Source organism: Protomyctophum bolini (assembly GCF_963924005.1).
Source record: "Protomyctophum bolini genome assembly, chromosome: 11".
NCBI lineage: Eukaryota > Metazoa > Chordata > Actinopteri > Myctophiformes > Myctophidae > Protomyctophum > Protomyctophum bolini.
In genome coordinates this window covers 251,234-377,903 of record NC_137872.1, presented here as the reverse complement: position 1 = coordinate 377,903, position 126,670 = coordinate 251,234, and the positions used below count along the sequence as shown (strand labels likewise).

General features: G+C 41.9%; 3 protein-coding genes across 5 annotated transcripts; all 3 read left to right on the top strand.

Annotated features, from left to right (window-relative positions):
- Positions 1-39,091: 39,091 nt before the first annotated feature.
- On the top strand, positions 39,092-44,595 carry LOC308324673 (uncharacterized protein). 3 transcript variants are annotated; one of them, XR_013964949.1, is made up of 3 exons: positions 39,092-43,367; positions 43,624-43,714; positions 43,864-44,595. XR_013964949.1 is itself a non-coding variant. In XM_080776880.1 (2 exons), the coding sequence occupies exons 1-2, from the start codon at positions 39,192-39,194 to the stop codon at positions 43,633-43,635; spliced, it is 4,188 nt and encodes a 1,395-aa protein (XP_080633006.1). In that variant the 5' UTR covers positions 39,092-39,191; the 3' UTR covers positions 43,636-44,595. The 3 variants fall into 3 exon arrangements, 1 of the variants encoding a protein (XP_080633006.1); XR_013964950.1 differs by having other exon boundaries at positions 43,624-43,979; positions 44,171-44,595; XM_080776880.1 differs by having other exon boundaries at positions 43,624-44,595.
- Positions 44,596-47,209: 2,614 nt separating this feature from the next.
- On the top strand, positions 47,210-79,858 carry LOC308324390 (NACHT, LRR and PYD domains-containing protein 1b allele 3-like; the record flags this gene model as incomplete). Its single annotated transcript, XM_080776434.1, has 12 exons — positions 47,210-48,312; positions 60,705-61,048; positions 61,257-63,159; positions 64,174-64,342; positions 65,844-65,897; positions 66,140-66,162; positions 66,390-66,518; positions 68,365-68,414; positions 70,382-70,508; positions 70,704-70,940; positions 73,131-73,948; positions 79,614-79,858. The coding sequence occupies 12 exons, from the start codon at positions 47,210-47,212 to the stop codon at positions 79,856-79,858; spliced, it is 5,202 nt and encodes a 1,733-aa protein (XP_080632560.1).
- A 4,474-nt stretch (positions 79,859-84,332) lies between these two features.
- LOC308324389 (endoplasmic reticulum transmembrane helix translocase-like) lies at positions 84,333-96,814 on the top strand (the record flags this gene model as incomplete). The annotated part of the gene is made up of 7 exons (XM_080776433.1): positions 84,333-84,389; positions 84,476-84,547; positions 84,653-84,844; positions 85,027-85,101; positions 90,215-90,757; positions 90,986-91,204; positions 93,440-96,814. 7 exons carry the CDS (start codon positions 84,333-84,335, stop codon positions 96,812-96,814), a joined length of 4,533 nt encoding a protein of 1,510 aa, XP_080632559.1.
- Positions 96,815-126,670: the final 29,856 nt, after the last annotated feature.

Here is a 126,670-nt window from a genome sequence, read left to right as displayed (position 1 = left end):
CCCAACATCCCCGTCCGTTTGGGAAAACGGCAACAGCAACCAGACGAGCAACAACGGCACCACCGACAGCAATGGCAGTGACAAGAAAAATAATGCAGCGCTGAATGATGCAGTACCAGATCCTGCAAGTCGTGGACCGGGCCCTTTCCAGCCTATTGTCAGCTCATCGTCGTCGGGCTACATCGGGCTACATTCACACCAGAACTGGTACCTGCTGGTACCAATTCCAGTACGAGTTCTGTTGCAGGGGGAAACTTTAGGCGTACAGCAGCCAGGTCCAGCTGACCAGACATACGCAAAGGATGGGAGCTAATGTGATAGAATCTATCTAAAGGATGGGAGCTGTGTTCTGATGCTGTGATAGAATCTATCTAAAGGATGGGAGCTGTGTTCTGATGCTGTGATAGAATCTATCTAAAGGATGGAGCTGTGTTCTGATGCTGTGATAGAATCTATCTAAAGGATGGGAGCTGTGTTCTGATGCTGTGATAGAATCTATCTAAAGGATGGAGCTGTGTTCTGATGCTGTGATAGAATCTATCTAAAGGATGGGAGCTGTGTTCTGATGCTGTGATAGAATCTATCTAAAGGATGGGAGCTGTGTTCTGATGCTGTGATAGAATCTATCTAAAGGATGGAGCTGTGTTCTGATGCTGTGATAGAATCTATCTAAAGGATGGGAGCTGTGTTCTGATGCTGTGATAGAATCTATCTAAAGGATGGAGCTGTGTACTGATGCTGTGATAGAATCTATCTAAAGGATGGAGCTGTGTTCTGATGCTGTGATAGAATCTATCTAAAGGATGGAGCTGTGTTCTGATGCTGTGATAGAATCTATCTAAAGGATGGAGCTGTGTACTGATGCTGTGATAGAATCTATCTAAAGGATGGGAGCTGTGTACTGATGCTGTGATAGAATCTATCTAAAGGATGGGAGCTGTGTTCTGATGCTGTGATAGAATCTATCTAAAGGATGGGAGCTGTGTTCTGATGCTGTGATAGAATCTTAAAGAGACTTCTCTTGTCCAGTTCACACTGTGTAAAAGAGACTTCTCTTGTCCAGTTCACACTGTGTAAAAGAGACTTCTCTTGTCCAGTTCACACTGTGTAAAAGAGACTTCTCTTGTCCAGTTCACACTGTGTAAAAGTGACTTCAGTCTCAATGTGGTTTTTACTGGTTAAATATAGGTTAAAAAAAACAAACAAACAGGTATTAATTAATGCAACCATGGTAATGATGAATTCCTGTTCTGTTCTTTGGCTATAATATAGCCAAAGAACAGAACAGGAATTCATCATTACCATGGTTGCATTAATATAGAAGTGTCTATTTGTACGTCTCTAAATGTTTTGATGAATTGAACATGGTGGATCCCTCTTGTAAACAAGTGTAATGCTATGCCACAAAGATTCTGCATCCTCACCTGCAGTAACTCCGAGGAGCCACTAGGGGTCCTCAGAGCTCTGTTTTTGCAGAACCTTCCATGACATGAAATGCAACTCAAACTGCTTTACAGAGAAATGGAGAATAACAGAAAAGACATGAAACATTAAAATAAAAGCAACACACACACACACACACACACACACACACACACACACACACACACACACACACACACACACACACACACACACACACACACACACACACACACACACACATTTATTTAATTATGTTTTTCTTTCTTTCTTCCTATCCTACTCCAGGAGAGGCGTGGTAGAATCAAATTGATCACACTGATGGCGGAGGAAACCATGCGAGGCACCAACCTGCACATCAGGAGCTATCAGGGGTTCAGAGTCTTGCTCAAGGACTCTTCCACACTAACTCTGGGGGAGCCCACACCACGGGCGAACTACAAAGAAAGGTAAGAAAGCATTCTGGCATGGAATTCTCCATTAATGTCTTTAATGTTGTGATGTGATGTCTTGTGAGCTAGAGTCTCTTGTCCAGTTCACACTGTGTAAAGAGACTTCTCTTGTCCAGTTCACACTGTGTAAAAGAGACTTCTCTTGTCCAGTTCTCACTGTGTAAAGAGACTTCTCTTGTCCAGTTCACACTGTGTTAAAGAGACTTCTCTTGTCCAGTTCACACTGTGTAAAAGAGACTTCTCTTGTCCAGTTCACACTGTGTAAAAGAGACTTCTCTTGTCCAGTTCACACTGTGTAAAAGAGACTTCTCTTGTCCAGTTCACACTGTGTAAAGAGACTTCTCTTGTCCAGTTCACACTGTGTAAAAGAGACTTCTCTTGTCCAGTTCACACTGTGTAAAAGAGACTTCTCTTGTCCAGTTCACACTGTGTAAAAGAGACTTCTCTTGTCCAGTTCACACTGTGTAAAAGAGACTTCTCTTGTCCAGTTCTCACTGTGTAAAAGAGACTTCTCTTGTCCAGTTCTCACTGTGTAAAAGAGACTTCTCTTGTCCAGTTCACACTGTGTAAAGAGACTTCTCTTGTCCAGTTCACACTGTGTAAAAGAGACAGAAAAGATTATGTTTGTAGCATGTTGCATTCTGTAGATACAGGCAGTTTTATACCTGCTCAGTTTCACCCTAAACAGGCGTCTGTAAAAATGCTTTTGGAGTTATTTTCTTTTTTTTGAAGAACACTTATATTATGACCATAACATATTCTCTGTTATAGTGACAGAGACATACCATATCTCAAATGAAAGCTATAATCCTCTACTTTCACCAGGAAGAGAGAGTAAATCTCTGTCATCTTTAGTTTTCAAAATGTAGCCATTAGAATGAGTCTAGCACTTTTCAGTCTAGCACTTCAGTCTCTCGTTTTTGACCAGTCACATTTATATACCCATAGCATATTTCTGTAATAATGTGAACATGTCACGGAATATACCAATTGAAAGAGGAGCATTTCCTCTTTAACCAGAAAAAAAATTTATGTTTGTAGCATGTTGCATTCTGTAGATACAGGCAGTTTTATACCTGCTCAGTTTCACACTTAACAGGAATCTGTAAAAATGCGTTTGGAGTTATTTTCTTTTTTTTGAAGAACACTTATATTATGACCATAGCATATTCTCTTTTATAGTGACAGAGGCATACCATATAGCAAATGAAAGCTATAATCCTCTACTTTCACCAGGAAGAGAGAGTAAATCTCTATCATCTTTAGTTTTCAAAATGTAGCCATTAGAATGAGTCTATCACTTTTCAGTCTAGCACTTCAGTCTCTCGTTTTTGACCAGTCACATTTATATACCCATAGCATATTTCTGTAATAATGTGAACATGTCACGGAATATACCAATTGAAAGAGAAACATTTCCTCTTTAACCAGAAAAAAAATTTATGTTTGTAGCATGTTGCATTCTGTAGATACAGGCAGTTTTATACCTGCTCAGTTTCACACTTAACAGGAAACTGTGAAAATGCGTTTGGAGTCATTTCTTTTTTTTGAAGCACACTTCTGTTATGCCCATAGCATATTCTCTTTTATAGTGACAGAGGCATACCATATAGCAAATGAAAGCTATAATCCTCTACTTTCACCAGGAAGAGAGAGTAAATCTCTATCATCTTTAGTTTTCAAAATGTAGCCATTAGAATGAGTCTATCACTTTTCAGTCTAGCACTTCAGTCTCTCGTTTTTGACCAGTCACATTTATATACCCATAGCATATTTCTGTAATAATGTGAACATGTCACGGAATATACCAATTGAAAGAGGAGCATTTCCTCTTTAACCAGAAAAAAAAATTATGTTTGTAGCATGTTGCATTCTGTAGATACAGGCAGTTTTATACCTGCTCAGTTTCACACTTAACAGGAATCTGTAAAAATGCGTTTGGAGTTATTTTCTTTTTTTTGAAGAACACTTATATTATGACCATAGCATATTCTCTTTTATAGTGACAGAGGCATACCATATAGCAAATGAAAGCTATAATCCTCTACTTTCACCAGGAAGAGAGAGTAAATCTCTATCATCTTTAGTTTTCAAAATGTAGCCATTAGAATGAGTCTATCACTTTTCAGTCTAGCACTTCAGTCTCTCGTTTTTGACCAGTCACATTTATATACCCATAGCATATTTCTGTAATAATGTGAACATGTCACGGAATATACCAATTGAAAGAGAAACATTTCCTCTTTAACCAGAAAAAAAAATTATGTTTGTAGCATGTTGCATTCTGTAGATACAGGCAGTTTTATACCTGCTCAGTTTCACACTTAACAGGAAACTGTGAAAATGCGTTTGGAGTCATTTCTTTTTTTTGAAGCACACTTCTGTTATGCCCATAGCATATTCTCTTTTATAGTGACAGAGGCATACCATATAGCAAATGAAAGCTATAATCCTCTACTTTCACCAGGAAGAGAGAGTAAATCTCTATCATCTTTAATTTTCAAAATGTAGCCATTAGAATGAGTCTAGCACTTTTCAGTCTAGCACTTCAGTCTCAGTCTTCAGTAAAAGAGACTTCTCTTGTCCAGTTCACACTGTGTAAAAGAGACTTCTCTTGTCCAGTTCACACTGTGTAAAAGAGACTTCTCTTGTCCAGTTCACACTGTGTAAAAGAGACTTCTCTTGTCCAGTTCTCACTGTGTAAAAGAGACTTCTCTTGTCCAGTTCTCACTGTGTAAAAGAGACTTCTCTTGTCCAGTTCACACTGTGTAAAGAGACTTCTCTTGTCCAGTTCACACTGTGTAAAAGACACAGAAAAGATTATGTTTGTAGCATGTTGCATTCTGTAGATACAGGCAGTTTTATACCTGCTCAGTTTCACACTTAACAGGAATCTGTAAAAATGCGTTTGGAGTTATTTTCTTTTTTTTGAAGAACACTTATATTATGACCATAACATATTCTCTGTTATAGTGACAGAGACATACCATATCTCAAATGAAAGCTATAATCCTCTACTTTCACCAGGAAGAGAGAGTAAATCTCTGTCATCTTTAGTTTTCAAAATGTAGCCATTAGAATGAGTCTAGCACTTTTCAGTCTAGCACTTCAGTCTCTCGTTTTTGACCAGTCACATTTATATACCCATAGCATATTTCTGTAATAATGTGAACATGTCACGGAATATACCAATTGAAAGAGGAGCATTTCCTCTTTAACCAGAAAAAAAAAATATGTTTGTAGCATGTTGCATTCTGTAGATACAGGCAGTTTTATACCTGCTCAGTTTCACCCTAAACAGGCGTCTGTAAAAATGCTTTTGGAGTTATTTTCTTTTTTTTGAAGAACACTTATATTATGACCATAACATATTCTCTGTTATAGTGACAGAGACATACCATATCTCAAATGAAAGCTATAATCCTCTACTTTCACCAGGAAGAGAGAGTAAATCTCTGTCATCTTTAGTTTTCAAAATGTAGCCATTAGAATGAGTCTAGCACTTTTCAGTCTAGCACTTCAGTCTCTCGTTTTTGACCAGTCACATTTATATACCCATAGCATATTTCTGTAATAATGTGAACATGTCACGGAATATACCAATTGAAAGAGGAGCATTTCCTCTTTAACCAGATTTTTTTTTTATGTTTGTAGCATGTTGCATTCTGTAGATACAGGCAGTTTTATACCTGCTCAGTTTCACACTTAACAGGAATCTGTAAAAATGCGTTTGGAGTTATTTTCTTTTTTTTGAAGAACACTTATATTATGCCCATAGCATATTCTCTTTTATAGTGACAGAGGCATACCATATAGCAAATGAAAGCTATAATCCTCTACTTTCACCCGGAAGAGAGAGTAAATCTCTATCATCTTTAGTTTTCAAAATGTAGCCATTAGAATGAGTCTAGCACTTTTCAGTCTAGCACTTCAGTCTCTCGTTTTTGACCAGTCACATTTATATACCCATAGCATATTTCTGTAATAATGTGAACATGTCACGGAATATACCAATTGAAAGAGGAGCATTTCCTCTTTAACCAGAATTTTTTTTAATGTTTGTAGCATGTTGCATTCTGTAGATACAGGCAGTTTTATACCTGCTCAGTTTCACCCTAAACAGGCGTCTGTAAAAATGCTTTTGGAGTTATTTTCTTTTTTTTGAAGAACACTTATATTATGACCATAACATATTCTCTGTTATAGTGACAGAGGCATACCATATAGCAAATGAAAGCTATAATCCTCTACTTTCACCAGGAAGAGAGAGTAAATCTCTATCATCTTTAATTTTCAAAATGTAGCCATTAGAATGAGTCTAGCACTTTTCAGTCTAGCACTTCAGTCTCAGTCTTCAGTAAAAGAGACTTCTCTTGTCCAGTTCACACTGTGTAAAAGAGACTTCTCTTGTCCAGTTCACACTGTGTAAAAGAGACTTCTCTTGTCCAGTTCACACTGTGTAAAAGTGACTTCAGTCTCAATGTGGTTTTTACTGGTTAAATATAGGTTAAAAAAACAAACAAACAGGTATTAATTAATGAAACCATGGTAATGATGAATTCCTGTTCTGTTCTTTGGCTATATATATAGAAGTGTCTGTTTGTACGTCTCTAAATGTTTTGATGAATTGAACATGGTGGATCCCTCTTGTAAACAAGTGTAATGCTATGCCACAAAGATTCTGCATCCTCACCTGCAGTAACTCCGAGGAGCCACTAGGGGTCCTCAGAGCTCTGTTTTTGCAGAACCTTCCATGACATGAAATGCAACTCAAACTGCTTTACAGAGAAATGGAGAATAACAGAAAAGACATGAAACATTCAAATAAAAGCAACACACACACACACACACACACACACACACACACACACACACACACACACACACACACACACACACACACACACACACACACACACACACACACACACACACACACACACATTTATTTAATTATGTTTTTCTTTCTTTCTTCCTATCCTACTCCAGGAGAGGCGTGGTAGAATCAAATTGATCACACTGATGGCGGAGGAAACCATGCGAGGCACCAACCTGCACATCAGGAGCTATCAGGGGTTCAGAGTCTTGCTCAAGGACTCTTCCACACTAACTCTGGGGGAGCCCACACCACGGGCGAACTACAAAGAAAGGTAAGAAAGCATTCTGGCATGGAATTCTCCATTAATGTCTTTAATGTTGTGATGTGATGTCTTGTGAGCTAGAGTCTCTTGTCCAGTTCACACTGTGTAAAGAGACTTCTCTTGTCCAGTTCACACTGTGTAAAAGAGACTTCTCTTGTCCAGTTCTCACTGTGTAAAGAGACTTCTCTTGTCCAGTTCACACTGTGTTAAAGAGACTTCTCTTGTCCAGTTCACACTGTGTAAAAGAGACTTCTCTTGTCCAGTTCACACTGTGTAAAAGAGACTTCTCTTGTCCAGTTCACACTGTGTAAAAGAGACTTCTCTTGTCCAGTTCTCACTGTGTAAAAGAGACTTCTCTTGTCCAGTTCTCACTGTGTAAAAGAGACTTCTCTTGTTAGTTCTCACTGTGTAAAAGAGACTTCTCTTGTCCAGTTCACACTGTGTAAAGAGACTTCTCTTGTCCAGTTCACACTGTGTAAAAGAGACAGAAAAGATTATGTTTGTAGCATGTTGCATTCTGTAGATACAGGCAGTTTTATACCTGCTCAGTTTCACCCTAAACAGGCGTCTGTAAAAATGCTTTTGGAGTTATTTTCTTTTTTTTGAAGAACACTTATATTATGACCATAACATATTCTCTGTTATAGTGACAGAGACATACCATATCTCAAATGAAAGCTATAATCCTCTACTTTCACCAGGAAGAGAGAGTAAATCTCTGTCATCTTTAGTTTTCAAAATGTAGCCATTAGAATGAGTCTAGCACTTTTCAGTCTAGCACTTCAGTCTCTCGTTTTTGACCAGTCACATTTATATACCCATAGCATATTTCTGTAATAATGTGAACATGTCACGGAATATACCAATTGAAAGAGGAGCATTTCCTCTTTAACCAGAATTTTTTTTTATGTTTGTAGCATGTTGCATTCTGTAGATACAGGCAGTTTTATACCTGCTCAGTTTCACCCTAAACAGGCGTCTGTAAAAATGCTTTTGGAGTTATTTTCTTTTTTTTGAAGAACACTTATATTATGACCATAACATATTCTCTGTTATAGTGACAGAGGCATACCATATAGCAAATGAAAGCTATAATCCTCTACTTTCACCAGGAAGAGAGAGTAAATCTCTATCATCTTTAATTTTCAAAATGTAGCCATTAGAATGAGTCTAGCACTTTTCAGTCTAGCACTTCAGTCTCAGTCTTCAGTAAAAGAGACTTCTCTTGTCCAGTTCACACTGTGTAAAAGAGACTTCTCTTGTCCAGTTCACACTGTGTAAAAGAGACTTCTCTTGTCCAGTTCACACTGTGTAAAAGTGACTTCAGTCTCAATGTGGTTTTTACTGGTTAAATATAGGTTAAAAAAACAAACAAACGGGTATTAATTAATGAAACCATGGTAATGATGAATTCCTGTTCTGTTCTTTGGCTATATATATATAGAAGTGTCTGTTTGTACGTCTCTAAATGTTTTGATGAATTGAACATGGTGGATCCCTCTTGTAAACAAGTGTAATGCTATGCCACAAAGATTCTGCATCCTCACCTGCAGTAACTCCGAGGAGCCACTAGGGGTCCTCAGAGCTCTGTTTTTGCAGAACCTTCCATGACATGAAATGCAACTCAAACTGCTTTACAGAGAAATGGAGAATAACAGAAAAGACATGAAACATTCAAATAAAAGCAACACACACACACACACACACACACACACACACACACACACACACACACATTTATTTAATTATGTTTTTCTTTCTTTCTTCCTATCCTACTCCAGGAGAGGCGTGGTAGAATCAAATTGATCACACTGATGGCGGAGGAAACCATGCGAGGCACCAACCTGCACATCAGGAGCTATCAGGGGTTCAGAGTCTTGCTCAAGGACTCTTCCACACTAACTCTGGGGGAGCCCACACCACGGGCGAACTACAAAGAAAGGTAAGAAAGCATTCTGGCATGGAATTCTCCATTAATGTCTTTAATGTTGTGATGTGATGTCTTGTGAGGTAGAGTCTCTTGTCCAGTTCACACTGTGTAAAGAGACTTCTCTTGTCCAGTTCACACTGTGTAAAAGAGACTTCTCTTGTCCAGTTCACACTGTGTAAAAGAGACTTCTCTTGTCCAGTTCTCACTGTGTAAAGAGACTTCTCTTGTCCAGTTCACACTGTGTTAAAGAGACTTCTCTTGTCCAGTTCACACTGTGTAAAAGAGACTTCTCTTGTCCAGTTCACACTGTGTAAAAGAGACTTCTCTTGTCCAGTTCACACTGTGTAAAAGAGACTTCTCTTGTCCAGTTCTCACTGTGTAAAAGAGACTTCTCTTGTCCAGTTCTCACTGTGTAAAAGAGACTTCTCTTGTTAGTTCTCACTGTGTAAAAGAGACTTCTCTTGTCCAGTTCACACTGTGTAAAAGAGACTTCTCTTGTCCAGTTCACACTGTGTAAAGAGACTTCTCTTGTCCAGTTCACACTGTGTAAAGAGACTTCTCTTGTCCAGTTCACACTGTGTAAAAGAGACAGAAAAGATTATGTTTGTAGCATGTTGCATTCTGTAGATACAGGCAGTTTTATACCTGCTCAGTTTCACCCTAAACAGGCGTCTGTAAAAATGCTTTTGGAGTTATTTTCTTTTTTTTGAAGAACACTTATATTATGACCATAACATATTCTCTGTTATAGTGACAGAGACATACCATATCTCAAATGAAAGCTATAATCCTCTACTTTCACCAGGAAGAGAGAGTAAATCTCTGTCATCTTTAGTTTTCAAAATGTAGCCATTAGAATGAGTCTAGCACTTTTCAGTCTAGCGCTTCAGTCTCTCGTTTTTGACCAGTCACATTTATATACCCATAGCATATTTCTGTAATAATGTGAACATGTCACGGAATATACCAATTGAAAGAGGAGCATTTCCTCTTTAACCAGAAAAAAAATTATGTTTGTAGCATGTTGCATTCTGTAGATACAGGCAGTTTTATACCTGCTCAGTTTCACCCTAAACAGGCGTCTGTAAAAATGCTTTTGGAGTTATTTTCTTTTTTTTGAAGAACACTTATATTATGACCATAACATATTCTCTGTTATAGTGACAGAGACATACCATATCTCAAATGAAAGCTATAATCCTCTACTTTCACCAGGAAGAGAGAGTAAATCTCTGTCATCTTTAGTTTTCAAAATGTAGCCATTAGAATGAGTCTAGCACTTTTCAGTCTAGCACTTCAGTCTCTCGTTTTTGACCAGTCACATTTATATACCCATAGCATATTTCTGTAATAATGTGAACATGTCACGGAATATACCAATTGAAAGAGGAGCATTTCCTCTTTAACCAGAAAAAAAAATTATGTTTGTAGCATGTTGCATTCTGTAGATACAGGCAGTTTTATACCTGCTCAGTTTCACCCTAAACAGGCGTCTGTAAAAATGCTTTTGGAGTTATTTTCTTTTTTTTGAAGAACACTTATATTATGACCATAACATATTCTCTGTTATAGTGACAGAGACATACCATATCTCAAATGAAAGCTATAATCCTCTACTTTCACCAGGAAGAGAGAGTAAATCTCTGTCATCTTTAGTTTTCAAAATGTAGCCATTAGAATGAGTCTAGCACTTTTCAGTCTAGCACTTCAGTCTCTCGTTTTTGACCAGTCACATTTATATACCCATAGCATATTTCTGTAATAATGTGAACATGTCACGGAATATACCAATTGAAAGAGGAGCATTTCCTCTTTAACCAGAAAAAAAATTTATGTTTGTAGCATGTTGCATTCTGTAGATACAGGCAGTTTTATACCTGCTCAGTTTCACCCTAAACAGGCGTCTGTAAAAATGCGTTTGGAGTTATTTTCTTTTTTTTGAAGAACACTTATATTATGACCATAACATATTCTCTGTTATAGTGACAGAGACATACCATATCTCAAATGAAAGCTATAATCCTCTACTTTCACCAGGAAGAGAGAGTAAATCTCTGTCATGTTTAGTTTTCAAAATGTAGCCATTAGAATGAGTCTATCACTTTTCAGTCTAGCACTTCAGTCTCTCGTTTTTGACCAGTCACATTTATATACCCATAGCATATTTCTGTAATAATGTGAACATGTCACGGAATATACCAATTGAAAGAGGAGCATTTCCTCTTTAACCAGAAAAATTTTTTATGTTTGTAGCATGTTGCATTCTGTAGATACAGGCAGTTTTATACCTGCTCAGTTTCACCCTAAACAGGCGTCTGTAAAAATGCTTTTGGAGTTATTTTCTTTTTTTTGAAGAACACTTATATTATGACCATAACATATTCTCTGTTATAGTGACAGAGACATACCATATCTCAAATGAAAGCTATAATCCTCTACTTTCACCAGGAAGAGAGAGTAAATCTCTGTCATCTTTAGTTTTCAAAATGTAGCCATTAGAATGAGTCTATCACTTTTCAGTCTAGCACTTCAGTCTCTCGTTTTTGACCAGTCACATTTATATACCCATAGCATATTTCTGTAATAATGTGAACATGTCACGGAATATACCAATTGAAAGAGGAGCATTTCCTCTTTAACCAGAAAAAAAATATATGTTTGTAGCATGTTGCATTCTGTAGATACAGGCAGTTTTATACCTGCTCAGTTTCACCCTAAACAGGCGTCTGTAAAAATGCTTTTGGAGTTATTTTCTTTTTTTTGAAGAACACTTATATTATGACCATAACATATTCTCTGTTATAGTGACAGAGACATACCATATCTCAAATGAAAGCTATAATCCTCTACTTTCACCAGGAAGAGAGAGTAAATCTCTGTCATCTTTAGTTTTCAAAATGTAGCCATTAGAATGAGTCTAGCACTTTTCAGTCTAGCACTTCAGTCTCTCGTTTTTGACCAGTCACATTTATATACCCATAGCATATTTCTGTAATAATGTGAACATGTCACGGAATATACCAATTGAAAGAGGAGCATTTCCTCTTTAACCAGAAAAAAAAATTATGTTTGTAGCATGTTGCATTCTGTAGATACAGGCAGTTTTATACCTGCTCAGTTTCACCCTAAACAGGCGTCTGTAAAAATGCGTTTGGAGTTATTTTCTTTTTTTTGAAGAACACTTATATTATGACCATAACATATTCTCTGTTATAGTGACAGAGACATACCATATCTCAAATGAAAGCTATAATCCTCTACTTTCACCAGGAAGAGAGAGTAAATCTCTGTCATGTTTAGTTTTCAAAATGTAGCCATTAGAATGAGTCTATCACTTTTCAGTCTAGCACTTCAGTCTCTCGTTTTTGACCAGTCACATTTATATACCCATAGCATATTTCTGTAATAATGTGAACATGTCACGGAATATACCAATTGAAAGAGGAGCATTTCCTCTTTAACCAGAAAAAAAAATTATGTTTGTAGCATGTTGCATTCTGTAGATACAGGCAGTTTTATACCTGCTCAGTTTCACCCTAAACAGGCGTCTGTAAAAATGCTTTTGGAGTTATTTTCTTTTTTTTGAAGAACACTTATATTATGACCATAACATATTCTCTGTTATAGTGACAGAGACATACCATATCTCAAATGAAAGCTATAATCCTCTACTTTCACCAGGAAGAGAGAGTAAATCTCTGTCATCTTTAGTTTTCAAAATGTAGCCATTAGAATGAGTATCACTTTTCAGTCTAGCACTTCAGTCTCTCGTTTTTGACCAGTCACATTTATATACCCATAGCATATTTCTGTAATAATGTGAACATGTCACGGAATATACCAATTGAAAGAGGAGCATTTCCTCTTTAACCAGAAAAAAAATTTATGTTTGTAGCATGTTGCATTCTGTAGATACAGGCAGTTTTATACCTGCTCAGTTTCACCCTAAACAGGCGTCTGTAAAAATGCTTTTGGAGTTATTTTCTTTTTTTTGAAGAACACTTATATTATGACCATAACATATTCTCTGTTATAGTGACAGAGACATACCATATCTCAAATGAAAGCTATAATCCTCTACTTTCACCAGGAAGAGAGAGTAAATCTCTGTCATCTTTAGTTTTCAAAATGTAGCCATTAGAATGAGTCTAGCACTTTTCAGTCTAGCACTTCAGTCTCTCGTTTTTGACCAGTCACATTTATATACCCATAGCATATTTCTGTAATAATGTGAACATGTCACGGAATATACCAATTGAAAGAGGAGCATTTCCTCTTTAACCAGAAAAAGAAATTATGTTTGTAGCATGTTGCATTCTGTAGATACAGGCAGTTTTATACCTGCTCAGTTTCACCCTAAACAGGCGTCTGTAAAAATGCTTTTGGAGTTATTTTCTTTTTTTTGAAGAACACTTATATTATGACCATAACATATTCTCTGTTATAGTGACAGAGACATACCATATCTCAAATGAAAGCTATAATCCTCTACTTTCACCAGGAAGAGAGAGTAAATCTCTGTCATCTTTAGTTTTCAAAATGTAGCCATTAGAATGAGTATCACTTTTCAGTCTAGCACTTCAGTCTCTCGTTTTTGACCAGTCACATTTATATACCCATAGCATATTTCTGTAATAATGTGAACATGTCACGGAATATACCAATTGAAAGAGGAGCATTTCCTCTTTAACCAGAAAAAAAATTTATGTTTGTAGCATGTTGCATTCTGTAGATACAGGCAGTTTTATACCTGCTCAGTTTCACCCTAAACAGGCGTCTGTAAAAATGCTTTTGGAGTTATTTTCTTTTTTTTGAAGAACACTTATATTATGACCATAACATATTCTCTGTTATAGTGACAGAGACATACCATATCTCAAATGAAAGCTATAATCCTCTACTTTCACCAGGAAGAGAGAGTAAATCTCTGTCATCTTTAGTTTTCAAAATGTAGCCATTAGAATGAGTCTAGCACTTTTCAGTCTAGCACTTCAGTCTCTCGTTTTTGACCAGTCACATTTATATACCCATAGCATATTTCTGTAATAATGTGAACATGTCACGGAATATACCAATTGAAAGAGGAGCATTTCCTCTTTAACCAGAAAAAGAAATTATGTTTGTAGCATGTTGCATTCTGTAGATACAGGCAGTTTTATACCTGCTCAGTTTCACACTTAACAGGAATCTGTAAAAATGAGTTTGGAGTTATTTTCTTTTTTTTGAAGAACACTTATATTATGCCCATAGCATATTCTCTTTTATAGTGACAGAGGCATACCATATAGCAAATGAAAGCTATAATCCTCTACTTTCACCAGGAAGAGAGAGTAAATCTCTGTCATCTTTAGTTTTCAAAATGTAGCCATTAGAATGAGTCTAGCACTTTTCAGTCTAGCACTTCAGTCTCTCGTTTTTGACCAGTCACATTTATATACCCATAGCATATTTCTGTAATAATGTGAACATGTCACGGAATATACCAATTGAAAGAGGAGCATTTCCTCTTTAACCAGAAAAAAAATTTATGTTTGTAGCATGTTGCATTCTGTAGATACAGGCAGTTTTATACCTGCTCAGTTTCACACTTAACAGGAATCTGTAAAAATGCGTTTGGAGTTATTTTCTTTTTTTTGAAGAACACTTATATTATGCCCATAGCATATTCTCTTTTATAGTGACAGAGGCATACCATATAGCAAATGAAAGCTATAATCCTCTACTTTCACCAGGAAGAGAGAGTAAATCTCTGTCATCTTTAGTTTTCAAAATGTAGCCATTAGAATGAGTCTAGCACTTTTCAGTCTAGCACTTCAGTCTCTCGTTTTTGACCAGTCACATTTATATACCCATAGCATATTTCTGTAATAATGTGAACATGTCACGGAATATACCAATTGAAAGAGGAGCATTTCCTCTTTAACCAGAAAAATAAATTATGTTTGTAGCATGTTGCATTCTGTAGATACAGGCAGTTTTATACCTGCTCAGTTTCACACTTAACAGGAATCTGTAAAAATGCGTTTGGAGTTATTTTCTTTTTTTTGAAGAACACTTATATTATGCCCATAGCATATTCTCTTTTATAGTGACAGAGGCATACCATATAGCAAATGAAAGCTATAATCCTCTACTTTCACCAGGAAGAGAGAGTAAATCTCTGTCATCTTTAGTTTTCAAAATGTAGCCATTAGAATGAGTCTAGCACTTTTCAGTCTAGCACTTCAGTCTCTCGTTTTTGACCAGTCACATTTATATACCCATAGCATATTTCTGTAATAATGTGAACATGTCACGGAATATACCAATTGAAAGAGGAGCATTTCCTCTTTAACCAGAAAAAAAAAATATGTTTGTAGCATGTTGCATTCTGTAGATACAGGCAGTTTTATACCTGCTCAGTTTCACACTTAACAGGAATCTGTAAAAATGCGTTTGGAGTTATTTTCTTTTTTTTGAAGAACACTTATATTATGCCCATAGCATATTCTCTTTTATAGTGACAGAGGCATACCATATAGCAAATGAAAGCTATAATCCTCTACTTTCACCAGGAAGAGAGAGTAAATCTCTGTCATCTTTAGTTTTCAAAATGTAGCCATTAGAATGGGTCTAGCACTTTTCAGTCTAGCACTTCAGTCTCTCGTTTTTGACCAGTCACATTTATATACCCATAGCATATTTCTGTAATAATGTGAACATGTCACGGAATATACCAATTGAAAGAGGAGCATTTCCTCTTTAACCAGAAAAAGAAATTATGTTTGTAGCATGTTGCATTCTGTAGATACAGGCAGTTTTATACCTGCTCAGTTTCACACTTAACAGGAATCTGTAAAAATGCGTTTGGAGTTATTTTCTTTTTTTTGAAGAACACTTATATTATGCCCATAGCATATTCTCTTTTATAGTGACAGAGGCATACCATATAGCAAATGAAAGCTATAATCCTCTACTTTCACCAGGAAGAGAGAGTAAATCTCTGTCATCTTTAGTTTTCAAAATGTAGCCATTAGAATGAGTCTAGCACTTTTCAGTCTAGCACTTCAGTCTCTCGTTTTTGACCAGTCACATTTATATACCCATAGCATATTTCTGTAATAATGTGAACATGTCACGGAATATACCAATTGAAAGAGGAGCATTTCCTCTTTAACCAGAAAAAGAAATTATGTTTGTAGCATGTTGCATTCTGTAGATACAGGCAGTTTTATACCTGCTCAGTTTCACACTTAACAGGAATCTGTAAAAATGCGTTTGGAGTTATTTTCTTTTTTTTGAAGAACACTTATATTATGCCCATAGCATATTCTCTTTTATAGTGACAGAGGCATACCATATAGCAAATGAAAGCTATAATCCTCTACTTTCACCAGGAAGAGAGAGTAAATCTCTGTCATCTTTAGTTTTCAAAATGTAGCCATTAGAATGAGTCTAGCACTTTTCAGTCTAGCACTTCAGTCTCTCGTTTTTGACCAGTCACATTTATATACCCATAGCATATTTCTGTAATAATGTGAACATGTCACGGAATATACCAATTGAAAGAGGAGCATTTCCTCTTTAACCAGAAAAAAAAATTATGTTTGTAGCATGTTGCATTCTGTAGATACAGGCAGTTTTATACCTGCTCAGTTTCACACTTAACAGGAATCTGTAAAAATGCGTTTGGAGTTATTTTCTTTTTTTTGAAGAACACTTATATTATGCCCATAGCATATTCTCTTTTATAGTGACAGAGGCATACCATATAGCAAATGAAAGCTATAATCCTCTACTTTCACCAGGAAGAGAGAGTAAATCTCTGTCATCTTTAGTTTTCAAAATGTAGCCATTAGAATGAGTCTAGCACTTTTCAGTCTAGCACTTCAGTCTCTCGTTTTTGACCAGTCACATTTATATACCCATAGCATATTTCTGTAATAATGTGAACATGTCACGGAATATACCAATTGAAAGAGGAGCATTTCCTCTTTAACCAGAAAAAAAAATTATGTTTGTAGCATGTTGCATTCTGTAGATACAGGCAGTTTTATACCTGCTCAGTTTCACACTTAACAGGAATCTGTAAAAATGCGTTTGGAGTTATTTTCTTTTTTTTGAAGAACACTTATATTATGCCCATAGCATATTCTCTTTTATAGTGACAGAGGCATACCATATAGCAAATGAAAGCTATAATCCTCTACTTTCACCAGGAAGAGAGAGTAAATCTCTGTCATCTTTAGTTTTCAAAATGTAGCCATTAGATTGAGTCTAGCACTTTTCAGTCTAGCACTTCAGTCTCTCGTTTTTGACCAGTCACATTTATATACCCATAGCATATTTCTGTAATAATGTGAACATGTCACGGAATATACCAATTGAAAGAGGAGCATTTCCTCTTTAACCAGAAAAAGAAATTATGTTTGTAGCATGTTGCATTCTGTAGATACAGGCAGTTTTATACCTGCTCAGTTTCACACTTAACAGGAATCTGTAAAAATGCGTTTGGAGTTATTTTCTTTTTTTTGAAGAACACTTATATTATGCCCATAGCATATTCTCTTTTATAGTGACAGAGGCATACCATATAGCAAATGAAAGCTATAATCCTCTACTTTCACCAGGAAGAGAGAGTAAATCTCTGTCATCTTTAGTTTTCAAAATGTAGCCATTAGAATGAGTCTAGCACTTTTCAGTCTAGCACTTCAGTCTCTCGTTTTTGACCAGTCACATTTATATACCCATAGCATATTTCTGTAATAATGTGAACATGTCACGGAATATACCAATTGAAAGAGGAGCATTTCCTCTTTAACCAGAAAAAAAAATTATGTTTGTAGCATGTTGCATTCTGTAGATACAGGCAGTTTTATACCTGCTCAGTTTCACACTTAACAGGAATCTGTAAAAATGCGTTTGGAGTTATTTTCTTTTTTTTGAAGAACACTTATATTATGCCCATAGCATATTCTCTTTTATAGTGACAGAGGCATACCATATAGCAAATGAAAGCTATAATCCTCTACTTTCACCAGGAAGAGAGAGTAAATCTCTGTCATCTTTAGTTTTCAAAATGTAGCCATTAGATTGAGTCTAGCACTTTTCAGTCTAGCACTTCAGTCTCTCGTTTTTGACCAGTCACATTTATATACCCATAGCATATTTCTGTAATAATGTGAACATGTCACGGAATATACCAATTGAAAGAGGAGCATTTCCTCTTTAACCAGAAAAAGAAATTATGTTTGTAGCATGTTGCATTCTGTAGATACAGGCAGTTTTATACCTGCTCAGTTTCACACTTAACAGGAATCTGTAAAAATGCGTTTGGAGTTATTTTCTTTTTTTTGAAGAACACTTATATTATGCCCATAGCATATTCTCTTTTATAGTGACAGAGGCATACCATATAGCAAATGAAAGCTATAATCCTCTACTTTCACCAGGAAGAGAGAGTAAATCTCTGTCATCTTTAGTTTTCAAAATGTAGCCATTAGAATGAGTCTAGCACTTTTCAGTCTAGCACTTCAGTCTCTCGTTTTTGACCAGTCACATTTATATACCCATAGCATATTTCTGTAATAATGTGAACATGTCACGGAATATACCAATTGAAAGAGGAGCATTTCCTCTTTAACCAGAAAAAAAAATTATGTTTGTAGCATGTTGCATTCTGTAGATACAGGCAGTTTTATACCTGCTCAGTTTCACACTTAACAGGAATCTGTAAAAATGCGTTTGGAGTTATTTTCTTTTTTTTGAAGAACACTTATATTATGCCCATAGCATATTCTCTTTTATAGTGACAGAGGCATACCATATAGCAAATGAAAGCTATAATCCTCTACTTTCACCAGGAAGAGAGAGTAAATCTCTGTCATCTTTAGTTTTCAAAATGTAGCCATTAGATTGAGTCTAGCACTTTTCAGTCTAGCACTTCAGTCTCTCGTTTTTGACCAGTCACATTTATATACCCATAGCATATTTCTGTAATAATGTGAACATGTCACGGAATATACCAATTGAAAGAGGAGCATTTCCTCTTTAACCAGAAAAAAAAATTATGTTTGTAGCATGTTGCATTCTGTAGATACAGGCAGTTTTATACCTGCTCAGTTTCACACTTAACAGGAATCTGTAAAAATGCGTTTGGAGTTATTTTCTTTTTTTTGAAGAACACTTATATTATGCCCATAGCATATTCTCTTTTATAGTGACAGAGGCATACCATATAGCAAATGAAAGCTATAATCCTCTACTTTCACCAGGAAGAGAGAGTAAATCTCTGTCATCTTTAGTTTTCAAAATGTAGCCATTAGAATGAGTCTAGCACTTTTCAGTCTAGCACTTCAGTCTCTCGTTTTTGACCAGTCACATTTATATACCCATAGCATATTTCTGTAATAATGTGAACATGTCACGGAATATACCAATTGAAAGAGGAGCATTTCCTCTTTAACCAGAAAAAAAAATTATGTTTGTAGCATGTTGCATTCTGTAGATACAGGCAGTTTTATACCTGCTCAGTTTCACACTTAACAGGAATCTGTAAAAATGCGTTTGGAGTTATTTTCTTTTTTTTGAAGAACACTTATATTATGCCCATAGCATATTCTCTTTTATAGTGACAGAGGCATACCATATAGCAAATGAAAGCTATAATCCTCTACTTTCACCAGGAAGAGAGAGTAAATCTCTGTCATCTTTAGTTTTCAAAATGTAGCCATTAGATTGAGTCTAGCACTTTTCAGTCTAGCACTTCAGTCTCTCGTTTTTGACCAGTCACATTTATATACCCATAGCATATTTCTGTAATAATGTGAACATGTCACGGAATATACCAATTGAAAGAGGAGCATTTCCTCTTTAACCAGAAAAAAAAATTATGTTTGTAGCATGTTGCATTCTGTAGATACAGGCAGTTTTATACCTGCTCAGTTTCACACTTAACAGGAATCTGTAAAAATGCGTTTGGAGTTATTTTCTTTTTTTTGAAGAACACTTATATTATGCCCATAGCATATTCTCTTTTATAGTGACAGAGGCATACCATATAGCAAATGAAAGCTATAATCCTCTACTTTCACCAGGAAGAGAGAGTAAATCTCTGTCATCTTTAGTTTTCAAAATGTAGCCATTAGAATGAGTCTAGCACTTTTCAGTCTAGCACTTCAGTCTCTCGTTTTTGACCAGTCACATTTATATACCCATAGCATATTTCTGTAATAATGTGAACATGTCACGGAATATACCAATTGAAAGAGGAGCATTTCCTCTTTAACCAGAAAAAAAAATTATGTTTGTAGCATGTTGCATTCTGTAGATACAGGCAGTTTTATACCTGCTCAGTTTCACACTTAACAGGAATCTGTAAAAATGCGTTTGGAGTTATTTTCTTTTTTTTGAAGAACACTTATATTATGCCCATAGCATATTCTCTTTTATAGTGACAGAGGCATACCATATAGCAAATGAAAGCTATAATCCTCTACTTTCACCAGGAAGAGAGAGTAAATCTCTGTCATCTTTAGTTTTCAAAATGTAGCCATTAGATTGAGTCTAGCACTTTTCAGTCTAGCACTTCAGTCTCTCGTTTTTGACCAGTCACATTTATATACCCATAGCATATTTCTGTAATAATGTGAACATGTCACGGAATATACCAATTGAAAGAGGAGCATTTCCTCTTTAACCAGAAAAAGAAATTATGTTTGTAGCATGTTGCATTCTGTAGATACAGGCAGTTTTATACCTGCTCAGTTTCACACTTAACAGGAATCTGTAAAAATGCGTTTGGAGTTATTTTCTTTTTTTTGAAGAACACTTATATTATGCCCATAGCATATTCTCTTTTATAGTGACAGAGGCATACCATATAGCAAATGAAAGCTATAATCCTCTACTTTCACCAGGAAGAGAGAGTAAATCTCTGTCATCTTTAGTTTTCAAAATGTAGCCATTAGAATGAGTCTAGCACTTTTCAGTCTAGCACTTCAGTCTCTCGTTTTTGACCAGTCACATTTATATACCCATAGCATATTTCTGTAATAATGTGAACATGTCACGGAATATACCAATTGAAAGAGGAGCATTTCCTCTTTAACCAGAAAAAAAAATTATGTTTGTAGCATGTTGCATTCTGTAGATACAGGCAGTTTTATACCTGCTCAGTTTCACACTTAACAGGAATCTGTAAAAATGCGTTTGGAGTTATTTTCTTTTTTTTGAAGAACACTTATATTATGCCCATAGCATATTCTCTTTTATAGTGACAGAGGCATACCATATAGCAAATGAAAGCTATAATCCTCTACTTTCACCAGGAAGAGAGAGTAAATCTCTGTCATCTTTAGTTTTCAAAATGTAGCCATTAGAATGAGTCTAGCACTTTTCAGTCTAGCACTTCAGTCTCTCGTTTTTGACCAGTCACATTTATATACCCATAGCATATTTCTGTAATAATGTGAACATGTCACGGAATATACCAATTGAAAGAGGAGCATTTCCTCTTTAACCAGAAAAAAAAATTATGTTTGTAGCATGTTGCATTCTGTAGATACAGGCAGTTTTATACCTGCTCAGTTTCACACTTAACAGGAATCTGTAAAAATGCGTTTGGAGTTATTTTCTTTTTTTTGAAGAACACTTATATTATGCCCATAGCATATTCTCTTTTATAGTGACAGAGGCATACCATATAGCAAATGAAAGCTATAATCCTCTACTTTCACCAGGAAGAGAGAGTAAATCTCTGTCATCTTTAGTTTTCAAAATGTAGCCATTAGATTGAGTCTAGCACTTTTCAGTCTAGCACTTCAGTCTCTCGTTTTTGACCAGTCACATTTATATACCCATAGCATATTTCTGTAATAATGTGAACATGTCACGGAATATACCAATTGAAAGAGGAGCATTTCCTCTTTAACCAGAAAAAAAAATTATGTTTGTAGCATGTTGCATTCTGTAGATACAGGCAGTTTTATACCTGCTCAGTTTCACACTTAACAGGAATCTGTAAAAATGCGTTTGGAGTTATTTTCTTTTTTTTGAAGAACACTTATATTATGCCCATAGCATATTCTCTTTTATAGTGACAGAGGCATACCATATAGCAAATGAAAGCTATAATCCTCTACTTTCACCAGGAAGAGAGAGTAAATCTCTGTCATCTTTAGTTTTCAAAATGTAGCCATTAGAATGAGTCTAGCACTTTTCAGTCTAGCACTTCAGTCTCTCGTTTTTGACCAGTCACATTTATATACCCATAGCATATTTCTGTAATAATGTGAACATGTCACGGAATATACCAATTGAAAGAGGAGCATTTCCTCTTTAACCAGAAAAAAAAATTATGTTTGTAGCATGTTGCATTCTGTAGATACAGGCAGTTTTATACCTGCTCAGTTTCACACTTAACAGGAATCTGTAAAAATGCGTTTGGAGTTATTTTCTTTTTTTTGAAGAACACTTATATTATGCCCATAGCATATTCTCTTTTATAGTGACAGAGGCATACCATATAGCAAATGAAAGCTATAATCCTCTACTTTCACCAGGAAGAGAGAGTAAATCTCTGTCATCTTTAGTTTTCAAAATGTAGCCATTAGATTGAGTCTAGCACTTTTCAGTCTAGCACTTCAGTCTCTCGTTTTTGACCAGTCACATTTATATACCCATAGCATATTTCTGTAATAATGTGAACATGTCACGGAATATACCAATTGAAAGAGGAGCATTTCCTCTTTAACCAGAAAAAAAAATTATGTTTGTAGCATGTTGCATTCTGTAGATACAGGCAGTTTTATACCTGCTCAGTTTCACACTTAACAGGAATCTGTAAAAATGCGTTTGGAGTTATTTTCTTTTTTTTGAAGAACACTTATATTATGCCCATAGCATATTCTCTTTTATAGTGACAGAGGCATACCATATAGCAAATGAAAGCTATAATCCTCTACTTTCACCAGGAAGAGAGAGTAAATCTCTGTCATCTTTAGTTTTCAAAATGTAGCCATTAGATTGAGTCTAGCACTTTTCAGTCTAGCACTTCAGTCTCTCGTTTTTGACCAGTCACATTTATATACCCATAGCATATTTCTGTAATAATGTGAACATGTCACGGAATATACCAATTGAAAGAGGAGCATTTCCTCTTTAACCAGAAAAAAAAATTATGTTTGTAGCATGTTGCATTCTGTAGATACAGGCAGTTTTATACCTGCTCAGTTTCACCCTAAACAGGCGTCTGTAAAAATGCTTTTGGAGTTATTTTCTTTTTTTTGAAGAACACTTATATTATGACCATAACATATTCTCTGTTATAGTGACAGAGGCATACCATATAGCAAATGAAAGCTATAATCCTCTACTTTCACCAGGAAGAGAGAGTAAATCTCTATCATCTTTCATTTTCAAAATGTAGCCATTAGAATGAGTCTAGCACTTTTCAGTCTAGCACTTCAGTCTCAGTCTTCAGTAAAAGAGACTTCTCTTGTCCAGTTCACACTGTGTAAAAGAGACTTCTCTTGTCCAGTTCACACTGTGTAAAAGAGACTTCTCTTGTCCAGTTCACACTGTGTAAAAGTGACTTCAGTCTCAATGTGGTTTTTACTGGTTAAATATAGGTTAAAAAAACAAACAAACAGGTATTAATTAATGCAACCATGGTAATGATGAATTCCTGTTCTGTTCTTTGGCTATATATATAGAAGTGTCTGTTTGTACGTCTCTAAATGTTTTGATGAATTGAACATGGTGGATCCCTCTTGTAAACAAGTGTAATGCTATGCCACAAAGATTCTGCATCCTCACCTGCAGTAACTCCGAGGAGCCACTAGGGGTCCTCAGAGCTCTGTTTTTGCAGAACCTTCCATGACATGAAATGCAACTCAAACTGCTTTACAGAGAAATGGAGAATAACAGAAAAGACATGAAACATTCAAATAAAAGCAACACACACACACACACACACACACACACACACACACACACACACACACACACACACACACACACACACATTTATTTAATTATGTTTTTCTTTCTTTCTTCCTATCCTACTCCAGGAGAGGCGTGGTAGAATCAAATTGATCACACTGATGGCGGAGGAAACCATGCGAGGCACCAACCTGCACATCAGGAGCTATCAGGGGTTCAGAGTCTTGCTCAAGGACTCTTCCACACTAACTCTGGGGGAGCCCACACCACGGGCGAACTACAAAGAAAGGTAAGAAAGCATTCTGGCATGGAATTCTCCATTAATGTCTTTAATGTTGTGATGTGATGTCTTGTGAGCTAGAGTCTCTTGTCCAGTTCACACTGTGTAAAGAGACTTCTCTTGTCCAGTTCACACTGTGTAAAAGACACTTCTCTTGTCCAGTTCACACTGTGTAAAAGAGACTTCTCTTGTCCAGTTCTCACTGTGTAAAAGAGACTTCTCTTGTCCAGTTCACACTGTGTAAAAGAGACTTCTCTTGTCCAGTTCACACTGTGTAAAGAGACTTCTCTTGTCCAGTTCACACTGTGTAAAAGAGACTTCTCTTGTCCAGTTCACACTGTGTAAAAGAGACAGAAAAGATTATGTTTGTAGCATGTTGCATTCTGTAGATACAGGCAGTTTTATACCTGCTCAGTTTCACCCTAAACAGGCGTCTGTAAAAATGCTTTTGGAGTTATTTTCTTTTTTTTGAAGAACACTTATATTATGACCATAACATATTCTCTGTTATAGTGACAGAGACATACCATATCTCAAATGAAAGCTATAATCCTCTACTTTCACCAGGAAGAGAGAGTAAATCTCTGTCATCTTTAGTTTTCAAAATGTAGCCATTAGAATGAGTCTAGCACTTTTCAGTCTAGCACTTCAGTCTCAGTCTTCAGTAAAAGAGACTTCTCTTGTCCAGTTCACACTGTGTAAAAGAGACTTCTCTTGTCCAGTTCACACTGTGTAAAAGAGACTTCTCTTGTCCAGTTCACACTGTGTAAAAGAGACTTCTCTTGTCCAGTTCTCACTGTGTAAAAGAGACTTCTCTTGTCCTGTTCACACTGTGTAAAAGAGACTTCTCTTGTCCAGTTCACACTGTGTTAAAGAGACTTCTCTTGTCCAGTTCACACTGTGTAAAAGTGACTTCAGTCTCAATGTGGTTTTAACTGGTTAAATATAGGTTAAAAAAACAAACAAACAGGTATTAATTAATGCAACCATGGTAATGATGAATTCCTGTTCTGTTCTTTGGCTATATATATATAGAAGTGTCTATTTGTACGTCTCTAAATGTTTTGATGAATTGAACATGGTGGATCCCTCTTGTAAACAAGTGTAATGCTATGCCACAAAGATTCTGCATCCTCACCTGCAGTAACTCTGAGGAGCCACTAGGCGTCCTCAGAGCTCTGTTTTTGCAGAACCTTCCATGACATGAAATGCAACTGAAACTGCTTTACAGAGAAATGGAGAATAACAGAAAAGACATGAAACATTAAAATAAAAGCAACACACACACACACACACACACACACACACACACACACACACACACACACACACACACACACACACACACACACACACACACACACATTTATTTAATTATGTTTTTCTTTCTTTCTTCCTATCCTACTCCAGGAGAGGCGTGGTAGAATCAAATTGATCACACTGATGGCGGAGGAAACCATGCGAGGCACCAACCTGCACATCAGGAGCTATCAGGGGTTCAGAGTCTTGCTCAAGGACTCTTCCACACTAACTCTGGGGGAGCCCACACCACGGGCGAACTACAAAGAAAGGTAAGAAAGCATTCTGGCATGGAATTCTCCATTAATGTCTTTAATGTTGTGATGTGATGTCTTGTGAGCTAGAGTCTCTTGTCCAGTTCACACTGTGTAAAGAGACTTCTCTTGTCCAGTTCACACTGTGTAAAAGAGACTTCTCTTGTCCAGTTCTCACTGTGTAAAGAGACTTCTCTTGTCCAGTTCTCACTGTGTAAAGAGACTTCTCTTGTCTTCTCTGGTACTTGTGATGTTACACTGGTATGAAGGGTTGAATAATGTGTGTTGCTGGTTTGAGTTGAAGATGGTGAATGACTCACAGATGTAGTTGACACCAGTGGGATTTCAGTTGGGTTTGAAGATGTTTTGGTAGTACTGACTGAAGTTGCAGAAGTTGTATTTGTTGCAAAGTGTGTGAGAGTTACAGTGTTGGTTTGAGATTCAGTAGGTCTATTTGTAGTTGCTGTAGGTTCAACTGGTACTTGTGATGTTACACTAGTATGAATGGTTGAAGAATGTGTGTTGCTGGTTTGCGTTGAAGATGGTGAATGACTCACAGATGTAGCTGACACCAGTGGCATTTCAGTTGGGTTTGAAGATGTTTTGGTAGTACTGACTGAAGTTGCAGAAGTTGGATTTGTTGCAAAGCCTGCGAGAGTTACAGTGTTGGTTTGAGAGTCCGTAGGTCTATTTGTAGTTGCTGTAGTTTCAACTGGTACTCGTGATGTTACACTAGTATGAAGGGTTGAAGAATGTGTGTTGCTGGTTTGCGTTGAAGATGGTGAATGACTCACAGATGTAGTTGCGACCACTGGGATTACAATTGGGTTTGAAGATGTTTTGGTAGTACTGACTGGAGTTGCAGAAGTTGGATTTGTTGCAAAGTGTGTGACACTTGCAGTGTTGGTTTGAGATTCAGTAGGTCTATTTGTAGTTGCTGTAGGTTCAACTGGTACTTGTGATGTTACACTAGTATGAATGGTTGAAGAATGTGTGTTGCTGGTTTGCGTTGAAGATGGTGAATGACTCACAGATGTAGCTGACACCAGTGGCATTTCAGTTGGGTTTGAAGATGTTTTGGTAGTACTGACTGAAGTTGCAGAAGTTGGATTTGTTGCAAAGCCTGTGAGAGTTACAGTGTTGGTTTGAGAGTCCGTAGGTCTATTTGTAGTTGCTGTAGTTTCAACTGGTACTCGTGATGTTACACTAGTATGAAGGGTTGAAGAATGTGTGTTGCTGGTTTGCGTTGAAGATGGTGAATGACTCACAGATGCAGTTGCGACCACTGGGATTACAATTGGGTTTGAAGATGTTTTGGTAGTACTGACTGGAGTTGCAGAAGTTGGATTTGTTGCAAAGTGTGTGACACTTACAGTGTTGGTTTGAGAGTCCGTAGGTATATTTGTAGTTGCTGTAGTTTCAACTGGTACTCGTGATGTTACACTAGTATGAAGGGTTGAAGAATGTGTGTTGCTGGTTTGCGTTGAAGATGGTGAATGACTCACAGATGTAGTTGACACCACTGGTATTTCGGTTGGGTTTGAAGATGTTTTGGTAGTACTGACTGGAGTTGCAGAAGTTGTATTTGTTGCAAAGTGTGTGAGAGTTACAGTGTTGGTTTGAGATTCAGTAGGTCTATTTGTAGTTGCTGTAGGTTCAACTGGTACTTGTGATGTTACACTAGTATGAATGGTTGAAGAATGTGTGTTGCTGGTTTGCGTTGAAGATGGTGAATGACTCACAGATGTAGCTGACACCAGTGGGATTTCAGTTGGGTTTGAAGATGTTTTGGTAGTACTGACTGAAGTTGCAGAAGTTGGATTTGTTGCAAAGCCTGTGAGAGTTACAGTGTTGGTTTGAGAGTCCGTAGGTCTATTTGTAGTTGCTGTAGTTTCAACTGGTACTCGTGATGTTACACTAGTATGAAGGGTTGAAGAATGTGTGTTGCTGGTTTGTGTTGAAGATGGTGAATGACTCACAGATGTAGTTGACACCACTGGGATTACAATTGGGTTTGAAGATGTTTTGGTAGTACTGACTGGAGTTGCAGAAGGATTTGTTGCAAAGTGTGTGACACTTACAGTGTTGGTTTGAGATTCAGTAGGTCTATTTGTAGTTGCTGTAGGTTCAACTGGTACTTGTGATGTTACACTAGTATGAAGGGTTGAAGAATGTGTGTTGCTGGTTTGCGTTGAAGATGGTGAATGACTCACAGATGTAGTTGCGACCACTGGGATTACAATTGGGTTTGAAGATGTTTTGGTAGTACTGACTGGAGTTGTAGAAGTTGGATTTGTTGCAAAGTGTGTGACAATTACAGTGTTGGTTTGAGATCCAGTAGGTCTATTTGTAGTTGCTGTAGCTTCAACTGGTACTTGTGATGTAACACTGGTATGATGGGTTGAAGAATGTGTGTTGCTGGTTTGCGTTGAAGATGGTGAATGACTCACAGATGTAGTTGACACCACTGGTATTTCAGTTGGGTTTGAAGATGTTTTGGTAGTACTGACTGAAGTTGCAGAAGTTGTATTTGTTGCAAAGTGTGTGAGAGTTACAGTGTTGGTTTGAGATTCAGTAGGTCTATTTGTAGTTGCTGTAGGTTCAACTGGTACTTGTGATGTTACACTAGTATGAATGGTTGAAGAATGTGTGTTGCTGGTTTGCGTTGAAGATGGTGAATGACTCACATATATAGCTGACGCCAGTGGGATTTCAGTTGGGTTTGAAGATGTTTTGGTAGTACTGACTGAAGTCGCAGAAGTTGGATTTGTTGCAAAGCCTGTGAGAGTTACAGTGTTGGTTTGAGAGTCCGTAGGTCTATTTGTAGTTGCTGTAGTTTCAACTGGTACTCGTGATGTTACACTAGTATGAAGGGTTGAAGAATGTGTGTTGCTGGTTTGCGTTGAAGATGGTGAATGACTCACAGATGTAGTTGACACCACTGGGATTACAATTGGGTTTGAAGATGTTTTGGTAGTACTGACTGGAGTTGCAGAAGTTGGATTTGTTGCAAAGTGTGTGACACTTACAGTGTTGGTTTGAGATTCAGTAGGTCTATTTGTAGTTGCTGTAGGTTCAACTGGTACTTGTGATGTTACACTAGTATGAAGGGTTGAAGAATGTGTGTTGCTGGTTTGCGTTGAAGATGGTGAATGACTCACAGATGTAGTTGCGACCACTGGGATTAGAATTGGGTTTGAAGATGTTTTGGTAGTACTGACTGGAGTTGCAGAAGTTGGATTTGTTGCAAAGTGTGTGACAGTTACAGTGTTGGTTTGAGATCCAGTAGGTCTATTTGTAGTTGCTGTAGCTTCAACTGGTACTTGTGATGTTACACTGGTATGAAGGGTTGAAGAATGTGTGTTGCTGGTTTGCGTTGAAGATGGTGAATGACTCACAGATGTAGTTGACACCAGTGGGATTTCAGTTGGGTTTGAAGATGTTTTGGTAGTACTGACTGAAGTTGCAGAAGTTGGATTTGTTGCAAAGCCTGTGAAAGTTACAGTGTTGGTTTGAGAGTCCGTAGGTCTATTTGTAGTTGCTGTAGTTTCAACTGGTACTCGTGATGTTACACTAGTATGAAGGGTTGAAGAATGTGTGTTGCTGGTTTGCGTTGAAGATGGTGAATGACTCACAGATGTAGTTGACACCACTGGGATTACAATTGGGTTTGAAGATGTTTTGGTAGTACTGACTGGAGTTGCAGAAGTTGGATTTGTTGCAAAGTGTGTGACACTTACAGTGTTGGTTTGAGATTCAGTAGGTCTATTTGTAGTTGCTGTAGGTTCAACTGGTACTTGTGATGTTACACTAGTATGAAGGGTTGAAGAATGCGTGTTGCTGGTTTGCGTTGAAGATGGTGAATGACTCACAGATGTAGTTGCGACCACTGGGATTACAATTGGGTTTGAAGATGTTTTGGTAGTACTGACTGGAGTTGCAGAGGTTGGATTTGATGCAAAGTGTGTGACAGTTACAGTTTTGGTTTGAGATCCAGTAGGTCTATTTGTAGTTGCTGTAGCTTCAACTGGTACTTGTGATGTTACACTGGTATGAAGGGTTGAAGAATGTGTGTTGCTGGTTTGCGTTGAAGATGGTGAATGACTCAGAGATGTAGTTGACACCAGTGGGATTTCAGTTGGGTTTGAAGATGTTTTGGTAGTACTGACTGAAGTTGCAGAAGGTGGATTTGTTGCAAAGCCTGTGAGAGTTACAGTGTTGGTTTGAGAGTCCGTAGGTCTATTTGTATTTGCTGTAGCTTCAACTGGTACTCGTGATGTTACACTAGTATGAAGGGTTGAAGAATGTGCGTTGCTAGCTTGCGTTGAAGATGCTGAATGACTCAGAGATGTAGTTGACACCAGTGGGATCTCAGTTGGGTTTGAAGATGTTTTGGTAGTACTGACTGAAGTTGCAGAAGTTGTATTTGTTGCAAAGTGTGTGAGAGTTACAGTGTTGGTTTGAGATTCAGTAGGTCTATTTGTAGTTGCTGTAGGTTCAACTGGTACTTGTGATGTTACACTAGTATGAATGGTTGAAGAATGTGTGTTGCTGGTTTGCGTTGAAGATGGTGAATGACTCACAGATGTAGTTGACACCAGTGGGATTTCAGTTGGGTTTGAAGATGTTTTGGTAGTACTGACTGAAGTTGCAGAAGTTGGATTTGTTGCAAAGTGTGTGACAGTTACAGTGTTGGTTTGAGATCCAGTAGGTCTATTTGTATTTGCTGTAGCTTCAACTGGTACTCGTGATGTTACACTAGTATGAAGGGTTGAAGAATGTGCGTTGCTAGCTTGCGTTGAAGATGCTGAATGACTCAGAGATGTAGTTGACACCAGTGGGATCTCAGTTGGGTTTGAAGATGTTTTGGTAGTACTGACTGAAGTTGCAGAAGTTGTATTTGTTGCAAAGTGTGTGAGAGTTACAGTGTTGGTTTGAGATTCAGTAGGTCTATTTGTAGTTGCTGTAGGTTCAACTGGTACTTGTGATGTTACACTAGTATGAAGGGTCGAAGAATGTGCGTTGCTAGCTTGCGTTGAAGATGGCGAATGACTCACAGATGTAGTTGCGACAACTGGGATTTCAGTTGGGTTTGAAGATGTTTTGGTAGTACTGACTGAAGTTGCAGAAGTTGTATTTGTTGCAAAGTGTGTGAGAGTTACAGTGTTGGTTTGAGATTCAGTAGGTCTATTTGTAGTTGCTGTAGGTTCAACTGGTACTTGTGATGTTACACTAGTATGAATGGTTGAAGAATGTGTGTTGCTGGTTTGCGTTGAAGATGGTGAATGACTCACAGATGTAGTTGACACCAGTGGGATTTCAGTTGGGTTTGAAGATGTTTTGGTAGTACTGACTGAAGTTGCAGAAGTTGGATTTGTTGCAAAGCCTGTGAGAGTTACAGTGTTGGTTTGAGAGTCCGTAGGTCTATTTGTAGTTGCTGTAGTTTCAACTGGTACTCGTGATGTTACACTAGTATGAAGGGTTGAAGAATGTGTGTTGCTGGTTTGCGTTGAAGATGGTGAATGACTCACAGATGTAGTTGACACCACTGGGATTACAATTGGGTTTGAAGATGTTTTGGTAGTACTGACTGGAGTTGCAGAAGTTGGATTTGTTGCAAAGTGTGTGACACTTACAGTGTTGGTTTGAGATTCAGTAGGTCTATTTGTTACTGTACCTTGGTCTTGTTACTGTACCTTGTTACTGTACCTTGGTCTTGTTACTGTACCTTGTTACTGTACCTTGGTCTTGTTACTGTACCTTGGTCTTGTTACTGTACCTTGTTACTGTACCTTGGTCTTGTTACTGTACCTTGGTCTTGTTACTGTACCATGGTCTTGTTACTGTACCTTGGTCTTGTTACTGTACCATGGTCTTGTTACTGTACCTTGGCCCACGGTAACTGTACCTTGGTCTTGTTACTGTACCTTGGTCTTGTTACTGTACCTTGGTCTTGTTACTGTACCTTGGTCTTGTTACTGTACCTTGGTCTTGTTACTGTACCTTGGTCTTGTTACTGTACCTTGGCCCACGGTAACTGTACCTTGGTCTTGTTACAAACATTGTACATAATTCATCATTCACAACTCATCCATAACTCATCATTAAATAATAAATCATACGTCAGGTTCAACTTCTCTAAGACTTTTGTATGCACTGCTTTTTCTTTCTTTTTTCTCTTTTTTCTCTTGTCATTGTAAAATATTTTAAAGAGAATAAATGATGTGAATCAGTGTTGAGTGAATCATTGTTGAGTGAATCATTGTTGATGTGAATCATTGTTGAGTGAATCAATCATTGTTGAGTGAATCTTTGTTGAGTGAATCAATCATTGTTGATGTGAATCATTGTTGAGTGAATCATTGTTGATGTGAATCATTGTTGAGTGAATCATTGTTGATGTGAATCATTGTTGATGTGAATCATTGCTGATGTGAATCATTGTTGAGTGAATCATTGTTGATGTGAATCATTGTTGATGTGAATCATTGTTGGAGTGAATCATTGTTGAGTGAATCATTGTTGATGTGAATCATTGTTGATGTGAATCATTGTTGAGTGAATCATTGTTGAGTGGCTTTTGAATCAAATAATTTTTCTTCCAAGGAATGAAAACCTTTTAAAGAAAGACATGCTTGATTGATTTGAATACTTTATTATTAGCTTTATAATGCCCAGCCTTGTGTGTTTGTGTGAATATCACTAGCGATGATTTGATTGGCTGAGCACCCCATAGCGATGATTTGATTGGCTGAGCACTGCACCCCATAGCGATGATTTGATTGGCTGAGCACCCCATAGCGATGATTTGATTGGCTGAGTGAAGTACGTATTAAGGATAAAAAAGTGTGATTTAATTATCTAGTTGTTATATCATGTAGCCTACTGCAAACAGTGACAAATAAGACCCAGATTATGTACAGTAGCCTACAGTTACAGTTACAGTATTGCCAGGTGTTGTTATTTCCGAGGCGTTACCTACCTCTATTCATTACTATAAAAATCCTCTCTAATGGGGGTCCCTGGTATAAAATCCTCTCTAATGGGGGTCCCTGGTATAAAATCCTCTCTAATGGGGGTCCCTGGTATAAGATCCTCTCTAATGGGGGTCCCTGGTATAAAATCCTCTCTAATGGGGGTCCCTGGTATAAGATCCTCTCTAATGGGGGTCCCTGGTATAAGATCCTCTCTAATGGGGGTCCCTGGTATAAAATCCTCTCTAATGGGGGTCCCTGGTATCTAATGGGGGTCCCTGGTATAAAATCCTCTCTAATGGGGGTCCCTGGTATAAGATCCTCTCTAATGGGGGTCCCTGGTATAAGATCCTCTCTAATGGGGGTCCCTGGTATAAGATCCTCTCTAATGGGGGTCCCTGGTATAAGATCCTCTCTAATGGGGGTCCCTGGTATAAAATCCTCTCTAATGGGGGTCCCTGGTATAAGATCCTCTCTAATGGGGGTCCCTGGTATAAAATCCTCTCTAATGGGGGTCCCTGGTATAAGATCCTCTCTAATGGGGGTCCCTGGTATAAAATCCTCTCTAATGGGGGTCCCTGGTATAAGATCCTCTCTAATGGGGGTCCCTGGTATAAGATCCTCTCTAATGGGGGTCCCTGGTATAAAATCCTCTCTAATGGGGGTCCCTGGTATAAGATCCTCTCTAATGGGGGTCCCTGGTATAAAATCCTCTCTAATGGGGGTCCCTGGTATAAGATCCTCTCTAATGGGGGTCCCTGGTATAAGATCCTCTCTAATGGGGGTCCCTGGTATAAAATCCTCTCTAATGGGGGTCCCTGGTATAAAATCCTCTCTAATGGGGGTCCCTGGTACAAAATCCTCTCTAATGGGGGTCCCTGGTATAAGATCCTCTCTAATGGGGGTCCCTGGTATCTAATGGGGGTCCCTGGTATAAAATCCTCTCTAATGGGGGTCCCTGGTATCTAATGGGGGTCCCTGGTATAAAATCCTCTCTAATGGGGGTCCCTGGTATCTAATGGGGGTCCCTGGTATAAAATCCTCTCTAATGGGGGTCCCTGGTATAAAATCCTCTCTAATGGGGGTCCCTGGTATATCTATTCAAAGTCTGCGGGGCTAATTAGTGTCAATTTGGGGGTCCTTGATGTGAAAAGGTTGTTTGGGACCCATGATAAGCATGATACCCTACACTGGACCCACGATAGGCCTACAGTAGAAGCATGATACGCCTACACTTACACACTGTAAATCCCTGGAACATGTGACGAGTTTAAAACCTAAACACCAATAAAATGCCAAATGTTTATTAATGGTCATAAAATACAGTAGAACACGAGTTCACTCAAACACCTCACGAGAACACCTAGTGTTTGAATTCTAAACACCTATAATATGACTGACTTTGATTGTAAAAACTAAACACGTTTATGTGTTTAAAAAGTGTTACTGGCGATTAAACATGTTCTTCTGTTTATCTAATTTAACATTTGTGGAGTTGGTCACCTGACCAAAAGCGGTTGACAGAAACTGGTCGACATGTTCTGTTGCCCCAACAGGGGCAGAAACGGGCAGAAACAAGGCCACAACAACTCGCTTACAATTCGCAAACCTGGCAACACTGCCCTGTGTTCATGCTGTTGTCAGAGGCCCGCCCCTGGCTCACACGTCACTATTTTCTCCGTCTCTCAGCTCGCAATCGGCAGCCATCTTGCTTTTTAGGGCTCTCGCAGGATAACAGACAGAAGGAAGGGGAGAAATTATTGGCTCACTATTTTGCTTATCACTTCTAAATCCCTGTATTTACAAAATAAAACACTCAGCGAATCCCTTAGTTAAATCAACATTGTTCATTGTCACTACTTGGATTGTGCCGAAATATTTACGTTACACGTATAGCTTTTGCTATTTTCGCCTGCCAGCCAATGCCGACTACACACGCCTGCACACACACACACACACACACACACACAGGAATGGCTATACGCCAGCGAGACAGCAGTGCAGCACTTATAATTTTCAGTTTCATTACATAACTGTCTTTCTCAGCGTGCGCACGTGCGCACACAACATTATTCAAGTGAAATGCGTAACGCCAATATTGGCCTCATATAGGCTACCAATACACGACGAAATAACTGACAGGAGTGACGGTGCTGTGAGTAAACTGACAACGCTTTCTGACAGAGAGAGAGAGAGAAAGACAGAAAGACAGAAAGACGTGTTAGAGTAACGCGCGCGAGCGAGAGAGAGAGAACGTCAGAGAGAGAGAGAGAGGGGGGGGGGGTAGGGGTGGGTCCCGAACCTCGGGACCAATCCGGTACCGAACCGAACATGCTCGAGTACCGGGTACCCATTACAATAATTACATTTCGGTTCGCCGACTACACACGCCTGCACACACACACACACACACACACACACAGGAGCCATGCAGGCTATCCAGCACCTTGGCCTCTCCCACACACACGCACGCATTCCTGGACCCACGCCCACTCCACCCCTTCATTCCCCACCCCCCCCCCCCCCCACACACACACACACACACACAACAATGGGAACTGCGCCAGGACAGTAGGACGACACTCAGTAGGACACATCACCACACACACACGCATTTAACACGACTCTTTCCACCACACGGATTTCACTGCGCGCGGAGGACACGACGTTGGACAACACCTTACTGTTTTCAGCATTTCCCAGCATTACAGCTAAAGCCTACAACTTGCGTGTGTGCACTGTGCATTAACACGACTCTTTCCACCACACGGATTTAACTGCGCGCGGAGGACACGACGTTGCGCCCAGGAACAACCGAACAACTTGGACAACACCTTACTGTTTTCAGCATTTCCCAGCATTACAGGTAAAGCCTACAACTTGCGTGTGTGCACTGTGCATGTGTGATTGCTACATGCGTGTGTGTGGCTTGCAGAAGTATATTTCTATGTACAATTATTATGACTAACCAACTAGCACCATTTGCATTTCGCCAGCTTTAACTATACGTGCGTGTGTGTGTGGAGAGGGACATAGGCGGCGGGTGAGTTTTACCTTTGGGTAGGCTATAGAATTGCGTTTGGGGGGGGACTCTCGCGGCCGAGCGAAGCGAGGCCGCCGCCGCGGATTTATTTATTTGTTTATTTCCCAGATGGTCTAAAAATGAGTTATTTAGCATACTTTTACCAATGATTTAGCCTATACACAGACAACGACTTTTGGACGTCTTTTTCTCAAGTCTCGAGTCAGTCAGTACTCAGTGTACATTACCCGGCGGTGTTGCTGCCCCTCCGGGAGTCGCGGCTCATGGCTCTACAGACGGCACAGAGACAGCAGTCACTCCGCTCCAGGGGGCAGCGACAACACACACACACACACACACACACAATAGCCTTCTAGAATGCTGGCATGCTGCGCACATATATTATATATATATAAACAAAAAAAACCCAGCATAATTTCTGGGAAGGCTAAGCCTTCCCTAGCCTTATGCACCCGCCGCCTATGGAGAGGGACATCAACAGTGAGCACATGTGGCCTCTGATTGGCTGGTGGCCGTTATGTATGTGTGTGTGTGTGTGTGTGTGTGTGTGGGAGAGGCCAGAGCCGCGCCATGTTGTGCTCTGTGTAGCAAAAGTACTTAGGCTTGCTCAACCTATGTACCGTGCCACTTCACTGTGCCGTTTGATCAGCCCAGGTATGCCGCGACATTTGTACAAAAGTAAGTTTCATTTGCATTTGACCAGCTTCATCTACACTGGCGTGCGTGTAGCCCCATTTCAATTGCATTTCGCCTGTGTGGAGAGGAACATCAACAGTGAGCACATGTGGGCTCTGATTGGCTGCTGGCCGTTATGTGTGTGTGTGTGTGTGTGGGGGGGGGGGGGGGGGAACGGGGGGTTGTGTGTGGAGTGGCGTGCGTGTGTGTGTGTGTGTGTGTGTGTGTGTGTACTGGGAGGTGGGCGGCAGAGGGCTATTGCTTTATGCTTACATACCAGTAAACATACACCACTGGTGTGTTTATGTGTGTGTGTATTAGTACACAAATCTGTATTTACAATGTCAATGCTGAAAATCACACAATATCATTTAAACTATAGAAATAAGGGCTGCTAACAATTGGACTGTTACAAATTAGGCTATTAGTAATAGCAACATGCCACAAATGTTGTCAATGCTGGAAAAAAGGGCTGCTATGCTGCACTCAAATTACATTCACCCTTAATGCATTGTGTCCACTACACTTTCTTGCACTATATATGTTTGTTTATGTCCTCTGTATGTAAGACTGAGAGTGCTCTGAGCAAAATTATTTTCATTGTATGTATACTCTGGATCTATACAAATGACAAATAAACCTGAACCTTTGCAACACAACAATCTCCAACAGCTTCACGCAAACACATGCATCAAGCAAGCAGCTGAATTACTACATGGACCCTCACACGCCAACAGCCGCTGCAGCACAACATGCATCAGGTACACTTGCTCCAAACTACACTCACATTTACCCTTAATGCATTGTCTCCACTACACTCACATACTCTGAGTGCTCTGAGCAACATTATTTTCATTGTATGTATACTCTGGATCTATACAAATGACAAATCAACCTGAACCTTTGCAACACAACAATCTCCAACAGCTACACGCAAACACACGCAGCAGCTGAATTACTACATGGACCCTCACACGCCAACAGCCGCTGCAGCACAAGATGTATCAGGTACACTTGCTCCAAATACACTTTCAACAGCACATTGCACAATGCTATACACTGCTGTTTCTTTTTCCACAGATACTGCAGTATCTTCATCATATAACCTACATTAATTGGGTACACTACACTCACACCATGTACTCAACATGTCTCTATACATCACTTCACAGCTCAACACCAGGGCAGCACTCCTCCACAAATGGCCACAACACCTTCATTGGACGTGGCTGAGGCCAGAGGTAATGACTTCTGTTATTCATATAACTTTACTCATTGGTACCCAGCATCCTGACACACTGTATAGACACATCTATCTACTAATCTCTGCATAACATGTCGATAACATTTTGTACCTCTGTCCACACACACACTACTGACGTCCATACCCAGCTCAGCACAGGCGAGAGCAAAAACGTGACAGCAAGAGACGGACCAGAGGTAAGGCCTCAGATATGTTATACTGCAGTATTTTAGCCATCTTGCTTTTTATTTATATGGGCGAGTGGAAATTTAATGCACATAAATTAATTATATGTCCAGCAAGCAAATCATGATGGTCTGTTTGTGCTCAATAGGTCACAATATGATATTTTGGCCAGTAGTTTTATATCTATCTCAGCTTTTGCCTGATAGCACACATGCTAACAGTGGTGACCACAACGTTAGCCCATTCATTTTGACGTGCGGAGTCTCTCTCTCTCTCTCTCTCTCTCTCTCTCTCTGTCGCCACGCCACACACACACACAGCCGCGATTACATACAGTCCCTTTCATTCATGCAAACAGGGCACTTCTGCCGCGGAGTGCGTGGCCAAGTAACTCTGGGATTAGAGTGCCCGCGAAGCGGGCGCCAAATTCTATAAGCTACATGTCGATAACAATATATAGTAACATACACTTCCATCTTAATTTCTCAGCTCAGCAGAAGCTGCTCAAACCAACACAGCCAATGGCCACAGCAGAAACCAGAGGTAACCAACGCACTAACCAACACACATCTACACTTTCACCGGAATCACATTGTCCCACTACACATACACACAGTTCAAATAACATGTCGATAACATTTTGTACCTCTGTGTCCACACACACACTACTGACGTCCATACCCAGCTCAGCACAGGCGAGAGCAACAACGTGACAGCATGAGACGGACCAGAGGTAAGGCCTCAGATATGTTGCCCTCTGCCTCAATGCATTACGCATATGTGTGTATGTTATACCTACATGTACTGAAGATAGTATAGTAACATACACTCCCATCTTCATTTCTCAGCTCAGCATAAGCTGGACCAACAACAACAACAGCGCATGGCTACAACACAGCCAATGACCACAGCAGAAACCACAGGTAACCAACGCACTAACCAACACACTACCACTCACATCTACACTTTCACCGGAAACACATTGTCCCACTACACATACACACAGTTCAATTTAATGCCTCCACACATTTCCATTGCCTGCCTCAACAAAAACATCACATTCACATACTGACCACATTCTACTTTTTCCATGACTCTCATGAAATGAACTTCACACACCATACTTTCCATCTACCTTCACAGGCAGTTCCCATCAGACAGCAAGACGACAACCACAAGTTGCTGCCAAAATTGCTACTCGCACTGCACAGATTCTCAGCGGCCAACTAACTATCAACCAACTCTCCGACACACCACAGAGTATTGGCCAGCTCAACTGCGTATGTGACCACTGTCACGCATTCACATTCAAAAAGGAGACCTCCAGTATCTGCTGCTTGAATGGAAAGGTCCGCCTACCAGCCTTTCCTATGCCCCCACAGGCCATCAATGATCTGTGGTTTGACGATAACCCTCAGGCAAAACTGTTTCGGAAACACAGCCGTGTCATCAACAACGCTGTCTGCCTCTCCAGTATTGCTGTCAAAGAGAAAACATTCACATGCTACACTCCCACTGTCATTTTCCAAGGCAAGGTAATCCAGCGCATTGGGCCACTCCAACCAGAACCTGGTGCTGGTGCTGTCTTTGCCCAACTTTATGTCCTCGACCCAAGTCTGGAAATCACCACCAGATTTGAAAACATGACTCTCCCCGCCAGAACATCCACTGCTGACAAGGAAACAATGAAGCTGCTACTACACACTGTGCAGCAAGTTATTCACCAGAACAATATATTTGTCCAACAATTCAAGCAAATCCTTGAAACCCCAGAAGAACAACTACAGCAAGGCACTATTGTCATAAGTGCTGAAGCCAGGCCACAGGGAGGACATTCCGGTGTTTACAATGCCCCCTCCAATCTCCAAGAACTTCGCATTGTCACCAACGAACAGGCACATGATCTGGTCATCAACTTACGTGGTGGAGGTCTGAAAATCATATCAGACCGCCATCCCACAGCCATGCCCCTCCACTTCACCCTCCTCTTCATTGATGGGACATCTGGCTGGCACTGTGCTCTCAAGCATGTGGACAATGAAAAAAGGCTCACAGCCCGTGAGTTCTTTGCCTATCACATGAACATTCGTCACACTGCGAGCGACTACCTTTTCCAGGCAGGCAGACTGTTTCAAGAATGGATCCTCAATGCCTGGATAACATGCGAGAACCAGAGGCTGACTTGGCAACGCATGAACCAGAAGACATTACGGGCTGACAGCTACAAACAACTACAACAGGTTGTGGCTGCGCGGAGACGAGAACAGAGTGCTCCATCTCACTCTGTCCACCACAATGAGCAGGGACATGCTGTGGGTAGAGTCATCCTTGCTAGCTCTTTCCATGGCAGTCCACGCTGGTACCACAGCAAGTTCCAGGACGCTATGGCCATAGTCCGCCACATGCGAAAGCCAGACCTTTTCATCACAGTCACCTGCAATCCTCACTGGCCAGAGATCGTAGCTGGCCTCACCCCTGGCCAGACAGCCCAAGACCGACCTGACCTGGTGGCCCGGGTATTCAAACTAAAGAAAGATCAGCTCATGGATGACCTCGTCAATAAACACATATTTGGCCAAGCCATTGGCAACCTTTGGGTCACAGAATTTCAGAAAAGAGGTTTGCCGCACACGCACATTCTCCTCATTCTTGCACAGCAGGACAAACCCAACACACCAGCCCAAGTGGATCAAATTGTCTCTGCAGAACTTCCCCCTGACCCCCATGAAAATGGGATCTCTGCCCAAGAAAAAGCAAAGCGCCAGCCACTGTGGGACATTGTACTTACTAACATGATCCACGGTCCCTGTGGACAAGAGCATCCCAACAGTCCCTGCATGGAGAAGATAGACAACTCCAACAGCAAAGCCTGCAAGAAAAACTTCCCCAAACACTTCCAGCACCAAACATCAGTGGGTGGCGAAAAAACCTATCCTATCTACCGCCGTCGCTCTCCAGATGATGGTGGCCGAACTACAAAAAAAAAAGAGAACCACATCAACAACAGTTGGGTAGTGCCTTACAACCCCTACCTCAGCCTCCGATACAACTGCCACATCAATGTAGAAGTATGCAACTCTGCACTTGCTGCCAAATATCTCTACAAATATGTGACCAAGGGGCCGGACCGTGCAATGGTTTGTGTTGGGGTGGAGGGCGCCCAGGCTGCCCGTGATGAGATTAGTGACTATGAAGACATGCGTTCTGTTGGGTCAAGTGAGGCCAGCTGGAAACTCTTCGCATTCCCCATATCCGCCAACAAGCCTCCTGTTCAAGTCCTCCGCTTGCATCTGGAACACGAGCAATACGTCGTTTTCACCGAGGGTGATGAGGAGAATGTGGTGGAGCAGGGCAGACAGACAGAGTTGACTGCTTTCTTCAAACTGAATGCTCAACAAAAGGCAGACAAGGGTCCAGATTACAACCCCACAAACATGCAGCGCTATGTTGACATGCCTCACAAATACACCTACAAAAACAACACGTGGCAACTCAGAAAAAACAATGCTTTCTCCATTGGCCGTGTCCACACCATCAGCCCCCTAGCTGGAGATGTGTTCTACCTGAGACTGCTCCTCCACAATGACCACTCCAAAGGGAAAATAAGTTTTGAGGACCTCTACTCAGTCAACGGCAGCCGCCTTGACACCTACCAGGCAGTGTGCAGGGAGCTTGGCCTGTTGGATGATGACCAAGAGTGGTCCACTGTCCTTACCGAGGCTGCTGCCACTCACCTCTGCCCCCAGATTCGTGCCCTATTCGTCATCATCCTCATCTTCTGCCAACCAGCCAACCCTGCAAGCCTGTTTAATGACTTCTGGCCAGACTGGACAGATGACTTCAAGCGGAGAGCAGAGCAGAGTGCAACAACCTTCACTGACCAGCAACTCAAAACCATGGTGAGACTGGATCTGCAAGTCCGCCTCCAGTCACATCAACATGACCTCCAAGACTTCCACCTGGATAAAATGACAGATGAGGAAAAGGCCACTGTCCATGGGCTGGTCAATATCGAAGAGACGCTTATCCGTGAGGAGCTGGACTATGATGTGGCCCAGCTGAAAGCCAACGTACAGGCAACCATTCCACAATTCACTGCTGCTCAACAACAGATTTACAACACTGTCATGACGGCAGTCCAGCAACAGGCCAGCTTACAACTCTTCATATCAGCACGTGGCGGTTGTGGTAAGACCTTCCTGCTCAATGCACTGCTGGACGCTGTGCGCAGTCTGGAACCCGGTGGCTGTATTGCCCTTGCCATGGCAACTACTGGCATTGCTGCACAACTCCTACACCTAGGCAGAACATTCCATTCACGGATGAAAGCACCTCTCCACCCAACAGAACACACACCCTTCCACATCACAGCTCAAAGCAGCCTAGCCAGGCTGGTGCGACGGGCACGCCTCCTGCTCATTGATGAAGCAACCATGCTGCACCGCTTCCTGCTGGAGGGACTTGACTACACTCTGAGAGACCTGATGAACAAGCCAGACTGTCCATTTGGTGGGAAAATCCTCATCTTGGCCGGCGACTTCCGCCAGTGTCTTCCAGTGGTTCAAGGGGCTAATCCTGCCCAAATCGTCAACAGCTGCCTCAATAATTCAGGCCTCTGGCAACACTTCCAAGTCTCCAGCCTCACAGAGAACATGCGGGTCAGGGCCAGTGAAAACCAACACCTGAAGGACTTTGACCAATGGACTCTCAGCATTGGTGATGGTACAGCCAACGATGCAAACAACTTCATCCACATCCCAGATGACAGGTATTTCCACATTCAAAGCAACACAGAGAATGACCACACAGCAGAGGAGCGCTCCATGAAAATGTTTTGCCAAACAATATTTCCCAATATGCCCAACAACTTCACTACTACCGGCTGGCTGGATGGCCGATCAGTGCTTGCCCCTACCAACAAGGACGTGGACACCATCAACGACCTAATGGAAACCTGGATACCAGGTCTGTCAACCAACCTGAGCAGTGCCGATACCCTGGAGAACGACCAAGACAGACGGCGGTTCAACGTGGAATATCTCAACACCCTCTGCCCCAGTGGATTTCCCAGGCACCTCATCACCCTCAAGCCTGGAATGCCCTTGATGCTACTCCGCAACATCAGCCCCAAAGACGGACTCTGCAATGGCACCAAACTGTTTTTCCTGAGAACCCTCAACAACAAACTGCTGCTGTGCAAAATTGCAGCCACACAAAAGGAAGTCCTGATCCCTAGAATCAAGTTCATTTCTGATACTCAACATTCCTACTTTGAGTGGGCCAGACGGCAGTTTCCAGTCCGCACCGCTTTTGCCACCACCATCAACAAATCCCAAGGACACACACTTACAAGAGTGGGGGTCTGGCTTTCGTCCCCTGTCTTCACTCACGGACAGCTTCATGTTGCCAGCTCAAGGACGGGTAACCCAGAAACTCTCACGTATGCCATAAAGCAGAAAGAAGGACAGCCAGAACATCATACTACCAATGTGGTTTTTCAAGCCTTGCTTCGCGCTGTGCTTCCTGGCCCTACAATCCCCATTGAGGTAAGGCTGTTGCATTGCTACATATGTCATTTCTACACATGTCATTTCTGAATAATATAAAACTGCTGCTAACCTGAAGATCATTAGGATCAAACAAATCACTATCCTTTGTTTCACGTCTGCCCTGGTGGACATGTTTCTCCCATTATGCAGGCTCTACTGACCAAAACTGCAGCTTCTTTTACTATTCACTGTTAACATTAACACTCACATTTTGTGCTTGAGTCATCCCTTATCTGTGTCTCCTTTTCTACAGGCTCAACCATGACAATCTCTGGAACCAGAAACACCCCTTCCACATCACCCCACTCCTCCACGCCCTCCTCTGGATCAGCTGGCCAATATAAGTGCTCCTTTACTAAGTTGGCCTTTCCACAACAACTGCGTTCACTGTTAACATTAACATTCTTTCCTACAAATACACTCAGACTCCATTAAAAATACACTGAGACCAACATTTTACATGTTTTGACTTTGTCAACCTTTGCTCCCACAGAAGCTCTCACCTATGCCATAAAGCAGAAAGAAAGACAGCCGGAACATCATACTACCAATGTGGTTTTTCAAGCCTTGCTTCGCGCTGTGCTTCCTGGCCCTACAATCCCCATTCACGTAAGACTGTTGCATTGCTACATATGTCATTTCTACACATGTCATTTCTGAATAATATAAAACTGATGCTAACCTGAACATGATTATGATCAAACAAATCACTATCCTTTGTTTCACGTCTGCCCTGGTGGACATGTTTCTCCCATTATTCAGGCTCTACTGACAAACTTTTCTGTCTCCTTTTCTACAAGCTCAACCATGACAATCTCTGGAACCACAAACACCCCTTCCACATCACCCCACTCCTCCACGCCCTCCTCTGGATCAGCTGCCCAATATAATTGTTCCTTTACTAAGTTGGCCTTTCCACAACAACTGTGTTCACTGTTGGGGGGGGAGGAGGGTCCAGGTGTTGCAAGGCCAAGGCTCTAAGGGTGTTTTACACTTTGAAGTATTGTAGTAGTGTATCTAACATGTTAAAAATGATATAGTGCACTTCATTGTAAAATGTAAAATCTTTTGATTAGTGGGACATTTTCGTTAATTAACCTTAGGTATACATTTGATGAATATAGTGCACTTAATTGTAAAATGTAACATGTTAATTAATTTGATGTATAGTAAATGTATGTAGGATAAATGGACAGTCATGGTTCCTATTGGGACCACGACTTTAAGGGGGGGGGGGGGGGTGTGATACCCCACACACATACTGAGTAGTGGATGTGCCTGCCTATTGCCTAACTTTCATCCTGTAGGTGAGCCTGGGTAGGGCATTGGCCCAATGGCTGATGGGAGAGCACCTGGGCCCGGTGTCTCCCAGAGGCCATAAATACCACACTCATCCCAGTTGAGAAGAGAGATCCAGAGGAGCCAGACCTGCTGCCTCCACTCCCTTCATTAGCCTCCATGCCTCCATTCCTTTGTTTGATTGTTCTTTCCATCCACACATGCACCACACCATGTATCACACATCCATACACTACACCTACACCACTCACTCACTGACTACACATTCCATATAATTTGTTATGTTAAGTACTGCAGTTCATTTTAGTTCCTTATATAGGCCTATTATTTAATAAATCATATATTGTTCATCTTTCGCACGTCTCCTGCTCCGCATGTTTGTCAACGCAAGAACCAGCCATGACAATTATTTCCTACAAATACACTGAGACCAACATTTTAAATGTTGTGACTTTGTCTACCTCCCACAATTTCCTTCCTCCAATTTGCGCTGCGCGCCGCTAGGATGAGCGGGCCAAAGGCCCGCGAAATTCTAGTAATCTAAACGTTTAAAAAGTGTTACAAATAAGTGTTTGGAACCTAAACACTTGGGTTTAGTGTCTGTCAAATGTCAACTATAGGCCTATCATAGGCTTGTGTGTGTGCGTGCGTGCGTGCATGCAGGGCTGTGTGATGCGTAGTGCAGTAGGACTGCAGTAGTGCTTGTAGTTAGTGCATGTTGTGCATGTTGCTTCTGCTTGCTACTCTGCTTTCAGCTACTGCCGCCGGCTAGCCCTCCTCGCGGGGGGTGAAAAGAGGAGCTGAGCTGCGTAAGTCTCCTCCTGCCGGTACACAGCCTCTCCACCGCCAAGACTTCTGCAGTGCCTCCTCGTGGCCACACACGGTTACTGGGTACCTTGCGGGAATACTGGAGAACTCGGGTCGCCGACTCTTCTTCATCTTTGCCGAGATTTCTTCCCGTTTCGGCGACTCTTCGTCACTTTCCGGTCCGAGTTCTGTCTGAGAACTCGGACGGAAAGTGACGAAGAGTCGCCGAAACGGGAAGAAATCTCGGCACTGGAGCGCGCATCTAGCTACTGACTAATGATCATGCACGCTGATCAGACAGCAGATCAATAATAGCATGCAAAAGCATTCAGCTTTCACAAGTGTGCCCATATAGAGAAGGAAAATAATTAAGAATTCGGTGGCATTTCTTTCACATTGCAAAAGAGCAATTTTTGCTCTTTGTCCTAGATAGAAATGTGATGATTTTTGTATAGTTGTGGATTAACAAATTATAAAGCACAGGGCCTCGCATTTTTCAATGAATAGCTAGCCCAGTGTTTTGATATGTCCAGGTGTGCCGCCTGATTTGTCAGAAAGTAGCCTAACACTAAGTTAGTGTTACTTTCTGTCAAAATCCTACTGGGCTGCAGGCTTCCTATTGTTGCGTTGTCACATGTCTAACCGTCTAACCATTAGACGTGCGATAACAACAACACGGAACAATAGACTCTAACGACCCTCGGCCATTGAAATGTTAATGCTTAGACGCTAACACTGAGGAGCTAAAGTAAACGTGACGAATGTCACGTTGTTGTGATGAAACATAATGTGCCACGAAAAATAGCTGTCCAAAATAGCTGTCCATAGATGTCCAAACATGATCGCCTCGTTCGGCCAGAAAAGGAAAGCATAAATCACAAGCAATGATCCTGTGGTGATCACAAGGATCGAAACGTCTGCTCTCTGCATTGACAACTTGTAAACTGACAGCGGAGCATATTGGTCCCAACTTTTGACCCAATACACCATCTAGTGGCTGAACGACGGAAGACATAAAGGCATCATCATTGTTAGCGTTGCTTAGCATACCAAGTGATGATCAATTGCATTCGAGGCTGCGGGCTATATAATTTTGCATATTTGCATCTCGTTAGTTAGCCTATTCTGTACTGTTGTAGTAGGCTAGACATTTACATAGGCCTAATTTATCTGCCACTGCACTGTTTTATACAGTATCACAACAACGTCACGTTTACTTTAGCTCCTCAGCAGTGTTAGCGTCTGTTTGTTTACTTTAGCTCCTCGGTGTTAGCGTCTGTTTTGGTTGTGTTGCTTTGTGCTGCTGAAAACCCCGAATATTCTCCCCGAAACGTGGAGAATATTCGGCAGAATGTGGAGAAGATTCGCCGCGCGACGACTCTTCTTCAGATTCTGCCGAATATTCTCCACGGTTTGCCGACTTGTCTTGAGAAGTCGGCAAAAAGGGTAAATCCGCCGAGTATTCTTGTTACCCCTTGCGGTCCCAGGCCAAACTGTAGAGGATCTCGGAGCAACAGTGGGCCCCAGAGGCAAGGCGTGCAGGCCCACCGGTGTGTGGACACGCCCTGGCGCCTGCCAACCACTGTCCCAGCTATGGGCAAATAGCATGGGCAGGTGGGGCTCATAGCCGTGGAAGGCAAGGCAACCCATCTAGGAGAAGGACACTCTGAATTAAAACCAGGACTGCGAGGAGTTGCGCCCCACAGTCCTTAATTAGCATTGTAAAGCCAACCATGAAGTACAAAGTCATCCCAAATCCTATACTTCCAGCAGCGGGAGTCTGCAGGAACATCGCAGCGGACGGTGGTGTTGGTCCTCCTCCCGGAGGACATCATGACGATAGGACCTTAAACCCGCGAGGGAGGGCCCTGTCCGATCACAGCACCCCGTCCAATGCACTCTTGCGTTGTCGGAGACCATTTCTTATGGGAACCTTCAACGCATGTACAGTAAGAGAAGATGCTAGACTGGTGGAGCTAGCACACTGTGCTGAGGAAAGGGGAGTGGAGATCCTGGGGATCCAGGAACACAGGAGAGTGCACACTGAAGACCGGATCGTGTACCGCAGAGTGGAGAGATGCACGTTCATCACTTCATCCGCGTGGCGAAACGAGGCCCAGGCTGCAACAGGGGGCGTAGGGCTACTGCTGGGTTCTCGGGCGCGTAAGGCTCTCCGTCGGGCGTACCATCACACCGACAGGATCCTTATCGCAGAGTTCTCAGGCAACCCAGTAACAACAGTCATAGTTGTGTACTCGCCCACCAACGTGGCACCACCTGAGGAGGTGGAGAAGTTCTACGAGGACCTTTCAACAGCGGTTCAAGACGTCCCAGCGCACAACTTTCTGGCAATCAGCCTGACATGCATCTCCGCAAAGGTCTACAACCGTATGATCCTGAACCGAATAAGGCATGCCATCGACCCTCATCTGAGGGAGAACCAAAGCGGTTTTCGAGAAGGGAGAACTACCGTGGCCCAGATCTTGGCCCTAAGGAGAATCATTGAGGAGGTCAAAAGGAACAACCTGACTGCCGTGTTGTGTTTTATCGACTTCAAAAAAGCATTTGACTCAATACACAGAGGAACGATGATGAAGATCCTTAAGGCCTACGGTGTCCCTCCCAACTTACTCCGGGCAATAGAAACCATGTACGCAGGAACAAGGGCCAAGGTGTTGACTCCAGATGGCAACAGTGAGGAGTTTAACATCGTGGCTGGAGTACTGCAAGGAGACACCCTAGCCCCCTTCCTCTTCGTCATAGTCCTGGACTACGCGTTGAGGAAGGCCATCAATGGACGAGAGCAGGACCTTGGCCTCACCATAACACCAAGGAGGTCGAGGCGACACCCAACAGTAGTCCTGACAGACTTGGACTACGCGGACGACATCAGCCTGCTCTCTGACCACGTGGAACAAGCGCAGGAGCTCCTGACCAGAGTGGAGTCAGAATGTGCCAAGGTTGGCCTCCGGCTGAATGCCAAGAAAACTCAAGTTATCACTTATAACATCCCATCAGAGCATCCACCTCTAACAACAACAGAAGGCACTGCTTTGAAGGAAGTGAATGACTTCAAGTACCTGGGCTCATGGGTCAACTCCACCGAACAAGACCTGAAAGTGAGGAAGGCCCTTGCATGGAGGGCCCTAAACGGCATGGCCAGTGTATGGAACTCCAACCTCCCCCGTCAAACCAAACTAAGCTTCTTCTACGCAACGGTAGAGTCCGTTCTCCTATATGGCAGTGAATGCTGGACCTTGAAGCCAACCCTGCAGAAGTCTCTCGATGGTTGCTACACCAGAATGTTGCGGGCAGTACTCAACATCAATAAGAGCACACATGTTACAAACACAACTCTGTATGATGGAATGCCAAGGGTGACCCAGAAAATAGCAGCCAGGAGAATGAGACTAGCAGGACACTGCCAAAGACACCAAGAGCTGCCAGCCAGTAAACTAGTGCTGTGGGAACCAACACACGGGCACCGGTCACGAGGACGTCCAACGCTAACATACGTGGATGTACTCAAGAACGACGCAGGAGCACAAAGTACCAACGAACTGGCCAGATGTATGGAGAACCGGGATGACTGGAAACGACGATGGAGGGCTCGTCTGAGGACGACCTAGAGAGAGACACACAATATGGTTGTACATTTATCATACTAATACTATCATTTACTATATTGCTTAATGTAAGTCGCTCTGGATTAAGAGCGTCTGCTAAATGCCTAAATTGTAAATTGTAAATTGTAAATTTAACTTTGGGCATGTAAAGTAAACCCATCTAGTTAAAAGTTAATTAAACAGCCATTCATTAACACCGTCTTCGGTACAGGGAAACACAGAAAGGTAAACGATAAGAAAACTATAGCAGCATTTGCAAAACGGGTAGGATTAATTACCCAAATGAAGTGTATCCCGTCAAAACGCCACATTATTTAACCGTTAAATGTAACTCTGTCCGACACGATCACCTCTTCTTTAAGTTGCTTCCTCACTGTCCCTCCTCCATGAAACCACCTGTTATTATATTATATTACATTACATTGATTCAGGACTATTAAAAACTCAGATTTAATATGTGTAAAGGTAGCAGCTCTGTTTACATGCATGCATTTTGATGAATTGAACAAGGTGGACCCTCTTGTAAACAAGTGTAAGGTCGTCCACTCACAGTTAACAGTCTTTGTATTGAGTTGTGCTTGAAATGTACTGTAATTCTGCAAACTGTTAATAGATATTTCAATATATATAATATATATCAATCAATCAATCAAAGCAGTAGGTCTATAGCGGTCTACTTCATTGGTTTAATTCATTGGTCATAGTTTAAAACTCACAGTTTCGGCACAAACAAGGGACTAAATTAATTTCGCTCCTATGCCACCAAAATGTGGAACGCCCTACCAACAGTCATTTAGATATGCTAATCCTTTGACTCCTTCCAAACCGCTCTCAAAGGGCCCCTACGGACGGCTGCAAATTGAAATGGGCCCCCGTAAAATCTCTCCCTCACTGTATATGTTTCTTTTCCCTTTTTACCTCCCATATGATGAATTCCTGTTCTGTTCCTTGACTTTATAGAAGTGTCTATTTGTACGTCTCTAAATGTTTTGATGAATTGAACAAGGTGGACCCTCTTGTAAACAAGTGTAATGCTTTATTGGTGTCGTCCACTCACAGTTAACAGTCTTTGTATTGAGTTGTACTTGAAATGTACTGTAATTCTGCAACTGTTAATAAATATTTCAATCAATAAATTAAAAAATGAAAATAGCTGGTCAAATGGCGCCATCATGTGGACAACCCAGGGCTAGGCAACTGCTCAATATGAGTGTCAAACCTGGAGTAAACACGTTTTTAATTCACTTCCTCTTCCTCAAACAACACTAAAACTCCACCCGTCTGTCTCCCAGCATACATTACACTGCAGTGTAAATAAAGTACCTGCCTGAAGAAACGCCTGTTCATTCACCATTACACAACGGGAATATAAGTAGCATATTATTAAAGTATTAAAGTTAATAGGCGTCGACGCAGGTATTAATTTCGTCCGTGGAATTGACGGTGGAATCGTTGTCCACCGGAGACGAAGACAGGCAAGTTGAGACAACTGATCACTCTCTGGACGCCATTCTAGCCTCATCGATCGGGTAAGTGTTTTAATCACTTTATACTGGAACTACTGTCTGTACAGTTTTTACACTGTTTATACAATAATGACATAATCAATTGATTTGTTTTGCAAAACAAATCAATTGAGTTGTTTTTGTTTTGCAAAACAATATATTAATCAACAACCCCCGCGGGGGGGGGGGGGGGGGGGGGGGAAGAGAGAGAGAGAGAGAGAGAGAGAGAGAGTGAGTTACACTTCTTAACACAATGTAAAAACTACACAAATATTAGAGAGGAGTTCTTCCCAAAATTTGAAACAAAAGTATGACAGAAGGGGAAAGATTACCAGTCCTTCTGGGGGAACAGAAAGAATGTGCAGTTTTGGCTGCAAAATATGTCAATTCCTGTCACAAGAAAAGGGACAACCAGTAGGACACACATACAGTATGCCATGTTTTATTTTATGCACCACCTGCTTTATTTTATATTATCATTGATATTATGTTGTTATATGTTGTTGTTTGTCATATCTGTGATTGTGCTTTGGCAACACTTGTAAAACGTCTTGCCAATAAAGCCTGTTGAATTGAATTGAGAGAGAGAGAGAGAGAGAGACCCCCTCAGATGAACATTATAAAACGTAAGCCCTTAACACTCGCATACACATACGTGACATCATGACATAGGCCGCCAAATGAATGAATGAATCTCTGAGTCTGCATGTTCTCATTTTAGTTTCGATTGTGCAATTTGTTCCTAGCCCTGGTCCAGGTTCCTAGCCCTGGTCCAGGTTCCTAGCCCTGGTCCAGGTTCCTAGTCCTGGTCCAGGTTCCTAGCCCTGGTCCAGGTTCCTAGCCCTGGTCCAGGTTCCTAGCCCTGGTCCAGGTTCCTAGCCCTGGTCCAGTGCTTACAGCGAGTCTCTCTCTGACGCCCTGTGGAAGTCCCTTCCGCAGCCCTCTGGTGATATTCTCACTCCTGTGCGAGTGTTTACAATTCCCAGCAAATAAACAAAACAACGTAAAACTCACCGAAACAAAGCCTGCTTGACCTTAAAATCTATTCTTGAAGCTGGGAAGCATCTCAGGTCCCCAGCTTCCACAGGGCGTCAGAAGAGACTCGCTGTAAGCGCTGGACCAGGGCTAGATTGTGCCTAGACTTCGTTGCGGTGGTAGGCTACCGGCCTACCGCACACCCAAAATATCTGCTCGTGAGCTTGTAGATCCTATAATTATGTGTGTGCGCTACTTTATTCTGGACGAACCACTTTCCACTTGGACGTCGACTCAGTTTCCCCTGTATGAATATGATAATAATAATAATTATTATATTTATTACTGTATGAATATGAAAGTGTTTTCCATGTGTTTTGCAGTGTTTTGCATGAGCGCATGCATGCAAGGATTTGGGCTGTCTGTGCTGGAATATTTCCATGACGTTGGAAAGTAGCCTATAGTGCAATGCAGCTGCGGAGAGTCCCAACATGCATGGGTAGCCTATATACTGTACTGTAGCCTAATCTACAGCAGGCCAACAATGTCTTTCTGGAGTTACGGTATATGCAATCTCCTCCTCGTTTAATAAACCTGACGTGTCACTGGAATGTCAAATGTGCTGTGCCAGCCCAGCGCAAGTACATGGGAACCGCATCGGCGATAGGTATAGGCTAACCCAGCCAGTCAGCCCACCACCACCAGTACCATATATTTTGGCTGCACATTAATATAATTGACAGTTGACAGTCCTGCAGCGACTAGCGACTGCGAGGCAATCTAAATACTGTCGAACGTGCATGGTCAGTTGGTCACGGACGGACCACAGTGATAGAGAGAGACAGACAGACAGGACAGGAGGAGCACCTGCAAAACAGCAGCGTGTGTGTGCCTATTTGTTATTTAATTATGGTTCAGGTTCAGGTTTTCGTTCACTAATATATCTTGTTGTATATTAAATTAAAAATACTTTAATAATTTAATATACAACTAACAACACACAGTGAAAGTTGCTTGCAAATTGCGATATGTACGTGAGTGTGAAGGAGTGGGGGGGGGTTAGAGGGGGAGGGGGGGGGGTTAGGGGGGCCTCGTTAACGGAAGGGAGATAAGATAAGATGAAACGTGAGGCCCTGAGGCCTTTCCTCCGCCCCACTCAGGGGCTAGGGGGCCCTGAGGCCTTTCCTCCGCCCCACTCAGGGGCTAGGGGGCCCTGAGGCCTTTCCTCCGCCCCACTCAGGGGCTAGGGGGCCCTGAGGCCTTTCCTCCGCCCCACTCAGGGGCTAGGGGGCCCTGAGGCCTTTCCTCCGCCCCACTCAGGGGCTAGGGGGCCCTGAGGCCTTTCCTCCGCCCCACTCAGGGGCTAGGGAGAGGCGAGGAGAAAAGGTCTAACATGCATTTAGGCATGCACTTATAGAAGGAAATAAATGAATGGTGTCATACGGTTAGATAGAACCTGGTAAAGGTATATAGTGAAGCATCAGAAGTATTTTTGTATGAAAAAGCTGATACTAAATACTTGAGCAAACGGAAACTAACCGATGGCATATTATGTAACTCTGGGTGCTAACTATGTGAGCTGTGGGAAACAGATTACTGGTCTTGCAGATAGCCCAGAGATGCAGACAGTAGTATAATGGAGACTATGGTGTGATTGACCTATAGGACGCATATACAGGGATATGACTGGGGAAAAGGTCACAGAGGAAATGGGGTAATAGCCACTATGAGCATGGGCCCTGCCTTTGAAACAGACATAGGAAGAGACACGGTTATTTGGGAACTGAAGAAAGGAGAACAAGTTGATCATGTGGTCAAGACAACCGACATCCTGTCACTGACATCCTGTATGGTGAAATGCAGACAGTATGGTGTGACTGTAAAAACATGATATGAAAATGCTGAGAGATGAGGTACTGGGTCCGGAAAAGAGGAGGTGATACGGCCCATGGATTAAAGGGATTGTGACATTAAAAAAAAGGTTTTGGAATTGTTCTTATTTTTTTTTAGGTTTTCTAATCTCAATTGCACCCAAAAAAATGAACTTTTAACATTCAGTAGATCTTCTGTGATCTGGGGTTTTCTGGCTCAAACAGGTGCTCTTTTATGACTCTGAGGTCATAAAACCTAAAAGAAAAAAGAAAAAGAAAGATAAATGAAAATGAATGTCATAAAACCTTTAAGGTATAAATAAGGGTGACCAAAGTCACCAGTGGGCTTCTTCGTTTCCATGTAATCAGGACAGACATTTAGTATGTCTGTCCTGATTACATGGAAAACCCTAACCCTAACCCTAACCCTGTATAGTCAGAACCCATAGGCTATTGAAAGATCATACTTAGTCATTTTTCCAAGTTATACTTGAGACTAAAAATGACATTAAGATGATAGACTAATAGATGGGGTATTCAAATTTAGCCAAACTTGGTGGAAACATATTGGCATAAGGGGCTCCGGGGATTTTAAACCCGGGAACTCTAAATTCTAATAATTGTATAGTGGCGAGGAACGAGATTGATCACCTTAAATCCTCACTCCGGACTCAATGCATCATCAGGACTGAGGCGATGGAATAGATTTTAAGTAGAACTGAACCTTGAATCAAGACAGGAACTTTGTGGGAAGTGAATGTTTTGATTTTTATTATAATTGTTATTGATTGATTCTATTGACTAATCAATTTGTATTAGCTGATTTGAACTGCTTCAACCTGAGTTATTACTAAAAGCTATGACTGCTATTCCAAAATAGAACTTATATCTTTCCTGTATTTAAAGCAATTGTTTCAAGATAATTATTTGACACTGTGGGATTCATTCCACCATTGGGGTTTTGACCTCCTTGTCAGAGTAAAATATAGGTTCATGCATCTTAAAGAGTTTAATGTGTTACCTCTAACCACACCAATGGACTGTTGTAAAACAACACTCTAGGTCTAGAATATATAGACTTTAAACAACAAAACCAGTCATTCACCAAGTGCACGCGCGATTAGTAGGGTAGCGGTCATCAAATAAGGTATTAATAATGGTCCTAGTGTGTTATGGGTTGTTCATGTGCTAGGCTTATTAATGAAAATGAGTGTGGCCTTATGATTAGGACCGTCGACAAGCTGGGAGTCAAGTATCCTACGGCAAATAGTCTCAGTATACACTCCTGTGTCTGAGTAGGGCTTCATAGTGAGGGAGCCAGTTCATTAAAAACTGGAGTGTGACCTTTATAGATAGGGAGACTATTTAACAGGACAAGGCGTATCCCTTGTTGCCTGGCGACATTTTGTGCGTGGGCGTGTGCGCACATTGTGTATATCCCTGTAACACAGAGCGTTGCAATGATGCAACATATTTTAATTCATTAATTCATATATTTAATGTAGGTTCTTTTTTCACCTAAACATCATCATTGATGTTCATTGCAATGCCATTGGTCATGGTATTTGCATATAAATACCCCCCCCCCCCCACAGAGGCTGAAATTCACACAAATTAAAAATCTCTGGACATCTCTGAAACATGTTATATTTATTATAGTGAAAGATGTAAATTATTTATTTATTATTATTATTTTAATAATTATTATAAATGTGCATAAAATTTCCTCTGATAAGTCCTAGTAGTAAAAAGTAGTTTTCTCTTAAAAAGTATCTATTTTCTAAGTAGAAATGAATCCAGGCTTTACAGGGATATACAGCAAACATTGACTGTTGTCTGGTGTATTGTGACTATGTGATCTTGACAGGTTTAATACAGAGCAGAGATGAGTTGCCGTGAGGAGAGAGAGGAGGAGGGAGCTGACAAACATCTCCTCCACAGAGCAGAGAAGAGTCAGTGTGAAGAGAGAGAGGAGGAGGGAGCTGACAAACATCTCCTCCACAGAGCAGAGATGAGTCTCCGTGAGGAGAGAGAGGAGGAGGGAGCTGACAAACATCTCGTCCACAGAGCAGAGTCTCCACATACAAAGTATGTTAATCCTCCATTACTAGTATAAACCACAGTGTTACATTATTATGTCCTGCTAAAGTATTTTAATCCTGCTATACATTTAAACTGCACTGTTACATTATTATTCATTTTTCCTAATGAATAAAAAATGATGCTACTTACAATTTGGTGGGTGCTCCTGATATTTCTCCGGTTCTCCTATAGGCCTACATTTCTAAAGTTAGTGATGAAGCTTTAAAAGTAAACTATAAGTAAACAAGTTAATTTGGACAAATCTATCTATGCAACTGTTCTTCTATGCACGGATTACCGGAATTACCGTAAGTCATGTGGCAGCCAAGTCTATGGGTTTGTTTAGAGTTAGGGGGGCCCCTGAGCTAGGGGGGTCCCTGGGCTAGAGCGTCCGTGTGACCGTGAAGAGGCACTAATTGATGACGTGAGACACCATGTGTGTGGGGGATATGAATACAACTGGTGAGTCATTTAGTTTGGTACAATAATAGTTCTGATCCATAGCCTAATGCACTTTGCTGTCGTTGCATTTAGGCTATGGGACTGTTGCTGTCGTTGCATTTAGGCTATGGGACTGTTCTCTTCCTGCTCTCCCATTTAGGCTATGGGACTGTTCTCTTCCTGCATTTAGGCTATGGGACTGTTCTCTTCCTGCATTTAGGCTATGGGACTGTTCTCTTCATGCATTTAGGCTATGGGACTCTTCTCTTCCTGCATTTAGGCTATGGGACTGTTCTCTTCCTGCATTTAGGCTATGGGACTGTTCTCTTCCTGCATTCAGGCTATGGGACTGTTCTCTTCATGCATTTAGGCTATGGGACTGTTCTCTTCCTGCATTTAGGCTATGGGACTGTTCTATTCCTGCATTTAGGCTATGGGACTGTTCTCTTCCTGCATTCAGGCTATGGGACTGTTCTCTTCATGCATTCAGGCTATGGGACTGTTCTCTTCATGCATTCAGGCTATGGGACTGTTCTCTTCATACATTCAGGCTATGGGACTGTTCTCTTCATGCATTCAGGCTATGGGACTGTTCTCTTCCTGCATTCAGGCTATGGGACTGTTCTCTTCCTGCATTTAGGCTATGGGACTGTTCTCTTCCTGCATTTAGGCTATGGGACTGTTCTCTTCCTGCATTTAGGCTATGGGACTGTTCTCTTCCTGCATTTAGGCTATGGGACTGTTCTCTTCCTGCATTTAGGCTATGGGACTGTTCTCTTCCTGCATTTAGGCTATGTGACTGTTCTCTTCCTGCATTTAGGCTATGGGACTGTTCTCTTCCTGTATTTAGGCTATGGGACTGTTCTCTTCCTGCATTCAGGCTATGGGACTGTTCTCTTCCTGCATTTAGGCTATGGGACTGTTCTCTTCCTGCATTTAGGCTATGGGACTGTTCTCTTCCTGCATTCAGGCTATGGGACTGTTCTCTTCCTGCATTTAGGCTATGGGACTGTTCTCTTCCTGCATTTAGGCTATGGGACTGTTCTCTTCCTGCATTCAGGCTATGGGACTGTTCTCTTCATGCATTCAGGCTATGGGACTGTTCTCTTCATGCATTCAGGCTATGGGACTGTTCTCTTCCTGCATTTAGGCTATGGGACTGTTCTCTTCCTGCTCTCCCATGAAATGCAGACCAGCCTCCCCTCTGTAGCGAAAACGTTTCACCTACTCACCAATACAAAGATGTCTTGTGTGTGTGTGTGTGTGTGTGTGTGTGTGTGTGTGTGTGTGTGCGCGTGCGTGCGTGCGTGTGTAAAGGCAGTCTGTGGGACACATACTCAAAAGACAATTCATAAACAATGAATAATGAGGCAACACAAGATATCAGAGTCCTAGAGTATAAGGATTTTACTCGAGTAAGGAGACAAGACTTACATGACATGTTCATGCATGGAAAACCCAGTCTGGCTCCCAGAATGACAAGAAACAACAGCCTATATAGCTTGCTCTCACACAGACAACCCCCAACATATAGATAGCCTCAAGGCATTCACCAAATGGGGCGGTGGCATCATAAACAAACAGCCGGACAGAAAACAGCCTGTAACTTGGAGTATTATTACAATGTTTATCCCTAAATTTCCACGACACGTGCGTGCGTGGTCCCGCACGCGTACATGTTTGCAGGAGGTAGTGTGTGCTTACGTCAGTGTGAGAGGGGTTGAGTGTGTGTGTGTGTGTGTGTGTGTGTGTGTGTGTGTGTGTGTGTGTGCAAGTGAGTGTGAACTGTGAATAGGCCTACACCAACAACATAAACATCAGCTTTAAAACACAGAACATTAAAATTAACAATAATATCACCTATAGAAAACATTAAAAGACTTTAAAAGACGCCCTCTGATGGATATAATATTCATGCTTGTCCCCATCACTTTTTTATGTCCATCTTTGAGTGTTTGTGTAAACACAAACATTGAAGGACAAAAGTGAGGACTCAAATTTTGATTGGCAGGAATGACATTTGTTATGATTTGATTGGTTGAGCACGGAATGTGCACGATGTAAGATGATGTATGACGATAAGAGAACAGACTATAGAGCGCAGCAGTCCCGCCCCCTTTCAGAAAAGCGAGTGGCCCAGGAAATGAAACCCCAATGCATTTTTCCATCGGCACTTCGAATATAATTTATTTAAAGACGGTTACGCCGCGGACAAAGCCAATTCGGATCATGACAAATCATGACAATGAACACAATGTTTTGGGACGATCAAATCATTAGAAAGAAGAAAATAAAGGCAGGAGACAACACTATTTGTTTTGTTTTTCGTCTTATAAATTATTTGATCGTCCCAAAACATTGTGTTCATTGTCATGATTTGTCATGATCCGAATTGGCTTTGTCCGCGGCGTAACCGTCTTTAAATAAATTATATTCGAAGTGCCGATGGAAAAATGCATTGGAGTTTCATTTCCTGGGCCACTCGCTTTTCTGAAAGGGGGCGGGACTGCTGCGCTCTATAGTAATGTTGTCTCAACACAGCAGAGAATAGACTATAGTAATGTTGTCTCAACACCTCTCCAACACAGCAGAGAATAGACTATAGTAATGTTGTCTCAACACAGCAGAGAATAGACTATAGTAATGTTGTCTCAACACAGCAGAGAATAGACTATAGTAATGTTGTCTCAACACAGCAGAGAATAGACTATATAATGTTGTCTCAACACCTCTCCAACACAGCAGAGAATAGAATATAGTAATGTTGTCCCAACACCTCTCCAACACAGCAGAGAATAGACTATATAATGTTGTCTCAACACCTCTCCAACACCACAAGCTTCAGAAGGACAATGGCTTTCTTTACAGGGTACTGGGCTGAGATCCTCTGAGGTGAAGGAAGATTCTCAGACCAGCCCCTCTGACTAGACAATGTGTCTCACCCCACTAACCATCAAATTAGCACGGTGGCCAAACTTACATAGCCTAGTTATTATGAATATATATATATAGTGAAGATATGAGACAGACACACACACACACACACACACACACACACACACACACACACACACACACACACACACACACACACACACACACACACAGGATAATTGGCAGTATAATCTGCATACACTATGCACTACACTTTATGAATGTGTGTAGATCAATCATTCAAAACCCACAACATACGGTAGAGGCTCTTTCTAGGGAAAACAAACAAAGAGGAAAGATATCCCTTACGATAAAAAATATATATACATTAAACTCAAAAGCTTCCCTTTCCACTGAGAAACACATTAGCAACATTATCAACAAACTTGCAATTTCCTTACATCATAATAAAATAAATGATGCATGAGATGTTGACACAACAACACAAAGAAGCAGGACGTACAAAGAAACACAGCCAAGTTTTAAGCACGACTATTCACAGCTTCTTGTTTACAATCTGCAACCATCAACATGTATTCTATTCACAGCTTCTTGTTTACAATCTGCAACCATCAACATGTATTCTATTCACAGCTTCTTGTTTACAATCTGCAACCATCAACATGTATTCTTAATCATCTTGACATAAACTCATGAAAGAATATATACTGCATCAACAATGTGCTTATATGTGTATCTGAAAATCTACAATGAAAGTAAAGCATTTTTACCATCAAGATCTCTTTAACCCTCTAGCACCCAGAGTTGCTTTTTAGCTACAATTTTATTTTAATTAATTACTAAATTATTATTATTTTTTTCTGTTCTTTTTTCACCTAAATGTCATCAGTGATGTTCATTGCAATGCCAATTCAATGCCATTAGTCATGTTATTTGCATATAAATACCCCCCACAGAGGCTGAAATTCACACACAAAAAAAATGTTTGGACTCTTTTTGGTTTGGTTCTGAACATTTTTTAACCTAAAACTTTTGACCTTTACCCTAATAAAAGTAGGTAAAATAATTGTAATATATGTTTTTTTGTGATCATTAGAATGTCTAGAACATGTTTTATTCATTATTGTGAAAGATATCCCCCAAATGTAAATTATTAATTTATTATATTATTATATAATTATTATAAATTTTTCATCAAACTTTATTTTTTTTAACATCTTTTTTAGTGTCAGTGCTAGTAGTACAAAGTAGTAGTAAGGTTGAAATCTATTTTTTGCAAGTAGAAATTAATGCGGGTGTTAGAGGGTTAAAGAAACCCCACAAACACAGTGTAACCCTTGACCCCCAGAAAATGGCACTCTTAAAGTAACAGTGCCACCTCGTGGATTTACATAGAACTGCAGGCATATTTGCCACTGGGCTACATGTAGGTAACCTGACGCTGCCAGATCCAAGAAGCTTGCTACACAAATTTGTTTCACAGCTTATTGGGATCTGGGATCGCGGAAGCAAATTTGATGACGGGGCTGTTCCTTTTTTTCAAGATACATGGTAGATGATTGGATGGGAGCGTCTGTCTATCACCGTGTGGGCGTGCAAACACAACCAATCATATTGACGTGTCTATATAGCTTCACATCCGGTTTCGCACATATCCCGCCCTTAGCTCACGCTGATTGGTTCGGTACGAAGCAGATCTGACTCTGCTCAACTCCGTCAGAGATCCCAGATGAGTGTTGTGTTGGGGAATATGTTTCCCCAATACCGCCCTCATCTGGCAGCGTCAGGTTAACATGTAGGTACATATAATAAATATTGTGTTCATGTCCACAGCGTTGTGACTGAGCAGAACCCTGGACTGAAGACACCCAGTCAAACCACACCTGGACTGAAGACACCCAGTCAAACCACACCTGGACTGAAGACACCCAAAAAGGAAAGGAAAGGTACTATGTTTACCCAGGGTAACTGGACTAAGCTCAAGAACTTGTTTACAGCCAGGCCCAGTCAAACCACACCTGGACTGAAGACACCCAGTCAAACCACACCTGGACTGAAGACACCCAGTCAAACCACACCTGGACTGAAGACACCCAGTCAAACCACACCTGGACTGAAGACACCCAGTCAAACCACACCTGGACTGAAGACACCCAGTCAAACCACACCTGGACAAGGTAAAATATGCTAATACATTGGATGTTCTAACTATTGTCTGTATCAACAATTATATTGAAGTGCAAATAATGAAGCTAAACAACTTTAAACTCTGGGAAAAAGTCAACTGGTAGCCTATTGTGTTGTTATTTTTGGCTGTATTTCTTAACAAATTGTGCCGTAAAGGTGTATATTTATAATAAAACATACATGTTCTTCTCATTTCAGATGTCCGTCTGCAGGTTGATTTGAACGATTATAAGGTCAGTTTGAAGGTCAGTTTGGACAGTCTTGGTGGAGTGAAAAACCACATGACGGAAGAGTCTGGAGACTCCGTCACCAGCACCTACTCAGAGCTCTACATCTCAGCGGGACAGAGTGAAGGGGTTAATAGCCAACATGAGGTGATACAGCTTGAGAGAACTTCCAACATGAAGACCTTCCATGACGATGCAATCAACTGCTGTAAAGTCTTTAAGATCATCCTCCCTGGCAGAGAGAAACCCAGCCAAACAGTTCTGACCAATGGCATCGCTGGCATCGGAAAAACTTTCTCTGCGCGCAAGTTTGCTCTGGACTGGGCAAGAGGTTTGGAGAATCAAGATATAGATCTCCTGGTTCCCTTTTCATTCCGGGAGCTGAACTTGGTCAGAGATAAGCGGTACAGTCTTCTGAACCTGATCCATGATTTCCACCCAACGTTAAAGAAGGTCACAGCAGAGCAGCTCGCTGCCTGGAAAGTTTGCTTCATCTTCGATGGCCTCGATGAAAGCAGGTCTCCGTTGCACTTCGACACAAATGAAATCATCTCTGATGTCACAGTGACATCATCGGTGGATGCTCTGTTGACAAACCTCATCAAGAGGGATCTGCTCCCCAAGGCCCTCCTCTGGATAACCACCAGACCCGCAGCAGCCAATCGGATCCCTCCTGCATGTGTTGACATGGTGACAGAAGTGCGAGGGTTCACAGACCCCCAGAAGGAGAAGTACTTCAGGAAGAGATTCAGTGAAGAGAAGCTGGCCGACAGAGTCCTCTCACACTTGAAGACATGGAGGAGCCTCCACATTATGTGTTACATCCCACTCTTCTGTTGGATCATTGCTACCGTTCTGTTGGACATGTTGAGGACACACACCACGATAGGACAGCTGCCCAAGACCCTGACTGAGATGTGCTGCCACTTCCTGTTGGTTCAGACAAACACGAAGAAGCAGAAGTATGACGAGACTCATGAGGGGGAAAAAAGAAAAGAAACAAAAAAAAGAGAGAATCAACAGCAGCTCACTAAGACTGACAGGGATGTTCTTCTGAAGCTGGGCAAGCTGGCGTTTCAACACCTGAAGAAAAGTAGCATCGTGTTCGACCAAGAAGACCTGGAAGAGTGTGGTCTTGATGTGAAAGACGCCGCGCTGTACTCAGGAGTGTGCACACAGATCTTCAAAACAGAGAGCGTGCTGTTCCAGAAAACGGTCTACAGCTTTGTTCATCTGGTCATCCAGGAGTTTCTGGCTGCAGTCTACCTGTTCCACTGTTTTCACACATGGGACATGGAGGTCCTGAACACATTCCTGGGCTTCCGCCTCCCGTTAGCTTCCGTGGGAGATAAAAACAAACGCAAACGCTACGCCTTACAACCTTCAGTTCTGAACTTCGACGAACACTTCTCCCTCTCAGGCTTCCTGAAAGCTGCCGTTAAAAAATCCCTGGAGAGTAAAAATGGCCACCTGGACCTCTTAGTCCGCTTCCTTCATGGCCTCTCACTGCAGTCCAACCAGAGTCTATTAGGAGACCTGCTGGGTCACACAGAGAACAGTCCCAAGGAGATCCAGAAAGCCATCCAGAACCTAAAGAAGATGTTAACTAAAGGTGATACCTCTCCTGACAGATGTATCAACATCTTCCACTGTCTGATGGAGATGAACGACCACTCATTACATCAGGAGATCCAACAGTTCCTGAAGTCAGAGAACAGAACAGAGAAACTGTCTGAGACCCAGTGTTCAGCTCTGGCCGTCATGCTGCAGATGTCAGAGGAGGTTCTGGAAGAGTTGGACCTGAACAAATACAACGCATCAGAGGAGGGGCGAAGGAGACTGGTCCCAGCTGTGAGGAACTGCAGAAAGGCTCGGTTAGTAGTTAACACATTGACTTGACTGCCAATCACGTCATGTTACGTCGCATCGAATCCATCGCTTGACTGCCAAGCACGCAGTATTGTGTCCTATGGTCTTTTCAGTGGATTAGTATAGATGGCGCTCTTCATCAACATACTGTATGAATGATGCTAGGTTGCTAGGCAACAGATAAAACCAGAAATGAACCAGAAGTGAAAGTCTGCCTTCCGTCCGCCTCAATTTAAACAGAAATGTCAACCCTGTCTGCATGCACAGGACTGCTTCAATGTCAACCCTGTCTGCATGCACAGGACTGCTTCAATGTCAACCCTGTCTGCATGAACAGTACTGCTTCAATGTCAACCCTGTCTGCATGCGCAGTCAGTACTTCTTCAATGTCAACCCTGTCTGCATGCGCAGTCAGTACTGCTTAAATGTCAACCCTGTCTGCATGCACAGTCCGTACTGCTTCAATGTCAACCCTGTCTGCATGCGCAGTCAGTACTGCTTCCGTAAGATTGCATTGGGAAAACATGCTGACTTCAGTGTTGTCCCTAAACGCGTTCAATGAACGATCGTTCACAAACACGTTCATATTTTGGGTGAACGTGAACATACTGTATTTCTGTTTGATCAACGTCATTGTGAACGCGTTCATTTCTGTCGTGTGTGAACGTCACTTTCTCACGATCAACTTCGTTCAAGAGTGAGTGTTTCCATAGAGCCTTCCAGGAGAAAACCCCGCTAAGACACACTCTAAACAGGCCTTAATATCTAACGTTAAACCCTCCAATAAGTCCTTATCCGACACAATTTAACAAATCTTTCTCAGCCGTACAGCCGCGGTGGGTCGCGAGACATGGCCAAAGCATCCCTGGGGTCCCCGGCCCAAAAGGTTGAGAACCCCTGGTCTATTCCACAATACTGTTTATGTCTGGATAACTATAGGAGATGTTTTAGTTAACTTCCATGACAGTGAACTAGGTATCATTTGTATTGATAATCTCTTATTGAATCTGCATTTACAGACTTGTTGGCTGTAAACTCAGTAAGACAGGTGTTGAAGCTGTGTCTTCAGCTCTCAGCTCTAATCCTTCCCATTTGAGAGAACTGGACCTCAGTGAAAACGACCTGCAGGACTCAGGACTAGTGGAGCTGCTCTGTGCTTCACTGAAGAGCCCACACTGTAGACTGGAAGTTCTAAAGTAAGATACATTTACCACTTTTATTATGATCACTTCTGTTTTATTATGTACTGTATTATGTGAATATAATATGAATGCTGTGGTGAGAATGTATTAACCCATTTTGGTCGGGAACCCTTTTTGCTGTTAGCATTATGTTATGCTTTAGCTATTGAAAAATAGCAGATCTACAAGCTCACAGCGCGCCACCGAGTGTCGCGCTACGAGCTTGTAGGTCTGCTATTTTTGAAAAATCTGATCTCAGGTCAAAATAAGCTTGATGGTGAGACATGGTAGGCGAATAGGGAAAAAAAGTTAACCAATAGCTATCACAATGAAACTTTAAGACTAAGATCTTTTGTATTACAAGTTTTCTGAAATGATATGTTTAAATATGCAAATTAGGCATTATATGTGCTAATTTGCATACATTCCGGGACGATAAATCTGAAGATCAGATAAAGCCAGGTTCAAAAGTATGGTTTCATTTTGTTGACATATTAGAGACAAAGACAATTAGGGGATTTTCGATATCTCTAATTATCACTCACACAAATCTGAAAATAGTGTCAACAGGCATAAAAAACCCACATTTTTGCCATATTTTAGTAATAAAATGTGATGTAAATCAGGCTGTGAATGATAAATCAACAAACCCTTCTGTAAATTCCTGCAGAATATAGTTATGAATAAGACTGGAAAGTTTGGTGTATGTGAGTGCAACTGAAGTGGAGATTCTTTGCCCCAAGTATGAGGAAAACTAATTTTGAGAAAACGGCCTTTAAAGATTTGTATTGTAAAATTACAAAACGTTTTAACTTTTATTTGAAGCCACTATTTTGAGACAAAATATCTCATCCAAACCTTAATTGGCAACAACGTATTGTGCCATATATCATTAGAAAGGTCTGGACCTCGAGCTGACTGTGGTTGGATCCAAATATGGTCACTTCCTTTGTACCAACAACCAATCATGAAAATAGAGAGGGTTGATTTTCACCCAGCAAAACAAGCTGTCATTGGCTAAAATAAACTACTAAAATAAACATCTAAATCTGTATTTTGACTGTTTATTTTGCTTTAGTTTGAAAGAAAACATGTTTAGGAAGCAAAATAGCACAAAATTGAAAAATTGAAAAATCATGATTTCACTTGCCATGTCTCGCCTTAAATGCTTGTTCCAACCCGTCACTTGTTCTTAGTTGGCCGCTAAAAAAAATAACATCTGAGCGGTTATGATCTTCTTTTTCATAATATTGGGGGAAATCAAACTAACATTCAGTCTTCATAGTCTTTGATATCTAAATTGTTATCTTCCTGTTATTCTGTGCTGTCATGGTGTTGTCTATTCCACACTCTAAATACTAGATAACTAGATTTGTTCCAGTTAACTTCCATGACAGTGAACTATAGGTATCATTCATTTTGTATTGATAATCTCTTATTTAATCTGCATTTACAGACTTGTTGGCTGTAAACTCAGTAAGACAGGTGTTGAAGCTGTGTCTTCAGCTCTCAGCTCTAATCCTTCCCATTTGAGAGAACTGGACCTCAGTGAAAACGACCTGCAGGACTCAGGACTAGAGGAGCTGCTCTGTGCTTCACTGAAGAGCCCACACTGTAGACTGGAAGTTCTAAAGTAAGATACATTTACCACTTTTATTATGATCACTTCTGTTTTATTATGTACTGTATTATGTGAATATAATATGAATGCTGTGGTGAGAATGTATTAATAAGCTTGATATCATGGTAACCCAAGCCTATGTGTCTGAGTAGACGTTAAAATTACCCCAAGCATGTTTCAAAGTGTAAAATCTCTTTAAGGCGAAGGTATCGGCTACTTCATCATATAACAGAGTTTCTCACAACGCGTTGAGGAGTTTGTAGATCTGCTATTTTTGTCTTGCAACCCTCTGTAGCTACGCCACAGTTATCAAGTTTCTTAATAATATGTCCACGACAAATCCGATATTTTATAATTATTTAAAAATGGCGAATTAAACATTTATTAATGAATTCATTAATTTATTTATGTATGTTTTAATCTGGTGTTTCAGACTGGCTCACTGCGGCCTGTCAGAGAGATGCTGTGAAGCTCTGGCCTCAGCTGTAAGCTCTAATCCCTCCCTAAGAGAGTTGGACCTCAGCCTCAACGTGGTGAATGATTCAGTTCTGGAGAACTGCAAGTGAGTAGACTTGGGCTGTGTCCATGTTGGACAGTGAGTAGACTTGGGCTGTGTCCATGTTGGACAGTGAGTAGACTTGGGCTGTGTCCATGTTGGACAGTGAGTAGACTTGGGCTGTGTCCATGTTGGACAGTGAGTAGACTTGGGCTGTGTCCATGTTGGACAGTGAGTAGACTTGGGCTGTGTCCATGTTGGACAGTGAGTAGACTTGGGCTGTGTCCATGTTGGACAGTGAGTAGACTTGGGCTGTGTCCGTGTTGGACAGTGAGTAGACTTGGGCTGTGTCCGTGTTGGACAGTGAGTAGACTTGGGCTGTGTCCATGTTGGACAGTGAGTAGACTTGGGCTGTGTCCATGTTGGACAGTGAGTAGACTTGGGCTGTGTCCATGTTGGACAGTGAGTAGACTTGGGCTGTGTCCATGTTGGACAGTGAGTAGACTTGGGCTGTGTCCATGTTGGACAGTGAGTAGACTTGGGCTGTGTCCATGTTGGACAGTGCAGTGTTTCCCTTAACAGTGTATCTCTGACACAAAGGGCCCTATCTTGTGTCAGGGGCATTTTCTCCATAATTTGGGGGTTTAGCATTGTGTAAGAGGCGTTCCCCCATTAAATTAGCTATCTTATGCCACAGTCTAAATCCTTAAAACACCTCCGCTACCCGTTACATTATGCATAGGTGTGGTTTGGGCGTTACGCAACTTAAACCAATCAGTGCCAGGTACCATAATCCATTATACCTGGAGTGAACCGTATGGAAGAGCAACGCGTGCTGCCTTGGAATACATTTAAATTAGATACAGAGGGTTGTTGTGTGTGTTCACATTACGGGTGGTTTGAAGACACGATTTCCGTTGTCCTAAACCTGTGTGCATGAGATAGCAAATATAGGGAAAGCGCATCAACACGCGTACAGACACACCTCCAGCCGCAAACATGTATAGTGGGTTGTGTGGCCGCAAGATAACGTTTACGCATAGTGGAAGCTCCTAAATGAGTAATTCACGTAAAGTGTTTAATGCTTGCGGGTAAGGCATGGGATACGATACAGCCCAAAGTCACAAATCATGAGAAGAACAACAACACAATGCAGTGCCTCAAAGAAACTCTAGGATAGCAGATGTAAACAATGAACATCTGTCTAAACAACAATATATGTGCATCACGAAGGTATAAAAGGACAGTGGAGTGCTATAGGGGTTAAGGTGGAGTCTGAGGAGGTGATGAGATCCAAACTGGGCAGCAGTGACTATGTCTGGATGAGCTGCAGGGCCAAGATAATGACAGGAGAAACACTGTAGTGTCAGCTAGTGGAGACGTTGTGTTAGACAGTCAGACATTGATGCATTGTTGTTCTACTTCCTACAGAGTGAAACACTGTAGTGTCAGCTAGTGGAGACGTTGTGTTAGACAGTCAGACATTGATGCATTGTTGTTCTACTTCCTACAGAGTGAAACACTGTAGTGTCAGCTAGTGGAGACGTTGTGCTAGACAGTCAGACATTGATGCATTGTTGTTCTACTTCCTACAGAGTGAAACACTGTAGTGTCAGCTAGTGGAGACGTTGTGTTAGACAGTTAGACATTGATGCATTGTTGTTCTACTTCCTACAGAGTGAAACACTGTAGTGTCAGCTAGTGGAGACGTTGTGTTAGACAGTTAGACATTGATGCATTGTTGTTCTACTTCCTACAGAGTGAAACACTGTAGTGTCAGCTAGTGGAGACGTTGTGTTAGACAGTCAGACATTGATGCATTGTTGTTCTACTTCCTACAGAGTGAAACACTGTAGTGTCAGCTAGTGGAGACGTGTTAGACATTGATGCATTGTTGTTCTACTTCCTACAGAGTCAAACATGGAGGAGAAGATAGGTTTAATTCTACACTCATTTCAAAACGTGAGTATCTGTGTCTACATTAACATTTTATATGCTGTTGTATACTTGGTTGATGTCGTCCTGAAAACTCTTGTGCTCTCTACTCTCTGCTCTTGGCCTGGTCCTTAACACATCAAGATGAGGTCATGTGGTCTGACAGAAACAATGGGCCTCATTCACTAACCTGGTCGTAAACAACATGTATTTCGTCTATATTGGCATAAGTTCAGTTCTGACGTGCGATGCATGAAAGGTGGTGCAGAGCCGTGATGTGTGCAGATCACAGGTGGATCTCGTTTTGGTTTGAAAGTCACAAGTGATCTCCCGTGTCGATCATTGGCATGGTTCCACGCTCCATTTAACACCATACAAGACAACTGGAAATATAAATCACACCTGTGTGAACTGAGCGGTGCAACTATACATTTACTGTTATAGTTACTGTACTGCACTGTGCTCTGTACTGTATTGTAGTGTACTGTGCTCTATGCTGTACTTGATTATTTTGGGGGGAAAATAGTTTGTTACCGCGTGTTAGACGACACATACACAGAGAGACTGACAGGTACACAGAGAGACAGACACATACACAGAGAGACAGACACATACACAGAGAGACTGACAGGTACACAGAGAGACAGACAGGTACACAGAGAGACAGACAGGTACACAGAGAGACTGACAGGTACACAGAGAGACAGACAGGTACACAGAGAGACAGACAGGTACACAGAGAGACATACACAGAGAGACAGACAGGTACACAGAGAGACAGACACACACACACACACACACACAGAGAGACAGACAGGTACACAGAGAGACAGACAGGTACACAGAGAGACAGACACATACACAGAGAGACAGACAGGTACACAGAGAGACAGACAGGTACACAGAGAGACAGACACATACACAGAGAGACAGACAGGTACACAGAGATACAGACAGGTACACAGTAACACAGAGAGACAGACAGGTACACAGAGAGACAGACAGGTACACAGTAACACAGAGAGACAGACAGGTACACAGAGAGACAGACAGGTACACAGTAACACAGAGAGACAGACAGGTACACAGAGAGACAGACAGGTACACAGTAACACAGAGAGACAGACAGGTACACAGAGAGACAGACAGGTACACAGTAACACAGAGAGACAGACAGGTACACAGAGACAGACAGGTACACATAGAGACAGACAGGTACACAGAGAGACAGACACATAGAGACAGACAGGTACACAGTAACACAGAGAGACAGACAGGTACACAGAGAGACAGACAGGTACACAGAAAGACAGACACATAGAGACAGACAGGTGATTGGGGGGGGGGGGCGTCCCCAGATGATTGTGGGGGGTCCCCAGATGGCCAAATTGGCCAAAAATGTCAAATACTGTAAGAAAGTGGAAAGTATTGTGAAAATAGCAGATCTACAAGCTCACAATGCCTCAAACTAAATGGAATGCCTACAATTCCAAGTGCTTGTCAATGTTGATTATTTTGGGGGGGGTCCTCAGTTCAAACTGGACGTATATGATTATTTTGGGGGTCCTCAGTTCAAATATGCTTATTTTGGGGGTCCTCAGTTCAAATATGATTATTTCTGGGGTCCCCAGTTCAAATAAAATCACACTGCAGAATGTCTCTGCCCAGGGGTGCAGAGACATTCTGCCCCCTGGTGGAGACTTTAAGACATTCTGCCCCCTGGTGGTTGGACTCTGACAGTGACGATCTTCTTTATTACATTTTAATTGTACCGAGTCTTAATTTAGTCGACTAAGACTAGACTAAGACTAAATAATGTAGAAATGACTAATATAGGACTAAATCTGTTGCCAAAATTAATACTGCAGTGAGTTTGTAGATCTGTGTGTGTGTGTGTGTGTGTGTGTGTGTGTGTGTGTGTGTGTGTGTGTGTACATGCTAGTGTCAGTCAGTGAATGATGTATTTAATGTTTACTGTGTTGTTTTCTCATCAGATTTCCAGCGTCTCACACTGGACTCAAACACAGCACACTGTGACCTCTCTCTGTCTGAGGACAACAGGAAGGTCACAGGGGGGTCACAGAGGTCAGGGGGTCAGCGTCCTCCTGATCACCCAGACAGGTTTGATGACCGTGAACAAGTTCTGAGTTCACAGAGTGTGACTGGACGCTGTTCCTGGGAGGTAGAGTGCAGTGGAAGGCTTTATATAGCAGTGGCTGACGGAACAATCAGCAGGAAAGGAGATGGTGGTGACTGTTTGTTTGGATGGAATGATAAGTCCTGGAGTCTGTACTGTGATGGTGATACTGGTTCCAGTTACCGTGTCATCCACAACGGACAGTGGAGTGAGAGGACTGACCTCTCTCTCAGAGCCTCTGAAGGCTCCAACAGAGTATCAGTGTATGTGGACCGTCCCGCTGGGACTCTGTCCTTCTACACAGTGTGCTCTGACTCACTGAGACACCTGTACACCTTCCAGACCAGGTCCACTGGACCTCTCTATGCTGGGTTCTGGTTATACTCCTCCTCCTCCTCAGTGCGTCTGTGTGAGCAGTAAGTATAATGGACACACATTTAATTGTAGTCCTATTTTAGTCATTTGTACATTATTTAGTCTTAGTCTAGTCTTAGTCGACTAAATTAAGACTCAATACAATTAAAATGTAATAAAGAAGATCGTCACTGTCGGGTGAAGTGTTAGAGTCCAACCACCAGGGGGCAGAATGTCTTAAAGTCTCCAATAGGGGGCAGAATGTCTTAAAGTCTCCACCAGGGGGCAGAATGTCCTAAAGTCTCCACAGTGTGATTTAATTTCAACTGAGGACCCCCAAAATAATCATATTTGAACTGAGGACCCCCAAAATAATCATATTTGAACTGGGGACCTGCCATAATAATCATATTTGAACTGAGGACCCCCAAAATAATCATATTTGAACTGGGGACCTGCCATAATAATCATATTTGAACTGAGGACCCCCAAAATAATCATATTTATGAAATAATCATAGCTGTGTAGCGCATGCGCGAGCGTTCGGTGACGTCTGACAGCAGCTCGTCCAAAACCGACCACTTTTTAACATCTTTTAGCCTTACTTTTTACTTGTCATGTTAGTTTACTGCTATCATACGCACTGTATGATAGCGTCCTTGACATGAAATATTGAGCACCACTGATACAGAAACATATAGGTATTTCAGAAAACTGTCAGAATTTTGAAGACATTTTATACATTTCGACGTCAGGCCTAAATGGGTTAATCTTTTTTTTTTTTTTTTTTAAGTTACAAGAGAATGGAGCTTTCCGGGCCATTTGAATCATTAAAATTCATCCTCCAATGTTAATCTACAGATTAATGAGAACCTTTGTGAACCTGTACATATTTATTAATGAATTGAAGAACCCCATAATAATCATATTTGAACTGGGGACCCCCAAAGTAATCATAATATGACCCCCCCCCCACACACACACACACACACAGCATTATGTCACTTAAAGTTAACATTGGAATCTATAATTTTATTGATTGTGTGTGTGTGTGTGTGTGTGTGTGTGTGTGTGTGTGTGTGTGTGTGTGTGTGTGTGTGTGTGTGTGTGTGTGTCTCTAGACCCTCTAGACTCCATCATTCCAACATGGACATAGTGAGTACAGAACCCTCTAGACTCCATCATTCCAACATGGACACAGTGAGGACAGAACCCTCTAGACTCCATCATTCCAACATGGACACAGTGAGTACAGAACCCTCTAGACTCCATCATTCCAACATGGACATAGTGAGTACAGAACCCTCTAGACTCCATCATTCCAACATGGACATAGTGAGTACAGAACCCTCTAGACTCCATCATTCCAACATGGACACAGTGAGTACAGAACCCTCTAGACTCCATCATTCCAACATGGACACAGTGAGGACAGAACCATCTGCTCTGCACAATAATCACAGTGACTGAACATCAGGAAAGACACTGATCGTTTCCTGTCTGCTTTGTTGTGTCTTTCAGAGCCATTTTAGGCTAGGCCCTGCCCGAAAACGTCGGGTTGGGTCGGGTTCGGGCAGAAATTGACATCTCTACTGGCAACGCATGTTATAACATCGGCCAAAGAGTCAGGACTCAGCCAGCAGTCAGTTAGCAAGGATATTACATCTGTATGAGCTGACGCTGTGGAAAAGTCTTGGGTTCATCTTTGTCTAATTACTGATTTTATTTTCCCTTTCTCTATATTCTCTGTAGGGTACGATGCCTTTGCATGGCGAGATGGAAGAATGTCCTGTTACAGAGTCACTGTCCTTTCTGGAAGTTCATGCTGTTACAGAGTCACTGTCCTCTCTGGAAGTTCATGCTGTTACAGAGTCACTGTCCTCTCTGGAAGTTCATGCTGTTACAGAGTCACTGTCCTCTCTGGAAGTTCATGCTGTTACAGAGTCACTGTCCTCTCTGGAAGTTCATGCTGTTACAGAGTCACTGTCCTCTCTGGAAGTTCATGCTGTTACAGATTCACTGTCTTCTCTGGAAGTTCATGCTGTTACAGAGTCACTGTCCTCTCTGGAAGTTCATGCTGTTACAGAGTCACTGTCCTCTCTGGAAGTTCATGCTGTTACAGAGTCACTGTCCTCTCTGGAAGTTCATGCTGTTACAGATTCACTGTCTTCTCTGGAAGTTCATGCTGTTACAGAGTCACTGTCCTCTCTGGAAGTTCATGCTGTTACAGAGTCACTGTCCCGCTCCCGCAGTGTAAACGATGTCACACTACTACTGGACAATACACAGACATTTACACCCGACATCGTTCTTGTGGAAAACAAGGAACGCTACAGGTTCCACTGCACCCACGCTGGACTGTTCCAATGCAGCGTGACCGGCCTGGGGTTGAAGATGGAGACAGAGGGAGAGGTGACTTACGGGACAGTCCCGTGGCACCGGGGCCTTCTGTCCCAGCTGAGCAAGAGGCCCGCGGGACCACTGTTTGACATCAAAGGTCCTCAGGGGTCCGTGTGTCAGTTGCAATTTCCACACTGTGAGATCCTCTCCACAGGTGGAGGCAAGTCCTTGTCTGTTGTCCACGTGGTGGATGATGACGGCGTTGAGCTGATCAAACCCCGTGTGGTCACAGAAACTCATGTTATCATAGATGTAACCGGGTTGTCTTTATTTGGTCTCATCATGGAAATGCTGTTCGGGCCCAGGCCTATCCGGGCACTGGTGTCACTGTTTTATACGCCACCGATTGAGCATGATGATGACCCCATGTCAACGCTGAATGTACTGCTGCTACCCAGCAATGTGGTGCTGAGTGACGTGAAGAAGGAAAGGAAGGAGATGCACGGAGAAGAGAGTTACATCGAAAAGCCTCCCTGCGAACTAATCCCAAAGAAGAAATATACCCTCTCCACCTCGCATCGGGATGATGCCGTCGTCATTGAACCACACAGAGCAGGCTTTGAAGTCGACAAATCGTGCTATCACAATTACATCACGACGTTTCAAGTGACTTTAAAGAAAAGGATGAAGATGGTCGAGCTGCTTCTAAGGGACTGCGACACCTCTGTCTGTGCGTGGGAAAGCTGCGTTGACTTTTCAGCTCCTGCTGTGAGAAAACAACAGAGCCAACGCGTTCAGCGCACAGCGAGTCTCGCGGCAGAAGACACCCTCTCACCCAAATACGGTGAAATGGCACAGATTGGCAATTCAAATATACACACCTAGAAAACACCCGATCTCACTCTCCCTCTCCCTCACGCGGTGAAATAGCAATCTGTCGCGGTCAAAACAGTAGTAGTGTAACATGTGGGGGTTTATGTATAAAACAGTAGTAGTGTAACATGTGGGGGTTTATGTATAAAACAGTAGTAGTGTAACATGTAGGGGTTGTGGGGGTTTATGTATAAAACAGTAGTAGTGTAACATGTAGGGGTTGTGGGGGTTTATGTATAAAACAGTAGTAGTGTAACATGTAGGGATTGTGGGGGTTTATGTATAAAACAGTAGTAGTGTAACATGTAGGGATTGTGGGGGTTTATGTATAAAACAGTAGTAGTGTAACATGTAGGGATTGTGGGGGTTTATGTATAAAACAGTAGTAGTGTAACATGTAAGGATTGTGGGGGTTTATGTATAAAACAGTAGTAGTGTAACATGTAAGGATTGTGGGGGTTTATGTATAAAACAGTAGTAGTGTAACATGTAAGGATTGTGGGGGTTTATGTATAAAACAGTAGTAGTGTAACATGTAAGGATTGTGGGGGTTTATGTATAAAACAGTAGTAGTGTAATACGTAGGGATTGTGGGGGTTTATGTAGGGACTTAAACAGTAGTAGTGTAACATGTAGGGATTGTGGGGGTTTATGTAGGGACTTAAACAGTAGTAGTGTAACATGTAAGGATTGTGGGGGTTTATGTAGGGACTTAAACAGTAGTAGTGTAACATGTAAGGATTGTGGGGGTTTATGTATAAAACAGTAGTAGTGTAATACGTAGGGATTGTGGGGGTTTATGTAGGGACTTAAACAGTAGTAGTGTAACATGTAGGGATTGTGGGGGTTTATGTAGGGACTTAAACAGTAGTAGTGTAACATGTAGGGATTGTGGGGGTTTATGTAGGGACTTAAACAGTAGTAGTGTAACATGTAGGGATTGTGGGGGTTTATGTATAAAACAGTAGTAGTGTAACATGTAAGGATTGTGGGGGTTTATGTATAAAACAGTAGTAGTGTAACATGTAGGGATTGTGGGGGTTTATGTAGGGACTTAAACAGTAGTAGTGTAACATGTAAGGATTGTGGGGGTTTATGTATAAAACAGTAGTAGTGTAATACGTAGGGATTGTGGGGGTTTATGTAGGGACTTAAACAGTAGTAGTGTAACATGTAGGGATTGTGGGGGTTTATGTAGGGACTTAAACAGTAGTAGTGTAACATGTAAGGATTGTGGGGGTTTATGTAGGGACTTAAACAGTAGTAGTGTAACATGTAGGGATTGTGGGGGTTTATGTATAAAACAGTAGTAGTGTAACATGTAAGGATTGTGGGGGTTTATGTATAAAACAGTAGTAGTGTAATACGTAGGGATTGTGGGGGTTTATGTAGGGACTTAAACAGTAGTAGTGTAACATGTAGGGATTGTGGGGGTTTATGTAGGGACTTAAACAGTAGTAGTGTAACATGTAAGGATTGTGGGGGTTTATGTAGGGACTTAAACAGTAGTAGTGTAACATGTAAGGATTGTGGGGGTTTATGTATAAAACAGTAGTAGTGTAATACGTAGGGATTGTGGGGGTTTATGTATAAAACAGTAGTAGTGTAACATGTAGGGATTGTGGGGGTTTATGTATAAAACAGTAGTAGTGTAACATGTAGGGATTGTGGGGGTTTATGTATAAAACAGTAGTAGTGTAACATGTAGGGATTGTGGGGGTTTATGTATAAAACAGTAGTAGTGTAACATGTAGGGATTGTGGGGGTTTATGTATAAAACAGTAGTAGTGTAACATGTAAGGATTGTGGGGGTTTATGTATAAAACAGTAGTAGTGTAACATGTAAGGATTGTGGGGGTTTATGTATAAAACAGTAGTAGTGTAACATGTAAGGATTGTGGGGGTTTATGTATAAAACAGTAGTAGTGTAACATGTAAGGATTGTGGGGGTTTATGTATAAAACAGTAGTAGTGTAATACGTAGGGATTGTGGGGGTTTATGTAGGGACTTAAACAGTAGTAGTGTAACATGTAGGGATTGTGGGGGTTTATGTATAAAACAGTAGTAGTGTAACATGTGGGGGTTTATGTATAAAACAGTAGTAGTGTAACATGTAGGGATTGTGGGGGTTTATGTATAAAACAGTAGTAGTGTAACATGTAGGGATTGTGGGGGTTTATGTATAAAACAGTAGTAGTGTAACATGTAGGGATTGTGGGGGTTTATGTATAAAACAGTAGTAGTGTAACATGTGGGGGTTTATGTATAAAACAGTAGTAGTGTAACATGTAGGGGTTGTGGGGGTTTATGTATAAAACAGTAGTAGTGTAACATGTAGGGGTTGTGGGGGTTTATGTATAAAACAGTAGTAGTGTAACATGTAGGGATTGTGGGGGTTTATGTATAAAACAGTAGTAGTGTAACATGTAGGGATTGTGGGGGTTTATGTATAAAACAGTAGTAGTGTAACATGTAGGGATTGTGGGGGTTTATGTATAAAACAGTAGTAGTGTAACATGTAAGGATTGTGGGGGTTTATGTATAAAACAGTAGTAGTGTAACATGTAAGGATTGTGGGGGTTTATGTATAAAACAGTAGTAGTGTAACATGTAAGGATTGTGGGGGTTTATGTATAAAACAGTAGTAGTGTAACATGTAAGGATTGTGGGGGTTTATGTATAAAACAGTAGTAGTGTAATACGTAGGGATTGTGGGGGTTTATGTAGGGACTTAAACAGTAGTAGTGTAACATGTAGGGATTGTGGGGGTTTATGTAGGGACTTAAACAGTAGTAGTGTAACATGTAAGGATTGTGGGGGTTTATGTAGGGACTTAAACAGTAGTAGTGTAACATGTAAGGATTGTGGGGGTTTATGTATAAAACAGTAGTAGTGTAATACGTAGGGATTGTGGGGGTTTATGTAGGGACTTAAACAGTAGTAGTGTAACATGTAGGGATTGTGGGGGTTTATGTAGGGACTTAAACAGTAGTAGTGTAACATGTAAGGATTGTGGGGGTTTATGTAGGGACTTAAACAGTAGTAGTGTAACATGTAGGGATTGTGGGGGTTTATGTATAAAACAGTAGTAGTGTAACATGTAAGGATTGTGGGGGTTTATGTATAAAACAGTAGTAGTGTAACATGTAGGGATTGTGGGGGTTTATGTAGGGACTTAAACAGTAGTAGTGTAACATGTAGGGATTGTGGGGGTTTATGTATAAAACAGTAGTAGTGTAACATGTAAGGATTGTGGGGGTATAGGGACTTAAACAGTAGTAGTGTAACATGTAAGGATTGTGGGGGTTTATGTATAAAACAGTAGTAGTGTAACATGTAAGGATTGTGGGGGTTTATGTATAAAACAGTAGTAGTGTAACATGTAGGGTTTGTGGGGGTTTATGTATAAAACAGTAGTAGTGTAACATGTAGGGTTTGTGGGGGTTTATGTATAAAACAGTAGTAGTGTAACATGTAGGGGTTGTGGGGGTTTATGTAGGGACTTAAACAGTAGTAGTGTAACATGTAAGGATTGTGGGGGTTTATGTAGGGACTTAAACAGTAGTAGTGTAACATGTAGGGATTGTGGGGGTTTATGTATAAAACAGTAGTAGTGTAACATGTAAGGATTGTGGGGGTTTATGTATAAAACAGTAGTAGTGTAACATGTAGGGATTGTGGGGGTTTATGTAGGGACTTAAACAGTAGTAGTGTAACATGTAGGGATTGTGGGGGTTTATGTATAAAACAGTAGTAGTGTAACATGTAAGGATTGTGGGGGTTTATGTATAAAACAGTAGTAGTGTAACATGTAGGGATTGTGGGGGTTTATGTATAAAACAGTAGTAGTGTAACATGTAGGGGTTGTGGGGGTTTATGTATAAAACAGTAGTAGTGTAACATGTAAGGATTGTGGGGGTTTATGTATAAAACAGTAGTAGTGTAACATGTAGGGATTGTGGGGGTTTATGTAGGGACTTAAACAGTAGTAGTGTAACATGTAGGGGTTGTGGGGGTTTATGTATAAAACAGTAGTAGTGTAACATGTAGGGATTGTGGGGGTTTATGTATAAAACAGTAGTAGTGTAACATGTAAGGATTGTGGGGGTTTATGTATAAAACAGTAGTAGTGTAACATGTAAGGATTGTGGGGGTTTATGTATAAAACAGTTTTAGTGTAACATGTAGGGGTTGTGGGGGTTTATGTATAAAACAGTAGTAGTGTAACATGTAGGGATTGTGGGGGTTTATGTATAAAACAGTAGTAGTGTAACATGTAGGGATTGTGGGGGTTTATGTATAAAACAGTAGTAGTGTAACATGTAAGGATTGTGGGGGTTTATGTAGGGACTTAAACAGTAGTAGTGTAACATGTAAGGATTGTGGGGGTTTATGTAGGGACTTAAACAGTAGTAGTGTAACATGTAGGGGTTGTGGGGGTTTATGTATAAAACAGTAGTAGTGTAACATGTAGGGATTGTGGGGGTTTATGTATAAAACAGTAGTAGTGTAACATGTAGGGATTGTGGGGGTTTATGTATAAAACAGTAGTAGTGTAACATGTAGGGATTGTGGGGGTTTATGTATAAAACAGTAGTAGTGTAACATGTAGGGATTGTGGGGGTTTATGTATAAAACAGTAGTAGTGTAACATGTAGGGATTGTGGGGGTTTATGTAGGGACTTAAACAGTAGTAGTGTAACATGTAGGGATTGTGGGGGTTTATGTATAAAACAGTAGTAGTGTAACATGTAGGGATTGTGGGGGTTTATGTATAAAACAGTAGTAGTGTAACATGTAAGGATTGTGGGGGTTTATGTAGGGACTTAAACAGTAGTAGTGTAACATGTGGGGGTTTATGTCGGGACTTGCCAGTCCGTGCTATTTCACCGTGGTGAGATGGGCCTCGATGGTTCGTTTCTGTTCATAATTTGAACACTTTTATTTCTTGCAGCACAATCTACAGTAGCGGCTGCTTCCATACCAGCACCATCTACAGGAGCGGCTGCTTCCATACCAGCACAATCTACAGGAGCGGCTGCTTCCATACCAGCACAATCTACACGAGCGGCTGCTTCCATACCAGCACAATCTACAGGAGCAGCTGCTTCCATACCAGGTGAGTCTCTAGCTTGTAGATCTGTTGTTACTTCCATACCAGGTGAGTCTCTATAGCTTGTAGATCTGTTGTTACTTTGGATGTTTTAGCGTGACGCTGTAGTGAGGTCAAGTAGGACGTTAATTCATGAACAAACACGTTTAAATAAGGAGATAAGAGATTTCTGCAGCAACGATCTATAACGATATATATAACGCACACACACACATGTATATATATATATATATATATATATATATATATATATATATATATATATATATATATACTACCAGCACAAACTGTATCACTTTACTGCAATTTTTAGAATAAGAATTGTTAGCTCCTATTATGGCAATTTCCATTTTAAAACAATGTCAAATGAAAACCAACAACTCAACGTTCAATCCTCCTTAACTTCAGCTAAACACTTTGTGGACCAACATCTGTGTTCCCTGGTGAGGAATGTGAGGAACGTGGGTCCCATCCTAGATGTGCTCATTCAGGAGGACATCATGAACAATGAGGGCTACAGCAATGTGATGTCCAAGCCCACCACTCAGGACAAGATGAGGGCGATCTATGCTCTCCTGACCTCCAGCAGAGGCAGAGACACTTTGTACAAAGCTCTCCAGGAACACGAGCCTTCTCTCCTTGAAGATCTGTAAGTCATTTGCATTTAATTAAGCCATTTTGGGGCGGGAACCCCTGTTGTTTTAAAGCATTATGTTATATTTTAGCTGTTGAAAAATGGCAGATCTACAAGCTACGAAAAATCGTGAGAATGTGCCTCGAATCTTTGAATATATATTATTACAGAGTGAACATTTTAACTTCTGGGGAGGTCCCTGGAACAACATATTATTTTCAGGTGGGGGTCGGTGGCCAATTGCATATAACGTTGGGGTCCTTGACATGAAATATTGAGCACCACTGATACAGAAACATAATTTATAGGTATTTCAGAAAACTGTCAGAATTTAGAAGACATTTTATAAATTTCGACGTCAGGCCTAAATGGGTTAAGTTTTCTTTTTTTTACAAGTTACAAGAGAATGGAGCTTTTCGGGCCGTGTTATTTGAATCATTATAATTCATCCTCTTGATTCCCAAGAGCCCCACACTTTCATTCCAATGTTAATCTACAGATTAATGAGAACCTTTGTGAACCTGTACATATTTATTAATGTACGATCAGCCCTTAAAACAAGGCTCCAGACTTCCCAAAACAAACTGGTCAGGCTACTACTTGGCCTCACTACCCGAACCCACCTCACCCCTGCCCACTTTGACAGGCTGGAATGGCTTAGGGTTGACGACAGAGTACAGCATCTTGCAATGGGTCTGGTCCACACGATTCACTACACCACTAAGATACCCATGTACCTGTCTAGATACTTCACTAAGATACCCATGTACCTGTCTAGATACTTCACTAAGATACCCATGTACCTGTCTAAATACTTCCTTAATGTCAATGAAGTCCACACCCACAACACCAGAGGGAGTTCAACAAACCATGTGCAACCCAGATTCGGCACAAACAAGGGAGCAAATTAATATCGTTCCTATGCCACCAAAATGTGGGACGCCCTACCAACAGTCATTAAGACATGCGAATCCCTTGACTCCTTCAAAACTGCCCTCAAAGGGCACCTACGGACGGCTGCAATTTGAAACTGGCCCCCGTAAAATCTGAATGTGTGTTTCTGCACAGATATGGTTATTCACAGCAGCGGTGTTGTTCTTCTTCTCCTGTTAGGAAGTAAGTGATGCTGTTGATGGACCAGGAGTGCTGTGCTTCCCTGCGTGGCCACCAGATGTCCCCCTTCGTCGGGGAGACAACGCACGTGATTGGCCGGAATGAGATGGTGTACAGTATGACGATGAGAGCGCCCCTCACTTCACACAGGTGTGATTTTTATTGCTCTGTAAAGCTCTTTGAGCTGAACTTCATGTCATGAAAAGTGCTGTACAAATACATGTATGTAAATGTAATGTAATAATTAATAATTATTAAATATCACTGTCGGATGCATTCATGGATGTTTGATTTGTGGCATTTCACACAAACTGTAACTCACAATAATGCCAAATAAAGTGATTTTACAGGACTGGACTTGGACTAGACTAGAAGTTAATGGTGTGCATTGTGTAACGATATGAACAAAATCATATTTACTTATGGATGAGTTGTGTATCGATCTGTGTTGTTCAATTCATGGGTTAATTAGTCATGTTTGGACTACATACGCCCTTAAGACATGCAAATCCCTTGACTCCTTCAAAACCGCTCTCAAAGTCCTCTTAGTGTGTAGCTTCAGGGTAGGGTCTCTCAGTGGACGACCCCGGCTTCAGGGTAGGGTCTCTCAGTGGACGACCCCAGCTTCAGGGTAGGGTCTCTCAGTGGACGACCCCAGCTTCAGGGTAGGGTCTCTCAGTGGACGACCCCAGCTTCAGGGTAGGGTCTCTCAGTGGACGACCCCAGCTTCAGGGTAGGGTCGCTCAGTGGACGACCCCAGCTTCAGGGTAGGGTCGCTCAGTGGACGACCCCAGCTTCAGGGTAGGGTCTCTCAGTGGACGACCCCAGCTTCAGGGTAGGGTACGCTCAGTGGACGACCCCAGCTTCAGGGTAGGGTCTCTCAGTGGACGACCCCAGCTTCAGGGTAGGGTCTCTCAGTGGACGACCCCAGCTTCAGGGTAGGGTCTCTCAGTGGACGACCCCAGCTTCAGGGTAGGGTCTCTCAGTGGACGACCCCAGCTTCAGGGTAGGGTCTCTCAGTGGACGACCCCAGCTTCAGGGTAGGGTCTCTCAGTGGACGACCCCAGCTTCAGGGTAGGGTCGCTCAGTGGACGACCCCAGCTTCAGGGTAGGGTCTCTCAGTGGACGACCCCAGCAGCCCACTGGGATTCAGTGCACTGAATAAACGAACGACAAGAGAGCACACCGGTGCGTTCAGGGCGCATTTCCGAACGCACCCTAGGTTTCAACACCCCCTGCACTGCATTCTGGGTAATGTTACATGTTTTTTCATGGCACCCTATTGGTCTTCTGGGTAATGCTAGATTGTTATGGCGCTGTATGTTTTTGTCACCCCCTGACACTCACAGTGTGAGACTAGGGGTGCACCATTATGACATGATGACCGATCTCTGATTACCGGTATTTGCAGGGTCATAATTATCTTCCGATTCTGACCGATTTAGATATTATACAGAGATAGATATAGAGATAGATTTAGATATTATACAGAGGACCACCATGGAAACAAGCCTAGGTCTTCTTGGCCCAAAGCCTGTTAAAAAGTATTCAATCAATAAATAAATAAATAGCATATACTCTTTTCCTAGTGTCTGTTTTCACAACTGAATGATACAGTACACATAATTCAATGTAGATTTTTTTTTTTTTTTGTTGTTTGTGAAAACCGAATATGTTTGAGACCGTTTCCGATTCCCCACCCGTCCTTCCTCTTCGATGTTTCCCTTTTTTCTTTTTATGTTCTGTTTATTAATTTTTTGTTTTTTACAAATATAGAAGTAAATTGAGAAATAAAAACAGAGTGACAAATACAAAAAACTAAAACACACACACAACAACAAAACACAAACTCCAAATCAAGACAACCAAAGAACATTCAAAACAATAAAAACAATATATAAAATATATTATATAAAAAATAAATAACTCCAATATACTCAATATACATAGCAGATCATGGTCACAAACATCATCCAGACGAGACAGGTTGGCCTGCAGTCAGGCGACAGTTATTCAGGTTCAATCGGAGGCACAAGTGTAAGGTGGTCAACACGAGAGAGAAAAGGCTGCCATGCTTTACTGAATTTGGAGATTGAGCCACGCAATGTATATTTAATTTTTTCCAATTTTCGATGTTTCCCTTTTGACTGATACTGTACCTGTCCATTCAAAGTCTAGACGGGCCCGGCCCTACCTGGGCCCTCATCAAACCCTGTACACTCAAGACACTGCCCCCGCTGCCACCCTTAGATCTCCATATATGGAGCTGACCTGTTCTGACATTCCATATGTTGATCTGACCTCATCAAACCCTGTACACTCAAGACACGCTCCATGGCCAGTACAGAATTAATTCCACACACACACACACACACACACACACACACACACACACATATAAAATATATTATATATATATATATATATATATATATATATATATATATATATATATATATATATATATATATATATATACGCACACACACACACACACACACACACACACACACACACACACACACACACACACACACACACACACACACATGGTGGATGGTCTTGGCTTGCAGCTGGACTACAAACAAAGATGGTGGATGGTCTTGGCTTGCAGCTGAACTACAAAACAAAGATGGTGGATGGTCTTGGCTTGCAGCTGAACTGCAAAACAAAGATGGTGGATGGTCTTGGCTTGCAGCTGGACTAGACAACAAACAGCTCCAGTAAAGGTGTAGTTGTCTCTGTCTGTGACAAACTGTAGATCTGTAACGTCTGCAGCTCAGGTGAGTCAAAACACTGCATTATTATTAAGCAACATGTGAGCTTGTAGATCTGCTTGTTTTTTTTAACATGCTACGAATCTGAATGCCTGCAGGTTGAAAGTGTTTTTGATTGATGAGGTTTTCATTTAGATAATGATAATAGAGTTGCATTGGTGTGAGATGTCCTTAAAACTGTTTTGTTGTGAGGAGTTGCATTGGTGTGAGATGTCCTTAAAACTGTTTTGTTGTGAGGAGTTGCATTGGTGTCAGATGTCCTTAAGACTGTTTAGTTGTGAGGAGTTGCATTGGTGTCAGATGTCCTTTAAACTGTTTTGTTGTGAGGAGTTGCATTGGTGTGACATGTCCTTAAAACTGTTTTTATGGTTAACATATTGTTTATATATTCCAGGTGTTACTAACAGGTGTAGTTTACATATTCCAGGTGTTACTAACAGGTGTAGTTTACATATTCCAGGTGTTACTAACAGGTGTAGTTTATATATTCCAGGTGTTACTAACAGGTGTAGTTTACATATTCCAGGTGTTACTAACAGGTGTAGTTTATGTATTCCAGGTGTTACTAACAGGTGTAGTTTACATATCCCAGGTGTTATAACGATGGGCAGCAGGTTTGGGGAACCGCCAGCCAGCCGCGCTGCGCGCATGGTTGTAAAGGTAAAGAACATCATTTAAAACTCATTGACTGCCAAGAACGAATTAATTATGTTAATGATCACATGTTAATCTCTGTCTCCCCCTAGTGGCCGTCTGTCCACATCCTGCCGTGCACAGTGTCCCACATCCTGACCTCTGACCTCTCAGTGGTCAAGCAGGTAAAACCTGTAGCGCCCCCTACAGGGCCATTCAGTCTGTCTCCTCCTGGAGGAAGTGGTCATCAGACAGGAAGTAATGTAACATCCTGTTGTGATGTCATACAGGTGTCCGTTGTGGGCGTGGTCATGAGACAGGAAGTCCTGGTCAACAACATCCTGTACCAGGTGGACGATATGACGTCTGCTCCTCTGACGGTCAAGCATTGGCTGGACACTGAGGTAGCCCCTCCCCTAGCCCCTCCCCTTCTGGACACTGAGGTAGCCCCTCCCCTAGCCCCTCCCCTTCTGGACACTGAGGTAGCCCCTCCCCTAGCCCCTCCCCTAGCCCCTCCCCTTCTGGACACTGAGGTTAGCTCCTCCCCTAGCCGGGGATATTACTACTACATTATGTGCAGACCTCTCAGGTATGGGATATTACTACGATATTACTATGTACATACCTCCCATGTATGGGATATTACTGCTCTTCCTGTGTTCAGCAGAGTGGTGTTCTGAAGCGTCTGGCCAGTCCTGGAACCTACGTGAAAGTGTCAGGAACCATGCAGACCTCCCAGGTATGGGATAGATTCATCTACACTGAGTATGGGACGGATTGTGCTGCAGACCTCCCAGGTATGGGATTAATGAAAGCATTAGAACGCTCGCTGTGTGAACAGTGTTAGTTAGTTAGTGTTAGTTCACTGTGTGAACAGTGTCTACGTGTGTAGCCCGTTCACACACCGTCTGCGAACGCCGCGCGTCAAAACAGCCGCCTCCGTTATTTTCAATGAACCTATACGTATGGCACACCGGCTCCGTCCGACGCGCGTTCACGCCTCGCCTGACGCTCCGATACGCCACTGTTCTATTTTCCGCGTCGCTTCACAGCCGGTATGTGATGGGCTTTAGTTAGTTAGTGTTAGTTCACTGTGTGAACAGTGTTAGTTCACTGTGTGAACAGTGTTAGTTCACTGTGTGTAGCATATTCTCTTTTATAGTGACAGAGGCATACTATATAGAAATGAAAGCTATAAACCTCTACTTTCACCAGGAAGAGAGAGTAAATCTCTGCCATCTTTAGTTTTCAAAATGTAGCTATTTGAATGAGTCTAGTACTTTTCAGTCTAGCACTTCAAGTCTCTCGTTTTTGACCAGTCACATTCATATACCCATAGCATATTTCTGTAATAATGTGAACATGTCACGGAATATACCAATTCAAAGAGGAGCCTTTCCTCTTTAACCAGAAAAAAATTATGTTTGTAGCATGTTGCATTCTGTAGATACAGGCAGTTTTATACCTGCTCAGTTTCACACTTAACTCATCGAATGCGCAAAGCGTTTTTAAACGTTTTATTATAGCCAAGCGCAAGAAGCGCATAACGTTTTTATACGTTTTATGGTCCAAAAAACGTTTTTTTATTGATTACTATGGTTCAACTATATTTGCGCCCGGACAACTCATAATGTAACACCGATCGGCTCTAAAAAGAGTTAAAACCCCCCCCTGCTGAAAAGAGGTGTTGGTCTGAGAAGCGTCTGGCACCGCCTATTGGTTGGTCTATGCGAGGACGTACGACGTATTGGAGACGGCCGTCCGGCATAGACCAACGCAGATGTCAGGGGATCTAAAATGGATGGGACAATGCTCTTGTTTGTGTGAATACACTCGATTCCCCCTCCCCTCCTGTTTCTACATGGTTTCTCCCGAGGGAGAATGGTGGGGGGGGGGGTCTCTTCCTCTTGGATCGCATTGGCAGTTCCCCCCCCACTCCCGAGTCCCCACTGCTTTCAACTGCAAGGCTTGCACTCACTCTCATTCTCGGAACAAGATACAACGCGATTTGCTCTCTGCCCGTATATAAACCTGCAACGATCGGCATTTGATTTCATAACGTAACGTTTGCCAATAACATGTGGAGTTAGTCATGGACAGATTGCACATCATTATCGAGGGCCCGCCATGATACGTTGGTCGCTGATCGCAAGCCGTACTGCTGCTGCTGTTGCTTTGCTCGCATCCATCATAAGGCATCCATCCATCCACCCCCCTTTCTCGTTACAACAGGCTATTATAAACTCACCGTCGAGCAGCCTGCCCTGCACCTAATGTGATAAAATGAACGGCAGGACAAAATCGGATCGATTATTATCTGTCTATCAGCAACATACGGGTGTTTGTCTTGCAACGACAGGTGGTGCTTTCTCGTTTTTTTTCTTCCAAATACGTTGACGTGCTGCTTCTGCTTCCATCTCGTTGTTTTTCTTGTTTTTTTTCCCAAACATGTCCAGACACAATCCAATCCAGTCTCGCGTCTCACCTTATAGATACGCGAGACTGGATCGATGAGGTTAGTGGTATGTCTGGACATGTTTGGAGCGGCACACGACAATCGACAATAATGTTGATTATGCAAGATCATTTCCTCAAAGCCTAGTTGCCCCCCCCCCCCCCCCCCGTTACTGCGATTGTTTGTAGCTCGAATCACAGAATGAGTTCAATGAGCGTAGGGAGAGGGCACATATGGGGCTACGATTGAAGAAAGTTTCCAAGTCCGTTTTATGATCAGATAATGTGCATCAAGACTCTCTGCTTTCATAAGAAAAAAACTAATACTGTAATTGCGAATGCAATGAGCACTTACTATGAGACCTAGCAGATCACGTCTGTCTGTCTGTCTGTCTGTCTGTCTGTCTGTCTGTGTGTGTGTGTGTGTGTGTCTGTCTGTCCCGCTTACTGTATATGTGGACCTGGCCCTTTTGTGCCCATATATGGAGCTGAGTGATTTGTGAGTCATGGTGACATGAGTGTGATGGCGTGGTCCTGCTTTGGGGACTCCTTATATGGTTATGGCTGAGTCATGGTGACATGAGTGTGATGGCGTCTTTTGTGACCATATATGGAGCTGGCGTGGTCCAAGCACTAACTATGACACCCTGCAGATCATGTCTGTAATTTATTCTAATTGTTATTGCAATTTACGATCTGCGTTCGCCTTCCGCGTTCGCGCGTCTTACTCGTAATAATAAAAATCACACCCCTGTGAAGTGAGCAGTGCAATGTTGTGAAGTGAGCAGTGCAACATTGCACTGCTCACTTCACTGGGGTGTGATTTCTATTATTATTACAGTATTAGTATTTTTCTTATGAAAGCAGAGAGTATTCTGTTTCATACGGTATATAGTATGTACATGTCGCTATAGGCCTTATTTTGTGAATATTTAGTTGTTAGGTCCATGCTCTCTAAAATTATCTTTTTCAGAGAACTTTAGAGATGGCATGGGCCTGAATAACTATTATTCACAAAATAAGGCCTATAGCGACATGTACATACTATATACCGTATGAAACAGTCGACTCTCTGCTTTCATAAGAAAAATACTAATACTGTAATAATAATAAAAATCACACCCCTGTGAAGTGAGCAGTGCAATTGCACTGCTCACTTCACAGGGGTGTGATTTTTCTGGGTGGTATTTTTCTTATGAAAGCAGAGAGTCTACTGTTTCATACGGTATATAGTATGTACATGTCGCTATAGGCCTTATTTTGTGAATAATAGTTCTTCGGGTCCATGCCTTCTCTAAAGTTCTCTGGTGGGCGCAAGCTGCATTCAATAGCCAATTAGTGACAAACTGTATATGTGTACAATGTGTACTGTTTTCCTCCTAAAAGTAGACATTCAGGGCTTTCATTCGGTATATGGTTTGTATAGGATATTATTTGTGCTCAATTTTATATCGGTCTTTTGAACTAAAAAAACTGAACTGAAATGTCTGTCAACTTCAGGCCTCCATATCTCTGTTGTTTTTTTTCACAAGCAGCGTGCAGGCAAAAGCAGGTGTTAGAAAAAGGTCAATATCTCCAGAATGGAAGATGGTAGAATCATAATTTTTTTTTTAAATTGAAGTGGACAAGTTGGGCTTTCTTTTTATTTATGCGATTGTGATTCTCGCTATAAGAGGCCCCTCGCTGTGGGCCCCCCAAAAAGTTCAAAAAGCCCATGTTAAGCCTTCAGCACCAGTAAGCCAGGGTCCGCTAGAACCTGTAGCAGTCTATGTGTTAATAAGAATCACAGGTTGTATGTGAAAATTTTCTGTTTTTTTTTTCATAGTCTCTGTGTTCAGGTTGAGGAGGTGTTTGTTTTTTGGTTTTCTACCGAATGTGTTCCCAGAGTGGGAGAGGTCAGGTGCTCATATTGTTGATGTCAGGTGTAAATCTTGTACATCCTAAACTGTTACTTTTCAGTAAAGTATTTTTTACTCACAAGCGCTTGTTAATGTATACGTTACATTGGTTCAATATTTAGGTTTTTGCATCTGTGTCAAGAAGACTCATTTTAGGTTTTTGCGTTGACTTTTCAAAGATAGTCCTATACACTTAATACCAGTAGATGCTTGTATACATACGTGTGGTATAGTTAGAAGAAGGTAAATACATACGTGTGGTATAGTTAGAAGAAGCTAAAGATGATTCAAAACAGTGTTCATGGCAGCCATCCTTGAATGTGGTGAATGAAAGGTCAGGTGCTCATATTGTTGATGTCAGGAAATCTTGTACATCTGAAACTGTTACTTTTCAGTAAAGTCTTATTGTTATTTTGTCACAAGCGCTTGTTAATGTATACGTTACATTGGTTCAATATTTAGAAAACCAAATTCTTTCTTTTTAGCTGATAATACAAGCGCTGTGAGCCCCCTTTCTTCTGTAATAGGTTGATCGATTGCGGCGGGAAGCCATGCAAGGCACCAACCAGCACATCGGGAGCAATTTGGGGTTCAGTGTCTTTGCCCAAGGACACTTCGACATGTAGACAGGAGGAGGAGGAGCCGGGATTCGAACCGCCGACCCATGGATCATTGGACGACCTGCTCTACCTATTAAGCCACAGTCGCCCATTGGGTGAGTACTCTGATGTCCTATGATGTCCTATGCAATAGGAGATGTTTGCATACTTTGTCAGGGCTAAAAGGAATCCTACTTGTGGTGCTAGAAGAAGGTACTGCAAAGATGTTGTTATCAGCGAGCCAGGTGCAGATTGTACCGAGTTCAGAGCTGAGGGTTCCTATCCGACATCGGCACTGCAGTCACAAGCTGATGTCATGTCGATCATCATGATCATGTATGATGATGAAGTCATCATACAGTACATCGCTTTTAATTGAACTGTGACACCCACTACGACTACGTCATAGTAAATGTGTTTTTCCATTGCCTTGGCCTGAAGGTTTGTACGGAATAAATAGTTGATAAAAAGTCCATAGACCTGGCTGCCACATGATGTCATGTCATGGGGGGGGGGGCACACACAAAGCCACAACACTCCAGCAGATCCAAATACCGGGGTCATACTTCAGATACATTATGACTGATGTCGCAGGACTGAGAGGAAATGGAAGTCCTCTCAGTTAGAGGTCCATCGTCTCTACCTCAAAGACCTAAGGGCGGAATATAATGTTTCAGTAGGGCGTGCCAGGGCTGCATATTTTAGCAACATCATTTCATCCAGCAAACACAACCCCAGAATATTATTCCAAACCATCAACACACTTGTCAGCCCCCCTCCCCCTGCTACACCTGTGTTGTCAAACGAGGACTGTAACAGCTTCCTTCAGTTTTTTATTTCCAAGGTTGCTAACATCCTGTCAAACATTACTCCCTCCCCTTCCCCCCCTCCCCCTCTCCAGCACGCCACCCAAGCTTCTCTGAGCAGTTTCTCACCGGTCTCTCTGGAAGATCTCACTATTTTAGTGAGCTCCATGAAGTCCTCCTCAAGCCCACTAGACATCCTGCCCACTTCCATGCTAAAAGAAGTTTTTAGCTCTGTTGGCCCCAGCTTAGTGTCCATCATTAATACATCATTGGCCTCTGGCTCTGTCCCAGCCTATTTTAAGGAGGCGGTCGTACAGCCCCTCCTCAAAAAACCAAACCTGGACCCCACCATCCACAACAACTATAGGCCCATCTCTAAGCTGCCGTTCACATCTAAACTACTGGAGAAGGTTGTTGCCGAACAGCTTACCTCCCACATGTCACAACACAACATTTCTGATAAATATCAATCTGGTTTCCGTAAACAACATTCCACGGAATCCGCACTGCTCAGAGTGTCAAATGACATTATGATGTCCAGCGACTCTGGTGAGTGCTCGGTGCTGGTCCTACTGGACCTGAGTGCGGCATTCGACACGGTCTGCCACAGCATTCTGTTGGAGAGGCTCAGCGAGTGGGTGGGCATCTCCGGGAGCGCCCTTGATTGGTTCGCCTCGTACTTAAGAGATAGATGTTTCTCAGTTGCCGTGGGTCCTTTTAGATCGGACCCTGCACCCCTCTCGTGTGGTGTTCCACAGGGGTCTGTATTAGGTCCACTTCTTTTTGCCATTTACATGCTACCTCTAGGCTCCCTCATAAACAAATTCTCTGGCATTAAATATCACTGTTATGCGGACGATATTCAGCTCCACTGCTCGTTCAAACCGGACAAACTGGACATTTTAACCACCCTCCAGGAGTGTCTGCTCGCCATTGACAACTGGCTAGGGAGCAGCCTCCTGCAGCTGAATGCAACCAAAACGGAGGTGCTGATTGTTGCTTCGGACAAGATCGTCACTAAAGTGGCGTCCTTTATGGGGTCACTCAAGGGAAACATCCGCCCACACTTAAGGAATTTGGGTGTGGTATTTGACCAATCCATGCACCTAGACAACCACGTCAAATCACTCACTCGCACCTGTTTCTTTCACCTCAGAAATATTGCAAAACTCCGGTCCATCATCTCCCACTCTGAGCTAGAACTGTCCGTACATGCTTTTATATCTTCCAGGTTAGACTATTGCAATTCACTTTTCACCTGCCTCAACAAAACATCCATTGACAAACTGCAACTGGTTCACAACGCAGCCGCCAGATTACTCACCAGGTCAAAAAAGTCATGTCACATTACACCCATTCTAGCCTCACTGCATTGGCTCCCGGTACAATACAGAATACATTTCAAAATCCTCACTTTCACCCACAAAGCACTCCACGGCCAAGCCCCTGCCTACATCACTGAACTGATTCAACCTTACACAACCACACGCTCACTCCGTTCAGCCGATCAGCACCTCCTCGTGGTCCCCAGGACCAGATTAAAAACAAAGGGTGACCGAGCTTTTGAAGTGACAGCCCCTAGGCTGTGGAACGCCCTCCCCCTGGACCTAAGAACTGTCCTTTCTGAGGCCTCTTTTAAAAAACAATTAAAAACACTCATGTTTAGACAGGCATTTGGTCACATATAATCACTGTTTTTCTACTGTTTGTGTTTTTATTTTTGTTGCTATGTTGTTTTTCACTGTTGACCCTGTGAAAATGGCTGCTGCTGTTTTTATAGTTTTAATTTTGTACTTGTAAAGCACCCTGTGCACTCGTGCTGAGAAGGGTGCTATATAAATAAAGGTCATTCATTCATTCATTCATTCATGTCATCGACTGGCCACAGGAAGTCACAATACAACCAAATAATTTTCATAAACAGCTTCTCACACGTCTCAAGACAATGAAAGGGGAATTCAGGTCAAATGTCCGCTAAATCTTGTCCCCACACGTCTCAAAACTCTCAATATTTGCCATTGACAATGAACGGAGAAATTTGGTAAAAAATTCCGCTAAATATGACGTAAATTAAACATCAAAACATTAACCCATTCTGAACGGGAACCCATTATGGTGTTAGCATCATGTTATGCTTTAGCTATTGAAAAATAGCAGATCTACAAGCTCGTAGCGCGCCACCGAGTGGCGCGCTACGAGCTTGTAGGTCTGCTATTTTTGAAAAATCGAAGAACGACTGACATTTTTAGAATCTGATCTCAGGTCAGAATGGGTTAATCAGACCAGTGTGTGTCCAGTGGAAACCTTGTATGAATCTGATCTCAGGTCAGAATGGGTTAAACGCCGTTGATATTGAAGGGAAAATGTAGGTCATATGTAAACGAGCGAATCAGTCAACCAATCACAGGCATTCTGATTGGCCAGTATGAGATGATGCATGATGATGTGTTATGATAAGAGCTGATAATTCCGCTAAATATGACGTAAATTCAACATTAAACGCCGTTGACATTGAAGGGAAAACCTAAGTCATATCTACAGTATGTAAACGAGCACATCGGCCTCCACTTGGCCAATAAGGGACCACCTTATGTACCTTTATGTAGCGATCTAAAATGTCCACTAACATAAATTGATGTACGATGACAAGAGCGCCCCTCATTTCACACGGGTGTGACTGTTTATTGCGAACGCAGTGAGCACTTACTATGAGACCTAGCAGATCATGTCTGTCTGTGTGTCTGCCTGTGTGTCTGTCTATCTGTCTGTCTGTGTGTGTGTGTCTGTCCCGCTATCCAAATATGGAGTGTGTTGCATCAGCAATCACTCAGCTCCATATATGGGCACAAAAGGGGCCAGGTCCACTCAGCTCCATATATGGGCACAAAAGGGGCCAGGTCCACTCAGCTCCATATATGGGCACAAAAGGGGCCAGGTCCACATATACAGTAACAGCGGGACAGACACACAGACAGACAGACATGATCTGCAGGGTCTCAGCTGCGTTCGCTTCCCGCGTTTGCGCGTCTTACTGGTTATATGACACGCTTCATATTTGGTCATGTCTTGGCCCATGTTATGATTATGTCACAGGGTTAGCGGCGTAATACTGGATGAGATATAAATGATGCTTATATAAAGGAATCCGTGGAGGCAGCATCGGACACTGTAGTCTGTGGATCACACTTTTAAACCGACTACTAGAGGAAGAGAGGGCCGGCCTGGAGGTTTTGTTTTGGATGTGCAAAATCATCAACAAGGAATATATAATAGAAGGGAATAATAATATGGCTCGTATTCGTGGGTTGGGCGCGCCCCAGAAGGCCCGGTCTATGAACAACGACCCGCATGACGCCGGCGCCGGTGACGAGCTGGTAAGCGCAGTTACCCTGTACACGCGGAGACCCCGGCTGTTACACGCTACCGTGTTCCCATTCGTGGCCGTTCTCTACCCCGGCTGGCTCTACTTCTGGTCCCGAGGAGCTTTGGAGTACCCGGAGGCGGGCCTGCTGCTGCTGGCTGCCATTGGAATAGCACACGTCCTGTTGGTGCTGTCCGGTTACTGGTCCGTGCACGCCCACTGCCTGCTCACCTGCTCCAAGGAACCGGACCCGGGAAAGGCCACGCTGGCAAAGGTCACGCCCACCCCGAACAACGGTTCTGCCGAGCTCGTGCCGCTTCAGAGGGACCGGGCGTCGGACGGCGAGGAGATTCTGTCCTTTGAGTTTCAGAGGATCTGCTACGTCTTTGACAACAAGGACGACTGTTTCCACACGGTGGCGTTTCCCATCGGACACCCGATTGGCCACTATCAGGCGTGGCGTGGCTACCACGAGGAGGCGGACTTGCGAGCTGCCGAGAAACGCTACGGCACCAACCGTGTCGAGATGGTGGTTCCTGACTTTGCGGAGCTCTTCAAAGAGAGAGCCACTGCTCCCTTCTTTGTGTTCCAGGTGTTCTGTGTGGCTCTGTGGTGTCTGGATGTGTTCTGGTACTACAGTGTGTTCACACTCCTCACACTGGTGGCCTTTGAGTCCTCGCTGGTCAAGCAGCAAATGAGGAACATGTCTGAGATCCGAGGCATGAGGAACAAGCGCTACATGATCCAGGTTTATCGCAACAGGAGGTGGAGATCCGTACCCAGCGATGAGCTCGTCCCTGGAGACGTTGTCTCACTAGGACGGTCATCTCAGGACAACTTGGTACCGTGTGATGTGCTGCTGCTCGGAGGACACTGCATTGTGGACGAGTCCATGCTGACTGGAGAGTCCGTGCCCCAGATGAAGGAGCCAGTGGAGGACCTGGACCCAGAACATATCTTGGACCTCGAGACAGACTCTCGTCTCCATGTAATTTATGGAGGGACTAAAGTGATCCAGCATAGCCCCCCTCCAAAAGTCAATGCTTGTCTCAAGCCTGTAGACAATGGTTGTGTGGCGTATGTACTGAGAACTGGATTCTACACCTCTCAGGGTAAACTATTGCGGACCATCCTCTTTGGGGTGAAGAGAGTGACGGAAAACAATCTGGAGACCTTCATTTTCATTCTTTTCCTACTGGTGTTTGCCATTGCTGCAGCTAGGTACGTGTGGGTGGAGGGGACCAAGGACGTGAGCCGTAACCGCTACAAGTTATTTCTGGAGTGCACCCTAATCCTCACCAATGTGATCCCACCAGACCTCCCCATCCAGCTGTCGCTGGCAGTCAATGCCTCTCTCATCGCCCTCTCTAAACTGTACGTATCCTGTACAGAGCCCTTCCGGATTCCAATTGCAGGGAAAGTGGAGGTTTGCTGCTTTGACAAGACGGGAACCTTGACCAGTGACCGTCTGGTGGTACGAGGAGTGGCAGGCCTCAGAGAAGGGAACAAGTTGATGCCCATGTCTGAGATCCCAGTGGAGACCCACCGAGTGGTGGCCACCTGCCACTCGCTGGTCACCCTGGAGGATGGGCAGTTGGTGGGGGATCCTTTAGAGAAGGCCATGATGATTGCGGCAGACTGGGTGCTCACCAAAGATGAGAAGGTTTTTGCTCGTGGCATCAAAACCCAGGGACTAAAGATCCACCAGCGCTTCCACTTTGCCAGCGCTCTGAAACGAATGTCGGTCTTGGCTTCCTATGAAAAGAAGGGTTCCACTGAGCTCTGCTACATCTCCACTGTCAAAGGAGCACCGGAGACACTCAGGGAAATGTTCTCAGTGTGTCCCGCGAGCTATGACAAGGTCCACAGGGAGATGTCCCGGGAAGGAGCAAGAGTTCTGGCCTTGGGCTACAAAGAGATTGGACACCTCAGCCATCAGCGGGTAAGGGAAATGAATCGTGATACACTGGAGTGTGACCTGCGTTTTGTTGGGTTCATGGTGGTGTCATGCCCCCTCAAGAGCGACAGCAAGGCTGTCATCAGAGAGCTCCAGGAGGCGTCGCATCACGTGGTGATGATCACAGGTGACAACCCGCTGACGGCGTGTCATGTCGCCAAGGAGCTACACTTCATTCAGAAGGACCATACACTCATATTACAGTCGGGTCGCAATCCGGGCGAGTGGCAGTGGGAGTCCATAGACGGCAGCGTGCACATACAAATGCCCCCTCCTTCGATCTCCGCTCTCGTCCGTCAGTATGACCTGTGTGTGACGGGGGAGGGGTTGACCAGACTGGCCAGTGACACGCAGCTTCTGCACGCCCTGCTGCCTTATCTGAGAGTGTTCGCCAGGGTCAGCCCAAAGCAGAAGGAGTTGGTGATCACGAGTCTAAAGGGCCTGGGCTATGTGACGTTGATGTGTGGCGACGGAACAAACGACATCGGAGCTCTGAAACACGCCCACATCGGTGTGGCTCTGTTCGCGGCGCAGAAGGTGAGCAACAGCAAGCGGCCTCCTGCGTCCACGATGTTGGAGGAGCTCGAAGAGGACCAGATACAAGTCGTGAAGCTGGGCGACGCCTCCATCGCCGCCCCCTTCACCTCCAAACTGTCCTCCATCCAATGTGTCTGTCATGTGATAAAGCAGGGCCGCTGCACTCTGGTGACGACACTGCAGATGTTCAAGATCCTGGCCTTGAATGCCCTGGTTCTGGCCTTCAGCCAGTCCGTGCTCTACCTGGAGGGGGTCATGTTCAGTGACTTCCAGTATACCCTGCAGGGCTGTCTGTTGACCGGCTGTTTCCTCTTCATATCGAGGTCAAAGCCTCTTAAAACGTTATCCAGAGAGCGGCCCTTACCGAACATCTTCAACCTCTACACGGTGTTAACGGTGCTGCTACAGTTCGCCGTCCACTTCAGCTGTCTGGTGTATCTTTACCTGGGGGCACAGAGCCGAAGTCCTCCACGGGTGGAACAGTTTGTGGATCTATCGAAAGAATTTGAGCCCAGTCTTATCAACAGCACCGTATACATCATGTCAATGACCATGCAGATGGCTACGTTTGTCATTAACTACAAGGGTCACCCTTTCATGGAGTCCCTCACTGAGAACAAACCATTGCTACAGAGTATCGCCCTGACGGGTTTCGCCATTGTTGGACTGTTGACGGGTATCTCGGCAGAATTCAATGCATATTTTTCTCTCGTCGACATTCCCACTGAGTTCAAACTGGTCATTGCCACGGTGCTGGTGGTGGACTTTGTTGCCACTCTGCTGGTGGACCGTACCCTGCAGTTCCTGCTTGGCAAAGAAACCCTCAGGCTACCTTCTTGAACTTAATAATAATAATAATAATAATCTTTATTGTCCCGAAGGATATTCATTTTCACAGGTCTGTTCAACACCAACAACAAAAACAGCACATTACACCAAGACAATACAAAACAAAACATGAGTTCCCCACTGTGTACAGAAACCCTCCTATATCGGCGGGGCAGTTTGTTTAATGGCGCGATGGCTGAGGGGACAAAACTCCTACTGAATGAAACGAACCTTTTTCCAGGGTAAGGTTCTGTATCTTTGTCCAGACGGCATGAGGTTGAAGAAGCGATACAGGGGATGATCAGTGTCACGTGATATTGAGAGTGCTAGCCGTGTGATGGCATTATTGTTCAATGCAACTGCTGCCCTAAGAAAAAAACTGTAAAGGGAGAGGAAAAAGACGTTGGACGTAGAGATTTAGAGCTGTTGAGACATGCACAAGATGGCCAGAACAATCAAGCTCTTCAGTGCATACTCTTAAAGGCCCTAATCCCCAGGGTACAGGCTTTAGTTTCTACATGCTATTGGTCCGACAACGACAACCTACCTCAAACCCTAACCTAACCACAAGCACGGAGCAGCGCATGTTCACCAACCTTAATGCAGTTGCCAACGTTAACGCATGTTCGCCAACCTTAATCCGGTCGTTTTCCACATGTCGGTCCCATGGTATGTCGGATACGCGTGCGCACCCCAACCACCCAGTTTCATTCCCTTGCTTCACCATCCCACTACAGAAAGACAGTATTGTGTTGAGGTGAATATGAGCTAACATGAAGCATATATACAGTAGACACAAAAAAAAGCTTTTTAAGTGGCTCTACAAGAGGCTAGCTGTCTATGATATGAGAATCAAACTTTGTATGCACGTTGATGCCAGTAGGCCACAGAAGTACATACTATTTGTTTCCACGTATATTGTATTCTTTTTTTGAGGGGCGCTAGCCAGCTTTTAGTTACCGTCCACAAACTTCATATTGATTAAATTCCCATTGACAATGAATGTAGAATTTTATGTCATAATGTCTGAGCAAATAGGCATAGTGTCTATTTTACATCATGATGATATATGATGATAAGAGCACCCCTCACTTCACACAGGTGTGGTTTTTAAATATAAAACTATAAATAATATTTAGGTCAATGGGATTTAGATGAAACCTTGCCCACATTTGGAGTAATATGTGACAGATGACGCTGACCACATTGGAGCCACTGCACCATTCTCATGCTATACCTGTGGAGATATGCATAGGAACCATAGATAGGAACCTATGTGTGCAGGTACGGGGGACACGTTAGGTGACGCACCCAGGTTCAGAGGTTGTCAATAAAGCCACGCATAAGGATACACGCCAGTCTCGTCTAGATTATTATACAGAGTTGATCCAGCCTGTTACATGGTGTCAGAAGTCTCGAGTCCCGTCACGATGAATGTCGGAGGCAGATATTAAAGAAGAACGTTTGTGGAGAGAAGAAACAGACGTTTGTAGCCTGCACTAGTAAGGACCCAGTCAGTTGCTAAGCTAACTACTAGCAGTTAGAAACTGTAGTAGAGAGAGCTACCGAGTTGGGTAGAGACTCAGTGCTATTGAAAACAGCATCGCGTGTGATCCCGCTGGCTTCGCTGCATTAAAGAAGTTTATTTTTTTTGAAGAAAAAAAAGTTTCAAAAAAATTAAGAAAAAAAAAAAAACGGCCCAGAAAGAAGATGATGGATTCCCTGTTCTCCATAAGTCCACCAGAAAACCTTGATTTCTCAGACTTTCCAAGCTGGCCCAAATGGATCCGGAGGTTTGAAAGGTTCAGAGTTGCTGCTGGACTGGACCAAAAAGGTGAAAACTTTCAAGTCAATTCATTAGTTTATACCATGGGTGATAAAGCTGATGACATTCTGGCCACACTTTTGATTGATTGATTTGAAATATTTATTAACAGTTTGTAGAATTACAGTAACATTTCAAGCACAAACTCAATACAAAGACTGTTAACTGTGAGTGGACGACCCAATTAAGCATTACACTTGTTTACAACAGGGTCCACATTGTTCAATTCATCAAAACATTTAGAGACAGGAATACGGACATGCATCGTAAGGAAGTGCCTGTGTTTAAATCGTTTAGTCGGCTCTGTGATCTGCATGGTTTCAGCCAGCTAATTACCCAACCCACAAGAGTGTGTGATTCTACTCAAACTGTCATTGATCTCATTCTGACCTCGGACAAATCCAGAATCTCCAAGAAAGGGGTTATTGTATGTGGGCTCAGTGATCATTTTATGATTTTCTGTACCCGCAAAATACAGAAACTAAAATTTGACTGTCACAAAACAGTCATATCTAGGGACCTCAAAACCTACTCTAGTGAGGCCTTTAACCTAGAACTGGAGAGACTGGATTGGTCCGATGTGCTCAGGAGCTCACTAGTCGAAGAAGCATGGCTTGGCTTTAAAACCAAATTTACAACAGTACTAAACAACATGGCTCCTCTGAGAACCATCAGGGTCAAAACCCGCTCGGAGCCATGGATGAATTCGGACATACTGACTGCAATGAAAGCCAGAGACAACAAATGCTCTGAACTTCTTAAATGCAAGTCCAAGCTAGCCAAGCGCTTCGACAGTGATCTCCAAACCAAACTGTGCATCCTTAAAACCCAATGTAACAAGCTAAGAAACGGTGTAATTGCCATGACCAAATCAGCCAAAAGTAACTTTATCAATGATAAAGCCGAGGAAATCAAAAACAATCCTCGGGAGCTCTGGAAGCTACTAAACAACCAACTAGGCTGTGGTCAGAAACTTAAAACCAGGTTTACTAACATAAACATCAAATCAAATAACACCCTCATCACTGACAAGGTTGATGTAGCCAATCACTTGAACATCTTCTTTACAAACATTGCAACAATGCTGGTTAACAAACTGCCCTCCCACTCTGGGCGTTTTGGTGTAGAGCACATCAAAGGCTTCTACAAAAACCTAGGTGTTTGTAAAGATGATTTTAAAATGACAATGGTAACAACTGAGGAGGTACTTAAGAAACTGAGTGCCCTCCAACCCCACAAGGCCACTGGCCATGACAATATTCCCTCCAAATTTCTCAGAGACTCAGCCATTTCCATAGCTCCAGTCATCACCCACATAGTTAACCTCTCCATCAAACAAGGACAGGTCCCCAGAGATTTTAAACTGGCCAAAGTAACCCCCCTGTACAAAAAAGGGAGTAAATTAGAACCCGGCAACTACCGCCCTATTTCTATTCTAAGCTCCATCTCGAAAGTGATGGAAAAAATAGTCTATGAACAGGTTGAAAAGTATCTTGCCACTAATAAATTGTTGTACGAGTTCCAATCTGGTTTCAGAACATCCCACTCCACTGACACATGCCTTCTCTATTTGAGCGACCACATCAAACACGAGGTGGATGCTGGAAAATACTGCGGCATGGTCATGCTGGACCTCCAAAAGGCTTTTGACACCGTGAACCACTCCATACTGGTTAACAAGCTTAAAGCTATTGGTTTTGATAGCACATCAGTGAGCTGGATGCAATCCTACCTGGAGGGGAGAGAACAGATGGTGGAAGTGAACGGAACACTGTCCCCCCCCCTCCCAGTGAGCTGTGGCGTCCCACAAGGAAGCATACTAGGGCCTTTACTGTTCCTAATATATGTAAACGACATGACTTCAGCTTGTGACTGCAACTTGTTCCTGTTCGCAGACGACTCAGCACTGCTGGTCTCGGACAGGAACAAACTGCAGGTTGAAAAGACCCTCAGCTCTGAACTCGGTAGAATCTGCACCTGGCTCGCTGATAACAAACTATCCTTACACCTGGGAAAAACGGAATCCATTCTCTTCGGATCAAATAGTAATCTCAAAAAGGCAGATGGCTTCTTGGTTAGAGTTGGTGATGATATTATCACACGGAAGGATCAAATTACCTACCTAGGTTCCATCCTGGAGGCCAATCTTTCCGGTGATAAGATGGCCACCAACGTAATCAAAAAAGTCAATCAAAGAACAAGATTCCTCTACAGGATCTCCTCACTGGTCGACAAAAACACCTTGAAGACCTTAACAGGAGCCCTTGTACAAGGTTTCTTTGACTATGCATCCACCTCCTGGTACCACAGCACCTCAAAGGCCCTTAAAACAAGGCTCCAGACCTCCCAAAACAAACTGGTCAGGCTCCTACTTGGCCTCACCCCCCGAACCCACCTCACCCCTGCCCACTTTGACAGGCTGGGATGGCTTAGGGTCGACGACAGAGTACAGCATCTTGCAATGGGTCTGGTCCACAAGATTAGATACACCACCAAGATACCCATGTACCTGTCTAAATACTTCCTTAATGTAAACGAAGTCCACACCCACAACACCAGAGGGAGTGCAACAAACCATGTACAACCCAGATTCGGCACAAACAAGGGACTAAATTCTTTTCGCTCCTATGCGACCAAAATGTGGAACGCCCTACCAACAGTCATTAAGACATGTGAATCCCTTGGCTCCTTCAAAACTGCTCTCAAAGGGCACCTACGGATGGCTGCAATTCGAAACTGGCCTCTGTAAAAGCTGAATTTTTATCTGGATTGTACTATGTTTTTGTATGGACGTGGTGTTGGGTGCCTGCACATATGCACACATGGCATCAACGCATGGTGTTGTGTGCAGGCGCCCTACACTCTGTCTTTGTACTATGGATTGTACTATGTTTTTGTATGGACGTGGTGTTGGGTGCCTGCACATATGCACACATGGCATCAACGCATGGTGTTGTGTGCAGGCGCCCTACACTCTGTCTTTCGTTTTCTTTTCTTTTATCCCCCTGTTCCCCTCACTGTATATATATTTTTTTCCCTTTTCGCTTCCTATATGATGAATTCCTGTTCTGTTCTTTAACTACATAGAAGTGTCTATTTGTTTGTCTCTAAATGTTTTGATGAATTGAACAATGTGGACCCTGTTGTAAACAAGTGTAAGGCTTAATTGGGTCGTCCACTCACAGTTAACAGTCTTTGTATTGAGTTTGTGCTTGAAATGTACTGTAATTCTGCAAACTGTTAATAAAGATTTCAATCAATCAATCAATCAAACATACAAATAGACACTTCTATGTAGTTAAAAAACAGAACAGGAATTCATCATATAGGAAGCAAAAAGGGAAAAGATACATATATAGTGAGGGGAAAGGGGGGGGGATTCAGCTTTTACAGAGGCCAGTTTCGAATAGCAGCCATCCGTAGGTGCCCTTTGAGAGTGGTTTTGAAGGAGTCAAGGGATTGACATGTCTTAATGACTGTTGGTAGGGCGTTCCACATTTTGGTGGCATAGGAGCGAAAATAATTTAGTCCCTTGTTTGTGCCGAATCTGGGTTGTACATGGTTTGTTTCACTCCCTCTGGTGTTGTGGGTGTGGGCTTCGTTTACATTAAGGAAGTATTTAGACAGGTACATGGGTATTTTGGTGGTGTATCGAATCTTGTGGACCAGACCCATTGCAAGATGCTGTACTCTGTCGTCGACCCTAAGCCATCCCAGCCTGTCAAAGTGGGCAGGGGTGAGGTGGGTTCGGGGGGTGAGGCCAAGAAGGAGCCTGACCAGTTTGTTTTGGGAGGTCTGCAGCCTTGTTTTAAGGGCCTTTGAGGTGCTGTGGTACCAAGAGGTGGATGCATAGTCAAAGAAACCTTGTACGAGGGCTCCTGCTAAGGTCTTCAAGGTGTTGTTGCTGACCAGTGAGGAGATCCTGTAAAGGAATCTTGTTCTTTGATTGACACTGAGCTTGACACTGAGCTTGACACTGAGCTTAAGTGATGCAGACAGACAGAAATACAGTGCTGTGAAAGAGGCTTTTGATAAATATTTCGTTGGCAAACACAATGTGATCTATGAACGATGCAGATTTAACAAAAGAAGCCAAGAGCCAGGTGAATCGGCTGAATCGTTCATTTCTGCAGTTTATAAACTATAGCAGAACACTGCCAATATGGTGCAATGCAGGAAGAGTTGATCAGAGACAGGTTGTGGTCGGCATAATTAAGACACCGGGGCCTGTCGGAGAGTCTGCAGCTGGACAGTGTCTAAAAATAAGACAACATGAAGAAATTAAAAAGCAACAGCGCATTGTGCGTGACACAAATAGCACAGACCACAGAGAGGCTAATGTGGACATGATGAAGTTCAAGCAAAAGTTTCAGAGACAAACGCAGACAGGGAGAGGTGCCCATGGTCACATAAATGATTGTATTTAATTTAAAAAAAATCTAAGGTTTGACTCATGGATATCTTGTGATACTTTAAGGTTTATTTAGCACTTTTATGGTTGTTAGTTTTGGTCCAAACACATTATAGTGCTGCATGGATAACTGTCTCATACCTTAGGATGCCACAGATTTCCCTGCTGAGGCTGAATCACCACAGAACAGATTGATCCGTTTCGGTTTACTTATATGATCTGATTGTAACAAACTAATTACGAAGTAGTGATCAATAGTGTGTATGTCAATAACTGTAGTATCAGAAGAGCTCTAGTGTTCAGAGCCAGTGATGAATATCAATGACACAGACAACAATGAATTGAATTTGTTATGTGGCCACTTAAGTGAGGTAATGGTGATGTAAAACAAACATTAAATGCCATTAACAATAAAGAGACAATGACGTAATGAGTTACAACTGGTAGTGGTACTACCCCCCCCCCCATGCGACTTATTTGTTTATAAACATTTGGTATTTGTTTTTAAACATTTTGGTATTTGTTTACAAACATTTGTAAGCAAGCTGTAGCTCTGGTAGTGGTACTACCCCCCCCCCCCCCATGAGACTTACTACAGGGCTACTGGTAGTGGTACTACCCCCCCCATGAGACTTATTTGTTTATAAACATTTGGTATTTGTTTATAAACATTTTGGTATTTGTTTATAAACATTTGGGATTTGTTTATAAACATTTTGTTATTTGTTTACAAACATTTTGGTAGTTGTTTACAAACATTTGGGATTTGTTTATAAACATTTTGGTATTTGTTACCACAGTGTGGTCCATAACATATGGACCCAAATGGACCCTTACAGGTCTGTAACTCTGAGAGTGTAACACATGGACCCAAATGGACCCTTACAGGTCTGTAACTCTGAGAGTGTAACATATGGACCCAAATGGACCCTTACAGGTCTGTAACTCTGAGAGTGTAACACATGGACCCAAATGGACCCTTACAGGTCTGTAACTCTGAGAGTGTAACATATGGACCCAAATGGACCCTTACAGGTCTGTAACTCTGAGAGTGTAACACATGGACCCAAATGGACCCTTACAGGTCTGTAACTCTGAGAGTGTAACACATGGACCCAAATGGACCCTTACAGGTCTGTAACTCTGAGAGTGTAACACATGGACCCAAATGGACCCTTACAGGTCTGTAACTCTGAGAGTGTAACACATGGACCCTTACAGGTCTGTAACTCTGAGAGTGTAACACATGGACCCAAATGGACCCTTACAGGTCTGTAACTCTGAGAGTGTAACATATGGACCCAAATGGACCCTTACAGGTCTGTAACTCTGAGAGTGTACGAATGGAACCAAATCATGGACCCTTACAGGTCTGTAACTCTGAGAGTGTACTAGTACAAATGGAACCAAATGGACCCTTTTATAACTTTTAACTCTGATACTGTACAAATGGAATCAAATGGGACTCTTATGGGTCCATCTGGTTTTACGTATGTTTTCCCTTCATTGTCAATGGCGTTTATTAAACAAATATTGAAATAAAGACAAACATTAAACCTGTATATATGAGGGGCTAGCGCCCCTCAAAAATGGAGTTTGTGTATACACTGACACGAAACAAGACAGGAACGCCCCAAAAAGGCCCATCCGGGACATTTACCCTGGGCAGAATTTTCTATGGCTGCCAATGCAGTCCTGCTTTGCACCGATTTGGGGAAATGAACATTTTATTCCAGCTAGAAGGGATCTGGGATTTAAATTATGGTTCAATAAAGGCTTAAAGAAAGTGGTGGATCTATACGAGAATGGCAATCTAATGTCTTTTGAGGGGCTGAGGAGGAGATATGAGGTACCGCAAAACCACTTCTTTAAATACTTGCAAATCAGAAACTTTATTATTACATGTGTCAAAAATACAAAACAACCTCCTTTATCCGTGCTTGAGAGGTTTTCCAAACAGGATTGTTTAGGAAAGGGGTTGGTCTCACAAATGTATGGTATACTAGAAGGGTTTCATAAAGATGACTCGGAGAAGATAAGACAAAAATGGACACAGGATCTTCAAGTGGAAATCTCAGAAATTGATTGGGGTTTAATATGTTTCAAGGCACAAACGCAAACTATCAATACTAGATTAAGACTAATTCAGTATAATTGGATAATGAGAACTTACATAACCCCGGAGAAAGTAAATAAATTTGATCCAAACATTCCTGATTTATGTTATAAATGTGGGGAACATAAAGGTACACTGTTCCACTGCTTATGGGAATGTGAGGAGATTAAAACATTTTGGAGGTCCGTGGTCCATTATGTCTCTCAGATTACGTCAGGTCCAGTTCCTCTGTGTCCTAAATTATGTATACTCAGTATTTATCCATTAAATTGTACACTAAATAGTAATGAAAAAAGAATGACCGACCTCTGCCTGTTACAGGCCAGACGCTCAATTGCGCTATGTTGGAAGAATGTCAATGCCCCTACGATCGGCTTTTGGCTGAGGAATTTAACAACCAGTTTGGCACATGAAAAACTAACTTATGCAATTAGGAAGAAACCTGAGGTATTCTATAAGATATGGGAGAATTTCTTGAACTTCATTAGGCGAGGTGATATTGAAGAGGCTTTGGATGTATAGTGGTTATCTGAGTAGTCAGCTGGGGGGTGGGGGTAGGGAACTGTGATGGACATTGTGAATCTGTTTAACTGTATGTAATGTGTTTTATTTTCGTTTTATTTTTTGTTTTGTCATTATTTATTTATTTTTGTTTTGTATTTATTATTGTCAATTCATTTCGTTTTAAGATTTTGTTTGTATTTGTGCTGCCAGAGGGATGTGGGGGGGAAAAATATATGTCAATTGTTGAAAATATTTCTGTAATATAAAGAAAATGAATAAACATATGTTTAAAAAAAAAAAAAAAAAATGGCTGCCAATGCAACTTTTTCCAATCCTTAATCACAGACGGACAAACATCTATGCCGATAATATCTAACTTGCGGAAGTAGCGTGCCTTGTCCACACGGGGCAACAGATCTTTCAACGTATGTCATTGCAAATACGTTTGATAATCGCTACTCTGCGCAATATCTTTTTTTTTTTCTGCAGTGAACGAGAGCAAATCACAACTTACCCTGGGGGTGGTGACTCCGCCCTGAATATGCGTTGTCGTGTCAGTGTATAGGAAGGGGCAGCTAAAATGAATATCAAATATCTAAATACTGAATCGAGCGAAACTTAAAAACTGTCTGGGGTGTTCACAAAATGGCCAAAGGTTCCCTTACGCTTAAGTTATAGTATTGCATGTGCAAATGAACAGTTTTTCAATAGATTCAGTTTAGCCCTACACTGAAGGATACTCTTATTTTGAAGAGTTCGTCCAACGGAAGTCTTATATTTGCTAGCTTAGATTCACTCCAGTGAATAGCATTTATCCATTTAGATAACTTTATTATTATAATTATTTAATTACTTATTTTTACACAAAAACATAATGTGTGTCTTATAGCATCATTTAAATGATTGATTTGTAGTTTTAATGTGCAAATGAAACTCTTATTTTGAAGAGATCGTCTTAAATTTGCTGGCTTTGATTTGCTAAAAAAACAGTGCCCTTAGAGGCGCACAGCTGACACCAATACATACTTGAGGGTGACACGTTTCAAAGGACGCTTTCATGGTGGCTTGTAAAACTTTAATCGTTTATTATAGAGAATTGTCTGTCTTTGAAGAACTTGCAGCAGCGAGGTAGGCAGCAAAGCCTGCTATGTTGTTTATGTATTATGTTTATTCTGCTAGTGTCTGTGCGTGATCACTGATATTATGAGTGCGTGATTATTGTTTTGTGTTTGAACAGCTTGAATGAATCCAAAAGAACACAACTTGGTCAGAGCTGCATGGTGTCTACTGTCCACTAACTGAGGAGCACCTTCTACCATCTTCTGAGGAGCACCATCAACGCTTATCGCTACCATGTTGATGCCAGTGATCAAGTTACACAGAATAAGCCTAGGTATGTCTAAACGTGGGGTCCGAGTCTTTGAGGAGGGGGATTTAAATTTATGTTAAAGATTTAGAACGGTCCATTTTGTTACCAACTCTGCATCATGTAGCTGGGGACCACTGGTGGTCCCCGAGACCACTGGTTGAAAACCACTGAGCTATAGGATGCTCAATAGAGCACCGAAGTCCTGACGTAACTCGCTCATCCCTTCGATTCCCCTGGTTCGCGGAAGTAATTTCTCTATGGAGAATAACATGGGGTGATCTTAATATAGTCTACTATAAGCGTTGTGGTCCAAAAATAAACAAGCTGTCTCGGCGTTATTGTCAGGGAGGTGTCTCTGTATCGGACTCAGTCAGTCACTCATATATGATACAGTCTGTTTCTAGTGAAAATCTAACTAATTCAGCAGCAGTAACATTAGCGTTTTCTCTCAGTCAGTTGATTCTTCATATCCATATGAGTGAAGCGGCCGGGGTGACATTATTTTTCAAACACAGTTGTTATATGAGGCGATCTAAAATCGCCTCAATGGGGATTTCAATGCAACTAAACAAATACATGAACCTGGGGACTGACGCCCTCTACTGAAAGTGACGTCAGACTTCGGTGCTCTATACGGCTACTTTATTTTTGTGGGAGTAACCACTTCTTTTACTCCTTCTCATAGATGCAGATGGATCTCTGACCCTCATACAAAGCATTTTCAGATGGTGGTCTGCGGCCAAATACAAAATACCATTTTGGGGTCCTTGAAACGAACAAAGTTTGAGAACTGCTGATTTAGAAGGAATTTGTAGTGTAATCTGAATCTGTAATAACACAGTGCTTCAGGTCTTCATTTGGGTTGAATACTTTTCATCCAGGATGACAAAACAAACTTACGTGTACAGTATAATACCATGAATAAATGTCATAATAATTAAAATGCAGAGACCCAGAGTTTATTTGTTGCAAATGAAATGACTATAAGAAATGCATTTTACATATTTATAATTCATCTGTTATTGTTTTGTCTTCTCAGATAACTCATCGGCACCAAAAAGAGATTCAGCGCATGTTCTGAACACACCCGGGAATTCACACTGGAGAAGAGAAGCGTGGCCAATGCTGGAGAGAGGCCTTACAGCTGTGATCAGTGTGGTAAGAGTTTTAGTCGGTCGGGAAATGTAAAGATCCATCAGCGCATCCATACTGGAGAGAGGCCTTACAGTTGTGATCAGTGTGGTAAAGCCTTATGGCTGTGGCAGTCTGGGGAATTTTTTTTTTCTTCCTGTGGCCAATGTGGTTTTTCATTACGGCAAATTATTTGGATCCATCCATGCGACCTATTAGCTGATTGGTTAGGGAGCATACCACATGCTACCAAAATGCTACGATAAGCAAGTCTCCCCAGACCATTTTGTTTTGGCCAGATCAAAAATAATACCCAGCAATTACTGATCTCTCCCAGTGTCCCTCCCTCAAAATAAGCACCGTTGAGGGATGCATTTTTCGTTCAAGTCACACATTTTGCACAATGCTGTTTTACGTTTCTGTTATTATAATGCCTTTTCTTTAGTATTGTTAGTAGTATTCCTGTACAGAAGGGCAAGTGACATCTACATTTATTTGTGGCATATTTTACTTTGCATTACAATTACTTTTGATTGTGAAAAAGATGGCATTCTGAAGACTTTTTCTGAGAGTAAAATGTAAGAAAGTAATAAATTCCAAAATGCTGAAATGTCTCCTGTATTTATTTTAGTTTCTGATGTTTTCATTACCCATTTACTGGCAACGTAATACTTTTTTTTTTATAGATATTCATTCTCCAAATCAGCAAAACCCTAAGCAATTGCTTTTTATTTCCAAAAAAGGAAAAGAAAAACAAATTTAATTGTCAAATGTTTTATTTCTCAATCACAGACTCCGTTCACTGCTCTAACAGTAGCTTTTTACAGCGGGCGACAGCCAGACAAACCTTCCCAGAAGTGCAAGGACCCGGAGATAGCAGGCAAACAGTGAGCGGAGCCACTTCGCCAGAAAATATACAAATAATTCCTCTTCCCGGGCGATGTGTCGGCCGATGCTTGTTAAAATACACTGTAAGTAAAAGCGGTCTGCTGGTCGGGTGGATTTATGTATAAATCTATAGGTTACTAGTGAATTTAGGGCGACTGTGGCTCAGGAGGTAGAGCAGGTCGTCCAATGATCCATGGGTCGGCGGTTCGAATCCCGGCTCCTCCTCCTGTCTACATGTCGAAGTGTCCTTGAGCAAGACACTGAACCCAAAATTGCTCCCGATGTGCTGGTTGGTGCCTTGCATGGCTTCCGCCGCAATCGGTGTATGAATGTGTGTGTGAATGGGTGAATGTAATGCACACTCTATGTAAAGGTGTATGAATGTGTGTGTGAATGGGTGAATGTAATGCACAATCTATGTAAAGGTGTATGAATGTGTGTGTGAATGGGTGAATGTAATGCACAATCGATGTAAAGCGCCTTGGATAAAGGCGCTATATAAATGCACCATTTACCATTTACCAATTACAAACACGAAGAGCTACACTGGATTAGACGGATTATGCTTTCTACTGTTGGCCAGCTGGCTGTAAGTTCTTGATTTGCTATATCGGTGCATCCATTTAAATGTGTTCGATTTTCCTGCTTTTTAGTGAATTTGTTGTACAGCGTTTGTCCAGAAAAGTGCTATATAAATAAAGTTATTATTATTATTATTAACTTAATGGGATTCTTAGAAATGTTGATCAAGTGAAACATGATGCTCTCCTGGAACTGTTGTATGATCGGCACGTCTTATTTCCCTCATCTCTCATCTGACTGAATCAATACACAATGTGTCCTCTTGGGAATTGGAACGTTCCTGGTTCTTCAATCCCGTTCCCGGCTCCTCCAAGTGGAAGTGTCCTTGAGTAAAGACACTCGCAGAACCCCAACAGGTGCTGTTAAAACATTTTATTTAGTTATTTTCATAATGGTTAAATGCAGGTTAAACAACTAAATGGAAATGCAATTATATATCATCCTAGGTAGGCTAATGTTACTGTGTGTGTGTGTGTGTGTGTGTGTGTGTGTGTGTGTGTGTGTGTGTGTGTGTGTGTGTGTGTGTGTGTGTACACACATACTGAATGTCTTCCTATCAATTAAATTAGTCCATAATTCAGTCCAGATTCATTCAAGTATCCAAAATAAATTTGTTAATGACTTAATATAATATGGGAACATTATAGGTATGGTTTGGGTACATATGGTAAATGCATGGTGATATAGCGCCATCTACTGTGCTCTGTTTGTGGGCTGTCTGGTTCATGGGCAGTTTGAATTAGGCTCACCTGTTCTAATCACCTCATTTAAATCACCTGTTGGGTCTTGGGCATGTCAGAGCAGAACAAACAGAGCAGAGCTGCAGAGAGGAGCTCTTTCATGTCAGAGAGTTTGACATGACAAAAAAGCTAAAGAAAATAATATGAACAAGAACTTAACTGAACTCCTAAAAATCTATGCAGAAGGCGCGTACCCATACGGTATGTTTCCCGTTGGTTTGTTTGTTTCTGTAAAAGTTATAGCCATTGTATCGTTTAATTGTTTGTTTACAGTTCATTGTGTTTGTGTACATATCATTGTGTTCATATAATACGGACATCAGGATTGACTGACGAGGACATTCATATTTCCTTGTTTCATTTTATTTAAAAGAATATTGTTATGTTTTTGTTACAGTTTTTCACGTTGTCACTTGGGAAAATAAAAGGCCCTAGAGATATCAGTTGGGACGTTGTCTTATTTCTGCCACGGATGAAGAGGGTTTAGTAGCAGTTACAGTGAAAAACATATGCGCCTTCTGGCACAGATTTGTAGGAGTTCAGTTAAGTTCTTGTTCTTTTTTATATTATTTTCTTTAGCTTTTTTGTCATGTCAGACTCTCTGACATGAAAGAGCTCTGCTCTGTTTGTTCTGCTCTGACATGCCCAAGACCCAACAGGTGATTTAATTGAGGTGATTAGAACAGGTGAGCCTAATACAACCTGCCCATGAACCAGACAGCCCACAAACAGAGCACAGTAGATGGCACTATATCACCATGCATTTACCATATGTACCCAAATAACCATACCTATAATGTTCACATATTATATTTTCAGAAAGGTAAGCAATAAAATAGAAATAGAAAATTACAAAATACCCATTGTTAATTGGGACAGTTACACCAAGCATTAGGTTTGCACACAATACACACCTTGGGCTAAGAACGGCCACATAGCCATCAGCACATTTGGGAAAGTGCTACATAAAGCATGATGACATTTCTTTTTGCCTTCTATATATTATGCCAATTATGAAAATTGCTCAACATAATAAAACCTTGGTGTACTCAACATGTCCGGGTTCACAATGGGTCTCTATGGGCTGGCAAGTAGACTATAGTAGGGCATAATGGTTCTCAAAGTGGGGCCTGGGCCGGGGTACAGCTGGTAGCCCCTCTCGGGACCCCCTGGGTGAGCTCACCCATGGGTCCCGAGAGGGGCTATAGGGTACAGGAGGTAAAATAGCAAAGAATCTGTTAGACCACTATGTTATACTTTGGCTATTCCAAAAGGGCCACTCCTCAAGCTCACAACATTGCATTGCAAGCCAATTGCATTGCAATAGGCAGTAGAGTTTGTAGATTTGGCTATAGCTATTTTCCTTGAAACTTTGTGAAATGTCCTGATTTAATTTTTAATTAATGCCACAAATCTCCTATGGGAATCACTGGTGCAAAATTGGGCTTGAGACCAGATATTATGTTGAATAGCCAACATGAGTAATAAAATGTTAAGTTAGTTGCTCTACTTATCTACCAGTATTGTATTTATTTTATTTCATGTTATGTATAACTTGTTGTATTGGTATGAAAGTGATGTATTGGTATGAAAATGTGTTTACATAAAGATTACCAGAATAGTAATTAATTTAGCTATACTGATGATTTCATTGTAGTTCACCATTTATGCTGGTCATCTCTCTGAGTTATCTTTTCTTCCTCTCATTATTCCTCTGCAGAGAGCCCGCTACAAGAACATCATGTGATCACGCCAGCCAACCAAGTTGAGATGTCCAGTTGTCCACCAGTGCTGAGGATGGCCATAGACAGTCGAGATCCTGATCTGAAGAAAGTAAAACAAAACTACCAAGTCTTTTGATCCAGACTCTTTTTAACCACCTCAGTAATACAACAATGTATAAGTTTCTACTAAGTATGCCATTCTAACTTGAGTAATTGTCACGGCACTGCACTGTATCGCCATGTAAACATTCATCATAGAAGTATCCATGTCAGATGGACCATTCCACCTCACACGGGATGTTGCAAATAGTGAGGAGAGATTATTTGCATCATCATAAGTTCATAACAGACCAGTCATTGTAGAGGTCCATTCATGTACTCTACTGTATAGTTAAAGGACCACTTCACCACTTTTCAACCTATCTTCATATAATAGGTCCTCACTAAAAATCATGAGAAAATGGCGCAATTCTTTTCTACCTCCTATGAGTCTGTGTCTCATAGGAGGGCTGTGGGCACTTCAGAAATCGTCTTCCAGTGACATCATCGATGGGGAATACAAGCTAATAAAAACTGCAGGCTTTCTAGTCCTGAAAAGTTGCAATGCGAAAATGGAAGCCATCGTTCTCACGATAATGAAAATCTAAACATTTTTATAAAAAAAAGAATCTGCCTAATGATGATGTCACTGGAAGACGGTTTCTAAACTGCCCACAGCCCTCCTATGAGACACAGACTGAGTAGAAAAAGATCGTTCCATTTCATCATGATTATTAGTGAGGACCTATTATATATTATATTATATTATATCATATCCTTTAACAACATAAAACAAGGTATATTTCAAGAGCAAGGGATCGCTGTAAACATCCACCCTAAATCTTCTTCTTCAACACTGGGAGAAAAACAGCATCTGAAAGTTTGATGGGATGCATTTTTACACGTCAGTGCTGTGACCACTTTTACATTGCATCTAATGAGCGACGGGTTTCTTTTGACCCCGACCTGCGCGTCGCACATACAGGTTCTTAACTTCTTATCAGTGTGACAGTGTTGTCTGGAAATGTGTCAATTGTCAGTGTCTTAATTATTATGGCTAATATCAACACTACTACTGTTTGATTTTCCTTTTTTAGGCTCCCAACTCGTTTTCAGTATGTGGAACTTCTGTCAACCCTAAACCTGGACCTACCCATTCCTCAGGGAAAGCATTGGGTCTGGCTATGTAAGTTTTTATTTGTTCATGTTTTTTCTAGCCCTGAAACATGACTGCCATGATGATTATCATGACAGTCATGACTTAACTGCACCCTGTTTTACGCGGTCGCCACATTTACAACAAAAACGTATATATATAAACATTCCGATTTAAAATATAAAGTATTCACAATTTGTCCCACGGGTGTTAGTTAGTTGCTGCACCAGCGATTAGCACTGCTGCATTCCGCGTTCTTTAATAAAAAGCATTTTTCTACATTTTTCAAACGGGGTTCGTTTGGGAAATCCACAGTTGCACACCGGGAGCGCACTCGCCTATTAGTCTGTATTGGCAGGGCGGTCAGCGTGCCTATATCGAACACACCGAGTGCCACCCTCCTCCCGACCGATAGGGGCACGTAGTTGAAAGCCAATGGCAAAATAACAGCTCGGATAAAAATGCTTTTTATTAAACAACGCGGGATGCAGAAATTCTAATCGCTGGTGCAGCAACTAACTAACACCCGTGGGACAAATTGTGAGTACTTTATATTTGAAATCAGAATGTTTATATATACGTTTTTGTTGTAAATGTAGCAACAGCGTAAAACAGGGTGCAGTTAAGCCATGACTCTCGTATGAATATGAGAGTCATGAACCATGGCTATGTTGTGACCTGCATCGGTACAATTCTATTATGTGTCACTGTTAACCACTGAAACTGAGCGCTATACTTGGTAAACTAATACTTGGTAGACTGGGGTCAGCTCTATGCCTGGTTTGCTCTTTTTCCACATTCTACACCAATTCTCTCGACCAACAATAATCAATCAAAAATGATAAGCTCACAATGTGTTGCAGTGTGACACGTTGTGAGCTTGTAGATCTGCTATTTTCAGTATAGTGTCAGAATAGGGGCACTTTTTCCCCCATACTTTCTAGTAAGGGTTTTCTAGTAAGAGATGCATTCTAGTGTTTCTATTCATCTTTAACAACTTGAAAAACGTTGTTTCACAGGATGCCATCCTTGATTTACTGCATAATATATTTAAAAAAAGTTGTGTCTAACAATGAAAAGGCACGAATAACAGGAAAAATGGACTGGAAGGAAGCAACCTCCTCAGACAGAGACATCTGAGGTTAAACCAAGCACCATGCTAAAAACTGTCAATCTGTTTTAGCTGAAAACTAGTGCAGAATGAACATTGGGACCTTTTATGCTGATGCATTTTTTATTCTCACATTTTTATCCCACGATTTTGTAACCCAGTTTTCTTTTCACCCAGTGCCAATTGTCTAATGTAATCCTGGGCGCTACACTTCCTCTGCCAACCTGGGGGGGCAGCGGACTGACCTCATGCCTCCTTCTATGCATGAGGAGTCCAAGCTGCTTCTTTTCACCTGACAGATGGGAATTTCCCCGGCCGGACGTAGCACGTGGAAGGGACACGTTATTCCGGCCAGTTCCTTTCCCCTCCATCAGGCGCCCCGGCTGGCCAGGGGGAGGTAGTTTTAGAGACCAGGATTACGGCATGTTTTTGTGAGGGTATCTACCCTCACAAATGCTGATGCATTTAAAGGTCCAATGTGTTGTATTTTTCAACAATTTTATGCAATTTACTTGAATCTGTTTGATTCATACGTAGATTGATGACTGAGGCATTAAAGAACATTTGAGAGTCATGAAATAGGACCGTCCAGACCTAGAGCTCCTCAAGAAAGGTTGACAGAAGCGACGCTCTCTGAGTTCAGACTATCCAAAATAGTAAGTACAATAATGTGTTAATTGTCTCCTCATTTAATTGCATGAGTTATGACTATATTTTTATACACGTTTCCTCTACTTTGCCTTCTAAAGCTCGCTTGGGATCTGAGAGATATCGCCAACATTGATGTGGACCGACAAATCCTCAATAAGCTCGCTGCGATGGCACCTCGAATCATTCAGGTTTCACGAAGTCCCCTGAAGAATAAGTTCATGTGCATGGTTGATGACAAAAGGTAATTGCGTGAATCTAATTTGAACTGGTTAGATTTTCAAGTTACAAAAACTGACTGATGGCAGTAGCACCCTGAATCACTCACTCACTCACTACTTGACTGACATTTGTTCTCGTGATTTTAAAGGATTATGAAAATAACATTATTATAATAAATTATTGTATTTCTTTTTATTAAGGCCTCCAATCGGAAGCAGCAATTCTGCTCTTGCCTGCACTATTCAAGGAGAAACCAGAGTTGCTGTTTGAATTTGAGGTGAGCCATGAACCGTTCACTAGTGTGAGAAGCACTATGTAATTGAAGCACATTTTATTATTGCATTAGTTTTTATATTAGCATATGGTTGTTTCAGTTTTTTTTTTAATATATATTTTTTATCCCACGATTTTGTAACCCATTTTTCACCCCTGTGTCAATCATCTAATGTGATCCTGGGCTCTACACACCCTCCACCAACCTAGTCCCCCATATATGGGGGACAAGGGGAGAGCAACGGGCTCCCTTCATGCCTGAGTGTCCAAGTTGCTCCTTTACACCTGACAGGGGGGAGTTTCCCTGGTTGGACGTAGCGCGTGGAAGGAACACGTTATTCCAACCAGTTCCTTTACCCTCCATCAGGCGCCCCGGCTGGCCAGGGGGAGGCAGTTTAGTGACCAGGCAGGATCACTGCATGTTTTTTGTGAGGGTACCTACCCTAGGCGACACGGGGAGAACATGCAAACTCCACACAGAAAGGTTGTTTCTGTTTTTGACACAGTGGCTCTGCAGGAGACTAGCCAGAGGGTGTGTGTTTTGTCTGATGGTTAATGGTATTCCCTCTCCCCAGGGCCAAGCTCAGACCAGCACTGACATGTCGACACCAAAGATGATGCTGAAAGGCTGCAGGGAGGGTCACCACATCATGCTGTCGATGGAGGACCAGGTAATCACAGAGGAGAGTGTGGGCATCTCAATGGCACTGGGACTCCTACTGTGCATATATTTTGTGTTCACAATCCAGTACCCTAAAGGACTGGAAAAAGTCACTGACCTTTTTGGCATTTTCAAATTAAAAAATGCATCACAATTAATTTTGAGCTTGTTGTAGATCAGCTATTTTTTCATTTTAATCCATTGTGGGGAAAAAAAAAGGTTTCTGACAGCAATGAATTGGATCTATTTATTGTAACGATACACAGAGGACATTTGTATTATACTTAACCCATTCTGACCTGAGATCAGATTCATACGAGGTTTCCACTGGACACACACTGGTCTGATGAACCCATTCTGACCTGAGATCAGATTCTAAAAATGTCAGTCGTTCTTCGAATTTTTCAAAAATAGCAGACCTACAAGCTCGTATCGCGCCACTCGGTGGCGCGATATGAGCTTGTAGATCTGCTATTTTTCAATAGGTAAAGCATAACATGATGCTAACACCAAAATGGGTGCCGGTCAGAATGGGTTAATGTATTTGCTGAAATGAATACATTTGAGTTTCTCAATGTGCTTTTAGTACAGGATTCTGAATCTTTTAAGCCCCATTTAGAATGTTTTGAGTAGAAGTGTTATTAAGTAATCTATGGTATCTGGCATGACTAACGTGTGTAAACAATATAGTGCTATTTGGCACCTCTGGTGCTATATAGACACTTTTGGTTCCATTTAGCACCATTTGTCTTAAAGGTGCTAGTGCTATTCAGCCCCTGCCATTAAAGGTGTTAAATAGCGCCCTGCAAAGGGTGCTATTTAGCCCCTATAATTAAAGGTGCTATAACCTTTGGCAAAGGTACTATATAGCACCTTTAAAGATTGGATAGGTTTAACACAGTTTTACTGTGTCAATTATCTAATGTATGTAATCCTGGGCGCTACACTTCCTCTGCCAACCTGGGGAGGCAGCAGACTGTGAAAAAGGAAGGGATGTCCGCACACTGAATTTTAGCTCCCAGGAAAACGTTTCGACCACTAGGGGTCTTCGTCAGGTATGAGTACACGACATCAAGAGGCGTATTTTATACAGTAGCATATGGACAGGTCTACAAGGAACAAGCTCTGTTGCACCGATGAAAATCAAGCTAGACACCAAGGCATCTCAAAGGATGAGGCTGCAATCAGCATGTCAAACTAAGGACTCTATATCTAAATATTGAAAATAGTGGCTCTAAGGCCAACTTTTTAGAACCCGAAAGAGAAGTATAAAAAGGTGCAGACATAGTTCAAAGTAAGCTGCAAACCAAATAAAAACATTGCAAAGGATAAAAAATACTGCCTACAGGATGAGACCAAAATAAGGCAGCGGACTGACCTCATGCTTCCTTCTATGCATGAGGAGTCCAAGCTGCTTCTTTTCACCTGACGGGGGAGTTTCCCTGGCCGGACGTAGCGCGTGGAAGGAACACCGACCAGTTCCTTTCCCCTCCATCAGGCGCTCCGGCTGGCCAGGGGGAGGCAGTATAGAGACCAGTTCCTTTCCCCTCCATCAGCCGCTCCGGCTGGCCAGGGGGAGGCAGTATAGAGACCAGTTCCTTTCCCTTCCATCAGGCGCCCCGGCTGGCCAGGGGGATGTAGTTTAGAGACCAGGATTAGCCAGTGGTGGTGTTGAACAGCCTGCACCGCTCGGTTCACATGGGTGTGATTTTTCTTATTGCTTAATTCAATAATAATAAATGTGATACACAATTATAATTTATATTTATTTATCCATATCCACATGTGGACAGAATTATATATATATGAGAATGTGCTGTGTAAACATTTGTATTTGTAGAGAACATTTCAACAACAAGGCAATTAAATGTGCTTTACACGACATATCAAGCAAAGGAAACAATAATACAATTATGAAATTACATTAGGATGCATGAATAAATAAATAAATAGATACAGTTACAGTGCAGAGGAGAAAAGAAAAGAGAGAAAAAATAACAATAATTCAGGTAGCGGCAAACGGAAAGGTCTTTAGTTTTTAAATAAATAAAGTGTGCAAACATACATGGCAAGATAAATCAATTCTCATTCTGAAACTATTATACAGTAACTGAATTGAGGGTTAATGTTTCTGCATAGTGTAAGTATGCTTACTGTAAGTGCATGCTTAATTAATTTGTTTAAAAGTAAAACAAATTCTTAAAATGAATAGTGTTAGTGATCTTCTTGAAAAAGGGATTATCTTCTTTAGAGGTACGTTGTATCCCATCTCTAAAACAGGCTGTTTAATGCAGTGTAGGAGTACTAGTTACACTAGTTATAGTAGTTAACTAAGTTTAGAGGTTGTATCCCATCTCTAAAACAGGCTGTTTAATGCAGTGTAGGAGTACTAGTTACACTAGTTATAGTAGTTAACTAAGTTTAGAGGTTGTATCCCGTCTCTAAAACAGGCTGTTTAATGCAGTGTATACGGCAAAAGAGAAGAGTAGTAATGTGAACGCATTGAGGGGTCTTCTCATAGTCGTAGCTCTGTTTATTAAGCTCAATACCGCCTGCTCAGTTGTCAGGGCTGGTGCTGCTGTAGTTGTCGTTGCTACAGTTGTTGGCATCCCCGTTACTGGTACAGTTGGATTTGAATTTGGGATACCTGCAAATAATAGGACATAACACTCATTGTCAGGTCATATTTCCCCTAGCCTGGGCACCATTTCATTTAGGGTATATGATCCGGGCGGGAGCGGATGATATCGTTACGTCATGTTGTTTTGTAGTCGACAGGCAGGAACAACAGGCGGCGACAACTTCCTTTTCCCTCAAACCGATTTTTCTCAATAAAAGCTACAGGCTACGAGAGCTTTTACTGAGAGGGAAAAGGAAGTTGCCGCCGCCTGTTGTTCCTGCCTGTCGACTACAAAACAATACTACAACATGACGTAACGATATCATCCGCTCCCGACAGGATCATACAGACTTTTGAAACAGAGACCAGGCTTTCCTCCGAGGTGGTGGAAAGCCTGGTGAGGCGAGGTTCTATTTCACCAGTAAACAGATGTATAACAGAGATTCTATATGCGAAGAACACTAACCTGTTGTGATAGTGTTCGGCACGATATCAAGGAATGAAACGGACGTATTGCGAGCTGTTTGGAGGGCATTCACTGCATGGGTGCCATTAGGAACCACATTTGAGTTAATGAAGGTCAAATTGCATTGGACATTGACAGAACCCGGCCTGTTGAAACAAACAGTAGTATTGGTATTTATTTCAGAATTTAAGTATGTCATATACATTTCCAAGCAAGTGTGAGAATATTTATACTACTTACAATATCCGTATGATAAACGCCTCCAGGAAAGTCGTTGGATATGCCAATTTGAATGCTTTGTTAAGCTAAATAATAAGGAAACACATATAAATTGTTAATATTGTTCTATAACCAATAACATACATTAATTCCCTACTATATGTATGGAAAAAAACAAAACTAACGGTTGCTTGTGGTTTCTTACCTCTATTGTGACATTAGCAACCAGCTCTTGGTATTCAGCTGAGGAAGTATTGTAGTATTCTGGGATGAATTCACCTCCGAGCTGAAACTCCATTATAAGAAAGCCTGTTTGTGGACGATGGGTTTCTGCGGTGGTTGTGTCTGCACTTGGGACAGTTGTTGCAAAGCCTGTGAGAGTTACAGTGTTGGTTTGAGAGTCCGTAGGTCTATTTGTAGTTGCTGTAGCTTCAACTGGTACTTGTGATGTTACACTGGTATGAAAGGTTGAAGAATGTGTGTTGCTGGTTTGCGTTGAAGATGGTGAATGACTCAAAGATGTAGTTGAGACCGTTGGGATTTCAGCTGAGTTTGAAGATGTTTTGGTAGTACTGACTGAAGTTGCAGAAGTTGGATTTGTTGCAAAGCCTGTGAGAGTTACAGTGTTGGTTTGAGAGTCCGTAGGTCTATTTGTAGTTGCTGTAGCTTCAACTGGTACTTGTGATGTTACACTGGTATGAAAGGTTGAAGAATGTGTGTTGCTGGTTTGCGTTGAAGATGGTGAATGACTCAGAGATGTGGTTGACACCAGTGGGATTTCAGTTGGGTTTGAAGATGTTTTGGTAGTACTGACTGAAGTTGCAGAAGTTGGATTTGTTGCAAAGTGTGTGAGAGTTACAGTGTTGGTTTGAGATTCAGTAGGTCTATTTGTAATTGCTGTAGGTTCAACTGGTACTTGTGATGTTACACTAGTATGAAGGGTCGAAGAATGTGCGTTGCTAGCTTGCGTTGAAGATGGTGAATGACTCACAGATGTAGTTGACACCAGTGGGATTTCAGTTGGGTTTGAAGATGTTTTGGTAGTACTGACTGAAGTTGCAGAAGTTGGATTTGTTGCAAAGCCTGTGAGAGTTACAGTGTTGGTTTGAGATTCAGTAGGTCTATTTGTAATTGCTGTAGGTTCAACTGGTACTTGTGATGTTACACTGGTATGAAAGGTTGAAGAATGTGTGTTGCTGGTTTGCGTTGAAGATGGTGAATGACTCAAAGATGTAGTTGAGACCGTTGGGATTTCAGCTGAGTTTGAAGATGTTTTGGTAGTACTGACTGAAGTTGCAGAAGTTGGATTTGTTGCAAAGCCTGTGAGAGTTACAGTGTTGGTTTGAGAGTCCGTAGGTCTATTTGTAGTTGCTGTAGCTTCAACTGGTACTTGTGATGTTACACTGGTATGAAAGGTTGAAGAATGTGTGTTGGTTTGCGTTGAAGATGGTGAATGACTCAGAGATGTGGTTGACACCAGTGGGATTTCAGTTGGGTTTGAAGATGTTTTGGTAGTACTGACTGAAGTTGCAGAAGTTGGATTTGTTGCAAAGTGTGTGAGAGTTACAGTGTTGGTTTGAGATTCAGTAGGTCTATTTGTAGTTGCTGTAGGTTCAACTGGTACTTGTGATGTTACACTAGTATGAAGGGTCGAAGAATGTGCGTTGCTAGCTTGCGTTGAAGATGGTGAATGACTCACAGATGTAGTTGACACCAGTGGGATTTCAGTTGGGTTTGAAGATGTTTTGGTAGTACTGACTGAAGTTGCAGAAGTTGGATTTGTTGCAAAGCCTGTGAGAGTTACAGTGTTGGTTTGAGATTCAGTAGGTCTATTTGTAATTGCTGTAGGTTCAACTGGTACTTGTGATGTTACACTAGTATGAAGGGTCGAAGAATGTGCGTTGCTAGCTTGCGTTGAAGATGGCGAATGACTCACAGATGTAGCTGACACCAGTGGGATTTCAGTTGGGTTTGAAGATGTTTTGGTAGTACTGACTGAAGTTGCAGAAGTTGGATTTGTTGCAAAGCCTGTGAGAGTTACAGTGTTGGTTTGAGAGTCCGTAGGTCTATTTGTAGTTGCTGTAGTTTCAACTGGTACTCGTGATGTTACACTAGTATAAAGGGTTGAAGAATGTGTGTTGCTGGTTTGCGTTGAAGATGGTGAATGACTCACAGATGTAGTTGCGACCACTGGGATTACAATTGGGTTTGAAGATGTTTTGGTAGTACTGACTGGAGTTGCAGAAGTCTGATTTGTTGCAAAGTGTGTGACAGTTACAGTGTTGGTTTGAGATCCAGTAGGTCTATTTGTAGTTGCTGTAGCTTCAACTGGTACTTGTGATGTTACACTGGTATGAAGGGTTGAATAATGTGTGTTGCTGGTTTGCGTTGAAGATGGTGAATGACTCACAGATGTAGTTGACACCACTGGTATTTCAGTTGGGTTTGAAGATGTTTTGGTAGTGCTGACTGGAGTTGCAGAAGTTGGATTTGTTGCAAAGTGTGTGACAGTTACAGTGTTGGTTTGAGATTCAGTAGGTCTATTTGTAGTTGCTGTAGCTTCAACTGGTACTTGTGATGTTACACTGGTATGAAGGGTTGAAGAATGTGTGTTGCTGGTTTGCGTTGAAGATGGTGAATGACTCACAGATGTAGTTGACACCACTGGTATTTCAGTTGGGTTTGAAGATGTTTTGGTAGTACTGACTGAAGTTGCAGAAGGTGGATTTGTTGCAAAGCCTGTGAGAGTTACAGTGTTGGTTTGAGAGTCCGTAGGTCTATTTGTAGTTGCTGTAGTTTCAACTGGTACTCGTGATGTTACACTAGTATGAAGGGTTGAAGAATGTGTGTTGCTGGTTTGCGTTGAAGATGGTGAATGACTCACAGATGTAGTTGCGACCACTGGGATTACAATTGGGTTTGAAGATGTTTTGGTAGTACTGACTGGAGTTGCAGAAGTTGGATTTGTTGCAAAGTGTGTGACAGTTACAGTGTTGGTTTGAGATCCAGTAGGTCTATTTGTAGTTGCTGTAGCTTCAACTGGTACTTGTGATGTTACACTAGTATGAAGGGTTGAATAATGTGTGTTGCTGTTTTGCGTTGAAGATGGTGAATGACTCACAGATGTAGTTGACACCAGTGGGATTTCAGTTGGGTTTGAAGATGTTTTGGTAGTACTGACTGGAGTTGCAGAAGTTGGATTTGTTGCAAAGTGTGTGACAGTTACAGTGTTGGTTTGAGATTCAGTAGGTCTATTTGTAGTTGCTGTAGGTTCAACTGGTACTTGTGATGTTAGACTGGGATGAAGGGTTGAAGAATGTGTGTTGCTGGTTTGCGTTGAAGATGGTGAATGACTCGCAGATGTAGTTGACACCAGTGGGATTTCAGTTGGGTTTGAAGATGTTTTGGTAGTACTGACTGAAGTTGCAGAAGTTGGATTTGTTGCAAAGTGTGTGACAGTTACAGTGTTGGTTTGAGATCCAGTAGGTCTATTTGTAGTTGCTGTAGCTTCATCTGGTAGTTGTGATGTTACACTGGTATGAAGGGTTGAAGAATGTGTGTTGCTGGTTTGCGTTGAAGATGGTGAATGACTCACAGATGTAGTTGACACCACTGGTATTTCAGTTGGGTTTGAAGATGTTTTGGTAGTACTGACTGAAGTTGCAGAAGGTGGATTTGTTGCAAAGCCTGTGAGAGTTACAGTGTTGGTTTGAAAGTTCGTAGGTCTATTTGTATTTGCTGTAGTTTCAACTGGTACTTGTGATGTTACACTAGTATGAAGGGTTGAAGAATGTGCGTTGCTAGCTTGCGTTGAAGATGCTGAATGACTCAGAGATGTAGTTGACACCAGTGGGATCTCAGTTGGGTTTGAAGATGTTTTGGTAGTACTGACTGAAGTTGCAGAAGTTGTATTTGTTGCAAAGTGTGTGAGAGTTACAGTGTTGGTTTGAGATTCAGTAGGTCTATTTGTAATTGCTGTAGGTTCAACTGGTACTTGTGATGTTACACTAGTATGAAGGGTCGAAGAATGTGCGTTGCTAGCTTGCGTTGAAGATGGCGAATGACTCACAGATGTAGTTGAGACAACTGGGATTTCAGTTGGGTTTGAAGATGTTTTGGTAGTACTGACTGAAGTTGCAGAAGTTGTATTTGTTGCAAAGTGTGTGAGAGTTACAGTGTTGGTTTGAGATTCAGTAGGTCTATTTGTAGTTGCTGTAGGTTCAACTGGTACTTGTGATGTTACACTAGTATGAATGGTTGTAGAATGTGTGTTGCTGGTTTGCGTTGAAGATGGTGAATGACTCACAGATGTAGTTGACACCAGTGGGATTTCAGTTGGGTTTGAAGATGTTTTGGTAGTACTGACTGAAGTTGCAGAAGTTGGATTTGTTGCAAAGCCTGTGAGAGTTACAGTGTTGGTTTGAGAGTCCGTAGGTCTATTTGTAGTTGCTGTAGTTTCAACTGGTACTCGTGATGTTACACTAGTATGAAGGGTTGAAGAATGTGTGTTGCTTGTTTGCGTTGAAGATGGTGAATGACTCACAGATGTAGTTGACACCACTGGGATTACAATTGGGTTTGAAGATGTTTTGGTAGTACTGACTGGAGTTGCAGAAGTTGGATTTGTTGCAAAGTGTGTGACACTTACAGTGTTGGTTTGAGATTCAGTAGGTCTATTTGTAGTTGCTGTAGGTTCACCTGGTACTTGTGATGTTACACTAGTATGAAGGGTTGAAGAATGTGTGTTGCTGGTTTGCGTTGAAGATGGTGAATGACTCACAGATGTAGTTGCGACCACTGGGATTACAATTGGGTTTGAAGATGTTTTGGTAGTACTGACTGGAGTTGAAGAAGTTGGATTTGTTGCAAAGTGTGTGACAGTTACAGTGTTGGTTTGAGATCCAGTAGGTCTATTTGTAGTTGCTGTAGCTTCAACTGGTACTTGTGATGTTACACTGGTATGAAGGGTTGAAGAATGTGTGTTGCTGGTTTGCGTTGAAGATGGTGAATGACTCACAGATGTAGTTGACACCACTGGTTTTTCAGTTGGGTTTGAAGATGTTTTGGTAGTACTGACTGAAGTTGCAGAAGTTGGATTTGTTGCAAAGCCTGTGAGAGTTACAGTGTTTGTTTGAGAGTCCGTAGGTCTATTTGTAGTTGCTGTAGTTTCAACTGGTACTCGTGATGTTACACTAGTATGAAGGGTTGAAGAATGTGTGTTGCTGGTTTGCGTTGAAGATGGTGAATGACTCACAGATGTAGTTGACACCACTGGGATTACAATTGGGTTTGAAGATGTTTTGGTAGTACTGACTGGAGTTGCAGAAGTTGGATTTGTTGCAAAGTGTGTGACACTTACAGTGTTGGTTTGAGATTCAGTAGGTCTATTTGTAGTTGCTGTAGGTTCACCTGGTACTTGTGATGTTACACTAGTATGAAGGGTTGAAGAATGTGTGTTGCTGGTTTGCGTTGAAGATGGTGAATGACTCACAGATGTAGTTGCGACCACTGGGATTACAATTGGGTTTGAAGATGTTTTGGTAGTACTGACTGGAGTTGAAGAAGTTGGATTTGTTGCAAAGTGTGTGACAGTTACAGTGTTGGTTTGAGATCCAGTAGGTCTATTTGTAGTTGCTGTAGCTTCAACTGGTACTTGTGATGTTACACTGGTATGAAGGGTTGAAGAATGTGTGTTGCTGGTTTGCGTTGAAGATGGTGAATGACTCACAGATGTAGTTGACACCACTGGTATTTCAGTTGGGTTTGAAGATGTTTTGGTAGTACTGACTGAAGTTGCAGAAGGTGGATTTGTTGCAAAGCCTGTGAGAGTTACAGTGTTGGTTTGAGAGTCTGTAGGTCTATTTGTATTTGCTGTAGCTTCAACTGGTACTCGTGATGTTACACTAGTATGAAGGGTCGAAGAATGTGCGTTGCTAGCTTGCGTTGAAGATGGCGAATGACTCACAGATGTAGTTGTGACAACTGGGATTTCAGTTGGGTTTGAAGATGTTTTGGTAGTACTGACTGAAGTTGCAGAAGTTGTTTTTGTTGCAAAGTGTGTGAGAGTTACAGTGTTGGTTTGAGATTCAGTAGGTCTATTTGTAGTTGCTGTAGGTTCAACTGGTACTTGTGATGTTACACTAGTATGAATGGTTGAAGAATGTGTGTTGCTGATTTGCGTTGAAGATGGTGAATGACTCACAGATGTAGTTGACACCAGTGGGATTTCAGTTGAGTTTGAAGATGTTTTGGGAGTACTGACTGAAGTTGCAGAAGTTAGATTTGTTGCAAAGCCTGTGAGAGTTACAGTGTTGGTTTGAGAGTCCGTAGGTCTATTTGTAGTTGCTGTAGTTTCAACTGGTACTCGTGATGTTACACTAGTATGAAGGGTTGAAGAATGTGTGTTGCTGGTTTGCGTTGAAGATGCTGTATGACTCAGAGATGTAGTTGACACCAGTGGGATTTCAGTTGGGTTTGAAGATGTTTTGGTAGTACTGACTGAAGTTGCAGAAGTTGGATTTGTTGCAAAGCCTGTGAGAGTTACAGTGTTGGTTTGAGAGTCCGTAGGTCTATTTGTAGTTGCTGTAGTTTCAACTGGTACTCGTGATGTTACACTAGTATGAAGGGTTGAAGAATGTGTGTTGCTGGTTTGCGTTGAAGATGGTGAATGACTCACAGATGTAGTTGCGACCACTGGGATTTCAGTTGGGTTTGAAGATGTTTTGGTAGTACTGACTGGAGTTGCAGAAGTTGGATTTGTTGCAAAGTGTGTGACAGTTACAGTGTTTGTTTGAGATTCAGTAGGTCTATTTGTAGTTACTGTAGGTTCAACTGGTACTCGTGATATTACACTAGTATGAAGGGTTGAAGAATGTGTGTTGCTGGTTTGCGTTGAAGATGGTGAATGACTCACAGATGTAGTTGCGAACACTGGGATTTCAGTTGGGTTTGAAGATGTTTTGGTAGTACTGACTGAAGTTGCAGAAGTTGGATTTGTTGCAAAGCCTGGGACAGTTACAGTGTTGGTTTGAGAGTCCTTAGGTCTATTTGTATTTGCTGTAGTTTCAACTGGTACTTGTGATGTTACACTGGGATGAAGGGTTGAAGAATGTGTGTTGCTGGTTTGCGTTGAAGATGGTGAATGACTCACAGATGTAGTTGAC

Bases quoted from the DNA above. Each gene is read 5' to 3' on its own strand.
- LOC308324673 (XM_080776880.1), top strand. From the start codon at position 39,192: ATGCCCCCACAGGCCATCAATGATCTGTGGTTTGACGATAACCCTCAG.